Source organism: Chiroxiphia lanceolata, chromosome 6 (assembly GCF_009829145.1).
Source record: "Chiroxiphia lanceolata isolate bChiLan1 chromosome 6, bChiLan1.pri, whole genome shotgun sequence".
NCBI classification, from domain to species: domain Eukaryota; kingdom Metazoa; phylum Chordata; class Aves; order Passeriformes; family Pipridae; genus Chiroxiphia; species Chiroxiphia lanceolata.
The window spans coordinates 50242382-50358168 of NC_045642.1; the positions used below are offsets into that span (position 1 = coordinate 50242382).

General features: G+C 41.6%; 1 protein-coding gene and 1 long non-coding RNA gene across 3 annotated transcripts; one reads left to right on the forward strand and one right to left on the reverse strand.

Moving 5' to 3' along the window:
• Positions 1-3624: 3624 nt before the first annotated feature.
• On the reverse strand, positions 3625-79401 carry CLMN (calmin). Its single transcript, XM_032692304.1, has 13 exons — positions 79243-79401; positions 29349-29410; positions 26682-26777; positions 25093-25176; positions 22370-22462; positions 20921-21108; positions 18961-19154; positions 17899-17981; positions 15412-16725; positions 14222-14400; positions 12804-12861; positions 11686-11747; positions 3625-10298 (listed from the first exon to the last, which is right to left on the reverse strand). Exons 1-13 carry the CDS (start codon positions 79322-79324, stop codon positions 10145-10147), a joined length of 2649 nt encoding a protein of 882 aa, XP_032548195.1. The 5' UTR covers positions 79325-79401; the 3' UTR covers positions 3625-10144.
• A 5510-nt stretch (positions 79402-84911) lies between these two features.
• Positions 84912-115221, forward strand: LOC116788337. Of its 2 annotated transcripts, XR_004357602.1 has the most exons (4): positions 84912-85002; positions 90951-91009; positions 99831-99949; positions 115111-115221. It is a non-coding gene; the product is annotated as an uncharacterized LOC116788337 (long non-coding RNA). The 2 variants fall into 2 exon arrangements; XR_004357601.1 differs by lacking the exon at positions 90951-91009 and having other exon boundaries at positions 84922-85002.
• Positions 115222-115787: the final 566 nt, after the last annotated feature.

The window sequence follows — 115787 nt, forward strand, 5'->3', positions numbered from 1 at the left end:
ACCTGCAGTTGGATTCCTGACTGAGCATGGGCTTGTTCATACAGAGGTGGGAAATCAACAAAGGCATCTTCTCCACTAAACCACCTTCATGGGAGGTGACAGACAGCAGCACCTTCTGTCTTTGCTTCTGCACCACCACACCAAAGTGCAATCACACAGATGACAAAGAAACCGAGAGGAAGACTAATGTCTCCAATTTCTTGAGAGAGACATTTCCAAAAGAGGGCCAGTGGAAATTCTCTTTGTTGCCATTTGAGAAGAGGCTGAGAAAGCCAGCACTCTTCATCTGGGAGAAGACTGGGGGGAGTGTGAGTGTCTTAGCATTGTGCATAAAACACAGTGAAGATGAGGGTGCCAAGCTCTTCTCAAAGAGAAGAGAAGAGCCTGGTTACCCAGGCAGGTTGTGGAGTCTCCATCCTTGGACATGTTCACAAACGAAGGGCACATAATCCTGGGAGCCTGCTTGAGCAGGGCCAGAGGACCTCCACATATCCCTCACAACCTCAGCTGTTCTGTGTGATTCTTTGGTTTGGTTTGACTCCTGAAGTCTCTGAGCTCAACCCTGATGCCGACTGGCAAGGACTCTGGGGCAAAGGATGATCCCAAACTCCTCCCTTAGGATCCATCACCAAACAGCATCTCCCCAGTCCAGAATATCATAATACAGACACGGTCAGAAGAGACAAAAGATCATTTTTTTCTGGACATCCACTGCAGGGTGTGGAGGGAAGCCCAGGAGTCACAGGGGTTCAGACAGTAACAGGAAATTGGCACCTCCAACAACACAGTCAGGGAGCACTTGATAAAACCACCAAGGCACCACAATTTTGCAAAAGTGCTCATTGGGTAAAACCTCAAAACTTCAAGGGTCACCAACCCCTGGGGTTTTACCATTTTGTAACTGCAGGGGGAAAACTGTTTCCCCCCACCACACTTGCTTCCCCTTTCCTTCAGAAACACAGTTGACAAAGAATTGTGTATGGCCCAGGAGAGCTATTGCTTTTTAACCACTACCCTTTAGGTGCAACCATGCAACTAGTTCTTTATCCACCAAAACGGTCCACCCATTGGATCCATCTCCAATTTAGAGAGAAAAATGTTGGGGGAATTGTGTGAACTACAGAAGTCTGGATAAATGACATCTGTAAGCCTTCCCTTGCCCACTGATGCAGTCACTCCATCATAGAAGGCCACTAGGCTGGTCAGGCAGGACTTGCCCTTGGTGAAGGCGTGCTGGCTGTCCCAGATCACCTCCATGTGCTTCAGCATAACTTCTAGGAGGGTTTGTTCCTGATCTTCCCAGGCACAGAAGCGAGGCTCACAGGTTGTTAGCTCCTAGGGCCCTCCTTCCTACCCTTTTTGAAAATGGGTACAATGTTTCCCTTTGTCACAAGCAGCTGCAATGACAAAGTACAAAAGATCTGTCATATGACACTTAACATAAGTTCCTAATGTCCTTGAGAAATACCCTTTTTAATGCTCCTCTTTGCCTGGGAACCAAGAACTACCACTTTGCAATGCATAAATCTGTATAGATGCTGATTCTTGCTAACATGCAGAAAATACATATCAGCAAAGTGATAAATCAGTTCCCCAGAGTACAAATCGGCCATAAAAAAGTAACCTAAAAATAATCAATTCAAAGTATTTACAGCAGATGGAGCTATACATTTTGCTTTGATCATGTTACATGATATTCCAAGATAAAGTGTACAGTTTGACAAGGATTGTGGCAAGTTAGTGGTACTGTCTCACCAAGGAATGGAGTTAGTCACAGAAGGCATTTCATAAACTGCTGCAATTAGCTTTCCTGGAAATAATCCTTGTACCATCAGTAGAAATAGCAACTCAAGAAAAGGTTATCACTGTATATTGGTGTCTTAATAGAAATCACAGCTCAAGTCTAAGGGTTTGCTGTATCTGCTCACCAATTTGAAGGTTCTCCTGACCCTGCTGGCTTTTGTTTACCAGCCAGGTAAAATGAGCACTGAAGAGAGGACAAAGTTTTCTTTATACACTACTAACCAGAATCTATGTGTGATGTCCACAGATTATCCTTTGGAAGTCTGGGCTCCTGCATAACCAAAGTGCTTACTCAATGTATGTATACATGCATAGGGTTCCTTGTCTGAAATGAAACCTGTTCTTGTCTTTAGTGATGCCAAGATCCAGATGGATGTGTTTCCCATGCTGCATTTGCATCATCTTTAAGTTACAAAAATTTTGATTACACACCAAGGGTAAGGGAGATTATTTTTGCAGTTTCTAACAGAATTGCTTTTATCCCAGAGTGGTAAAAGAAATCTGGTACAATTCCTGTCCTATTGTGTTTGAATTTGAACTAAAGTTTGGATCTTATACTGCTGTAAAAGCTTACTCTGCTTCCACATTCTGAGATGACCCATCTTGCCTATTTGAACTTCACACCCTCCACTCCCCAGTCCACTTGCAAATTCCTAACCATAGTGTCAGTTGCAAAAAAATTAATCCAATTAAAAAAAAATCACAACATTTTTATTCTCCACCTAATTGTCATTCATGACACCAAAAAGCTACTGGTTTCAAACTGTATTGACAGATTTTAAAGTTACGGTGATGAAAAGGTGATTGATGCCCCATACCTGGAAACATTCAGATCAGACTGGAAAGGGTTCTGAGCAACCTGATCTAGTAGAAGGTGCCCATTGCAGAGGGTTGGACTAGATGACATTTAAAGGTCCCTTGCAGCCCAAACCATTCTATGATTCTGGAAGTCTGCACTGCTAACAGGACTGGACCCTAATATTCCAAATTCTCAACAGCATAATGAATATCCTTTTACTGCCTATGCTTAGGTGTGGGGGAGGATGGTCCTATAGGCAGGTACCAGCTAATCCAAGGGTGGTTAGAAACACTTTGAAAGAATGTGGGATGATTTGATTTTGTAGCAGGATAGAGGAATATTTATAATTCCTAATGCATGAAACTTTTAGAGAAGAAGCATTCCTACTCCTTTCTCCATATACCATTTCCTTTCTCTGTGTTTATCCAATTAAGATATATTTCTCAGGAGACACATCATGGGGCTGAATCCGATGGTATTGCAACTCTGTTGTAATTTATTTTCCTTTTCATAGTAAATATGAATGGATACTGCAACTAGTAATTTACTAATCCACAAGTCTAAACATGAACATAGAAACAGTCCAGATAAACTGAATTGTAAGAACAGTAACTAATTAAGCACAACTGTTTTTGTAATGTTCCCCATGGCTTGCCTTTATAATGCCAATTTTATGCACTAATAAATTAATAATTCTTCACCTTTATAAAAATTTAAAATGCATCTGTTTATTGACCAGAATAAAAGTTTAGATTCTTCCTCTAAAATGAAAAGTAACTTAATGGGTAGTTGGGAAACAACATACTTCATGAATTTGCAATGTTTACTCTGCTAAAAAGTGAATATAATTTCTGGGCATGAAAATGTATAAATAGATAAAAATAATATACACAATAGATAAAAGATACAATAATAACAATTAATAAATTAAACAATTAGAACTAAATGGTGATCTCCCCTAAACTATGTTTTAAGGTATTTTGTTGTGAGAAAAAGGACAAACCCACAGATAACAGATTATATACAGGAATCCTGTCCATTTATTTCAAAATTGGAGATTTTGTAAAATAAATTGGAACTATTCACTAGTAAATACTATTCTTATTAAAGCATAGCAGTTTCTAAAAACATTTGCTTTTTTAGTGTACCAGCTATACATAAGAATATAGTTCTTTCTCACAAAAATTAGCTTTGAGCAACTAGTGCAAACATCCAATACAAACCTGACTGCAAGTGTTAAGAAATGTATTTGAAAGTACATGAAAATGCATCTCCTTCAGTATATCTGGATACCACTCAAATCCTTCCAGCATTTGTTCTCATTTAAAAAAAAAATTATCATTCCTCACCACTTGCCAAAGAGGAACATGTATTTTAAATATTACATTCCTTACTTACAAATTATTTATTCAGGATGAAGTCCCTCATAAACTCTTTAGCAAACTAGCACTTTACATTTTGGACTGGAGAACTTTAACAAGAAAGGGTAAAACAGTTTATTCAGCTTTTTACAAAGCAGTATACAATAGCACAAAGTGGTATGCCTACTAAAATGTTTTGTTCAAAACAAAAGCAGAAGTTGAATTTTTTATTACAATAAAAATTCTTATTTGACTTGTGTAACTTATTTGGCATTAAAACATGACTGCATTGCTTCTCTCAAAAACTGAGCAGCATATACTATGAAAATCACTTGATTTACACCAAACCAGTCATTTTGAAGTAAACAATGGTGATTTTCTGTTACAGACTTAATCACAGCTGTGGACCAGGACCCCCCTGTACAAATTGGTCCTTGGACACACAGGAAATCTATTCTGTGAATCAAAAAGATTCCAGGAAGGCCCAGTGAAAGTAATGAAACCATTGGGGGAATAAAATACTACCTGGCCTGAACATAGCAGTGAAGGCAAGTATATAGTCTTTCCTGGAATGATAGATTTTAGTATTTCTCACAAAGATAAAATTATTTTTATTGGTCCTTCTAACCTTTTCATGAAGAAAAAAATGTATTAATCACTCATGGGCCAATTTTATGTTCTAGAGACATAAATGTAGATATTCCTCCCCTATGGGGAGAAAATAACTGGGTCTCATTTTCCAATATCAGCAGCAGCAGCTGCCTGAAAAGGAGTCATCGAAAGTACCACTAAGGTGGAAGGAAGTTTACCATGTGTTACATTTAGTGGAGGAAAGAAATACCTTCATGTTCCACAATTTCAGTTAAGATAACCCTGAAATGACTATGGCATTTGAAAAAATAAGGTTTAATTTTTCACCCTTCATGGGCTCTGAAGTTCTGTAAAGCGATGGGACAGCTATGCTGCTCAGAACATGACTTTTCCATATCATTTAATGTGCATGTACCTCCCATCCTCCTCTACCAACAGCTTCACAATCTTGGGGTGGTGTGGGTGGGAACAAGCCATACTGTATGTCCTGTTTATATACAAACCTGGAATGTGAATGATCCTAAGTTGGGCAACTGCAAATTATTGTTATCAGTGGTGTTCCGAGGGAAAGAATTGGAAGTAATTTACCTGACAAAAAACTGCACAATGCAGAAATACAAAGAAGTTGGGGGGTTTTACCTCCATTCAGATCTGCTACCTATGGAAACAGCTCAATGGAAACAGCAGGCAACCTGTTGTCAGGGTGTGAGCTTTCAGCTGTAGGAGTTTGGAAACTTCCATGGCCATATCCCAGCCTGAAACCTCATCTTCATCTATTTGTTCCCTGCTGCTGTTCTAACTTCCTCTCTTTAGAGGGTTGATCCTGCAGAATTTAGACAAATAAATGCTCTGTGTACAAGGGGGAGGTAACTGAAGTGAGTGGTGTGGTTGGTGTATGTTGGATTTTTGAGGGGATCCAGCTCTAAGGGCATTGCACAGGCTTCAGGGACTTCCTGGCCTATGTGGTTAATGTTGATTTAAGTGCCCTCGGGGCCAGGTCCTGTAGTGTGTGCTTAGCACACAGATGTGTTGCATTGACTTCCACAGAAGTAGAGGAAGTGAACACATCACTGGATGCATTCACATTTGTGCTTGGCAAGAAGGGACTCCAAGTATTTAAAGCTAGCATAAGTGATAATGCACAGTTATTATCATGTTAGATGGCTGAATGTGATACCACATGCACTGGCCAGATTAATCTCCTACAGCTCTGATTTTGTGAGGATTGTTGCAGAAAACCCTAAAGAAACCCAGTGGGTATTGCATGGTACCCCCATAAACTCAGTGGAGCATTACTTGATTAAAGAAGTTACAGTCATACTGAGCTGGAGTAAACTGAGAGTCTCCAGAAGACGTAGAGGATTTAAGTGTGTTTAGACACCAAATATCACCATGTAGAAATTTCAGCCTCCGGAAGTTTTAATGGAAGAAAGTAGCTTAATCACTCAGTATATTTTGCAACTGTAGCTGAAAGTTTAACATCACAAAATAACATATTGCTATGCAGCTTTAAGAGTCACACAATTATATTCAATCATTTCCCTTGCTTTTCAAGTCTGCTGTTCATTAAAAACTCTTCTCCTGCTTGCAGTTTCCAGTTTTCAAATGGATGACACAACCAATGCATAGCTTAACGTTCATTCTCATGAGTCATAATTAATAAATAATCGTATCACATACACAGAATTTTACAGGTACTCTTAAAATGGTTTTACAGTTCTATTAAATATATAGATAAAATAATCACTGCTATATAAAAAAAATCATTTTCAAACAGCTGAACTCTCAAGCTCTGCATAAAATTCTGTAGACACATTCATTACAATCTAGAAACTCAATAAAAATACATTTTAGAGCTCAATCCCTCAAAAATATTCATGGCATTGAAAATTGATTGTCATTTTTTACTGTAATCTGTGCTTCCCCTACCATTGTACTGAAAATTTCCTACAATTTGGCAAAGGCTATATCCAGGTCAGTTTGTAGTTTATGTGACTGTTTAACTCATTTCCTCAGCTCTTAGTCATCTGCCCCATAAATGTTTTGTGGGGTTCTGTCTTTAATGGCGTATCTTTCCTTGCACTTTCTATAAAATCACAATGAAACACTTTGCAGTTAAGTTACATGACTACAATGACATTGAACCATCCTTTTATAGTTGTCGCTTGGCCTTTATGGTGCTTCTGTGAACACCAAACATCCTTTATCCAGTGATCCTCAAACACTTCCTGTCACTTACACTTCACAATAATCTGCTACCCACATTTGCTCAAAACCAGTGGGTTTTAGAAACAGTCTTAACAGATCAGTACCCTCGTCCATCTGAATTCTGCTGCTAAATTGAACTACCAAATGTGGTCAGTTTAAGGTTGGCATTTTTCAAAAACTCAGTCAAAAATTCAGGAAAAACTTATTTATTCTGACAGTGCACATATCTGATGGAAAATGGGTAGACAACAGACTGTCCACCAGCCTTTAAACCCCCACTACCTCAAGCCAGTTCTCTAGGCAGCAAGTTAAAATAGGCTTTGCCATACAGAATGTTTCACAATCAGGCTTTCAGACAGTAGCTCAGAACAGGCCACAAAGCCCAACAACAAGCAATGTTTTCAGAACAGGGCACTTGCATTGAGGGATTGGATCTTGGACCATGGAAGAAGAGATGCAGGCTCACAAGTCAATTTAAGTGGGGGGAAACTGCTTCTTATGCAGATGTCACTCTTTGCAGTTCCAGGTAAAAGGAAAACTCCTGAAGAGTTCAGACTTTTCTTTCAAGCACAGTTGACAATACCAGTATCATCACTCTTAACTCTTCACCTGTGATCTTCTCACCCATGGAATGGCTGGGTAAGGTGCACTGCCTCTGTTATAGCAAACCTACGACCAAACAAACCCCAAAATGGAAAGCAACATAACACCAAGTGTCATGGACTAATTTAGTATTTTTTTTTTCATCTATTTTGGATGGAAGAACCAATCTTTGTCCCTCAATGGGACAGGATGGAAAGTGTGTATCAGCTGAAACACTGGGTGAGATGACCAAGACAACTGCTGGATGCTGTTTGACATTTAAACTGCTCATTTCAATGTTTCAGTGACTGTTCATCAGTGGGAGGTAACAAAGAAAACCTTGGGTTTTTTCCCTCTTGGATGAAAATACTGTGTAATGAAATTGCCAGCATCACTGCAATCCAACTTTTCCATTCTTCATGGATGGATAAGACATCCAAAGAGCTCCTCATCCTGATTAATAATCTTAGAAGGAAGAAGACAGAAGAGAGCATACTTTACTTGACTGAACTTTCATAGCTATAAAGTTATATGAAGAGACTGTAATCCAATTCCAGGTAACCTCTGCTCAAGATCGATAAATATGGAAGGATCAGTGAGTAAAGATACAAAGAATCAGAAAAGGTTGTCATAAACCAAAGGAGCCTGTGAAGAGTGAAACATAATGAAGAGCTGTCAACACTTTCACTCCGAACTAATGTACACTGCTACTTGCTGCAATTAAATAGATGCCATACCCCAGCCTAGTATTCCTTGGTTTTAAGGATAAGGATATAATGTTGCTTGTATTAAGTTTTATTCTTTCAGAGGGAAAAGCACTAGCCTTTCAATATTCTATTTTAGCCTACTTCCAGAAAGCATTTTCAAAAAATCTAATAAAGGTTTTCTTTTGGAAGAAAGTATCACTGTCTTCAACAACAAGCACAAACAAGTTCATAGATCACAAAATCAGATTACTCAAAATGTTGAGCATTTTCATCAGCAAGATGAAGAATGTATTTTTTTACTTATGTTGATTTACATTGAATTAAGTTGGGACATTTGGATCTGTTCCTCACCAAGCACAGTAGATCTTATTTTTAGGTTCATAGGGTGAATCCAGATCTAGTCAACAGTGAAAGGACAGAATAGGAAAGATTTGAGCTTTCTGTTGAAATGAATTTTATCTTCAATATTTAAGATCTCCTGTTGAGCCATATTGCTGTTGAATCCCAACTGCAGCTTAGAAGAAAAATCCCAGGGGAACAAAAAGCTTATGAAGAAGAGTGAAGTGTGATGGATGGTTAGGATTACCTCAGCAGATAAAAGGACTACAAACAGGTTTTAAATACTTGTAAATAAATTGCTATATATTCTGATGTGTCCTGATCCCACGTACTATTGTTCATCTGAAAACTTAGGGTAGGGCTACAACAATATATGTAAAACTTATAGCCGTGGGATTTAATTTTCACTCAGTCTAAAATTATGAAACCCCTCATTTTATGAAGCACTTTGAAGTCAACCTTCTGAATTTTCAGGTGGAAGCAGCAACGTGATGTAGTCTCATAAAGCATACTATGGAACTAAAAATGTGTCAGTGAAAAGTAGCGACTTCACAAAAAGTCACATAGAGAAAAATTACTGGTATTAAATTGAATTTAAAGACTTCTCTTTTGTTCTCCAAAGCATGGGTTACACCTTGTCTGGCAAAAATCCTAAATCAAATATCCTAAAGTGATCTCTGATGTGGACAAAAATTACAAGAGGCAGAAGTGGCTCAACTGTGCCTATGGAAAAACCACAGGAGTCTCTTAGTTGCACCAGAAAGTCAGTGCTGGCTGTCAGCATTTCTCTGTATTTAGTTTTATATCTGTCATTTCTTTCTCTATTGATTTGGACACTTAAAGGCTATTTCTAATCCTTTTACCATACACTTGTGCCTTAAGAGTAGCCTCAGCAAATTAGGTGACCTATTGTTTTTTGTATCTTCAAAAAAGACATTTTCCCATGATCTAGTAAGTAAAAGCAGCAGTGAAAATGAAGCAGAAGCAGACTCAGAAGCACTGAGGTACTTTTAAAACACTTCAGTTTCTGGGCTAAGATTTCCCATATGACCACTCCTGTGAAGCAGTGAGCGTGTATGTGCTTCACACTTCTCCACACCCAATTTATTCCTTCGGACCAAACCTAACAAAAGGTGCAGGGCCAAAGTGAATTTAAATCCTAAAAAAATCAAACTCTCCTACCCCAATAAACCCTCAACCTGATTTTGCTGCTCCACTGGATTTGCTACTGGAACTGTAATTCCTGATGTGTATTTCACCACCTGTAGCTCTGCTCTGTCTCCAGCTCTTTCAAATAATTCAATGAAAAACGTGAAGAAGCATTTCTAGCCTTGCCCTTGCAGGTGGCCAGATCCAGAGGCAAGTCAACACCACCCCTCTTCCACAGCTGTCAGGCCCTACATAAGAAAATGAAGCCAGAAGAATAATTTTTGAAGACTAGAGCTCTGAATTATTCATATTTCTACTGATAATTATCTGGTTTTATTTAGCATCTTATAAAGCAAGGCACAAATGTACAAAATTGCGTCTACTAAATCAGGTAGTTTTTATATATATTTACACAGTTATCATAATATAAAACGTGCTTTGACACTGTCATAGCACAACAGTAGAGGAATTGAAGACAACCTGATAATAAACATAAATATCAGGTCCTGGATTTCTGTTTGTGCTTCACCTGAAGGAACATATTCATATGCAGATACACAAAGCAATCCAGCCACCATCCTTTATTTTTCCATACCTCACACATATCAAACTTTGTTGCTAAGAAGCTGTGGAAGGAGTAAAAGGCAGTAGATCAGCACCCAGAAGAAAATGATGAAGTAAAATAGCTCTGGCTGCTCAAAAATTGTAATCTCATGAATTGGTGGTGGGGTCTCACTTGCTTCTGAGTCCTTTTTCTTCCTGTAAACAGGAGATAATTCAATAAGAGGCAAGTAAAAGAAGAAAAAACCTTCATTGTTAATGTTTACTGTGAAGATCAGAGGGCAGACTAACAGACAGCAACTTAAAGAACCAATTCAATCTAGTCAGCTGGAGTCCCAGCTAGACTAGGAGGGGCATAACAGGCTAAAGCAGTGTGTTCCTTCCAGAGCCAATGTACATATCAATTAATCCTCAGAAAACTCTGGACAAATTCTCAGGTAGTATAAGGAGATTCCCACCAGTCAGAAAGATGCCCTTTTATTTTCAGAACAGTAAACATAGCTCTGGGCAGCACAAATCAAACTTTCACAATTCTGCTTATACACTGGATCTGACTTAATATACTTCCCCCAAATCATCTACTTTCAGAGCTACTCATGTCAGACACCTGAATATTAAACAGAAAAAGCCCAAAACTTCCAGAAACCAACTAGCAGTTGGGGTTTTCCAGGACAACTCCAAAATTTGAACTTTCTGAATTTCCAGCTGTGGTTCATAAGAGCAAAGCCCAATGGACTCTGCTGGCACCACTGAGCTCTCACAAAGACAAGGAGGGGTCTTATTTAAAAAGGCACAAGATGGTACACTTGTTTTATAATTTTACAATACTATAAGAATAACCCTCTGGTTCTAATCTACTTTTGGAGAAAAATGTGTTTTGGCCTGTTTTAATGTGTCCTTTTTTCTGGCTTGAGGCATCCTACTTGCTCAGATATTATACTGGATATATACCAGAGTATTGCCCAAAATTTGCTCAATATCAGCAATCTGTAAACAGCTATAACTGTAACAGCTATTCATGTTTTTTTTTAACAGAAGCATAAGTGAGACCAGGACAGTGGATCTTGATAATATTTTGTGTGTTTTCTGCATTTAAATATAACAATCATTTTAACTAGAAGTTCTGAGAGGTACCACTCAGTATCAGCTAAGAGGGAAAACCTAAAGCAATCCTTTGTTTTTTATAGATATTTAGTATCCAAAGGGATACACACTCTGTGTTGAGGACCCATCACCCAGTTTAGACTAAACACACACACACACATACTGTAAGAGAGGGGCCTGACCTCCACTGAAGTTAATTGATTTTCCCTAGCATTGACCACACTAAATATTGTCTTGACAGTCTTCCAAACATGGAAAGAGTCATCACTGCCAGAGGGCCTGACATATCCACCAAGTGGGGAGAACACTCAGACTCTTGCTTAGACAGCTGAATCTTTCAACTCAAGTAAAGAAAAAGCATTTTAGTCAAGGGACAGATTGAGCAATAATTATAATTAATTTCCAATTCCTTTTGTAGCACTGCTAGTAGTACCTAGATTTATGGATTCCTTGCAAAAGTCTTTGAATAAGAACCACTCACCTGATGATTAATGTATTTTCACCCATATCTGTCATCTTCTGCTCATTTACACCATAGGTTTCCTTAAACAAACAAGAAATAGATTATATAACAAAAAATAAAATTCAGCATCTCACAAAGGTGGTAATTGTGTGCGTATTTTATGCAGAGTATATCTAATTGTTTGCTCAATTAAAATGGAAGTGTGCTTATAAATGTATTCCCTGTCAGCACATCCAGCACTGCAGTCTAGTATATACACACAGAAAAAGAAAAAAGTTGTGAAATAAGAAGATTTTTTTGCTTTCAACTGCTTTCACTCAGCTGAATAAAGCTCCCGTCATTCATATGTATTTCTAATAGCTCTGACAGCGTTGCAAAACTAAAGCACCTGTGTGAAACCTCAGTTTCATTGAACATTGGTGGCAGCATTTCTTTAAAACTCCAAGATGGTCAGAATTTTATTTTTGTGCTGAAAAAAGCCATATTCCTATCCCTGCTCAGTGTGACCAGATTGCTGATAATGTCCCTTCCTTCTGACTTAAAAAGTAAAAATCCAGACCTCAGCTGTATAGTGTGCTCTCAAGAAGCCAGTATGAATCACATCTGTCATTAGGGACGCAGTTTCATGTTACAACTAAAATTCTTTTAGGGTTAGCTGCTGCTACTGAGAGAATATAACACTGCTACTGTGAAGGAGAGGGAAAGAGCCCAGTTTTTCAGAAACATGCTCTTCAGGAGACACACAGTATTTTTGCAGGGTTGGGACCAGGGCACCAACATACATACAGAGAATGCAAAAACTGAACCAAACTGGGGCAGCAAGTAAAGGAAGCTTCAAAGAAGCAAAATGTTGCAGCTATACAGTTAAGATGAAGCAAGATTCAAAGTTACAGTAGATTTAATTGTAGTATGAGGGACTCCTTTGGGGATTTGTTCAAGGGTCAGTGAAGTTCAGTTCCATGTATTTAGGAGATATAGAAGCTATGCCTGGATTTGGCACTAAAACTATTAGAAGCCACAAGACTTGCATACTGTCACAGAACTTTATAGAGAGAGTAGACCTTTTTACAGTGTGTGAACTTTTGGAGTTTAAGAGAAACAGAGAAACAGTGACAAATAAATTTCCACACACTTACCTCCTCAGAAGGATTAGGAGACCTTTTTCGGAGATAAACGTTGGCATCGTCACTGGTTCTGAAATGTATGTAAAAGCAAGTTTTTTAAATTTATATTCATAAAGGAAAGTTAAAGAGAGCCATTGCAATTGCACATGCCAGTTTTAAGCTGTGCAAAACCACAAATATGCATTGTTGCCTGTATTAGAATAGGGACTCAAATTTATCAGTAACATTACAGCTTTGGGAAAATCTGACTCGTTTTCAAAATTCATATGCTCAAAAAGGAATCTTTTCTGAAAAATGCCATCTGACAGCATTTTTCCACCTTCGACATCAGCATTTCAGTGAAAATATACCCAGGTTTTATGGCATCAACATAAATTAAAAACAGACAGGGGAACAAAAAGCTTGAAGGGAACAATGGGTTTTTCTAAGTAAACTTTCAAATTCATTAGAGTGCTACAGTGATAAGCATCAACAAATTGCAGTTCATGTCCCACTCCAAGAAACCTAAGAATAAATTGGAACATAAGAAGGAACAGAAGTGAATGGAGTAAAATTAGCTGAGTGTCTCCGTACTGGCTCTGGCTGTGGTGCAGTTAAATTACCCCACAGCAGCCCCTATAGTGCTGTGCTTTGTACTTGTAGCTAGAAGGGTGTTGGTAAAACATGTTTTGGCTGTGGCTGAGCAGCGCTGGAACAGCACCGCAGCCTTCTCTCCAGCTCCCACCCTACAGGCCAGTGGTCTGAGGCTGGGCAAGAGGTTAGGAGGGGACACAGCCAGGACAGCTGACCCAAACTGACCAAAGGACACTCATACTTGTTATTATATCTGTCTTCTGAAGCAACCACTACACTCTGCTTCCCAGGAAGTGGCTGGACATCACCTGCTGATGGGAAGTAGAGAAAAAATAATTCTTATTTTTTGGGGTCTTCTCCTAATTTTCTTCCACATATGGCCTTTGCTTTTTTATCATTCAAATGCCTTTATCTCGACCCACGAGTTCTTCATCCTATTTTCTCTCCACAACCTCATTTACTTGATCATAATCAGAAGAAAACACTCAAAAAATATCTCTTGGAATGAATCGGTGTCATGCTTCCATACAGTGTCACAATGCACATGGATTATTTCATCTACCTTACAAAATACTCTTTCTTTTGGAAAAGCAGTTATAACACTGCCATGTTCAAAATGCACTGGGGTTCCAATTGGGCTCTGTGTAGCAAAGTGTACAGCACAGTCAAATCAAGTTCCATTGGCACCGAATCACCCAATATGTTTAAGAGAAGCACAGGAAGAAGAGAAACACAGGAAGAAGCCAATGAGTTCCAATACACTGTTCCTAAAAGAAGACTACAAGAAATATCCAATGGACAGGGCACATTTCCAAAGACCAGTCAGGTGTATTTAAGAGGAAGTTAATGTGAAATACCTGGTAAATTCCTGGCATTCAGCAATTTCTTGCAGATTATCTTGTGATAGAGTAGTAGTGGCGACTTCTGAGATTTGCAAATCTTCTTTGATCATATTTTCCCCTTCCTCCTCCCTATTACTACTTTCTTCTGATGTCTTTATAGCTATTGATAAATCCTCTAGAGGTTCTACTATGGCCTGTTGAAGTTAAGAAACATTTTGCATTAGGCAACAAGACTGATTCTCCACCCTTCCAAATACTTAGTGTTGTAGCCTATTCAGATGCTATATTGCAGGTAGTATGAGACTGAAACTCTCACTGAAGAGAATAAAAAAAGCAATTAATTTCTTGAGAATCTTTTTGGATATAATGAGCTATAAAGTATCACCAGTGCAACATACAATCATCATACTGACAATTGTCAGTTCTTTCTATTAAGAAGCCATGACATGGGGCTTTGAAGCAATCCACTAGACTTTTTTAAATCTATCCCAAATTAGTCTTTCAAGCTAACAGCGAAGTGACTTCATTACTGTAGTGTCAGGACAAAACCAGGTTGAAGCAACTTGTCCAAGCAACATACAGAGCAGCATTAAATGGACACTCATTCCTGAAAAACACTGTCAAAAATTACTGCACTGGAAAACGTGTAAGGCACTTCAAAATTGATGTCTGCAAGAAGAGATACAGGAGCAAACTGTCTAAACCAAATACCCCAAAAATCTCCCCTTCTTTCTCCTCCTCCAGTGTAGACAAGCTTTCGACAAGCCTACTCAAATTGATTTTTTAAGCTTTTGTAGACAAACTTATTCAGATTCAGATAAAAATTGTCATTGCCTTTATCCTTTCTTTATAAGCAATACTACTTTCTATTAATCTCATTACAAATTATTAAAAATACCCTCTCTGGTAATCTTTTATGCCTAGGGATTACAGAGAAGCCTCAAACTATTTTAAAACATAATAAAAATTCACGTTTTTGCTGTACTATTAATAGGGCTTATTTTCTCTCTTAATGTCAGATCTTCTCAGGGATCTGCAATTCCATTCATTCCAGTAGGGGGCTGTGGCAAACAGTGTTATGGGACAGGAAACAAAGTATATTTTAAATATTTCTCCCAAACACTGCAAAATGAAAGCAAATAAAAACCTCTGAGGTCAGATGCTAATCCCCGACAAAGAAATGCTGGTAATAAAAAATAAAATACCTCAAGATGTTGTGGAATAGTGGAATCTTGATCGTTGGTGGTCTTATTGCCATCTTCTTCAATTTCTAACTCTTCTACTAGTAATGGCACTTCTTTCTCATCGGAAGAATTCATGTGACTGTTAATATTTGTAGTTTCCTCCTCACTGTTCTCAGTATCTGTTTCTAATGGAGGGGTGCTTAGCTTATTGTCTAAGTCTGGCTCTGGAGCATCTTCCTTGTAGTTCTGTTCTGGTAAGCTCTTGTCATGTAAAACATCTGTTACTGTTTCAGAAGAAGCTTTGTCATTTCCAGTGTCATAACCTTCGATACAAGGCTCCAGGTAAGCGTTCAGAACTGCTGATATAGGGACATTATAATGTGGATAATAAAAGAGATCATGGGGTATTACAGATACTTTGGAAGAACTGGGTAACACTTGAGCTGCAGCCTCAACTTCATCACAGCTGTCCAGGTCATCTGGAGTTTTAGGTACATCTGAGAGAGAGTCATCAGATGTTTCATGATGTGTAGACAGTTCTTGGCTTTCGAGATTAGAACTATTCAGTGAACAAGGGCTTGATTCTATTGTCTCAAAGACAGGTGATTCCTTTGTATGTTCATCTTCCGGATGTTTCTGTATTTCCTCATTTAGAAGATGAAGAACGTACTTATGTGTATCTTCTTGTTTTGAGGTATCTTCTGGTAAAAGAACTGAAGATTGGGGTTTGCTCTCTTCTACTTTATTAATAGAATCATCTGTAAGTATACCTGAAGTCCAGGATAATGGACTCAAAGAAGAAGTATTGGCTGAAAGGCTCTTAGTTTCGTTGTCATATTCAGTAGGGGTTCCTTTAGTTAATTCTTCAGAGTATTCTTCAAAAGAGTCGACAGAATTTTTCTGATCTGTCAGAACAGTTGGAGAAAGGTCATTGTTCTGTTTCAGTTGATCATCAGAGATGCCCCCTTCACCTGACATGAATTTATCACTTAGAACCTCCCAAGAGGAACTGGATTCAAAACTGACAGATCCTGTGATTTTCAGTGAGGTAGGCCTCTGAGGCTCTTCTTCAGATGTTTCCTGTGAGTCACCTAACACTTGACTCAATTTCCCATTACAATTTTCAGCAGCGGTTTCTGAGGGGATTCTCTCAGGGATGTCATGAATATGGACCTTTGGAGGAGCAGGATGACTCCTCTCGTGATTAACAGTATACATGTTTTCTTCACTTTCACTTAAAATCAAGATTTTGCCTTCCTTTTCTGACGGTGTGTCTTTGATGTGCACATATGTGGACTCAATTGGAAGCTCCTTGTCAGGATCTGTAAAGTCTTCCTATAAGTGATGATACACCATTAAATAATAAATCCTACCTCAAATACCATTTTACATTTCCCAAACACTATAGAAAGAATAACTACCTAGCCCATCACCCCATTACCTTGTAAATGGCCAATTAATGACTCATTTATTTTGAAAGTAGGAAAACTGATTTGGCAAGTCAAGTGCCTTGAACAAAGCTCAATGTCAAGAAGCCACTGGTACAGGAAGATCAGAATGCAGACAAGCCTAATCCTCAGTTGTTAATGTATTCATCTCTCCCTGCTGCACCTGTGGAGACAACTGATGGCTTTTTGACATAATCCCAAACCCTAGGAATAACATAAATCTAACAACTCCAATAAATCCACTGTGAAACGTATTGATATATTAGATTATTTCATTCCAACAGACTGTATTAAAAGAAAGGCAGGTTTTTTCTATGTCCATTAAAATGCCAACAAGTCTTAATGTCAGCAGATCTTACTGCTCATCTAATTTAATAATAACAATTACATTATTATAATAATTTTAATTCCAATGACTTTAGTAATGCCCACCAATTTTATCAGATACAAAATATATCCCAACTGGAACCTGCAGTTGAGAAATGAGAGGAAATGCCTGTTTCTGCAAAAGATCTTTGGCAATCCCTGGCACTGTCAGGCCCCACTTAATCCTCAACTCTTTATTTTTGCATTAAAGTCCTAGTTGTTTAAGCTGCAGTTTATTCATGCTTACAGTGAGTGCTTTTGACTGTTGTATTGACAAGATTCAGCCTCTGGTATCTTGTGTCTCATACCTGCTAAATTCAGATTGATCATGGCCCTCAAACTTGAGAAGATAGAATTCAAAATTAAATTCAAAGTCCAATGAATCATCACAGGTGAACAGATAAATTTCAGCCTTATTTAAGGCAAATACAGCAAAGTGGTAGAGTCCTGTGAAACCAGTTCTAATCTCTGAAAGTTACAATTGGATGTAAACGTTTAAAAGCACAATTCTACCTAAAGCATTTTAGCACTCACCAACGAAAGCCTATTTCACTGGATTTAACAAAAATGCAAAAAATTAAATCCGAGTTTGTTATTTTAAATAGCTTAGAAAGAAACGCAGAAAATAAATATCTGACTTTATTAAGTACACCAAAGCAAATTAAAGAAATGTGATATAGGAGAAAATACATACCCCTTCCAGCTCCGGGAAGTGCTCCAGAAATTGTGCCACGTATGTGACGATTGACTGTTCATCAGGTGATTCCACCATGATATCTGTGGAGATAGACAAAAGGGCCTTGAGCACACATGGCTTTAAAACACTTGCAGAGGAACAGACTGTCAGACATCCTGCCTTTGCGGTGAGAGAATTAACAGCTAACAAACACTTTTCTTTTTCTGACAGATAAGATAAATGCTCTCCACTGTTGATGGCACTCGATAGAGTTCTCGACATGTTGTTCACATGTTTTTTCCTACTTCCAAACACATACCAAATCCCAATCGGGGTCCCTTTTCATCCACCTTTGTACTGTCATTTATGTTGTTGTCACTAGACAGTTGAGTGTTGTTCAGTGACAATACAGAGGCTTATTTGTAGGAGGATGGCCCAGTCTTCTGACATGTGACCCATGAAAATGCAATTGGGTTTTGAGTCATAACATCAAGGCCTAACACATGTCTAGTAGAGTTCAGTAAAAAGCACTACAAGAAATCCACTTATATACATATATTTATATACACACACATATGTTTGTATTTAAATATATAAATATGTGTGTGTGTCTATATGCATTGTAAAGTGAAAATTGGGAGATGCAAATGCATTTGAACAGGTATCCATCCAGTTTCCTGGTATGGCAGCCTTGCACACTTCATCATGGAGTGACATTTAGTCTCTCCGTGCTGAGGTGTTACAAAACAGTGCTAATGCACTGAGACACCCCTCAGCACAACAATTAATGCCCCCTAGTAATGCAGGTGTCACATAGCATCTAAACGTGAACCAGGGCCAGTGTACACAGCTAAAACCATGGTAAGATCTCTGCCCCCAAGGAGCTTACAAATATGACTGACAGCACACAGCTACAAGCCGCTGACCAATTCATTTCTATTTTTCTCATCAGTAAGATCAACACACTGATCACATCAACAGCCTAATCACTGGGAGGTTTTTGGTAGGTATCACAACGCAATATTCATGAATTCATTATAGTTTGAATGTTACCCAACAGAGCTGATGTAGGCGTTTTACCTTCTGGTTCGAGGAGCCGAGGAACACCCAGCTTATTCTGTGCTATGCTGAAAGCATCCTCCAGGTTTTCTCGTGCTGATTTCTCCAGTGCTTGCTTCATGTCTACCAAAGTGCAGTCTATGGCTTTTATGATGGCTAAGAAAGCAAGGCCACTCCTCCAACTGCTGGTAAAGTCCTGAACTGCAACACCGTACCTAAACAGAATGACATACAGTTTACAGGGGTGGTTGTGTTACAAAATCCAAAGTAAAGGCATAACAATTTTCAAAGACTCCTAAAAGTTAAAACAGAAGGTTGCTGAGTTGTACTTGTCATATTTGAGATATTTCTGGATTTCAAAATGCACAAATACATCCAGAAAACACACAGATTCACAAACTGGATTGGTGTGGCTAACAGCTGACATGAACCTGCTTGTAGGAAGTAGTTAGTAAAAACAAAGCCCTCAAGAATTCAGCAACCACAATTAACATTCACAAAACCAAATGTCTCTGTGATTCCTGTTTCTGTTGCTCTCCAGCATTTTAATGCCATAGCTTGGGAAAACTGCCAAGATTTAAATATTTAAACAAATAAGCATAAATGATTCACATTCCTGTGTATTTGGCCTTCTATAGCAGAAAATTTGCCAAATGCAAATGATGTCAGCATATCCAGAAACCACAAGTTTATGTCCAAAGTTTTGGAGGGAAAAACAGCCATCAAACTTGCAATGAAATACAGCCCCAGAATAGAAAATTCTGCAGAGATCATGGGATAACAGTTTTATAGTGATGCCATTGTGTTTTTAACAGTGCAGTTGCAAGAACAATTTTCTCCTATTAGATGTTTTCGATTTGTACTCTTTGACTGGGCTGAAAAGTCCATGGCCTTTACTTCTCAGGTCCTCACTTTCCTTGTATCACCTCCCTGTTAATGATGATATCAGCATTATTTTGGGACTAAAACCATGCCTCCTTTATGGCCTGCGCTGGCAGCAGTGAACTATGGATCTCAATGGAACAACAAGCACCCTTAGCTTCACTGGAGATAACCAAGGGATGATGTCCACAGGACCAAGCATTTAAGATCTAAATTTCTGCCTTCAACACTAGATACAGAAATTTGTGTCCAAAGGCAGATTTGGACATACAAATCAACAGATAAAAATGCCAAATATTCATATAACCAACCTGTATAAGTAACTTTGACCCATGCCCTCTTTAAAACTCTCTGCCAGTCATTGCTTCAGATAACAACATATATAAAATACAGTCCAAGCATTTGCATGTGCACCAGATATCTTACACTACAGTTTTTTAACCTGACAGTAACTCTGCCAGGATAAAGCATTACTAGACAAAATGCTTTGGCAAAACAACCACTGTTTTATTAAAGAGGAGAGAGATGTGTTGTGCAATGGAAATGGACTCAAATTTTACAAGTTTGAGAGAAGCGACTTAAGTTTCACCACCTTCCCCCTTGAATTCTGAGGAATGAGGAGGTCTAGTAGGGTCTCTGTCCTTCATGACACTCTGCAGCACACAGAGAAGCTTCCTCAGGGCTGTTGCTTAATTTAAAAGGCTGTTGATAAAGTCTTTCAATACATTTATTTTTTTCAGTTCACCCCTTGTTACACCTAGCCTTTAATTAGCAAAAGATATTGAAGAGACTGCACGAAAGCCAGGGGTATGTGGAAGTGGGAATGCTCCTGTTTTAAACAGCATCAAGAAGGTTATTGCAAGTTAACATTTAACACTCAAACTATGAAGCCAGCAGCGGGCTCCAAGGTCAGACAGCTGCTGTAGACACATGGCCGTACTCAAACACCCCCTGTAGAGACCCTGCACTTGCAAACTTTGAAAGCAGAAGAAGCCACAGCACACAGTAACAGACCCACAGGGCAGGACAGAGAAAAGAGACTCAGCTTCAAAAGGGCAGGTGGCAAGACACGGTTTTATACAAGAGTTTGGTAGCTTACTTTCTGGTTTTCCTCTGAACCCAGATTAGAAGGGCCCTGATGGCTTTCCGCTGATCCTTCACTGTAATAGACATGTTTCTCTCCACGCTGGGAGTGCTGGGGGATGTGTCTGACTCTGGACCACTGGGCCCAGAGGACAGACTGGAGGAGGAGGAGTTCCTGTTGAGGTTGCCTGTCAGCTCCTTAATCTGTAATAAAAGGCAAAACATACAGTGCTCTGCTTTATCATGGGCTGCATGGTGCCCTTGTTTACACGCAAACTTTAAAGAGATCAGTGCCGTAACTGAATTTTAAGAGGTAATTAGAGTCCTGTCCATTTTAACTCTTGGCTTGTATTGCACAGGCGTGACAGTCAGCAGCAGCCCAGCTGGCAGCCCCAGGCAACAGAAAGGGCAGGGTACTGTTCAGGCTGAACTGCGGAAATTCCTATTAAACAAAAAGCAAAGAAACATGTCCTTGAAAGAAAAGTTAGTTTAACTGAAATTGTTCTCTTCACAGGAGTTGCTTGCGTGAAATATTTTTAGTCACTTGCAGCAGTGCTCCTGTCCTTGGTCAGCACTAACATTTGAGTCCAAATTATCCTCTCTGGTGCTTTTGGGTCCCTTGTGCCCTCTGCTGCCAGGGTGACAGATCCTGGTCGCAGCATCTCCTCCCGCAAGTCTGCCTGGCTGAACCGGTTCTGTGCAGCACTGCTCAGCCCGAGGAGCTCAGTCAGGGAGAGAAGCCTCCGTGCAAATTCAAGATCATTTTTTTAACCTTACAGCCATTTTTTAAATGAGATCAAGAGAATGAAAGGGCCTCACAATCTTACAAGAGTTGCAGAACCCTCCCTCCATCTCTCTCTCTGTCCATTAGAATTTGGTATTGTCTAGAAGGTAATTTTCAAACTATGTGTAGATTAGGGCACAGTTTTAATCTAAGTCTGGGGCTAAATCAATTTTCAGGCTCAAATCAGTTTTTTCACTTCCTGGCCCTTCAAGATCTTTCATTCATCAGTTGTGAATTTTTGCCATGTTGAGTAAGTCTCCAGAGATCAGTGATTCTAAATGGAATTTCCCACCACATTGGACCAAATCCAGAAAAGGTTATTGAAAATAAACTGTGACCTGGAACCAAACCCAGGACATTGGTTCAGATCCAGGGAATCTGGAACAGAACCCTGAGAAGGCAAGGAGAGAAAGCAAAGTAGTAATCTGAAGCTCTAATTCAGGTCCAAGTCAAATGAGGGTTTAAATTGTCTCCAATTTACACCAAAATAGGTCCAATGAAGTAAAATGAAAGCAGCAGCAAGTATAAAATTAGTGTATATTAGGAGGGTAAAGCTCAGGTTTACTATGATTAATTATGTTCTTTAGGACTAAAAATCAATTTAAAAATCAGTATTCAGCTGGAATTGATTGATACCATGAAGACTGTTCACTTAGGAGTAAAGTATTCAAATTTTATTACCTGAAAAAACAAGATTATATTCCATATTAGTCCAAGAACCAGAGAGGAATTTCCATCTGCTATTTCTGCTGCATCAATGCTAACAAGCTTTACCTGTAAAAGAGAAAATAAATCCAGAGCCAAATTCAAAAAAGCAAAGTATATGCAAAAAATGCACTGAGACTACTGGATATGTCCACAGCACTTTTGCCACTGACTGGCCGGCCAGAAAGCAATACTGAAATCTTGTGTTAAGGATGATTTAACCTGATGACAAGCACCCTGCTTCTGGAACTCCTATCTGAATGCCCCAGCATAGTCTGCAGTACAAAAGTGAACCCAGTTCTGCATTCCTGGGACCACAAATGCATTTCCTCCATATAAGAATGGAAGAAGACAGGGCCCACTCCAGTGGATCACGTTCATCTTTCTCACTTCTCATACAAAAATTTAAAATCCTAGTAAGATCTGCTTACTTCTTTTTTGCTATACATCTTGTTCCTCCTTGCTTATCCCACCTTACAGAGCTTGTCACAGAGTTCCGATTAAATCAGTGAGCAAAGGATAGGGTTGCCTAATCCAAGCAAACTCTAGACTTTCCCACAGAGGTTTTTTCCAGCTGATAACACCAGGATGTTATTCTCTTAGACAACACAGACTTGTTTTGGCAAAGGTCACAGGGGAGGGAGGAAACAAGGAAGCTGTCAGTCCTGCACAAGGCACCCAGACTGAGTTAAAGCCCAGCATACAGCCCATTCATCTCGGAGAAATCCCGGACATGGCGAATCACTCAGCAGTGCTTTGCCCTGCTGCCCCAGCTCCACAGAAGCATATGCTGACGGGTTCCACTGTGGTTTAATATCTAACCCTGAAGCTCTTGGCAGCCAAGGCATTTTGCCAACACTTTCATCACCACCCTTCACTAACCGGTTTGGTTAAGCTGAAAAAAGGAAAGCAAAATAACTTTTTATCTAGTCGTTCGCACAACATTTTCAATCTTAGCAAGAAGACACCTCTAGCTGTCATATTTCAAGGCTCAGATTTCTTGCTAGCTCCAAAGTATTTGGCATGGGAAAACCTTTAAGACTTGGTGCATTTGAATAGCACTTTCTCCACAATGGGGAGCAAGTGGCTTTTATCATTGGACTGCTCAGTGTGAGCTCTGTCCTCTTACTGCTGCTTACGCTTGTCACTCAGCTCCACAGAAATACCCAGCTGGTAATACCAGCTGCTGGTATTACCCAGCAACAATACTAAGATATTGGCTGCTTACTTTTAAGGGAACAAGAAATCCATAGAAAAGGAGGTTCAGCACTACTAATTAAAAGGCCACCTGTGCTCTAGGCTCCTCTTGCCTGGCCTTGCTCACTGAGGTTCTAAGTTATCCCCTGGTGCGGTCCTGACAACAGACACGTTTCAGCTGCAGCTCTGCAATGTGCTGGTACCAACAGAGAGAAAAAAAAAAAATCTCATCTGCCAGTGGGTCTTAGTTGGATTTGGGTAGAAAGCATCAACTGGGAAACTGTTAAGAAATATGTGAATATGTAAAATATTTTTTCGGAGTTCTACAGCAGGACATGTAGATGTACACATTTAGGGCCAGATCAGCCTCCACTGATGGATTTTCCATAGGGAGACTGGAACACCTGGAAGTTACAGGACTACTTCTTGACCTTTTACATACCCTCCTGAGGAAAAAGGCAAAGGATGTTAAACCTCCCACATCTCAGAGGTCATAAGAGATGCACTAAGATCTCACATCATGCTCATTCCTGCACTGGGGTTTTCAGCAACTCTCCTGCAGGATCTCTGGAGCAAGAGCTAAGGCTCAGTGCAGGGAAGCAGCAAAGTGGCATCAGTTTTGTTTGGGCATTCCATGCAAGGCAGGGTTCTACTATGCACACACTCCATCCCCCCTCACCCATTAAGATAAACCTTTTTGCAGTCCTTTATAGGAAATAGCTCATTTTCTCTTTCTGGAAGATCTAGGTATACCATGTATATGAATTGTTACATGGCTGGAATTTCTCCTGGCCCCGTTACTTCTCAACATTTTTCAAGAGCAGAGAGTTTTTAATACACAGGCCATTTCAGTAAGGCTTTGGAATAAACCCACATTGGGAGAAATAAAAAAAAGGAATGAACAATTTCAAGCTACGGGGCCTGATCACTCTTGGTCACTTGCAGCTTTAGGAAGTGATGCTGCAGCACTGCCACACTGACTATGAGGGAAGTTATATCCCCATAAGGCTTTGATTCCTGGAATTATGTATCTATGTCATGTTTCCAGATTTCATTTTCTCTTGCCTTTGACTCATTATCAGCTGCTGCAGCAGTCAGTTTACCAGAAAAATACATGATTTGTAATACTCAAAGTATTTCCCACAAAAGAAAGTCACCTACCTTCAGTGTAACTGAAGTAATGCCACTAAGACCCAGCTCATAAAAATTACTTGCATTTCTTTTTATTTTCTTTTAATATTGCGTTCCTGATCCTTTAATCCCATTGAACTTTTACATATAAAATGAACAAATAATCCTTGTTTTAGACTCCATAGGTGTTCTTGTTGTGCATTTTTATGTGGCTTTTCAGCCTTGCTGCTGAAAGGTAAGTCACAGCCTCTTTGAGCGGTACATTCCTCTTGCAAACATGAAGCATATCTGACTAACTACAATTGCAACAATTGCAACTTGCAGCACACATCAGGAGAAAAATATTAAGACCAGCCTTTGGAAATACTCACATTACTGTCCTCCAAGAACTTAAGTGCTTTGGCTATGTTGTTCAAACGAAAAATGCGATGGGTTGAAGATTTGTATTCGTGCATCTAGATAAAAGAAGAGCCACAGTTTTTAAAATGGTGGAATTATTCAGCAGGTCATACAAAACTTAAAAACCTACAAGCACTGAGGCAAAATAAAGCTAGGGAAATCTATCTATGTAAAATTATTGCCATCTTCTGTGAGCAGTAAAATGCTTCAACTACATGATTGTAGCAAAACAGGGTTAGCAACCAGCTTTCCTGCTCTCCAGATGTTATCACTCTCTTGGACCTGCCACATTGATTATTTATGTAATCATTCCCCAACCATGTTCAGTCACAGGATCATATTTGCCTGAAAATCCATAATAATAGAATTTTTTTTGTCTTGAATTAAATAAATGATCCTAATTAGGAAGCATGAGCAATTTTCCTAGCAGGCACAGGCAGGTGGGACACAAAACCCCTCACTTTGGCAGAAATGAAACAGATTTTGCATACCTGTCACCCTGCAATTCCACTTTGGCACACTGTTTTTATCACATGCATACAGAAACACCTAAAAATAAGTTTGGCCAGCTGATCTTGCCCCCTTCCCTGACCTCCCCTTCCCTGACCTCCTCCCTGACCGTAGGCATAGCCTATGGTTTACCATGATGTATCTCCCCCTTCAATTCTTTTCCAGCCTGGCTCTCAATGCAATCTGTGTGAAAACACACAGAGACACTGCTGCTTCTGCTGCAGCTCCGCAAAACTCCAAGAATATTAAAAAATAGGTGGTTCTGAATGTGTGACCACCATTCCTGCTGCAGAAAGCAGGTGGTCAGTCACTACAGAGCATCACCAGTGCATCTGCAGGGGTGACATGGCTGCAAAATGGGCCCCTCCTCTTGCCCAAGTGTGATACCCACACAGAGGAGAGTTCTTGCTGACAAGATTGCTGGAGAGAGAAAACATTAAAGTCAACTGTAATTGGGCTTTTATATTTGCACTGGGTGTTCCATTTCTGGCATGCGGAACTTTACATAGCTCTTACAAAAAAGGGAGGAGAGAAAAAGGTTCTGATTAGTGAACCTTTGCCCTGCTGATTTAGATCATATTAGCAAGACTAATGAAAACTGAGTCAAGATACCAGAGCTAAACTCACACCTACAGCAAGCATCAGCAGACATACTGAGTGTCATAATGATCTCAGACAAAATAGAAACTGAACTGGTGGATTGAAAAAAAAAAATACAGTAAATATGTGTTTTCTTGATAATGTGACTTGGGTGATCTCCAAATGGAATACGTAAGCATTATTGTATTAAAGTCTTAAAAACCCTGAGGGGTAGGAACATTAACACTGATCACACACCATTTACACCTTATCGTTATGTATTTCCTTGAAATCTTACAGCTCAGGACATCAGCCTGTAACATAAGGAAATTACAACAAAGCCACTGAAATTCTTACTACTATACCCAAGACGTGGCACCAAATGTGCCCTTAATCCTTGCATATCCATATACTGTTGCTCATAACATACCAAGCTCCATTCCTATGGAGGTTTCTCCCTCTCTTTACGTACCAACTTTTGTCCTGACAGGACTTCCAGGAGTGCCATCAAGATTTTGCCATCTTGTATATCAATAAACAAGTCTTTCACTTTCAAAGGAGGCTTGCACTGTGAAGAAAAGAAACCAAATAGCTTTTAAAGCAGTACTGTTCGATACGTCACCATGATTTCAGAGAGTCAGAAGGAGAATTTTACAAAACAGAGATGCTAGAAGTAAATCATAGCCTGCAGGAAGAAAGAGCTGACTATTCTTCACATCAGTGGCAATTTTGTCCTAGGAATGTTGGAGCTAAAACTGAGATACAGAATTGTAAATGAGATCAGACAAGGACTAATTCCAGATTTCCCGTAACAGAATCTAACACTAAATATTCTGCTAAGAAGTGACCACTAAGGGTTGGGTGCTGATCCCTCAGACTAAGACAAGTCCACCAGAAGCAAATACCACTTTATAGAGAAATAAGCCTGTGATCCAACCAACCACAATGTCCTGTCTCCTCTGAAAGGTTTCTGCTGTGCCATTCTGCTTCCCTGTATTTTCTAAGTACTTTAAATAGCAACTTCTTGTATTGTGTCTCTTCTCAGCAAACTCCTCCAAAGGGAACCTCGTCCTCACCTCACTGAGGTGTCCGATGATTTGCGCTCTGTCGGATGAGGCACACAGCCAAATCAGCTCAGCCCTTAGGGGAAGTCTTAGCTGCAGCAATTACACTCTCTTCAGGTGTCACTCACTCACGTGTCCCTAAAGAGCTCAATCTTTTTATCTTTGGATGGGCAACACACTACTGTTCCATTAAGCACTAATCTTGGCAAACTGGGACTACACATTTTCATTACTGGTCCCTAATCTAGCCAAGAGTACTAAACAATGCTCCATGAAAGAAAGCAAGATATCATTTATTTCAAAATTAAATAACCTATCTGAAAGCCTCAAACCCAAACCTTTTCTATTCTTTCAGTACTTAAGGCAAGAACAAACAGAACTCAGAAGTGCAAATTATTCCCAATTATCCCATGACCAGCAGAGCCAGATCCTCTCAAAAGATTACCCAAGTGGGATGGTCTGCTCCAAAAGGAGACACACCACACCTTAAGTTTCCTGAGGAAGTATAAGAAGACTTCATTGCTGCCTCTGAAAGCAAGAAGCCACTCTGCAAGAAGTGCTTCTTTAAGGAGAAAGGCAGAAGCCACCTTTCTCAGTGAGTGTCCTCAGAGAATCACCTGTAACTAGAGACAGCTTTGATGAAGCTCTCATTATTCACATGGGTATGTTGATTATGCCACTTCCAGGAAAAACATTAATATACCAGAAGACTTTTGCCCTTTCTCCAGAAAGGCATTTTGCTTTGTTGAGTCAGAGAGGAAAAAAATTTGTATGCACTCCAGAGAAAGCTGACCTGCCCGCAGAGGTTCTAAGTCTTCATATGCTTGGCACAGCAGAATTAACAGCACCCTACAGCCTTTTTCATTATATAATTCCTTCTGTAAATCAAAGACCTCCTCTACAGTCACATATTTGACAACCCCTTCTGACAACTTCCAAAACTGCAGTTAGTTTAAAGCCCTAGAGCCTGATTCACGAAGGCATCACGTAACACTGTCTTCGTTCTGAGAGGCCTTTGGGAGCAATTGCTAGTCAAAACATTTCTAGCTAGCCTTATTCTGATTTTCCAGTGAGTTTTAAGAGGATCCCTTTATGCCTTCAGCAACACTCACTGCAGAATAGTGGACTTAAGCAACATGATACCTTTCTTCTAAAATCCTTTTACTTTACTGTGTCTGAAATGCAATCACTTCCCAAGAACTACAGAAGCTAAACTTATAGTCAGTTTGTGGCCCAAACTTAGACCCAGTCCATTCTTTTTGAAATTTAACCATGGATACTAAAGCATTGTGAAGCTCAAACACCAGTCCAACTTAAGACTTGTCTAGATTAGGAGATGGTCTCGTTTCTTGATCCTGCACTAAGCATTACTACTGTCTCAGTAATATTAAGATTTTTTTTTTCTCTTTTCGACCAAAACAGCAGGAAAAAGGTTCTCAGCATGACAGACCACTCAGGAGAGTTAGTACTTATCTGCTATCAATAAGAACAGTAAATTAGGTTTAATAGCCATATTATGCTGTGATTAAGAAACAACTACAGCTTAAAGATATGAAGGGATGTCCAAAACTTAGTTCTCTGATATAAGTGGATATGTGAAGATCCCATCATACTGCCCCTCACAACATGGCTGACAAGGAATTAACGTTTTCCATCTTCAGCTCTGGGATGAAGATGGGTTCTGAAGAACATCTGTCTTTTGCCATAATGCCTCAGATGTTCAAACTTGCAGTCCAGGGAAGAACACAGACATCATCACCAGAGCAGCCTCAACCACATTTGATTTTACGTGGGCGCATTCTACGGGAAAATTATACCCTCATGGTAACAGTCATTAACATTAAAGACTTTAATGCACCTAAGATGAACTGAAGCTACCCAAGCATTGATTGTGCTTGAAAACAAATTTTAATTTAGCCAGAAACAGGCTTTAGCTTTCCCTCATCCTCCTCTAAATGTCTCCACATGCACAAAAGTCAACTTTGTTTTCAAATTTTACCTCCTTTAAAAGGAGTTAACTGCAATCTGTCTATGGCTGTATCCTTGTATCCCAATACCAAGACCATCAGTCTTACCTTTCCCAAATGCAGGTTTATCCATCTGGTAAAGGTCCTCTTCTGTACATTTTCCCGTTCAACTAGGAATATCAGAAACAAAAAACAGCACTTAAGTTTCCAGAAAAGGGAAAGTTGGTAGGAAATTTCAGAAACTGATACACAAAACAGAATTCATGAGAGCCCTGTGAATAAAACAGATACATTCCAAACTAGGAGACATAAGTTTGAGCTACAGCGTTTTATTCAATTTCTTTGCCTAGACATGAGCTATACACTTCTAGATGCATTTTTAAAGGCAGGAGGAAGGAATCTCTCTTAGTTTTGCAGTCTTTAATGCTCAGCTTCTGAGAGGTGAACATTTATTTACATGCTGTGCACAGCTCTCCAGTGATGTCACCCTCTGAGCAGGCAGCTTGACCTTTCTATAAGAATTTATAGGATTATTGCTCTGACACCCTTGTGCAAATTGGGCTGGCGTAGATTCCAATATACTCACTTGCATGCACAAGGAAACAGGACCAACACAACAATTTTGTCTTCATTCTTATGAATGGAAAAGCCTCATCAAATCTCATCTTCCCCGTCTCCTAACCAGTACATTTAAAATCAAAATTCCAAGTCCCTAGATTGAAGAATCATTTCATTTATATTGCAAAAAGATGAGGAGTACTTGTTTCTTGCCAGAAGTGCTGTATGCTAGGTGCTGTACAAACAGCTCTCAGGCCAGCTGAAGAGTTTTTAATCACATCTGCCATTTCCTGAATCCATTTCCATAGTGAACTACAGCAGAAGTGCAAGGGGAATCATATTACTGACCAGCTTTCATTTACCTTCTAATATAAAAAAGTAAACCATATATTTAATATAAATGAAGTAGACTGTGAAAGTAATATTTCATTTTAAAGACAATTATTCTCTAGAGGTTCTCAAGTTTCACTTGAATTAAGGAAATCTGGCAATTTATGAACAAAAACCATTAAAACTAGTTATATGCTGTATTTCAATTTACTCATAGAGTATATCAAATATATTTTAAAACCATTTTGTGTTTCTTCAGCTCTACAAAAACAGCTAACCCATCTACTGGGAAATCACATTCTGTAAAAGTCTGGTTTGTTTTTATTGGTCAGACTGATTATAGGCCAAGCAGTAGCTTCTGTAAATCAAATTTTAATATTGTTCTTTTTGATCATTTTAACTGAAGGGTCAGCAGCCTCTAATCATATGTATAATTATTTTCCTTATTTTTATGCATTGGAATAGAGCTTTCAGCATGAAGCACATCTGTCACTTTTAAGTCCCCTTATTCCATAAAACCTGATTTTATATAAGATTGGTTAAAAAAAGTCATTACCCCTTAAGTGCTTCAGAAAACATGGAAAATGCCAAACTAATTATTGCTGTTGGCTTTTCTTTTAAAATGTCTTAGAAGAATGTGCACAGATTTGAAACAGCTCTCTACAAAAGAAACTGTAAATTATATTAGGATTCCAGAGTATCTGTAAAACACCCACAGTATTTACCACCTACAAATCCCGAAGTACAACAAACTGAGAGATGTGTCACATATTTCTTGGGCTTCCCTTCCTTCAGCACCTTGACCCCAGAACTGGTTTTCCATGCACTCCCACAGCCAAGGCTGAACAGAAGTGCTACGTGTCACCCAGGGTGTAACTTCCACAATCAATCTGCTAAAATTAACCTTTGAGGGTGGGCAGAGGTTAATGTTAAGGCAGAACTTCTCCCAGATATACTCCTTTCTGTTCAAATACAGGTGTTGGTGCAAAGGGGATGGCAGAACAGACACAGGAGCTAGCAGCAGGCAATGGGGCCACCTCTTGAACTTGTCTGAAATGCTCAGGAATGTTTGGATGGGCATCAGTGCCAGGCTTTGGGAAGGAAAGGAGACCTTATCAAAAGGGCTGGATATACAGACTTCCAATGTCAACCAAAATCAAAGAGGCAACACAGAAGCTTTCTGGTATCATCAGAGGCTTGGTTTCTTGTCCTGTTTTTCACCAGTCACTTTGACAACCTTCATTTTCACAGTAAATAAGGATGCAAAAGAGAGCTGTGTTTATTTACAGATCATCCATAAACCTGAGCATAAATTGCCTCCTAATTTGGCTGCAGAAATTCTGCCATGATGCAAATTAGGAGTTGCACATATGCCTTAAAGGATAGGCGAGCCAAGCTGGTATTACTGCTTCAAGAAGCTCACACACCAGAAAAAAAAAAAAAAGGCACTTTCAGGAAAGCACTTGCATATATGAACAGATTTCTGAGATTAATCACTGAACATTTCTATGGCAAACAGCCTCTTTCCAGGAAGAGCGATGACTCCAGAATGGGCACTATTTAATTCTGTAATAATCTAAAGCAACAGTAACTGGACGGGAAGAGGAAAAGGGAGGAAATGTGTTCATAAAACCTCTAAGGTAGACAAACCTCTAATGCAGTCCATATGCTCGATGGCAGAGCTAATGGGAAAAATTTAGCACAGGTATTTACTGATGTGTGTGTTTAACTGCTATTCTTCTCCAGCTTTGTGGACCTCCCAGTTTCAGTACAGCCTCTCTTCTCCACAACCTTTTCAATTCAGATGATTGTAGAGACTCTATAAACTTTATACAGTTTCTATAAATTAAATCTTTTTTTCTCCTTCACACCTACTATTATATAAAAGTGAAGAAAATCATTCAAGTCTAAAGTTCCTATGCTTGTATATATAGTTTACTGAAACTGCACTGTGTTTACTGGGCAGCTAGAGAGCAATAACACCATTATAAAATAATTACACCCACATATAGCTGACCTGCACACAAATACCATGCTGGAAAAGAAGAATTCCTGCTGTGAGGGTTGGATTGAAAGATCTAATGCTGGAAGGAAGTAGAAGTTAGGAATTGCCATTTTGATTCAGCTCATACCTTGACATAAGAGAAAAATTACACAGGGAAATTTTGACCACCACACAGAAGCTGGGTCTTACATACTCTTCCAATAAGCTAAAGTGTAACTTCTTTTCACAGAAGGGTTGAAGACATTGCAGAGGCACAGTATTTATATCAAAGTGCACGTGTAAGTCACTGACAGGCATTACCTGTAATAATTTAGAGGGGAAGAAACCCCTAGAAAAGGAAAAGGTGTGCTGTTAGGATGATGAACCTGTTCTATAACCCACACAGTTCTTTGCCCAACACTGTGTCCTAGAGGACAGGAATTTGGCAGAAGGTGGCCCAGTATCTGTACCTTAGTAAGTCTGCAAATACATACTCACAAAGATACATCACTTTGTCAAGTCTTATGGCAAAGGCAACTAATTTGTCAAAGACTAAAACTAAGCTATTTCAAAAACCACTTGGGCACAATTCATGGTTAAGCTGCTAATGCACAAGGGAGTTCAGCTGCTTTCCTGTGTGGCACTATTTTCTTCCCCATCAGTCTAGAAATTCCTCAGGCGTTTACTAATGCCATTTCTTCCTCTCTCAGATCTCCTCAAAGGTCATTACTGTTGCGTCACCTACAGGAAGCCAATCCCTAACAGCCTCTACATTCAACAGCAAATTTGAGATAGCAAATATTGATTTGCTTCTAAATACTATTTATTCTGTTGTTGTAGAACCAGTTATGAATAATCCTTTGAGGCACACCACGGTGGGGCTGGGCACATCAAGGAACTACAAAACATTCAAGTTGATTTGAGTGGAACACTTGTCAGTGTGTAATTACATAGCTTCAGAAAACTGCTTGATTTGCATGTATGGATATTACTCCCAAAGCGAAGCAGAAGGACACTTAAATTTGCTTCTAAACCTATTAGCATTTCATCTAGGATATCATCATCAGATGACGTTAAAACCTTCACAACAGGCCAAGCTGGCTTTTAGATCCACTTGCAACTTACCTTCTGGACATCTTGCTAAGTACCAGTGTTATAATATGCACAAAAGCCAGCTTCCTTGTTTCTACCACAATTTACAACCTCTGTAGATACAATATATACCTTATTAACAAGTTATTAACAAGAAGCAAGTTTTCAAGATGGAAATGATGGTGTTGGCCACCTAACTGTGACAGAGGATGCTTTAACTGCCCTTGGTTTGAGAGGCCCATATTCACTTCATAAGTAACCAGTGGCTGCCACAGAATCAGCTCATAACGTGCATGGCTCTGGAGGCATTCCAGCATTTGCCAAAGTCTTTGATCTGAAGGAAATGGCATTTCTTATTACACAACAAAAATATATGGGAAAATGTATGATAATCAAATACTACAGCCTAACTCCAAAGTGGAATACAGTTCAGGCACCCTAAGTCTTGGGAAATGCAAGTTCCTCTCCTTCTGCCTTCCTCACCCCCAAACCCTCATTCACAAGGTTAAGCAATCAATCAGCTTCTAGTGAACACACGCTAAACAATCTACTTTTGAACTCCAGGCCAATAAATAAAACAAGAACTGGATTTTAAACTTGGCTTCACAGTGTTCCTGCACTGTGATTCAGCCTAGGTATTTCTGATTTCTAGGCAACATACTATCAAATCTGAATACTCTTCTCTGCAAACAGTGCCTATGAAGGAAGCCAGACTGACATCTTAGAAAATTGATTTTACCTAAAACTGCTTATTTGTGATGAAGAGAGATGCAAGTAACTGCTTGCAGGCAAATAAAGGCCATGCCATTAGTTACAGTAAGTGGTCAGGCATTAGATACAGGATGTTGATGCCAGATACCAGATACTGTATCTGACAACTGTAAGGAAGCACAGATCCTTGTCCGGGAGACCTTCTACTGTTCAAACACTACAGATGGGACAAAGTTCAAATGCAAACACCAAAGACAGGGCACATGCAAGCAACACATCTGACATGGGAAGGCTGATTAAAGGTGTGCTGTAACAAAAACAAAAGGGGGGTGAGCAAGGGAGACTGGGTGGGGGGGTAGCAACTGACAGCAAAATAACTGGAGAGTAGAAGATTAAATGTGTAAATTAGGGCAGGGAAAAGTGCAATTAAATTTTCCACTTTTGTTTCATCTCAACACAGAGTTACATTAAACACGTTGAATCCTCAGAGACTTAGTCTATATTATATGAAATGAAAAATTATCTCACAACATAAGACAACATATAGGAAAACACATTCCTCTCATGTATATGGTGCAGTTCAGCTACACTGCTCTCTGAGCACTCAGTACTTGTATGTAAAAATCTCCATATTTGTAGGAGTGTGAATTTTAAAGGCATAATCAAAGAATAAGGAATAATTTTATCCAAATTGCCCACAAAATTCATTTTACAAGCTTCTGGATTCCTGTGAATTCTATATTTTCCTTGTGCTTAAGAAACCCCCAAACAGCTTAGAAGATTAATATAAATTTTCTGCTTGATCTATACAGGGGTTGAAGGCTTTGTTGTGTACCATATGCCAATTTGATGTAATTTGGAGCACATGAAATATTAAATCTTAAAAACTCTGGTTTTCTAAAGGAAACATTAACTACACTATATAACATGAGTCTGCTCTCAAGTTACCTCCTATGAAACAGGGCCTCTAAGACTTCCAGATGAAGTTGTTAAGTTAATTGTTTGTTGAAACCGACCCATTTATTAGGGTCCTTATTAAATTTCTACGGCAGGTGTTGAAAGCTTGAAGCTTTTTCATTCCATAGAAGTTGCAGTCTGAGTCTTACTGGTTCAAAATTCTTTAAAACTCAGGTTGGTCCTGCAGAACACAAACATCGTAAGATCCCAGGCATTACATTTTCATTAGCTGCAGCCAAAGAGGTTTCTTTCGGAGTTCAATGTCTGGTTATAGCAAAATATTTACTGCTGCAATTGGTATATTAGGATTACATGCACCAGACAAATATTACAGGATGAATATGAGATTTCTAAAAAACTCTTAGTGCTTCAATCCTCACAATGTCTGAGACAGATGTTCCTCTTACCAAAGCATTAGAAAGATGAATTTACTTATAAATTCTACTAAGCTCTGGAAGAGATATCCTACATAAAATATTACTATTAGAGCTGATCAAAATAGCTTCCAATGAGAAGGATTTATATTTCCCCCTTGAAAACTAATTTCGTAGTGGCAGATGGTAAAGATTCCCCTCCATGTACCCTTCAATCACAAAGCAAACATTTTGTTCTCATGACTCTTTATACACATGGAAAATGTTATTGAACAGATTAAAAAACTTTCTCATTTACATACCAGGAATGTTATGAAATAAAAATCTGACAAGGTTAAAAAAGAGAAATACAATCCTGTTCTGAACACTCTGAATGAAACAAACATCAGTGTTTACTGAGAAGATTGCAGGACCCAAATAAAGTATTAATTAGGTTAAATTCAATGGGTTTGGAATTGATCTAACGAGTGACTTAAATGTTGATCCAGCAAGAGGTTTTCAGGCTGTGCAGAGCACCTCTTCTGGTTTATTACACACTGTGCAGGGATCATAATATCTCCTTCTGCACAAGAAAAGAAACAGGATTTGCCGTTACCAGCAATGGCCATTAGGAGAAATGCAACAACAACCAACATCTTGGTTCAAGAGTTGCTCTTCGCCCAGAGTTCATGGTATTCCAGCGCTGTTTGCTGCACCAGTCTGGTTTCTCCAAACAGTTCATCTCCTGGGACTGCTTATGTTTCTTGGAGGTATTGAGGTCCCCAGCTCTGCAGCAGGCAAAATGTCCAACCCTTGTCATTGCTGGAGTGTTGAACTCTGCTTCAAAGCACAATGCTTAACTTCAGTTTCAACCTCCTGCACCTTTCCTACCTACTTGAGTACATCAGGTCTGATTCTCTTCGCTTGCTCAAAAATAAAATCAGGAGTGCCTTTTTGAAGCTAACAAAATTATAGTAGCTGCACTCAGCCAGGTACCAGTTAGCCCCATCTTCATATCAGTTAGAGAAATGGCTCTTGAATCACGTTCACATTGACATGGTTTTACTACCACTAGTAAAACTAGTGCTAGTACTGTGCTAGTTTACTAGCACAGCCCTTTCCCTCCCACATGGAGAAGAATGCCCCATACCCATAACAGTATCTGCACCAGTATCTATACGTCACATCTAACATGAGATCTCCATCCTCAGCCTTTGGCATCTAAAAAGAAAAATACAACATCTTCCAGAAACCATCCTACATCAATCAAGTAAGGGCTTGTCACAGAGTCCAGTCCACTTCATCTCCACTGCTCTGCATTTACTTTTAATTGTTGTGGCAAACCTAGAAAGCCTAAACTGTGAAATTCTTCAAGTTTTTTGACTTCCAGAGAGGAAAAAAAAATCCTTTTTGTTGAGACATCAAAATCTGAAATGCACTAAGATATTCTGCTATACATCAGATCTGACAACACTGCTAAAGCCTGAATAATTTGAGATGAGCAAAGAAGCCAAACAAAACCCACACTATGCGTCAGGGTTATTTGGTTATTTCTTGACATTCAGAGTCAGATGAGAACTAGCATGTGTCCAGAGTCCCACTGTTTCCTATATTTGTCAGTTAATGATAATGGGTTGGTGCTTAACTGTACTTTTATGCATTTAAAACCATTGTAACTGAATTTGTGAGCAGAATGCAGAAAATGAAGATGCAAGAGGCTTTAACACAAAATTTGAGCTCTCACTATTAGCAAGCAGGACCTTTAAAGCACCACAGGGTGGGACAGAAGAGCTGAGAAGACAACTGCCAGAGGTAGATAATCCTCCTTGTAATTTGCCTTTACCTGTGACAAACTTAGAAGACAGAAGTTTCTTCTTCTAAAATCAAGTATCGAAAGTCAGTCACAAATGTGTCACAGAACTACCTTGCAGAAGGTCTGAAATCACAAACAATTGCTTGTTGGAGTGCCCGTGGCTTCCGGATTTCTCTTTTTTACTTCTCCCACTGTCCCCAAACAACTCGAGATTACCCAGCCAGTACATCATCCAAACCAAGAAGTGCTTACAAAGCCTTCTGAACAGGACACCACAGCACTGGAAGAGGTTCAGAAGTAAAACTTAATTATACATGTGCAGTACTGCAAAAACAGTAGTAAAAGCCAGAAAGAGTAACTTACTGCAGGGACCACCAAAACCTACTGGTGTGCTCAAGACAGGGAGTGGCCTCGGGTGGGTCTCCCTAGTGAGAAATATGAAGAATCCAGAATCACACTGTCTTCTGCCTCTCTCCCACTTATCCATCCCTTTATTGTCTCTTATCAAAGCCGATAAGCAGCACAGAAGAAATAAGAGTGAGGAGCATGGTAATATTAGAATATTAGAAACATGTAGAAATACATACAACTCTAAGAGCAAAAGATTGAAGAGATTTACAGAGATTAATATTAACTAGAGAAAAATCCTATGGCTTTGGAGGAATAAGCAGATGCTTTGTTCATTGTGGGCCAGACATGTGATCTGAAGTAGAGGGTACAAGACTGTTCTTAGAGGGATGGAGAGGAAAACGAAACCAAAAACACAACCTAAGAGATAGGAGCTACACTGTGCAAGGTGCTGTATTGCAGAGCAAGGCAACCACCATTTAAAAATGGATGAAGGCAGAGTGTAAGCTGCCAAAGTTAGATTAAAATGGATAAAAAGCTGAACTACAGCAGAGGTCCTTTTGAGATGCATTTTATAAAATCCAGGAACCCAGCAGTGATCGGGATACACCCTTGTGGAGTTTCCATTTGTCTTAAATGACCTGCTGGGAGGCATTCTAGGAGGCTTCAAGGGAGTTATGCCTGCTTTTCTAAGAGAGGGAACCTGCCACAGAAGTTGTGGGCAGACCAAGGATGGCAAACGTCTGAGTGTTGAGCAAAGTCAATCATGTAGCCTCCCCCACAAGACCCCAGCTGACTCTAACTCTGCCCCCTCTAGCCAAAACACAGGCTCCCTGCGCAGCACAGAAGAAAGCCTGGTTCCCTCTGCACACTGGTGAGCACTGGTTTGTTAGCACAGGGAACTGTGAGCTGGAAGTACTAGGCATTATTCTGGGTGATACTATCCAGCTGCCAAAAGTTAGCAGATGAATTATTTTTCTGAAGTCAGTAGAAGTCTTTCTTTTGCTCCAGAAGGCTTTAAAACCAGGTTATATGTGTGAAGATCATTCGGAATTAGTATTGGCACAGCTTACCAATTAATCAAAACTAGAAGGTGTCAGACAAAATCTTGGGATTGGGCTTGGATTAAGGCCTGTGGTAACACTCATGATCCCAGTTCTTCCTGAGTCTCTCGGAATGTGGCAATGCAGCCCTCAAGTGACTGATGCTCTTGATGAGCTCCACATTTTTAGCTGCTCGCCTGAAGGCAGGTTTCAACAAATCTGCCAGGATGAAAAACCCAAGGAAAAGAAAAGTGTATATAAGCTCTCTTGTTCTGAGGATCCAATAGTAAAATAGTACCATTTTATGGTATTAAACCGATGTCATGAAAAACCACAGCACAGTGACCTGTAGACATTTCACACATCTTCAACACTGACACTGACATGCCTCCTCACTTTGTCATTGAATAGTTCACCTGTAGCCTCCAGGACTAAAGCCAACTCTCTACTTCTCTATTTTTTCCAACACTTTTCCAAATTTCAAATGAGAACATGGAAGAAGCCATGAAAATTCACTGTTTATCCTTCATGGCCAACATGGAACATCCACTCAGAAGGAAAGGCAAACAAAAAAGAATTTGGATTTAAGTGCCAAGCAAATATTTGCATTATTTCCAGAAACAAAACTACTCATAGCAAGAAAATCTGCTTTCAAGCAAAAACCCTGCTATTACATAACTAAACTCTGTGTTTGCACTGCACCTTTAACCCAATTAGCTCTGTGATCCTCCTTATCAGACTTTCCTGTCCTTGGGGACAAGACATAGCATTATCTCCTGTTACAAAGGAGAAAATGGGAGCACCAAGAACTTCAGGGACCAATTATCATGCAAGCAACAAGCCCTTCCTTTAATACACTCCATGGTGCTCATATGGCATTACATCTTTCCAAAAGGCAAGTTTAAATTAAAAAAAAAAAAAAAAAAAGCTTGTGGAAAGAACAAGTATTTTGTTGCTTTGAACTGTGCTCAACATGCATAACAATCCCTCCTGAGATGGGCTTAAGAGATACACTGCAAAACAGGACTGTAACCTACTTGTTTGCTATATTAGCTTGTACTAGGAAGAAGTTAATCTGACATTCCAGAGGAAGGTGGACCTTCCAATATATGTCATAGTGCCTAGCACAAGAGGAACTAAGGCACTTTGGCAAGAGAGGGAGGGCCAGCACAAGGGAGGGTGTCAAACAGCTCTTTGGCAGCAGAGCTGGCCTAGTGTGTTAAGCAGCCCTTGACCCAAGAGCACTTACATATCCAAACATTATGACATTAGCTCACTAATGCTCTCCACATTACTCTTGAACTGCTTTGCATCTCCCACCTCACGCCCTAACAACAGGATTCTGGTTAATGCGTGTTCCTCACGTTTTTTTTATCCTTTGCCACATCAAATCATGAATGTTGTGCAATGGGAATAATGCAGAGCATGAGGGCTGACAGCATTCCTGTTGCTGTAGAAGTCAGAAGTCTAATCAGTCAGCTCCTGTTCTGCCTCTTTTTCCTTTCTCTGACAGGTATACTTGCCAATTTCAGCCCAGAGGACTGCTGCTATGTGCTGGATATGGTTAACAGGTGATACATCCACCTTCTTTAGGCCTCCAGGTACCTTCAGAACTGGAATGTACATGCTCTCCAACAGAAAAAAATCACTACTCATCCTCCATTTTTCTTAATCCATAGGATGTGAGATGGATGGATGAGCAACAGAAGAGGACAGTGAGGACACTGCTGCTGTTGGGACTACACACTCCAGTTCCTTATGGCAACTGAGCTGGACAATCCAGTAAAATAGGAGAATACACCAAAAGCACCAAGAAGGCTGTGCTGCACGCAGACTGATGTCTGCAACTCCTTGTCAACACTACTGAGATCAGATGAGCTAGTACAAGCACGGACATTGCATACAGGGTGAGCAAAACAGATGTTTTGCTCACTTGGGCCATGTCTATGCTCAGACCAAGAGACTTCAAAGCTGTTTTAGTACTGTTTGTATATAACTTGTATAAGATTCTTTTATAAAAAGCCCAGGTATCTCACATAGCTGTGCTGGAGCCAGGTCAGAGCCATTCTGACTTCATGTGGCACTTTCAGCTGAGAAGCCTTCACAGATGGTCAAGGCCTTGTGCAGCAACTGCCTTGCTCACGTCATCCAGCAACTGCTTAGTTTTGAGAGCCTGGTTTTAAGCTGAGAAGCTTAACTCTTGTGAGGAGTTTCTACTCTTTACAGCTTTATGAATTGACCCAGGGCAACCAAAACATTTCAGAAATATGAGACATGACTCATGGATTTCAAGAGCCAGAGTCCACACATCCCCAATGTGTGTCATTTCGGGATCACGGAAAGACATTATTAAGTATTCCAAGGACTCTGGCAGGCTTGAAGTGTGCATGGCAATGAGCTTCATCAAAGCACTTGCAGCAAAGTCAGACCAGAGAATTGAGTAATCATGACTAAAACATGCTCATACAGTCAGTTCCCCTCAGGATTAGAAACACAATGAAATCTTCATAGAGAAAAAAAAATCAAGAGCGCAACTACCTGATTGCAGCCTCTTGCATGGCAACAGGGAAACAGCAAGTCTTTAAGCAGAAGATGCTACTTTGAAACTGAGGTATCATTAAAAAAAATAAAAGGACTCTCGATGCCAAACAGCACGGAGACTCTGCTACAACATATTGCTAGGAAGGTCATGGGCATCAGAGTATGACCTCTCTTAAAAAATCCGAAGTAAAGCATGGCAAGGAAAAGGCTCAAAGCCCTAAATATCTGCAGAAATTCCATTCAGACCTTGGGTAAATTTCCACGATCTCTGTGCTTCTCATCTGTAACAGTGGAATCATTCACACTTTGAAGGCAACTTGAAATTGAACCCACAAACACTGACTGCAAAGTCAGGTCCCAATGTTTAGAAAATACGGAATTCATAAGATGATTTTTGTGATGCATCTATCCAACAATATCACAACTGCTGATCAATAACATCATTTACACAACCGAGGAAGGAATGGCAATAGGACTTGATACAACAGTGTACCTCTCTTGTGCTAATTTTGTTTGCATATGTATGAAGTTTGACCCCCGTGCAGTAAAGTTGTAAAGACAGCAACACCTTTTGCCTACTAACCCTGTGATACTGGAAACAACAGAGAATAAAAAGTTACAACTCAACTTCATCAGCAGACCATTCCTCCCTTGTTCACCAACACAACAATCATAAGCAAGTCACTTGAAAAGTCAGGATGGGAATTTTGTTTTAGTGTAACTTCATTTGGAAGAAGAAAGTGAAACTTTTCATGATTATATTTTAGTTTATTTTTCCATTAATAATTACGACTGCAATTTAGCTGTAAGAATGGCTTTGAAAATATACCTTCTCCATTTCAATTTATTTCTACAGCTGCAGAATTACATTGTTTAACTTTTCTTTCTTAAGTGGATTTTCTTTGGCTTTGGCTTCCATTTAATAAAGTGACTAGTTTACTGAAAACAGCCTCTGCAGTTTCAGTGGATTAGTGCAGTAAAGCCTAACTTGATTGAAAAATAACTTTGCTCCATGTTGCTTTACTGCCAGTGTGCTCACACAGACGACAGCTGTGTCTGGCTGACAGACCAGTTATTTCACGTTTTGTTTGTTTTCAAATGGTCAGCAACTGCAACACCAATAACATGCACCCTCTTCATTTTCACGTTCTGTGGTGTGTGCAGAGTAGGTGAGAATCATCTAAGTGGAGACGTTGTCAGGAGAGGGCTTAACTGCTCTGCTGAAGATCAGCAGTTGATAAAAGCAAAGAGAGCAAGTATGGACCAAAGACAGTAAGATAATTACTTACAATTCTATGCCAGATGAAACACGTAGGTGGCAATTAAGTACAAAAAGCTTGTCAGAAATCCCTAAGCACATAATTTAATCAGGATTTGATGCTATGACACCACAACATGCTGCACACCTCTTTAAGGTCTGAGAGCCTTCATTCCTCACTTATCTCCCATCCTGCAACACTCTGGGCACAGCTGTGTCCCCCAGAGACTCTTCCACAGACAGCACCCACAGCTCAAGATAGGCATCAGGATTTAGCTTTTATTTGTCTGCTAAAACAAACAGATTTAATCCATACATCATTTTATTATGGTGTAAATAATAGTTGCTCTGTTCTTTCAACAGTGAAAAGGTTTAATTTTAGAGCTGCTTTTTTGTAGGACAGTTACATTGAACCCCACACATGTAAGCAAACAAGGATTCTTTGACATTAAGAGATGAGAAGCAAGGACCTTTCAAACTCCCAAGACAAACCTTATCTGCCCTTGGCCAGAAAATTAAAAATGGAGATAACTGTTGATTTTTACAAATACCAGTATTGGCTCATATATCTCTGATGGAAAAAAAATAACTGATTGATTTACTTCATGTCCACTGAACATAGGATTTTAAAGCTTAATTATATAAATCATTCCACTTATATGCTTTCAGACCACTCTCTCCATTAAAAAAAAAATTAAAAAGACACAATCAGGTATAGAAGTGCAATTATATAGCAAAGGACATATTTTTGTCACAAACAACATGCAGGCAAGTAAGGACTTTGAGTTTCTGAGTAAGTAAATTAAAATTTACAAAATAATGACAAAAAGTACATAGACAAGTTCATAGTATTTGCAATTTCAACAGAAATCTCATTGGTATAAAGAACATAAACTTTGCTCACTAAGTGAGAGATGACAGTCTTCTACAGAACTGGATTGTTAAGGAAGATGTGAAGGGGTTAAGAGATGAAACCATCTGGTTTCAGGAGGAATTGCCAGTCAGAGAAACTTTCTGCTGGTATACCCTGACCCTTTTCCTCTGGATTTCTAGAAACTTACTAAATTGATCCATGCAATTTTATAAAGGGGCAAATATAAGAAATTATCACTATATTGACTGCACAAAAATTTACAGTTGACTGATTTATCTGATGTCACACAAGAAGCCAAGTGACATCTTGAGCCTTGCTCTTTAAGTCACATTTATCATGGTATGCAAGGATATGCTTAGAAAGCACTGATTTGATTTGAGTTGCTATGAAAACGATGGATCTTTAAACTGCAGCTTGTGTGGGCCCTTTTCTTAATGAAATCCACTGAGATACTGGACTCCACAGCTAAAATAGGTTTTACCATACAGGTTTGAAGCGAATGAATCTGGAGCAGAATGTACTTGCTATAAAAAGTAAGGGAAAAAAAAGTCTTCAAACTTACATTTGTCCCAAGAGTCACATAAAATTTCATGTCTCAGGGTTGTCTTCCAGAGAAAGGAATGTTTCCCTGGAAACATGTTTCTAAATACGGTTGCTCCACTCATATCTTACACTAACAGTTTGTTCCAAGAACAGAGACAGGCTAATCAATGTCGAGTTGATATCCCTGAAACTTGCCCACTCTAGCCAAATCCCGCAACTTCTCAGGATCCCCCTATTTTTAATAACTGACAACATAACCTGTGGTCCAAGTTACTTCCAAAATGGATGCAAGTCCTCATCTCATACTTCAGCGCCTTTAACCTCTGACATAAAAACAGAGATGCCCTACTGCTAAATACTCTTCACATCTGAGACAGCTGGTGCTCAATCAGGTACCACAGGAATTCCAGGAAAGGGACTGTATCCTGACTTCATACCATGCCTGGCACATGGGAGCACCAATCACTTATAAAAGAAGGATTCAGAGCTGTCCCAGTTAAGCTATGACTAATTACACATTTACCTCCTGGTAACCAGCAGAGGAAATCTATGAAGTCGCCATGGGGTGTGGTTTCAGGAGATAGGTTCTGTCCTTACCCAGGCACTAATGTAAGCATTAGTCTTAGTTTCCTCATGGACAAAGCATAAATGCTGGTGAATACTTCACTTTTAGAGCACAAGAAGAAGGAGATGCGTATTTCCAGCATCCCTTCTTGCTACCCTGAACTTCTTGCCAATATCCACCTACAACTAGGAGCCAGTGCTGGTCCTGGCATGTCTCCTAACAAGATCTCCAAGTTTGCAGTGGGTTTGGCAGAGTGTAATTGCTGTCTTGTGTGTCTGCCTAGGAACAGCCATCTCTGAAAAAAAGTGGATGGGTGATACCAGCCTTTGCCCTATCATCTTTATGCTTTATCAGAATAGAAGTGCTGGAAGACATCATGCTTATTGCTTGTGACTACTTACCTGGCAGATGGATTTTTTTGGAGACAAACAATTATTTCATCTTTTGACACAAGAGTGGTGGCAAGAAAAAGATTATTTGATCTGAATAAAGGAAGACTTAAGATTTGACAGAATAGTTTTTTCTCCATGTGTGAGGTCTCTCATGAGTGACACTGAAAGACTAATTAGTTGTCTCTCCCAGCAAAAGAACTAAGGAACATCAAATAAAAACATCAGGGTGCAGGTTTAAAACCAAAATTAAGGGAGCTGCCTCTTCACACACAACATATTTGCACCATGGAAGTCCTCATAGCCAGACACTGAGGATTCAACACATTTAGTGAGAGCTTTAGGGGAGACAGTCACAAACAGGAAATTCACCTGGGCTTATTCACCAACAAACTCCCTTCTGGCTCTGGAAGCAGTCCCTGGTTTGCAAATGGTTGCCAGACTAGACAAGGACATAGTGAAAACTTCTTGCCCTGTTCTTACACTAACTGGGTACCCCTCTTTGGCCACTGTCAGACAGAGACACTTGGCTGAGCAGACCTTTGGTGTGACTACATGGCCCCCAGTATATTCTCCTATCAGGTACTGCAGTGGACAAGTCTCAGCTGTGGGACAAGTCAGAGAGAACCTGGGCTGAAGGCAGTCTGACATATTCCTAGGCTGAAGCAAAAGACCACTTTGGATAGAAGGCCCTGGGAGATAAAGTGAGAAACCTTTGTAGTTTCATGCTCGTATAGCAATGGGAAGGTGAGAGGTCTGGGTTCGGTTTTCTTTTCCACTATTACCCACTCTGTCCAATCTACAGTAGGACTTCCCCCACTGCACATAAGTAGATGATTGTTATCATACTTGACATCAATTGACAGTCTTCTTTAAGTCATCTTGGATGGTCTCACCCTTAGATGGACTGAAACATTAAAAAAAAAACAGGGAGAGGGAAGGATCTGAATAAGACAACCCTTTTCGGCTACCCGCTCCAAGAGCCTTTCACTCACTTTTACTGTCAAAAAGTTACATGCCTTGTTGTTAAAGTCAACTGCTTTAACAAATTACTTCATTAATTTCAAATGTACTACCCTATTTATAAAACAGTTGGCCTTGTTAAACCAGCTGTCTGCTAATAAAACAGCCCTGAAAACTTTGTGCAGTATATGTCTTTCAGGATGTAGCTATCACAGAGCCTATGGGTGGGAGAGAACTATTGGCATCCAAAGTTGGACACACACAGAAAAACCCCTACAGTAAGCATAAGAACCAAAGTAAATAAATAGGTCTCCTGTCACACCCTGAAGGTTGCCACCACCCAGCGCTTGCCAAGGAAAGCACATTCCAGATATGGGGCCCTTCCTGACTGCCACAATTACTCCCAGAAACAGGTCTAATCCATCAGACTCCGGATCTCTATGGGAAATCAAAAGCCAGAAATAAAGTCAGGAAAGTGATAAAAAAATTATTCTCAGACAGGTCACCACAGTGAATATTTTTAGACCAGAAACAGTCTGCTCAATGTGGGCTAGAAGCAAAGAGCAGTTACTTTCTCTTACCCTCATACTGAGCACTATTTCACTGATGCCAGCATCCTCTGGAGATTTATTTCTCCATCCCCTTGCAGATCTGTTTAGCTTAGCCTGACCCCTAATTGCATCCCAGAGATCAGAAAATGCCACTTCTGCCTGCTTTGCCTGGGGCAGTCCCTGCTTTCCCTTGGGCTGACTAGGCTGTATGAAAATGTCTCTTCTTTCCCTCCCTTCATCAGGAGAGCTTCTTGTAGTGAAGTGTAGGTTTGCTGAGCAGCTAAGGATATGGAAAATGCTGCTATTGAAGATTTTCCTAACAATGTAAACGCTTGACAGACAAGGTCATCATTGTATTTACTTTAAAAAGCAAACATTACAATATCAACAGAGTGTTTTTAAAGAAACCTGCAGCTTCCAGGAGTGTCAGCACCTACTCTCCAATGCCTTTAGCCCGTAAGAGCATCCTGGGACTTCTAGAATAAGGTCTGGGCAGAGAAGTTATCAGTCAAAAATAAGAAGAAAGAATTTCAAGAAAGAATTTGACTCTCATAAATTCTGCACATGTGGTGCTATATGAGAATGCTTTTTTGATTCAAAGCATCTCACTGCTGCCTCTATTCTTTTCTGAGAGGAGAAAAAAAAAGTATTTCTTAACTGGTATTTTTTGAGGAATTGCACCTGGAGCAAGAGAATGCCACAGTTATCAAAAAGGACTTTGTGTTCTTACTGAGGAAGCAGTTCAGTCCCCAAGCGCTGCAACTACCCATCTCATGACCTACACATAAGGCGCATATCCAAGCACTTTTCCCACAGAGCCACCTGTGCTGTACTCTCAAGGACACATCCCCTTCAGCCTATCTGCCACCACTTGCAGTTTCTGGGCAAGAACTTCTCACACTAGAGTCCTGAAACCTCAGATGATCTGCATTGGTCTTGAGACACTCATCAGCAATTTCTTATGGCTTGGAGACTTTGTATTCACTTCAGACACGGAGGTGAGAAGGTAGAATTGTTTTGCACTGGGGAATGCTGTTAGCAATCCACATATTTTGGAGAACACATTTCTTTAACAGTTTATAGTTTCTCAAGTTGTAACATGGATCAGTGAGATGTTGATGGCCAGTATGGCACACCTGAATTTTCGCCTTCAGTTTGGAAGCACCAACTCACGCTTTTCATTCAAATGCCCTTTTGGTTCTTGCTTCAAACTGTACAAAAACATCCTTGAAAACAAGCTACTGTCGTTGTCTGTACTGAAGAGGTTCATGAGTGTTACCAGGTGTTTGAGCTAGCTCTGCAAACCATTATGCTCATTCCTGATGAATGCTCTTTCCAGTGAAACCCTGTGCTCTAAATGGGAGTTGGCGATATGAGTAGTATCAAGCATATCAGTCACTGGAAATGGATAACTTTTGTCCTCTACGCTGTTGCTTTTAGAAAGTAGAAGTTTCTTCCTCATTATGAAGTTACAGACCCGACGAGGCCTAATTCAAACCCACACGTCCTCTGGGTGCCTGTTCACAAATGCCCTTGTGCTCCACATCGCTACTGTCAGCGTCCCAAATCACCGTCCCAGATTTGGACCCTCCTGCCAATTCTTCTCCAAACTGCAGAGGCACTCACTGCTAACCCAGTTCTGTCGAAATGATCCCCATTTGCTAAATCACCTGTGCAGCCACAGTGGCCGTGCCATGGCAGGAGGTCCCAGGGACACAACAGCAATGCCATGGCCAGAGCACCATCCTGCCCAGAGCTGGGCACTCCTGACCCTGCAGGCAACCAGGGCTGTTCTGCGGGACTTCTGCCAGCCTGGGACACGTGGAGAACTGCCCTCCCTCCCTCCTTTGCCCCAACCTGCAATGAGGAGTTTTACTTGATACTTTGCGTGCCACTGTCTAAAATACACACACTGGATAAGATGCTACTTTTTCTGTCTTTGTTAATCTCTTCGAGCTCCTTTAATTGCAGCCTGGAAGCTTTTTCCAGACTAGTGGCTGGCATTACTTTATCCTTTCCCTGAAGAGTTCAGCTGCCTTTGCTATTTACAGGCATTTCTCTAGGGCTGAATCTCAATTTTTGCTGGGATATGGAGTCACATGTTCCACAGATTATCGCACCATCTATCCCCCTTCTGCTTCTTAAGTCAAGTCAGAAAAGCAAAAACAATGTGCATACTTCTCTCACCTCAAAAAGTACATTCTATCCCTTTAAAAATTGATGCAATGTGTACTTTGAACAGCAGGAATAAATACTACAGATTTACCATCTTATTATCTGCTCCACCATTCTACCACTAGACAATAATATTAAGTGAGGCTTTTTAATGATTTTTTTTTCCTATAGTCCTCTCTGCACTCAGGCTCTGTTCTTTTATCACAGGTAAGCCAGCACTTTTTGCCAAGAGGCCCCTTTTTTCAGGTAGTTTCTGCTGGATGTACAGTCCTTCTCTTTATTGTTACTTTGCTTTTGTTTTCTATTCTTTATTTGCTAAATTGATGATTTGACTCTATTACATATATATCAAGTACCAGAAAATATAATGTTTCAGAAAAGATCAGAAAAGGCTGGTTTCAGAAAGACCTGGGCTAATCCCAAGAGCAGCTTGTGCAAGGATAGCTTGTGTCTCACTAAGTGCACACAGACTCTTGTTGGGGCTCTCCAAACTCCTTCCCTCTTTAACCCGAGCTTCTTCCCCAAAGTTGAATGCAAATTGCTCCATCTTGCTTTTAATCAGTCCTTGTGGTTCCTCATAGACATGCTACTTCTCTGGCTCTTTCTCCAGGTTTGATAATTTGACTTTCAGTAGGAATGTACTGCATTGTGTCAGAAATTCATCTCCTTTTATTCAAGGGCAAAGAAAAAATGTAGATGCAAATGACATGCACTTTATATTTTTTTCTGCATGTGTATGAAAAGCAAACACAGCAGACCAATGTCGTAAATAATTCAGGGACATGAAAGGGTTCTCTACAGAAGCATCATTATGTTTTAAACTGCTTTCAGTTTAAATGTTTTCAACAATTAGGAAAAAGCTATGCAGGCCACTTCCTTTCAAAAGCATCACTCTCATCAGTAAGTACAGTATTCTTCAGCTGACTAAATGCTTTTTGTTAAAATTTCCAAAAGGACCACTGACTCCTGTTGTATAATTTGGGTAGACTCCTTAGTAAGATTAATCAGCAGCTCAGAGCTTGTGGGAAGTGTGAAGTGTGATGCATCAAAAAGAACCATGCAACTGCAGTGCGATGGAAAGTAATGCTTTCCATACCAAAAAGATTCTGGGTGAAAGAAGAGAAAAAAGAAAGGATTTATGCATATTATTAAGTATATATCATTCTCTAGATTTTACCTTTGCACTGGTATTAGCATCTTAGGTATTTTTGTAGCTCCAGTGATGACTATACAATTCAAGTCACTGAAGCCTTAAGTTTCTCTAACTTTTGGTTAAAGTTGCACTGTGCTGCTGACTGTTTTTTTAAAATGCAAAGTGTACTGAGTTTTACTGACTCATGATCCATTAAAAGATCTGTTGATTTTTTAACTAGTTCATTCTCTCTATCAAACAGAAGGAACTTTTTTATTACAAAATCCAAAATCTAATCCCGTTACTTGAAAAATATCCTTAAACTATGAATAGGATATAAGCCCTGCAGCCACATTTACAGAGAGACACCTTTGACTCCTCTTTCTGGCAAAGAAGCAGGAAAAGAATAAGGTAAGGAGATGCCACAGGAAGACTGGTGGTGTTCATGGGAAAGCACAGATATCCTGGTGCACCTCTGGCACCCAAAGCATTATTTGAAGATTTCAGGTCATCTACATGTTATGAGCCCAAGCTATATACCCGTTGTTTAACAAACTATTGAAATTACTCACTGGGTATTTCTTTAGTAAGCTGCAAATGATTTTGGTTGTTTGTTGTTTGTTTGTTTTTTTAATAGGATTACTTCCATAATCTTTTATTCCTTTGCCTGTTTAGTTTTTATGCTGAACTCTGAAAGAGCTGAAGTATTTGCTCAATGCTTTCAGAAAAATGCACTCCTACTCTTACAAAAAATGTCATTTTTTAAACATTTATTGATGTTTCATGACACATGACAAGAAATGCAATTAGAGACTGTGATTTTCTCCATATGCATTCAATTTCTCTATTCCCCACAGTAATTTGGGTCCCAAACGTAGGTTATATAATTTTTCCAGAAAATCATTCAAAAAGGTACTCTTAATGCTGGGTTGAGGCTGTTTTCCCTATCCAAGAGTTTGCCTCCTAAAACCTTTGCAAAGCAAAGTCAATTTTTAATTCATTTTCATTATCTTCAGAGATAAACATAGTAACTTAATAGCAGAAGCAGCAAAGAACAACGCTATAGTTCAACAGTACAGTAAATCCATCCTAAAGCTTTTGGAACCAAATTTTTTTTTAAAACCCACATCATACAAAATGCCGAACTAATATAAACTTAACCTAGAAGCTTATTATGTAAAAAAAGTTGGAAGTTAACTTTGTATCACCACGTTTCAGACCACATCAGATATTATCCCGTCTCCTGCAGCCAGCAGGTAAATGTCGAGCTGTCAAACTTCATTGCACATTCCTGTGACTGCAGCAGAGAAGTAAATGTGAGTCCATGTGTGATCTCAATTACCTCTGAGTTGCTTTATCATACAGTAATAACATATAATCAATATTAACAGCTATAGGTTAGGTAATGTTAAAATAATTCCTGGTTTTAATGAGCTGGGGCGTTAGGAAACACTTCCCCCCTGGGTTAGGTTGTCACCCTGCACATCATGTCCTGGCATCCACTAAAAGGAGGGAAAAATTTAATGACAGGTCTTTCAGCCAGTTGCAATCCAACCCAGGAAAGCCTCAGACTTCCTTTTACACTCACTGAGGGCACCTGAATGCCCAGCAAGAAGAGCACATTCTGCCTCCCTCACTTTGCCCACAGTTCCTTGCCCATGAGGGTCTGGAAGCAAACTAAAGCCCTTATATCTGTAAATTTTTGCCTAAGGAGGTGATGGATTCACTGTCCCTGGTAGTTTATAAGATGAGACTGGATGTGCCATGGTCTAGCAACCACGATGGTGTTGGATCAAGGGTTGGACTTCATGATCTCGGAGGTCTTTTCCAACTCAGCTGATTCTATGATTCTATGAAATATAGTGGCTGTGGAGCACCTGAGTCAGAGCTTATTCACAAGGGAAGAGATACTCTAACAGAAGGTAGTGAGAAACAGTCTTTAAAAGGAAAGAAGTTTTATATACTACTTTTAGTGTGAATAACATACTTGAATAGGTTTATAACTCCATCATATCACTTGTTATAACCTAGTCTTGGAAACACAGGTTGCAACCAGTACAGTAAACTACCTCACTAACTTAGAAATGCTCATGTAGATGGATTCAAATCTTCATCCTGGAAGCAATCAAAAGCAGAAACACAAAAACAGAAATAATTGCCTACAGCAGGTTTCATCAGCCACCTAACATGTATCTCATGACACAGCTGCAAGTCTGCAATATCCACCAGGTAGAAGAGACCCAACAGAATGACGATTTGCTTTCTTTTTCGTCTTTTAATGCTACATGACTGAACACGACGTGTAGTACCATGTCTGTTTTTCTCTAGCTTTGTCATGGAGTCACAGTTTACATACCTGATGAGGGCACAGAGACAGCTCTTGCACAAAGATTTGCTTAATGTTCTCCATCAGTTCACAGACTGATTGGCCTGCCCAAAGTGGGAGATAGGGAAGAGCTGTCTAAATCCTTCTGTGATTCTATGGGAAACCAGATGCAGGATTTGATGCCAGATAAAGTTAACCTGGTGGACAAAAGGGTTTATTTTAACTTGGTCACTTGATCCAATTCACTGCACAATCACACAAACACTTGTGCCAGTATGAGCCAAGGGGGAAAAGGGTGTGTTATAGCTCTGCCTGTCTTGGCAGCAGCACTGGCTTATTTCTATTTAAACTGTATGTTAAAGTATGTCTTAATAGCCTTTGAGCCATTTTATTTAGTCTCTTGAGTCACACATACATCACACAGATTTTTGCTGCTGTCCAGACTGGAGACACTTCATAAACAAAGCATGAGTCCTCACACAGGAGGGAAAATTATGGTATGTCTAACCAAATACTCAGTGATCCAGTGACTGCATAAAATGGTTGTGTTTTCAGAAATAGTTATAGTTTGATAGTTAAAGCAGAGGATTGCTGAGATATGCCACCAACATGAGAGAAGCAAACAAATGAATCTGTCTCCATGCCCCAGTCTCACCACCTTTTGTAAGTACTTTGTAAGGTCTCACGATGAGAGCTAACATTTTGATTGCGTGTCTATGAAAAAATAACTGACAAAACCTTAAGATTCTTGAGATTCTTAAAAGCATTTAAAAATATAACATAGAGCTGTGATAAAAACCAAGTATGTGTAATGTATGTTAACAGGGTGGCTGTCCATTCTCTCCTATGTATTTGCAGGGCCTGCACTACAGAAGAAGTCCTTATCTTAGGAGTTCATTCATTTTCTCTCTACCTCATCCTTACCTTTACCTATCCAGTGATAAGCCACAGAAAAAAAGGATATGTACTGTTGATTAGAACATTTAAATTACACATTTAGTTAGCTGCTCATGCCAATCCTACTCCAAATGATGAAAATGGAGGAATTTGTTTTGCACAGGTGGCTGAAGACGTAAGGATCAAGAACCACCTTTCTCCTTGCCTGTTTTGCATTTATCATTCCTACCTCTCTGTTTTGCTGGTGCTGATTTCTCCATTCAGTCTTTGATCTTGGCTGTAATCTTGGCATGCAGTTATCTCTTCCTCTTCCCTTCACTGTTCGTTCTTTCCGTCTCACAGCAGATAAAGTGGCACAGCTCTACAGAGGTAGTTCCCTTCCTTACCAGACAACAAGTTAGAAAACCAGAGCAATCATAAACCATTTCTGATGCTGCTCCGCGATAGCTGTGGTTAGAGAAGCATTACACAGACCAAATCACTCCAGCTATAACATTTCAGGCCAGCACAAAATGAACACAATGTCCCTCAGGCATCTCTGAGTTATGCTGCCCAAAGGCAGTAGCTGATGCACCATCTCAGGAGGCCTGACAGCAGCATTCAGTCCTTGCTCATGCATTAAATATCAGAATCACAAGGGGCTGCTACCTTTTAAATCCAGCTCACCATAAAAGGATTCTCTCTGTTGGTTATTTCATAGCTGAAGGAATGAATAATTAAAAGGCATTCTGCACAAGAACTAAATCTTTAGTAAGGAGCAGAACAACGTTTAATAGATCCAGATTTTCATATACAAGAAAGAGCTGAGACAGGTCAAAGCTCCCTTGGACATATGCAGAGCAGGCTGGCAGTGGAGGTCTGACGTGCAGAGCACACACCCACCAATCTGGAGACACTCTGGCTCTCAGCTGGGGAATGTGTTCATGGCACAGGCACGTCCCCGCCTTCCACAGGGCTCGCACAAATGTCCTGTTTTCCCCATGGTGGTGGCATGTTACAGGCAGGTGAAGATTCCCTCTTTTCCAGTTTAACTTTACAAGCTGCACCAGGCTGAAATGTGCCACATGGTAAAACAGAAGCTGGGCTCAGGGTGTGGGATTTGACTGGCATTAGCTGCAAGATGCTGTATCAGTAGAAATGAAACAATAAACTCATCTTGTTCCAATGACTTAACACTACACAAACAGAAGCTGGTTAAATATAGACCTTCCCTGAAAAATCAGTTTCCATAGGTGAAGCCTACTCTCCCTGCTCTCAGTGAAGCTGCAAAGCTGGCTGCAATCTGCCATCCCTGGCAGCCTCTCCAAGGTGGCTGGGTGCTGCCAGCTTTGCTGGTATACACTGGGATGGACTGGGCACATACTGCATGATCCAAGCCTATCCAGGCAGGACAAGAGGTGCAACAAATGCTTCTTCAGTCCAGAAAGCCCAGTGATGGAGGCTGGCTCTGCTGCCCACAGACTCGTGCAAGGTCTGTAGTAGAGCTGACAGCTGCACTTTCCTCCTTAACACTCTGACAGCTTTGAAGTGCCAGTGGCACAGTCAAAAGTCGTCTTACCCTCATTACTGGAGGAAAAGTACTATGGATATACCTCGGGCTAAGAGGTGGATCTATCATTTGAGGTAAGGATGTAAAAACCAAGAAAAATAACAGAGAACAGCTTTTGAAGACCAAGTCCCTTTGAATGAATACTCGGCTTACTAAACTGAACTAAAACACCTGAAGGCTGATCATGGGAGAGTCCTCTGTTTGCCTCCACTTAGGAGCAAGTCCTTGCTATTACAGGATGAAGCGTTTCAGCATCAGTCACAACCAATATTCTCCAAGGAGCAACCACACTACAGCTGGCATTTGCTGGCTGTGGAAGGTCAGCCCAAAGGGCACTGGGCACAGGGCTCAGCTGTAGGTCTTGGCCTCTGGAAAGAAATTCCTGAGCACTTGCAACACTGCATGTCTTCTGACCAGGGCAGGTAGTTCTGTAATACTAAGAATAGGTGGCATAAAAATCACTTGTATCTCTTCCTTCAGTTCTTTTTAAAAGTCAGGCTATTTTAGACAAAGAAAAGCCATTATTTTAAGGATTGGTGAATACCCAATAACATTTTTCCTGCCTTAGCATATTAATATTTTTTCAGGTCTCCTACGGAACTACAAACAAGCAGATCTCAAGAAAAACAGGGTGAAAACACCAACAAACGCAAGTCCTCAGACAAATGCAAGCACTCAGGAATTTCTTGTCCTTTCACAGCCAGCAAATGTCAACTGCAGTGTGGTCATTTCTCAGAGAACATTGTCTGTGACTAACACTGAAACACGGAAGGCAGTGACCTTCTCAATGTAGCCTAGAAGAGGGCTTCACATATTCCCAGTCAGGGTCCAGTGTTGGGTTGTTTTTAGCTTTCATATCTACTGGCATCTTTTGGCATCTACAGTAATACCGAAGTCCATATCAGCTGGACCACAAGTCACACAGTCACTTCCCATCCTCTACCAATGTGACAGGTTGGTCGGGCTAAGGCACAGATCGTTTCGCTTTGTGGAGTTCTTTCTGAACTCCACAAGCTTCATATTGGCCTAGTCACCAGGTTTATCCCTGGGGATTTAGGTTCTCTCATTTGCCATGCCAGTTGCTACCCCTAATTTAATGCCATTCACACATCTGGCGAAGGCACACTCTGTGTCTTAAACCAGCCTGCTGATCAAAATGTTGAGCAACATGCACTCCAGCACCAAGCCCCGAGTACTCTGCTCACTACTTGACACCAGCTGGATGTCAGCCCTTTGATCTCCTGGACTCCAGCCAAAGGTGGTCCCATCAGTTTTCAATCCACCTAACAATCTGTTCCACCAGATTGTGACTGCTGTATCAGAAAGGCCATTTCCCACTGGCAGAATCTTGACTCCTTCCTACACTGGCAAGGATGAAAATATGCAGACGGAATGAGAAGCCATGATATCTCTGAATTAAATTTCTAAAGTCCAAAACCATCTGAGACCTGGGATTGTAATGGTCAGTGTTGAACTGTACCACGAATTTACCAGCACAAGAACAGCCATCTGTGTGGCCTTTAGCTTACTGAAAAAAGATGATGATGTTCACAGATGAAACAGAGATCCAACACAAATGCAAGTGCATTTTAGGCACAACTTGCAAGAATTGTTTAATTTCCCGTGTCAGAGACTGTGATTTAAGCATTCTTCCAAAACCGAAGAACATCTCCTCAGTGAGGCCCCCTTAACAGTTAACAAGATCACGCTTTCAAGAAGGCCACAGAACTTACGGGAAGAGATTTCATAGCTTTCAGAGAAGCCATTAGAAAGAAGGACTATCATGTGATCCAAAACTGAAATAAAAAATGGTAGCAAAAACACATTGACTGACTCTAGTGCGAACTGGGTGTTCAGATGAAGAGATTACCATTTTGGAAATATGTACACAAATTAGCAATTAGGAGTAATTGCTTTCAGCTGCATTTTGTTGTTAAAAAAATATTAATAACTTGTAATTAACACTAATTTAAGGACAGATGAAAGCCCATGTTGGTGCTGATAGTAGACACGCCTGACAGAAAACAGCTACCTCATATGCATTGCTGGTGGTTGTCAGCTAGAATATTTCAATGTGTTCCCAAACCAAAATTATAACAGCTTTAATCTCTCTGTCTTCTCAGGCACTTCCTGCCCACTAATCTCTCCCTTTAACCATGGTCATATCTTCAACAAACCTACCATAGAGGAAGAAACTCATTGTGCTTCCTACTCCTCTGCACATGCTGCCAGGTATCAGCCCAACGCTGCTCTGATACCCACTCAGAGCCTCGTGTCACGACACAGGACCCGCCGTGCCCATGTGAGCTGCCCAACTGAACTCCAAGAGGAAGCCTGTGAACCACACTGTCCTGCCATACATGCTCTTCTACAGCTACATGAGAAGAGATAAACATAGCCAAGATCTAAGATTAAAATGAGTTTGCTGGAAGATTTCCTCGCCATTTCACGTAATCTGCCCTGACAGCACTTCCTGCCTGAAAATAAAATCTGTCCAGCCCCAGGCAGGCCTGGTTGTGCTCCTCTGCACATCACCCTGTGAGGCAAGCCCGTGCACAGGCAGCACGATGGGCAGGGCAGCCACTCAGCAACCTCCAGTTGTGCTACAAGGGCAAGCCAGTGAAGTGCCAGGGTGATGCTGGGGAAGAAGCTATCTGGCCATTACAGAGGTGTGGCTCTGTGGCTCTCCTGCGGTCAGTGACGAGGTACATGGGACAAGGCACCATGCCTGGTCAGCACTTCAGCCAAAGGCCAGCTCATGAGTGCCCTTTCCATAAGCTACAACTCAAGAATATCACTTTGAAGTGGTCCTTTCAAAAGTTTACCTCATCCACTACTTCACTCCGTAAAAGCACATGCCTGTTAGAGGCTTTAAATGCATCGGGCTTGTAGACTTGTTCTAAACAATTGTGCTCCCAGCATCTGGCTACCCAAGCTGTAAAACCCTCATGCAGAGTGGTTTAGTATGCACTTTTCTGGACAGAATGCTGGATCAGACCTAAATGTTCATTTGACCCAGAATCTCACCTGGGTTAAACAGAAATGGACTTGGTCTCATCAACAGTAGCCAATAGCACACATTTGTCAATACACAGGACAAAGGCCAACAGGGACAGTTTCTCAGCTGAGCTCCAGATTATAAAACACCAGGCAAGTCAAAAAAGCCCAAACCCCAAGAGAGTGATGCATCTGTCCTACACGGCCAAGGCATGCCCGTTTCTATTAATTTTATTCCCTCCTGTTGACTACTGCTGAATTCCTTGGGTTTTTCCCCCCAGTCTAACCAGTATTTATATTTGGTCAAATAGGCAGCCTTCAGCAAGAGAGAAACAGATTCCTGGATCCATGGGAGCATTTCTCAAGTTCTCCAGCCCTGCTTCCCTGAGCAGGTGCTGAGGTTCCCCACTGGGGCTGGAGCTGTGACTGAGGTTCATTGCCCAGTTTCCTGCACCATTCCAGCACACGTCTGGGTTCACCAAATATCATCTTCATTAGTGGAGCTGAGCAGATTTAGGTCCTGCAGTATAACTGCTTGTGTAAAGGTCATGCAGATTCCTTTAAAAAAAAAATAGGCCCTAATAATTAGTATTATTCTGAAGATCTAGCTAGGCATTCACACTCTTCTGACAGTGGAAAAGCTGAGAGATCTCATTTGATCTCTATTTCCTCTAACTCCTATTTCTATATGCTGAGGTTCAGGAATCTTTTATCAGTAACAGGCTAATCCCTTATGATCACTCTGAGGGGCTCAAACAGACTCAGAATAGAATTCGGTCCCTTTTGTCACCAAAACTTCACAGCAAATAGAGGTTTCACTGTAAACAGGATTGGTAATACATCATTCAGACATTTTGATGCTTTTTGGAGCAGAGGAAACCTCAATTCTGACTGTGAGTTTCAGTTTAGCCACGGGTAAAACATGTAAACTTTCTACACTACCTCTATTCTACTGATTTTGCAATCAACATCCCCTTACCTGTTACAGACCATTAACAAAGCGCCTTTTTTGTGCTTCCACTGGCATTTGGAGAAATGTTGCAAAGCTGTGACCCTCCTCAGACTCCACTGTCTGTTGTCCATGAGCAGGAGAAGGCAGAGTGTCCTCTGCCACGGCTGAGCAGGGGTACAGGAAAACAGGAATTTCCCTTTAGGGATCGGCTGCAGGGAATTACCTAGTTGCTTAGAAACATGAGATTAACTAAAGCTCAGTTTTCCCCTTCCTTCACACATGCACTTAAGGAAAGGCCGTAAATCGGCTTGGTGGGAGACTCAGGATGGCTGGTGGACGGGGTGCGATGCAGGGTCACCACACAGGGTCACTGTGCGAGGCAGGTGGCAGGCACTGAGGAAGGAATGTTTTCTGGTCCCCTTCCTGGGCTCGTGAGCGACGTTTGGTTTGCACTGAAAAGTTTGTCCTTGCTGAATTTCAGCCACCTGGACAACAGTCAGTCATGGAGCTCCACAGCCAAATTGCCCCTGTCAGGATTTTGGCTTTGATGACAAACAGTTGAGGGAATGCAGCTAGGGCAAAGGAAATAAGCATCTGACACCAAGGAGCAGATGATATTTAAAGTAAATGATATTTTAAGCGTAAATAAAAGTTATATTAATTCCTATGCCTCTTAGTAATGTTTTCTATGTGAGCTGCCAAAGCATCAGTGATTGGCAGCAATAAACAGCCTATGTGCATCTTTCATACCTCAAGGAATTGGACAGAAGGGGTGATTAGAAACACAGAGACCCAACTACTGCTTTGTTTACCCACCATCATGTAACACAGAAGAAGGAAAAAACAATCTAGATAAAGCAGACGTGGACTTAATCTCGTACAGTTTACAGTCAAACCAGTTTAACATGAAAAAGCTCCATTGCTAATGCAAACAAGAGATCAGAGCCCGCAACGTGTGCTCAAGAACTTTAATGAAGTCTCTGCAAGAAGAATGCTCTCCAAACCTGACATAACAGGTCAAAGGGCAGATGAACTGGTATCTACCTATAATGTATTAGAATTTGGAAAGAGATACTGTGCCTAATTTAGACTCTTTCACATTCATTCACATTCACAGACATCGCTTCTCAGACACAGAGTGGAAGGGATATGCTGTGCACTACGTACCCAATAACCTTGTGGACAGGAGCCAGCAGTGTGGTTATCATTATGCTGGATAGTTACGACAAGCTGAGGGTTAATTATTAGCAGAGCTTCAAATCAAAGAGAGTTTGATCCAGACTGCATTATATACAGTATACACACACACACAAAGCTACTAGCCTGAAGCACTTCCAGTGTCTTTACAGACAAGCTCAGCATAGTTTAGACATGTCCAAGGTGGCGCACCATGCCAAGGTAGCAGTGACAGGGAGACTGCAGCCAGGCACTCTTGGAAGAGTTAGCACCTATGTAAAAGGGTGTTGTGGGGGCTTTCCACTGGTTGGTTTTTTTGCAATACCACTTCAATGGTTGTTTATAAATAGTTAACATGATTAGAACAAAGTTGTGTTTTGAGTATTATTGAAGTTCTGCACACAAAAATTCTCTCTTTGACCTTGGAAATATTTTTTTTCAGGGAGGAAGGACTAGAGTTGCTTTCTGCTCCACACTTGCATCCTTTGCAATGAAAAACAATGTGCTCTGCAACAACAGACTTGCAAATATCAGAGTTCTGATTTTGTTAGAGGTTATTTAATGATATTTAATAAATTCAGGCTGGTGAGATGGGGAAGAAGAGGCCAAGGGAACAAAGCAACAACCAAAAACTGAAATAATCTGACAAACTTTTGTTTCTCAGATTAACAGAAATTCAAATTTGGTAGACTTATTTGTTCTTTTCCACAGCAAAATGCTCTTTGGGCCTATATGATACATGATGGCTCTCAGGCAGACAGGTCAGAGCACTCTGCCTTGTTCCAGAGATGAACATTTCCAACATATCCAAGGTTTTTCACTTAAGTTTTCCCATTAATTCAGCATTAACCTGATTGACTCAATTATAACAAACACAGTTTTACCTGTGCATAAGCACTTGATACTCAGTCTGCATTCAGAAAGAAAACAAGGAATGTGGGTAAGCAGATCAGGCTGAGTTCAGAATACGCATTGACAGGGGTGACTCGCCTTTCACTGGTGACATTATGCTCTTTACCCGGGATGGTGCCCATGTTCCAACCTGGAGGTTTCTAAGGCAGACACAATGAGCACCACATGTAACTAACAGATGGGTCACACTCACCAGAGGAGAAAAAGGAGTTTACTCCACCAAAATGAAACAAAAATGATGAGCCAGGCTGCCTAAACAAGGCGGCGTTTGTGCAGGACGGGGGGGCTCAGCTGACAACACTGCTCTTTTATGTGCTCTCATACCGTGTTCGGTGCATAAACATGGGCTGACGTGACCAAGGGCTCCCCGCGAGCGAGCGGAGCAACTTTCCTGTGGCAGAGAAGGATTAGTGTTTGCTGACTCTGTCAACAGGAAATCAGGGCGACCTCTGCCTCCCCCCTGCTGGTCCGGCCACCCCGGTAGCTGCAGGGCTTACATTGTAGCCTGCAGCGTTTACATTGCTGGCCCCAAATCTTCTTGTGTCTGCAGAGTTACAGCACAGGCTGAAATTGAGCCTAATTCTCTCACGGCAAATGAGAGGCCTTTCCCAGCCTGGCATTTGCATTTCACATTCTCATGTACTGCAAAAAAACAAAACCAGGGGACAAATCATGGCAGCAAAGGAAACCTACATGACCAGCTGAGAAGGTCCAACTTCCAGACAGTGAGGGCTTAAGAGAAATGCCACCCATTAAGCCAAAATTACAAAGAGAATCCTGAGGGTCTTATGAGACAGGGCAGCTAGGTTCAGGGATCATATCCAGCCCCTGCCAAGTGCCACGACTCAGTGTTTGTCATTAGGGGTCACAGCTGTGAGAAATGCACAGTTTTAATGAGGGCTAAGTCAACAGGAGGGACCTTTCAGGCGTGTAATACCAGCAGCTATGGTGACTGCAGATCGGAGTAGACTTCATCAAGGAAACATTTGCTAAAATAGTTTTGAAGTTAGCAGTCCAAACAACCTCCCCACTGTTTACACCAAAGCTCTCCCAAACATGGTGCTTTCATTAGAACATCAAATCTTGCTTTAGGAAATTAAAGTACATTTCCACTTTTCTCTGCTCTAGCCGTCATGAGAACAGAAAAAGTGAATTAAATCCCAACACTGTTCTTGGGAACATCTGATCCTGGGACAACGTCGACAGCCTGGCAAGGGCTTGGGAAACACTCGGGCATCTTCCAGCCTTCTCTCATGTCCCCTCCCTGAAGTACTCTTCAAGGACTTTCCATGCATAAATAAACTAAGGTAGGATGAACTTCAAATAGGCCTCGCCCTACACATTCAAATAAATTAGGGAAAATGTATATATGATTTGTAATATTTGCATTTCAAGCAGTGAAACTTCTTGTTTTGATACATTATACATGCTGGGATTACTACCAGCCTACAAACTGGATAGGTGAATTTTATGCATTGCTTTTTACCATGATGGGTGACTTTGTTGAGGGACCAGGTAGAGCTTAGAAAACTCAGGTTATGTCATTACAGCTAAACAATGTTCTCCTGCTTACAACTGTAGTTTAATCCATCCGTTTGTTACCTCTCAAAGCCAAATTTCACATTTTGCACCTGCAGTCAGGTTGGGCCTTGGCAATGCTGTTCAGTTACTTGTCATTCTCAGTCAGTCACTGCTGTAATCTTACTCATTTGTAGTCATGCTATTGAAGCAATGATGTCCTTTCAAGAGATTACTCTGTATAAATAAAAGAACCTAATTTTTTCTCTGTGGTCACAAATTAGATAACAAAAGCAACATAAGCAAGGCAATAAATAAACTGGGTTTATACAAATAACAATTGAATTTGTTTGTTTCATAGTTTGCAGTCTGGAAACATAATCACTTGCACTAGGCTACCGTCATTGATTTCTCTTACTCAGATAAGCATGCCACCAAAAAAGTCTGAGGGGAGGCAGGAGCTTTTATAAGGCCAACAAACAGGAGATGGAAAAACAACAAAGCAACTTATCAGCCAGCCTAATAAAACAAATTACCTCTCCCTACAAACCTTGCCTTTGCCATGGCAGCAAATTCACTACCCAAATATTTCTCATCCTTAGAATTAAATTTTACATTTACTAGACGCCCAAGAGCAGCCTCAGTTTATAACTGACTTTTGTAACTAAACAAGATTTTCCACGCAGAAGGGCAAAAAAAAAGCACAGGAACACTGGTACTGGAAACGCAGATTCTTTAATCTGGCCAGCACAAGCTTTGGATCTGTGAGTTCCTCCACCCCCACATGCTGCAATCCCAGCATCCATGGAGAATCCCTAGCAGAAAAACGATGGGCCTTGGGACCAAATCACCCCCCAGCTGACACTGCCCAGAATTACCATCGCTAGTGTGGGTGGGTCTGTATCCCAAATAACCGATCTGAGAGACATGCTGGCTCCCTTGCAAGCGTGCAGGATTCCTTGGGGACTCCTGAGAGGAGGCAGCAGGAAGCTCCTGAAGTGGCTGAAAGCCATTTTCCATTCCACATTCACTGCCATAGCTCTGAATTAGGAGAGCATTTTCTATGAGGCTGGAGGAATAATTGCATCCCGTGCATCAGCAGACAAACAGGTAATGTATAGCCACAGGGCAGTGTAGGGATTTTCCCTAGAGCATCCACGATGTCTGGAGAGGCCTAATAAACTACTTACAGGAACCATTATGAGTATATAACCATTAAGGTATATAGCCATTAAGGTATATAACCTTGCTTTGTCAGCTGCAGAGTAAACACACCCACACACATGTGGTCCCTTTTCAGCATCCTTGTTATTAAGAGAAGCTCAGACATCCCCAGCGAGCTTCTCGTTGAGACAGAAAAGCAGGGAAATATTCCTGAAATTCACTCCAACCTATTTTTGTTTAGAGTAGCCACACAACTCCTCCTCCCTGCCTCAAGGGGATATCAAAAGCAAAAGCCAGAATTACAGACAAATGAGCCTCAGCCCCACTGCTCTGGCAGGACAGGGCTCTGTGCTCAGCCTTTCCAGCTAAACCACTCTGCTGCCCGCCTCTCCCAGAACAGCCTCCAACACTGGCAGCTGTGAATGAGCCCGGCTCCACAGGTATTGATCCTGGTACAAAAAGCACACAGTTGGCCTGTCTGATCTCAGGGTCCTCTCCTCTGCCACCCTCACTGCTTTCTGTGCATCCACCTCCACTGCCAGGACTTGGGTCGACTTCAAGCACGTAGTAACAGACCCACACTGCTAACACCTTGTCTCAAGTAAAACAGCAGCAGAGGAAAAAAGTATCCTTAGTTCAGTTTACATTTAACTACGAACAGCTGAGGCAGAGCCACCTTAGTTCTGCAGAGGAACACTTACACCAGCATCCAGAGTGGTTTAGTTAATCGACTTTCAGGAAAGTTAATTTACAAGTAACTTTTGAGGCTACCTTATTCCTTAGCTACACCATACCAAAGTGGCAGGTTCATGGTTCCATGGTACTGTAAATAAATGCTAAATCTGTGTTTTAATGGTGTCAGTCAGGCAGCAGCTGTTGCTGCTGAATGCCCGGCAGATTGGTATTGCTATCAGGGCTCTCAGAAGGCAAGGCACTGAATAGCCTAAAGATATTATTGTCTGCAACAAGGATTTTCTTTCAAAAACACCACCTGAAAAAAACAAACAAACAGACAAAGAAGTTGTATGTTGGGAATAGACGACAAAAAGGCTTTCCTGTGCCCCTGCTCTGGGCACTAGGCTGTCAGATTTCATGTGAGGGGAAAATAAGACATTACATGATCTGAAAGAGCATATAAGAGAAAGGAAAGGCAGGATACAGAATTAAATGCATAATTCATGGCTTGTGAAAGCCTTGCAGCAAGACCTTTCGGACTTGCTAATTGCTTTGCTGAGAAGTAGGCCAGAAGTCATAACAAAGACTCCTACACCTAGGCAAATGAACCCATAGAGCTGTTACAATGTCCACCCAGGGGCTTCCACATCACCCCTCTGGCCAGATGTGCTGCTGGCTCACCTGACAACATGCCAACCAAGGACAACTGCATGGGTGATCCAAGGATCCAGATCTAATTCTGGTTTGCAGTTCTGTATATTCAGGGTTTTGGACTGCAGGCACATATATTTACATACAATACTGTAGCCCCTGGAGGACCCTCACTGTGTGCTCAGAACCTTAGCATGCAACTCTGTGCATGTGAGACAGGCAGATGAGCAGCTCCTCCACTGCAGTAGCCAGATTTAGCCACACTGAGCTCAGTGGCAAAAAATTCAGTGGGTGCAAGATCAAATCCCAGTTGCAGGCAAAGAAATTCATATGACAAGTAGGGAGGATGAAGGCAAGCCTAACAGCTTATAATTACTGAGGGTTGCGCATGTGCATGATTGGTGGATCTAAGCCGTGAACAAAGCATCAAAATCTCTTAGCTTCCTATGCTATAACTACCTCCTCCTCCATGTCTCCAGTGAACAGCTTCGGATTTTCTCATCCCAGGAGGCAAAATCATAGGATTTTATCTTCCAGCATGTTCAAGTCTCTGCTATTCACATTCATTTCAGAAAACGCTATTCCAGCCCATTCTCTGGTAATATCCTGCCGACCACCACCAGCCCCTGCTCTTTTAACTTTACAAAACCTCACCAGAATTTAGCCTCAAGGACCCAAGAAAGGCTTCGTTATTGCTCTTTCCAATCTGTTAGAGAATCCAGTTAGAGTCATTCACTGTGTCTGAAGACAGATGGACTTGTCTCCAAAGCGTGGGGATCAGGCACTTTCCTGCTCCTCCAGCTTGTCCAGCTCCAGCCCCTTCAGAGCAGTTGTCTTCTTGCTGTCCTATTTTTAATGTCTTCACCTGGCTAAGAGAAGTCTATCCCCTCAACTGATACTGAATCCTGTTCACAACACATAAAAAAAAATATCTTTTAAAGCCCTTTCCTTCCCCTTTGGTATTATTTACTGATGTATAAAAATTACCATAAAAACTCTTTAATAAAATGCAGATCAATATCTTCCATAAAGCAGCTTATCCCCATGAGGTTTCAGAAGTAAAACTACTGAAAGTGCAGGAAAACAGAGTCTGTCCCTTAATTATACTGTGCTTGGTCATACTACATCAAGGAACTTACTGAAGCAGATTAAATTTTACTGCTAATATACATTTTTAGTTACTTAAATATGTTTCTCAAGGTCTAGAATATGAAAAAGCAGAAGGATTTGAGAGAGATGAAGAAAAGGTAAGATGGTTAAAGATCCCTGGGTTTGATGGGTTTCATCTGGAAACCATCAGTACCAGCTTGTATGAATGAAGCTATCAAACATATGATAGTGGAATACAGTTTCAGAGCATATAAAACACCTTTTTTGTGATACTTCAAATTACACAATGGTGAAAAGACAGACTGCTTTGCAACACCTATATAAGAATCTTAAATATTATTCTGTAAATATAAAAGGAGTCACAATTAAGGTGGGAGAATTTAAAGAGCAGTTCAAATGTCAGTGGAGACGTACAGTGAAGCTGTGGAACCCCAGACTTAGATCAGACCCACAGTGCCAATGCCTAATTCTGAAGGTGAATAACCTCTAAGTTACTTTGAAAATTGATATCTCAAACCAAGCTGCAACACATTCAGTGGGCAACATTCACCTACACCATTTTAAATCTGCCTATAACATTTTAACTTTTAATGTTACTGTCCTTTACACACTCCCCGATTTAGGTTTGGACATCTACGAGGGGCATACAAGGAATTCAGTTTCCTGAAGACCAGTGGCTCACAACCCAAATAAGCAAATGAATGTCAAAACATGGAGAAGTGGGAATATCAGAAAAATGTCACTTAATCTTGTGAGTTCCACCTTTAATAAATTTTGATAGCTCCCACATTGGATGTAAGGTAAATAAGTATTAGCAATAAGTACTGTTTGGTGTAGATTTATTTTGTTCTGTGACCTACCCATTTGATCCAAGAGAGAAGGCAGTAAAAGCAGAATGGGTCCATTGCAATCACAACATAAAGGGCAGTCTTTCACTTCATACAAAGAATACTAGCACAGATGGTGAATCCACATTTTTCAGGAAAATCCATGTGCTTCCACATTAATGAGACATGGGTTAGAAGAACACAGTATTATACACTTTCGTCATTATGTCAGAAGTGATTTGTTGTCCAAGCTTTAGATATCCAGATGGTACCAAAAATACTCCAAACTTTCTATAAGCACAAAGCTTTCACTATAATTAAAAAATGGTTTCAGAAAATATCCTGGTTTTTCTGAGTATTCCTAGTTCACTTTTAACTGCTGAACATTTTGTTTGCAGTACTTTAACAAGAAGGATGCACACACACCAGAAAGCCTCAAAAGGCAGAGCTGGGGAGCGATAGCACAGGAGAGGGGAGCTGGGCAGAGTCACCACGTTCCTGAAATGCGGAGAAGAAGGAACCAGGAAGCCAGGGTGCTTCCCTGGTAGATAGACTGGCAAGGTCTTCAGAAAAGAACAGGTCTCCGGACATGCACAGTGGCACCAAAGCAAAATTACGGAACTCCATGATCCATGTTCATAAAATTAAAATTTAGCACCAACCAAGAGCAATGGCTTCTTCTGACTCAGACCAGGTTTAACCCACTTCCTCCATGATGGGTTTATCCATGTTGGAGCCAAAGCAATTGGGCTTTATAAATAAGTTCCATTATTAAGACACTTTATTTTCTGATAGGAGCCTCAAAAATCTTCATAAAAGCTCGCAGTGAAATAATTGCTTTCTTTTCACTTCATTCTAGCAGACTCACACAGGTTTGACTGTATTTTTTCTCTACGAAGTAAATTGTACAGCCTCTCTTAAAAGGCTCACATTTAAAAAAGAAGCCTAGAAAGTACCAGGCTAAATGTGACATATTTTTCCCCTATGTTTCAAAGCCACGGAAGGGTTTTTCTGGAAGAAGATGACACCTTTTCTACTCAAGAAGACTGAAAATCTGCTGCAGAAAAAAACTGAGTAGAAAAATAAGAAAGGAATAAACTTCTGGGAGAGTATGTAGGTGGTAGGATTCAGTCTTTAATCTGACAGGTGTAAGTCAGCACCTCTCCACAAACATATCTATAAAGGACCTAATTGTTTTCCTCTTCTAATTGTTTTCCTTTCTGCTTTCCAATGATATCCATTGTTTTTAGATTAGCTTCCTGCCAGTCTCTTTGTCTGATGTCCAAAAAACTAACAGGTTAACAAAATAAGAAAAGCTGATGCCTTTCTTCATCCATGCACTTGGTCTTCTAAGTGTCTCAAACAAATTCATCTTGAAATTAAAAACGATGTTGTCAACCATGAAGGAGGCAACGTGGTCCAAAGAGAGATTTACAGACTGGTAACTAGGGAGCAGGCAGAGGAGGTGGCTGCTCAGCTGATGGATATAAATAGTAAAATCCTAGTCAACAGGATATTATTGTTCTTTGGGGTTCTCAAAGAAGCCTTAAGCGATGGATCAGCTCCTACGCACATGCTGATCGCAAGCCAGTGCCCATGTGCAGTGCGGAGGACCTGCCCGGGGAAGACTCGAGGCTATTTCAGGAGTTACCAGGCCTCAGCACTTCCCATGCTCTGGTAGGAGGAAAGATTGAGAAAGTGGTGGGAAAGTGCTCAGCAAAACACCTGTCATTTATTCATTCCTTTTAGTGTTAGTAATTTATTAGTAATTCATGTCTAAGAATCACGGGACTAAATGGCAATGCTTTTCCTCTGCTCACGCCATGAAGCCAAGCCTAGATGGAGATCACCAGACAAATACCAAAGAGCTTGAGAAACTGGGAACAGAGAACAAAGAAGAAACAAAATCTTCCAGGAGCAGGTCAGAATGGCTTATTTATCAAGCTGTAACTCCACAACACATCAGCTTCAACTGGCTTCAAGTCAAAGCCGCTTACACTTTCAGATATTGCAGAGCTTCCATTACAAACCACATTTCAAGGTTAGGCAATTAATTGCCTCATTCCTCTATGACCTTTGCACCAAGAAAAACCAGAATCTGATTGCTGTCCTATTTCTAAATTTGTTTAACTCTATGACTTCCTCTTTTGCAGAACATATTCCTATAACAATCCAGGGCACTCAGACATCTTTAGGTAGGTATTTCTCTACATTCACACAAGATAAATGTCTCATCCATGCCATAAGCAAGCTCTCCCTCAGACTTCCTCTCTACCCCACCAAGCTCTTTCAGACCCATGCATAAGGCAGACAGGGTTTCAGGACAGTGGATATAGCCCTGCTCTTGTAAAATAACATTTGGACGATTCTGAGACCTGAACTGAAGAGCATGAATTGACAGCAAGTTCATGCTGGGATAAAATTTAATCTGATTCATTTATGCATGCAAGTGGAAAGCTTTTATTAGCATACATTCCTCAAAGAAAACAAATTATAGTTCCTGGAGATGTTCATCATTAATTACCCTCTTCCAGCATCTAGCAGCAAGTTTTCTTCCTTCCCCAGCTTCAGTTTATCTTCTTTCTAGCAACACATACCCCAAACAAAGCAAACAAAACTCTTGGAACAAACTCAGAGAACTGAAAGCATAGTAAGAAGAGGCAGAGCACACACAGCTAATTTGGATCTTGAGTGAGGTAATTCCAAAACACTTGAAGGAGAAAAAAAGTTCTACCTGAAGATGATAATTAGCAACTCATAAAGACGATCAACATGAGACATAAAAAATACATCTTCACAAACAGGGAGAAGTAGAACAAAGCAGCTTTATTTCACTCTACAAATATTTTGCTCTTCTTGCATTCTAAGTCAAGCCTAAATTAAATCTGATTGCAGATTCCCACCAACTGGTGTGTACTGGAGAGAACCCCAACAAGCGCATGCAAACCCAGAAGGAAACCACCTGCCACCAAACATGGGAGCACCACATGTGGGGATGAAAAATGGGTCTATAGCTTCATGATAATTATCAAGTTGTAAAGGTTTACTGCAGAGAAGGCAGTATCTATGTATATTACAGGTAAACTGTAATATACATGAATTGTCAGAGGATATTGTTAACTTTTGCTGTCACATAGTGAAAGAGAGAAGAAGGTGTGAAGAGAGGAATTTGGTCAGGTAGTTACAATGGTCACCCTGAAAAGAGAATACCAAGGTTCAAGGCCTGCTTCACCAAAACTTTCCATGTTCACACATGAGAAAGCATGTTATTAGGCTGTCTGGATAACTTGTGAAATAAACCCTCTGGCTTTGATGTGTCTTTGATCCTCAAGCCTAACATAAGGGTGTCATCTAGAGAAATACATCAAAACCAAGAGACACTCAAACACTAAAAAAATAGAAATAAATCCCTGCTAGAATGCATTAAGAACATATTTCAATTTTAGTCAAGACAAATGCAAAGCAATGGGAAAGAAAACCTGTGGGCACCCATATTATGTGAGTACCAGAACCCAAGCTTGGACCCTCTCTGTAAAACCACAGTTACTAAATGCTACTTCCACAACCATAACAGCCCCTTCATTCCTCTGCAAGGATGCTGCGTGCAAGAACACACATGTGCAGCAGGACCAGAAAGCCAAGAAGAAGTGGGCAGCCCACGCCAATCTTTTTGTCACGTGGACATCACATTAGCACATTACGCTGTATTTTCCATGCAGCTCCTGTGTTTAGGCTCCAAAACTGATCATTAGTATGATAAATTAAATGAGTGGAAACTTTGGCTCAAAGAGCCCAAACTGCTGCAACTCTGAAGTCAGTCACTCTTCCTAAGCTTTGGTTCATTAGTGAAATGAGAATACAAGAGGTCAAGTGAACATTGAGTTTGCAATTAAGTGCCTAAATGACAAAACTGTTTACTGGCTTGAGTGACGCAACACGGGGGTCTCATTCAGAGCTTTCTGTAGGCATTCAGAGCGCTTCTGCAACTGACTTTCGTAATCAGTCTCAGCATAAAAGCAAAGGACTCGATATGCATGAAAAAAACCGAGATCCTGCATGAAAAAAAAATTGCTCCAGAGCCATCTGTGGGATAGGCAATGAAATAATGCCTAGACCTTCCCCAAAACTAAAGGGTGTCAGGGACTTGAAAGGTACTAAGATCAGACCAGTTGAAACAAAATCTGAATGTAACTTGCTGCATTAATTAGTTTCCAAACAGTTTTGTGACAGATGGGTTTTAGCTTTCCAGACCTCCCCAGCTACATCGGGATCTCTCAGCACCTAAGGACGGCCCCCCTCGGTTATACCTAGGACTGGACAGGAAAAATGCACCGTCCTTCTCCTGCAGAAATGGGCTACCATCACCAGGGTCACAACTGCTTCCTCACTTCAGAGGAGTCACACTGGTGCAACCTCCGAATTCTTAAATTAAAATAAACTCATGATGAGTGATACTGTCAGCTGCAGCTTAGACAAAGGATTTTATAGTGTCCTTAACTGTACTAGAAACCAAAACATGGTGCTTCCTCTTCATATACACAGTTGTTGAAGACAATTAAAACTCCTATCTCCTTTGATCCTTCTGATAAACACATAATGTTTTAAAGTTTTGAAAGGCCAGCATTGAATACATCAAAAAGACTGTCTACCTTCACAAGAAGAAATGCAGATTAGGCAGCAAAAATTCATACTCTGTGTTCTTTCAGCCAAGGTCAATAACCAAATGAACTTCTGGAAGAAGACCGAACACAAGTTCTTTTGACCAACATTAGGTCTTTTTTCTTCATAACAGGCAGAAACAGAAAGTCTTGCAAGAGTCCCTAAAACTTCAAATCACTCCTTGTCCTGTGTTCACAAAGATCTTAAAAAAAAAAAAAAAAAAAAAAGGACAGAAAAAAATGAGAGCAACAGGAACTAAATATTGTTCAGTGACATTAATCATCAGGAAGTCCCCTACCCAGCCTGGAACCTGAGAACAAGGAGAGGGACCAAATGCTTCCCAGCTACTCTGAAAGTTACTCTACAGTTACTCTTGGAATCATGCAGGTTTTGTACCAGAAATAGGCCTACAGAGTACCTTGTAAAAAGGGGAAGTCAATGGGAACTTTATCTCTAAAAGGTCATCTTCTCTTTTGGACTGGATTTTTCTGACTCATCAAGTTCAAGTATGACATGAAGGTACTGGCGACGGTCCCTCCCTAGGCTTCTGAGAACCACGCTCTTCCCCATGTGCCTACTTCTCTTTGCCTTGCTACTCTCCCTGGGCAAAAAGCCCAGACAGATTTATATTTCTTTCCTTATATCCAAGACAGTAAGTCTGAAGTGGACATTTCATACTACATTATTTATAAATACTATATCTTTATTAAGTTATAAATGCCGTTCATGTTTATTGTGAACATCAGTAAGAGTCAGAAAACTTTAGTCATGTGTCTAGAGGCAGTCATATGAAGGATCAGTTTTTAACAGTTATCTTTGTTGGCATTGCTTTCATTTGTCAAAGAGCCAGGTCTCTCTTGCCCTTCCCATTTTTCACTGAGCCAAGAAAAGTATAATCAGCCTTTAGTTATGAACTACATTGACTGCATACACCAAACACACATTGTTATACATTAGGGGGTTCATTGCAAAGACTGAAACAAAATGGCAAAGGACTTCTGTCTGACCATTAGTGCACAACAGAAAGACAGCCCATGCACGTAAATGCTCCCTCTGCTTTGGCTGCAATTCAGAGCTTCAGCTGGTGTCCTGTGAAATGGACAGTTCAGGCTGTGATATGGCTCTCACAACACATGAACAACACAGGGCCAATTGACCACTGAAGGGTTTAGTGCAGTCTTATGTGGGTTTCTTGAAGAAAACACATGGAAAAAAAGGCTGGAAGAATAAAAATTTAGCTGGTGATACTAGCTGATCTAGCTGGGCTATTTCATGGGTATGGGTAGAGCATCTCTGACCTTAGCAGGGCTCTGAATGAACTCAGACACATGGAGATGCGTTTCCTGGTAATGGACACTGCATAAGAGCAGGGACTTCTTTGGCCAGCTCGGGACATTACAAAATGCCTTTATCCCCAGTCTTAATTATGATAGGATGAAGATCCAAGGGGATACATGCACTAAATACAACAAGGACTGAAATATAAATGTTTGTATTTAAAATTAACCCTGTGACACACATTTAATGAGCATTTATTTTGTAAACAACTGGAATTATACTACCAATTATACTACCAAAAGAGAAAAAGCATAATGAAGCAAATCAACACCAGCCTAGAAAGGACTCATTTCTGACTACCAACAGCAGAAGACACCAACATTAAAAGTACAAAAAACAAGGGAACTCATTTTTCACGGATACACTGGTTCTGAATTATGTTGAACTATATCAGGAGTAACTTTCAAGATACTACAACATAAAATATGTTCTAATTTATAGCTGAAATTAATCTGTAGAAAGTAATTACCAGAATGCTTCAAAGTATTACACTACTTCAACAACTATGTCTTGAATCATGCCATTGAATTAAGTAATGGACACAGAGACTAGAGTTATCTTTTACATGTTTTTGATAACATCTACTCAGATTCAGTGGGATTTCTGGTTTTATAAAAAAATCCTCTGCCTGCAGCTTACAAGTCCACAGGCATTCACTCTGGAGACATCCAGACTACTGCTATTAGGAGCATCCTTAGAAGATGCCAATTTGAACTTGTGTTCATGGCTATGAAGCCTCAAACTGCAGCTAAAACACAGCTCAGCTGTTTGCACAGAAATATGCAGCAATTTTAATGAAGTAAAATCCATCCTGCAATCCTCCACCTACAGTCCCTGTACTTAACTGGTTGGGAAGATATAAAAATAGAACAGCAGGTACAGAGACATGTAGAAAATGACACTTACTTCTTAAAAGGTGCTGTGATGCCCTTTACCACCCCAGCACTGACAAAAATCTCACTGCTTATCTGATAATTTCTATTCCTGAATATATTTTTGAAATCTTTTTGACTTCTACATGACAAGACAGATATTTGGCTCCTCCCCTTTAGATATTTGTCCTTAAGAATAATTCTGAAACAACTGAAAGTTTAAACAGCGTAGGACATAAATGTTTAAATGGACACTGACAAGCCAAAATGCCCAAGGTTGCTTCTTCTAGTCCAACAGAAGTTTCTCTTTAAAACTGAAAATCAAGTCATCCCTTTGTAATATTTTCAAAATAGATGCTACATATACTTCAGGAGGCAAGTGGCATAACCTTGAAATTGTCTTTAGGAGAAAGAAAATTGCTTGAATTTCTGTCCAAGTCAAGTGGACAAAAGAAAAAACAAGCGGGAGAATTATGAAAAGTACATTATATTTTTAAATCTTCACTAGTTTTAACACAGTATTTTGAAGACTGTAATTTCTAAACCACGACTTCAGGCAAGTGATATGGTCTGAGGTGTCACCAGCTCTCCTAATGCTGAGGCTGGTCAATGCCTTAGCAACAGTTCACCCAGGAAAGACAGAGAAGGTGATGTTGGCAAGTGACAGCACATCAACCCATACCTTGAGTCAGGTCCATGCAGTTGCCAAACACAGTCTCTCTAAAGACAAAGTGTTAATACACAAGTGTATGAGTTCATTTGACTGTGGAGCTACCAGGCATGATTTGAATTTGGTGTCATTTCATCCACTCAGGGGGACAGAGTCCAGACTTCTAATTTGTTAGAGAAATTAGGGATTGACCTTGTTAAAATTGCATGCTGAAACATGCAATCTGCGCTTTGCCTTACCTCTCACTGCTCCTTTATTTCACTGCCAGGGTTCCTACATCTGGAGCAGGTAAGTCTTCCTTACATTGTTGACAAATACTGTCAGGTATGAGGCTGCCCTTACAAAGACCATCTCCAGCAGAAAAAGTATGTTTCCAGCATTAACTCTGGAATCTTTATTTGGGGGGGGGGTTCACACTTATAATTCTCAGGCCTGTTTAACTGCACTTTTATGAACAATAGGATCACTTTCTGGTTGTACAGGGCTTTGCCTAATGTTCTCCAGGCAATTTCATCCTTCCAAATGTCACCTAAATCTACAAAGAACTCCACTAAATAAGCATGCCTACAGGCAGAATGAAATCCTGCTGAATATGGTGACAAGTTTTAGAAGAGTTAAAGTAATGAACAGTTACAGCATGTTACTTTTGTCAGAATGAATAGATACATTAAAAAAGTTTCCTTCTATTTGTAAAACTTCCATGTATTTTAAAAGCATGTCAAACTATAGCAAACAAGTTGAATGCTGCTGTATCTTGTAATTAAAAGAAAATTATTACTCTCTGTAGTTAAGTGCAAAAGTCATAAGAATTATGCTTCATACGTAAATGAAAAAGAAAAATACAGAGAGAAACATTTTTAAGGCTGACTATAGCACCTGCCTTTGGTAGTCCATCAGAGATGCCTAAGCCCCCCAGAGCAAAGACAGGAGGTTACTCCCACTGCCAGAGTAAACTTTTATGAGTTAAGTATTTGTATTACCTCCTAGGACACAGGCTTCATTCAGAACCTGTTACCTCAAAGGAAGCTGAGATTCATATTGATGACAACTACAGTTACTGCTGTCCAAAGCTTATAAAGTCTAGATCATAGGGATCCAAACAGGAAGTCAAGCAAAATCAGAGTGCCAGTAGTTTACGACTAAGTGATCCACCCATAAACTATGGTTTCCCATAAACCTGCAAACCATGACAAGGATGGGGAACCAATGGGGCTGGTATTGTTTAGGTTATTTCTTCAAGTCTGTCACCATTTTTTCCCCATTATTTCTGACAACACTACAATACGCTCCTGCATAGCCCTCCAAATACATTTGAAGGCTATGCATCCCTCAGCAGAGCAAGGTCGAGACTCAGAAAAGTATTTAAATCTACAGAAATCAAGGAATAAACATCTAGGAGTTTCTGTGGTTTCTGGATCAAACTCTGAGTGAGTAGTGAAATGACAAGTAGCAAAACCTTGTCTAGTCTTCTGATAGCAGAATGGTAGAGTTCTACCATCTCAGCCCATCTACTCTAGTGTAAATATACAAAATGAACATTCAAACCATAATTATTTTTAAATGGTGGTAACAACACTTGTTTGCCAGAGGTGAACAAAACTTCTGACTGCACGATTATTCATCTCCACATATTTCATTCCAAGGAATGTAAGGAAAGATATGTACTACTCAACATACATTCAGACTATTGCAAAGCACACAACCAAAATATCATCTAAAAGAGATTAATTCCTGCTGAGGATGTTGCCTCTTTCTAGCGACTGCAATTTGCCACATAAGGAAGTATATTTCTGATGATCCTAAATCAAGCTTCCAATAGGGAAGATTTTAAAATATTCTTGTGTTGTAACAAAATGTTCCCACTGGTGTTGTAATGAAAGAAAGAGAGAGAGAAAAAAAAACCATCTCCTGGCAGGAAATTAATTATTGAGCATTCCACTGCTTGATGATGCGCTCCTACATTCTGCGCAGGCTTTCCATTTTTCTCTCTCAGTATGTGGAGAAATTCACTATGGAGAATGTACAAACAGAACAAAGAGCACAAGAGGATCAGTTTATTGAATGTGTTTAGAAACCGAACAGACCTGGAGAGCGGAACTTGGTTTGTGCATCACCACACCTGGCATTTGTTCCCTCTTTACATTCCTCTCCCCCCTCCTCCATTAGATTGTTGCTTCTGCTTCTGTTCTCTGAAATCGCCTCTGTCGAGAACGGATGCGACTGGCTTTTAGCATCAGTTACCTGCGACAGTTTTGAAATGTCACTTCCTTTATTTAAAAAATAAAATGGAAAATCTCATATCTTGATGGAAAGGGAAAATAGAAGCCCACCATTATGCACCTACGTCTAAATATCCAGATGTAATTCCATTTTTAAAATCATCTTTCCCCCCCTCCATGTCCAGCCCATTTAGTAAATTTCACCCCTTGCTGCTAGTTTTAGTCTCACTGTGAAAAAACTGAAAAACCTACACAGGCCATAATTTCACCCATTAGTTACATGACAAAACATACAGTCCCTGAGGCTACTTTTGCACCCGGCACATGCACCTAGAACAACTTCTCAATTTGGTGGGATCATGCCACTGCAAAAGCATCTCCAGAAGAGCAGACACTTCCCAGTAACCAGCACCTTGGATCCTTCCTGGATGTGGAACTACCAAACTAGAGAAGGAAGATGCAACAACCTGAAACAGCATATGCCATCTTCAAATAGTATTCTATATCAGCAGTGCTCTATAGCTTAGCTAAGGCATAATGAAGAACTGTTCAAAAGAAATGAGCAATTTTTGCTTTTAAAAAAGGAGGTAGAAAGGTTATGGAAAACTACTACAACAGATCGCTGTATGATTCCTGCAGAAACTTTAATACCAGCTAGGCTGCTCAGGACCCTTTCTCATGGTCATCACCATTTGGGCTCTTCCATCCTGCTGGGTAGGATGGCTAGGACTGTACTGCCTCTACCTGCCTTGCAGACCTCACATTTGTCTGGCTCTGTGCATCAGCAGCAGAAGTCTCCATAGCTACACACAGACATTCAGTGTTTTCATGTGTTGTTCATATCTGCAAATATTTAGCTGCTGCCTCCCATCCTCTCCTTACTCCTCCTGGGTCTATATCAATCTAATGGGTTCCCCAGAGACCAGGAAGCACCTTCACATATGCAGAATGTCCCACCGAATGGGAGCATTCTGGAATAAGACAAACCATCCACTTCATAGCACCTACTCTAAGGACAGCTGGTCGTGCAAGAGAGTGCTGCAGGAGCAGGAGATGCAGCAGCAGATGAGGACCCTCACTGCATGAGGTCCTTCGCGTGGCCCTGGGAAGCAGGGCCCTGCAGGAGCTCTGACGGTGCTGACGGAAACTCTGCATCGTGTTCACCTAGTTTTTCGTCCCAGACTCTTAACTTTTTAGCACATCCAGGCTGTTATTGATTCTGCAACTGATAGGGAATGATACTAGCAGTGATTCGGATTGCATTGTTTTGAGAGGAGGGAATGAATTTTTAATTATAAAGCAGGAGCAAGTTTAATTACTACATACGAGCATGGAGCATATGCTGCCATTTTACAAGAAACTGTTCTGAAGAGAAGCACCATGCTCTGCCACCAAGCTCCCAAGCGACAAAAATCACACTCTCACGAGTATCAGACTCACCATCTGTAAAATGTTTTTCATCTCTAGAAGATAATGTGAGAACTATGTGTTACAAATCATACATTTTGTGACAGATATTATCACTTGCTTTGGAGCAGCACCTTAGAACAAGTGCTTTTTCTCCCCTGTAAGAGCTCACATGAGGCATAAAACTTCTTAAAACCCTACTTAGCAGTGCAACTCATATATCTCTCAGAATTTCTCTTGTATGGTAAGAAGGGAACAGGAGGGTTTTTTCATGAACATAATGTCATTCAAAGGAATTTGCTCTGTAGGATGACATTCTCCTACAGGACTACAGGAATTTTTGATAAGGCTGTGTGCATCTGTATAAATGAGTTCTAAGTTCCAGAAAGTGAAATTACTTTTAACTCCTTCTTCTACACATGACTGAGAGGCAAAGCCAAAAACCTATTACTCTTTTTAAAAACAGATTACTTTTGTATTCCTTTTCAAAAAACGTCCATGAATTAATGATTAAATCTGCTGCAGTTTTGAGCAACAAGAGATCAGCCATGCTAACAACACAGAATAGAAAGAGACTGAGCCAAGAGTCAGAAATGTAGAATTACACTGTAATGAGAGACTGTCAAAATCCAAGGGGAGGTCAACCTGGAATCAACAGCTCTTGCTGTACTCAAAATCTGAATTTCAGAGGTTATGATGATGCAGGTCAAAATGCTGTGGAGTGACCTCATCAGCAGCTAACGGCATTAATACAACATCAGAGCTTAAAGAATGGCTAATTTGACTCTCGTCTCATAAATTATACATCTTCTATAATCAATCCAAACCAAAACTAATTTCCAGCAACTGCACTGCTCTGACAGTAGACCGTGCCTTAATATAATTATGCATAGACAAGAAGAGATAATGACCTCTGATTTAAGTCTATTATTTTTATGGAACATAAAGATACATTGCAGTATTATGTGAGATATAGATTAAGATTGGTATGTTACATTAAACAAATTGTTCTCCCATAAACCACTGCTGCTTTTTCCTCTTCCATCGATTCTTGCTGTCCTTGACAATCACGACGAGTTACCTAGTGAGAGGCAAACATAACTTTGGAGGAACTACTACTACGCTGACATCGATCTACCTTCAGACCCAGGTATTTGCATCCCTCTCGCCTGCAAAGCCTGTGGCAGAAGACCATCTCGTAGACGATTTATCCAAAAGCTCTGTCCATGTTTATTCAACAGCAGCTTTTCAGAAGATACATTAAATCGAGTCCTCTGATAGCCATCTGCTTCCGCTCAAATCGCGCTGGTCCAGACCCGGAGCCGTGCCCTGATCGTGGCCGAGTGACCCCGGATCTCCAGGTCGGGGCGGCGGGAGGGCGCCTCTGCCCGGCCCCGCAGGGACTCGGCACAGAGGCTCCCGTTACCCACAGCGGCACTGGGAGCCCCGCACCGCCGGGCCGGACAGGTCCCCCCGGCCGGGAGCGACCCGAGCCGAGCTGGAGCCTGCAGCCCCATCCCCGACGGCGCTCGGGGGCGGCTGTGGGTGGCAGCGCCGCCCGAAGGGAACAGGGGCTGAGCCGCCCCCGCCGCCGCAGCATCCCCAGCGCCCGCGGAACCCCCGCGCCCCGTCCCTGCCCCGGGCCCGGCGCCGCTCGCCCCAGCGCCGGGGTTCCCCGCGGCCGGACGGGCCGGCGACGCGCTCGGGGGAAACTTTGGCCCCGCCGACCTCCTCCTCCGGCCCCTCGCCCGCGCCGCCCCCGCTCCGCGGAGCCGGGGGAGCCCGAGCAGAGCGGCCCGGGGGCCGGGCGGGGGAGGCAGGAGCGGCGCGGGGAGCAGCCGGGGCAGGTGAGCGGGGCGGCGCGGGGGCGGAGGGAGGGGTTTCTGCGGGGGTGTTGGTTTACCTTGGAGGTTCTGCACTCGGATGTCGCTGATGTGCCCGATGAGCTCCTCGCGCTGGAACCAGTCCCACTCCTGCCCGGCCATGGGGACGCGGGGCCGGGGGTGAAGGGGGCGGCGAGAGCCGGCGGCGCCGCCACCGCAACCGCCGCCTCCACCGGCACCGACGGCGGGCGCGGAGCGGAGCGGGCGGGGGGGCGGCCCCTCTCCGCGCCGGCTGCGCCCCGCCCCGCGTCCCTCCCTCTGCTCCCGCCGCGCCTCCCTCCCTCCCTCCGCCCGGCCGGCCGGGAGCGCCGGAGCGCTGCCGCGGGGCGGAGCGGGGCGGGGGTCCGGCAGTGCCCCCCGCGGGCATCGCCCCGCCCGCCGCCCCTTCCTCCCCGCAACAGCGGAGGCCGCGCCCCCACATCGCCTCCGCGCTGGCCGCCCCCTCGGTCGGGGACCTCGCACACAGAGCGGCTCCTGCGCGGTCCCGGGGGGCTGCGAACAACGCCGGGCGTGTGTCCTGCCGTGCCTGGGGACTGGAGAAGGGTCAGCTCTAGAATAATTGTCATGCAGCCACGGCAGCGATGGAAGAACGAAAGTATGAGCAGCAGAGGGGTTCTCCTCGTGGGGGTTAAATCAGTGCCATTATACATTAAAAACATTTATACTTGCATACTGATTTAGCTTGCTCTTGCTAGTCTGTCTGGGCCGTCAGATTTCCTTTGAGGTGAATTTTCACATTGGATGTCTTCATTTACACCTTTTTTCATCAAACTTGGACAGTAATTGTTACCAAGGCTCTGCGGTGTCACTGAGAGCTGTTCTCTACAAACCTGGTGAACAGCATGAACATTTCCTTTGCATACGAGGCGTTTCATTACAATATACCACTATTTGTACTTACGTGCCTGTTTTCAAACCATGACGACTGTATAATGTAAACAGCAAACTTTGACACGATCTGGTCAGACCAGTATAGCATCAAGAGTTAGACTAGCAGAACACACAAGCCGAGATCTACAAAGTTAACTATAAACAAACTGGGATCTAGAAATTGTGGCTCTTTCAAGTTGGAAGTGTTTTTGTGATCCCAAGCAAACACTTATTCCACACAACCAGTTGTTTCACCCAGCTCAGGAATGCAGTGCTCTTCCCACAGCCTGCTCTGGTGATTTCTCTATTACTACTCAAAATCAGATGGAGATGGTAAGGAGGCAAAGTCATCCCTTTAACATCTAATAGGGATTCATCACCACTATAACATGCAGCAGTCAGCTATCCTAAAATGCAGTCTCCAAGAGTGGAGCAGTCTTCAGCTGCTTATATACCCAGACTGGAAAGTTTTGCATAGATATAAGGACAGATGGATGCCATGACGAAGAGTTTATAAACCTGATTGCAAGGAGCAGAAAAAACAGCTTGTGAAAAAGAAAAAATGTCTCAACTCAGACAGATCTGCAGAAATCACAATGCTGTGCTTTGACTTCATTTTGCACTGGGAAGACCTGTTTGTTCCAGGAGTTGTCTGAGTGGGCTGAATGCATCAGTACCACATTTAGAGGTGGAGTTGGAAACTGAGCCAGTGTGGCTGTGGGAAAAACAGGCGAATGACTTCCCAGCATCAGTGAAATAGTCTGCAAGAGGTGGCTGGAGGTCCCCAATCCTCGCTGCAGCTCAAAGCAGGACTACTGCCAGTGCCACATGGGGACAGCTGAGGCTTTGTCCCATTGTATGTGGGCACCCTCCAGGAGCTGGAGTGTCATGAGCTCTCTAGAGAGCCTGTCCCAGTCTGCACTGGCCTGCTCGTGAGACCTCCCAGTGGCCATTTGCTCTGGTCAACATGCCAGCTGGAGAAAGCAGTATAACATGAGGGGAAGGTAAATGAATGAGGAATAACGAACCAGTCTGCAATCTTCAGCAGCAGACTCCACCACTTCTCTGAATGCCCTGTTCCAATGCTTGACCACCCTTTCAGTAAAGACTTTTTTCCTAATATCCAATCTAAACCTCCCCTGGAACAGCTTGAGAGTATTTCCTCTTGTCCTATCACTTGCTACTTGTGAAAAGAGAATGACCCCCACCTGGCTATAACCTCCTTTCAAGTAGTTGTAGAGAGCAATAAGGTCTCCCCTGAGTTGCCTTTTCTCCAGGATAAGTACCCCCAGCTCCCTCAGCCGCTCCTCATACAACTTGTGCTCCAGACCCTTCACCAGCTCCATTGCCCTTCTCTGGATACACTCCAGCACCTCAATGTCTTTCTTACAGTGCAGGCCACAAAACTGAACAGGATTCCAGGTGCAGCCACAGCAGTAGCAAATACAGGAAGACGGTCACTGCCCTGGTCCTGTTGACCACACCATTTCTGCTGCAACTCCTCGCTGCCAGCCCCACCTGGGGTGTGATGTTGCAGCTGTGATTCACTGTTCTTGCATATTTTCCTGGAATTAATTACTGCCTTCACCCTCCTTGCTATCCTCATGCAAGAGCTGCCCAGCTCCACTGTCATGGTGGCTGAGGGTGCAGCCCATGCCACTGACATCTCCAGGCCTGCCAGGTGGCTGCATTCGACCCGCACAGCCTGGGTCTCAGATTCAGGCTCGGTTTAGGATGTAAATGATTAACACTGTGGGCACAGGGAATTTATAACTTCCGCTTAGAGAGAGAAGGGCATTAAACCTTTCTTACCTGGGAAAGCACCTGCTCTATGCTGCCTTGCCCTCTGAAGGCAGGATGGCACAGGTTGATGTGGTGCAGCAGCAGCACAGGCAGCAGCTGCCTGCTCTTCCTGCACCAATGGAGGTGAGACTGTCAGCACAGCAGCCACCCCTTCTCCTGTCAGAGGGTCAGGCCGGACCTCAGCAGGGGGTTCAGGTCCATCTACCAGGTCTGACCACTCTAGTTTCTAGCCCCACACATCAACATAAGCTGCAATGACCTCATCTTAATACACTGGACTGCAAGCTGCTATGAATGAAAGCCCTGGTCCAGTTTCACTTAGCAGGTGTGCATCTCTGTCCAGGGAGGCAGCAGCCATGTCACCTGCATTTGTCAATCTGAGACTTTCAGGTGGCTCTTTAGCACCTTCACCAAACTAACTTTGTGGTTAGCAGAAGGCCTCATAGGTAGAACCTCCTCCTAGATAATTGTAAAAAAAAATACCATATATGCAGAACCAAGTGCTCCAAAATGGAAATGTAAGCCTCTAAAATTGTAAGGACATTAAAAAATTGTGAGATCCAAAAGGGCATCCTTTATAAACATTTTTCTTTAATATTTTACATTCTTCCCTGCAAGCTGGGATCTATGAATCAGCTCAGCAAGAAAGTATGAAATCTGAGATTCTCACATAAAGCCAGAATGTTACTTGTCGTAAAATCTGTAAATGCTTGTGGGAAATTATCTGTGAAAATGCTATATGCCTTCTAAGAAGTAACTGATTGTATACAGTGAGGAGTAAAGAACTCTTAAACAAAGAGTGATTTCAGATTTTATTAACAAAGTCCACTTGCCTTTTGATGTTTAAGGACTATTCTATAACTGAAAAAGCAGGTTACATTTAATTAAGTCCCTTGGCTCAGACTTGTTACTTAGGGCAACACCGTAAACACTTGGCAGAGTCTCTGAACTATAATAACAAGTTTATTAAAAATAGAGTTTGGTCACATATGAGAAGGGAGGGAGTCTGATAGGAAGTTCATGGGGAACCTACCACTGTTCTGCATAACCTTCATCTTTTTTTTTAGTGTATGCAGAATAAAGATGTTAAAAATCTTTTCATTTCCCCCCCCTTTGCATATCTTACCTGTGAGTGATTTAATAAGTTGAATTCGCAGTTTGAGAATAACATCTCTACTTGTAGATTGTGTGATAGTAGGAACAAAACAGCCAAATCCTACAGCTCAGCTTTGTGACTGTCCAGATGGAGGGTGTCTAGTGGCTCCTGCTAAAATGGCAAGGGAAGGTATCTGACACAAAGGACACTATTTCTGAAATTAAGGAAGATATTTATACCATTGTAGCTAAATTGCTTTGCCTTTATAAACAGGGTTCCCCATACGAACACTCATTCCAGGAATGGTTTTTTTTCGGGCTTTGTTTAAACCAGTTCCAGACCAATGGTAACCAGAAAAAGATGTTGTCTATCTTGCAATAGGTACACTTGTGTGAAAATATTGTGTATATTTAACCCAAATCTCAGAGAAATGTAACTTCCTATCCCTAGCCATCCATGGCTGCTTTGGCCAAAGAGCTACAAAAACAGATTCCCACTGATCCTTCCTAGATCTCCCTCTGCCTACAGTCCCAAAACATCCTTGTTGAATGCCACAGGTCTGCGAGGTGCTTCTCTGCCCACGACAAATAGTGTTTTGGGAAAGGTCATGGGCATTTGGGTCCTGCCTGCACTACTGGCATAGTCCTTGAGTATTTGCATGATCTTATGGCTTGTTAAAGATGCTACAGAGAAGGTGAGAATCTCACTCATTTTTTAATCCTTTTAGTCTTTCTCAAGTCTTCCAGAAAGAGGATGGAAAAATCTTACCCTATAGCTGAATAAGAAAGAGGGATGAAAATTAGAGCCCGTAACGCAGGAAAGTAATCCACGTTCTTATTTAACTCTCATGTTTTACAGATACATTACAACCTGAGATGAGTGGTGACTCATTTTCAAGGCAATACTCATGCCACTGTAGGTCTCATCAACATTTTATTTTCCTTGCTTAGCCCATATCTGAAACACCAAGGAGTGCCAGCCATGAGAAAAGACTCATTAGCTCTCCCAGATGAGTAGGTAAGTGAAGATTTCATTTCTATTACCCTGTCTGACAGCAGCCACCCCTTAGTCTGGCTCCTCTGCCCACACACATGTAAACAACGGGAGGGGTACCATGTAAAACAGACTTTCAAAGCAAAACACCGGAAAAGTCAGGAGAAAAAAAGATGGTCTAATTCAACCAAGTAAACAGGAGACGCTCAGAAAAAGGTGCGAAAGGAACGAGAGATATTGTAATAAGAAGAGGAAGTCAGGTCATGTACAAAAACCCTCCAAATAAGTTATGAAGTGTAAGTGCTTTATGACTTCTTTAAAGGCAAGGGAGAGTACTCTAAAATGTGCGTTCTACTTCTCCAGCCAAAGTTTGATAACAAGCAATGAATTAATTTATAAAATTTATAAAGTTTATATAATCAGTAAAATGAACACCAGCTTAGAATAAGGAGTGCCATGCCCTCTTGGTCCCTTTCAGCTGCTAAGAGAGGAAGAGGAGTGGTGACTCTTGGCCCTGCCTCAGTATACCACTGAGCATAAGTACAAACTCTGGATGTTGATCAGCCTCCCTTCCATTACTCTGTTGTGTCTTCTCCTTCCTTGACTCCCAGAAGTCCACCATTTAGGCCACATTGATGAACCACACTGATTAACCACACTGATTCACAATTGTTGCCAGGTGATGGCAATAAATAGACTATGGAACTTGCTGGAATGTCTCTATGTGCTGTGTATAAGTTTCATCACACAATCCATCAATACTGCCAGGAGTTACAGTGACTTTTAACTTGGAAGCTGAATTTGTTTTATTTGCTTGCTACCAAGGTAAAGTTCGTTTGAACCAACTTAATAGCAAAATACACTTGCTATTTTCAAGACTTGGCCTTTTGGGGTGATGGTGTGACATCACAGGTACAGCTTCCACATGCAAGAGCTGTGGAGATGAGGTCCTTCTGGTGGGAGCAGGGTTGTGTGGATCACTCTCAGTCCTTTCTCTGTTGTTTTTTCATTCGCTTTGGTAAGAGTGGTTTATTTTAAGGTGTGATTTATTGAGAATGTGAATGCTTTATTTGACAGAGGCAATGGGAAAGGTCCTTCCCTGGCCTTCAGGCTGGTTGTCTTACATTCAGTTTGGTTTTGTGCTGTTCTTTCACTCAGATGGAGGTTGGAAGAAAAGGAGAGTAGTTATGTAAAACTCATTTGAATATTATGTACTTGTGGAGCTGATTTGTTTCTGTTGCCATGAGCATTTCATTCAAAATCTCCTCCCTTACTAGGGCAGAACCCTTCCTTGATTCAGAGAGGACTTGACGTAGCAAAAGCTCCATGCAGTTTTTGGAAACTTGTTTGTTATTTTCCCCCTTTATTCCCCTTCTATTTTTCCTCTGTTTCTGATGGATGCAGGATGCAGTTTTCTCATCCATGTGACAGGATTGTGTAATTCTGCCCCTTTGAGCCTGACTTGCTCTCAATCATCTGTGACCAACTGAATTCAGGACCTTCATATTCCCTTCTGTATGCTCCAGCACACTATAAAGATTTGTTGTCCCAGTAGATACTGAATGAAGGTTACAATATTTACCAGTAAAGGAATCACTTTTCCATCGCTAGATGTTGTATAGTACTCTAAGGACCAGGCAAAAGACCCAAGAAGTAAGGCTTTCACCTTGAGAGCATCCGAGTGTCTCCTAGGAGTTTCCATCTCTTCACGACCTGCTCCCATAACGTGAGCTTCATGGTTTCATCCTATCTGATCCCCATGCAAAGGTAGAGATGCCAGCCTGGTTCAAGCAGAGCCTCGAACAATAACCCAAGAAAGAGAGGGACCTGTGCTGTGTCATGGCTTACTGTGTGGAAGGAGAGAGGGACAGCAGAGCAGTGACTTGGTGTGGTGGGTATCTCTGCAGATCATGATGTCTGACAGTAGGGTCCACAGGGCTGTGTAAGCTGGTGAAGCTGTGCAGGAAGAAGCAGTCCAGCTGAAACTTGCTCAGGGCCAGCCCTCTCTGTGGCACCATGTTCAGCTTCAAGTGACCCTGGCTAGACAAACTGCCTTCTTCTGCCTGAATTATCTTGATTAGAGAAACTTTCATCGTATACCCTAGAGATACAAGTCAAGGCCTCTGCAATAATATTCACTGGCAAAGACTATTTCTGAACATAACTACAAATATTTAATATGGAGTAAATTATAAATCAGCCCACTCCAACACCAACCAGAAGTGAATACTTCAAGTAAAAAATGGAGATTGCCTGGTCTGTTTTTTACCCCATGAATATTAGGATTGGAAGCAGAGCAGTAGGTAATTATTAGTGTTCAAGCACTGCAGTTGCAGATGCTATAAAAATAATGCTAACATTGCTGGCTTTTATACACAGATTTCCATCTGCAGATTTCAAATCTCTTGTATATTGCAATCTTCTGTAATTTCCTGGTATAACCTGCCCGAAACGAAAACTACAAACCCTGAAATATTATTTGATATTTTAGAATATAACCAGTATATTTTTGCAATGAAATGTTTGTGGAAGAATGAATTATGTGTGATCTATTCTGCATACTTCATCATAGTAACAAAATGAATGAGTTTTTTAGAAGCCAGCAAGCAAGAAGGCTCCTTTTGAACTGCCTGACCTCTTTCACAGCACTGGAGATATCAAATATTCTTCAAATTCAACAGTCAGCTAAACTGCCTGTCGATGCAGCACCCTACAGGAGTAATTAAACCTTTCTCCTATTTGTTTGTTTCTGTTTGAAGAAGGGGTTTCAATTTTACATCCAGTGTGAAATCAGCTTGACTGTGAAAGAGATGTGGGAAGAGATTCTTTCCCTGGCCTTCCCAAACAATATTAGCTTTGGAAGTAAAGTAGCAGAAATATATAAATTCTTCAAATGGAGGGCCTGTTCCCTGTAGCTGATAAATAAACTGAATAATTTTTTGAGGTAAGAAGTGGATGACTCTGATGCATAACCTGCCAGGCAGAGGCTTTTGCAGTATGAGATGCACTAATGGTTCCAAGCCCTTTCAGAGCAGGCATTTTCAAACCTTACTTGTATTTCCCTGAATATTTAATGTCACAGTTCTGCCAGAAGCCTCTGAAAATAGGGAGAATTAAAACCCGTCGGTCATTCCATAGCAGCAGGAAGTCGATGATTTAGAAACTTTCTCTGTACTATATTTCAAAGTGTGACCTTGAGGAGCTCTAGAAATGTCAGACATGTCCTTGTGGTGTCTGTAGAGGCAGTTTAGAAGTCATGGTTAGTGATACTTCACCTGAGCATAGTTAACTGCAAGCATCTGTCAGGGTTTAGCAACCTCTGACCAATATGTCATTAAAGACTAATCACTTTAAAAGTCATGTTAGAAAACACACAGTGGAGCTTTTGCTTAACCAAGTTTTGATGTCCCCCTGCTTTGCTGGGGTCAGCAGGGCCCTCAGGATTGGTTTGGAGAGCAGCACTCCAGTGAGGACATGTTTCTAGTGAGAGGTGGCTGCCTGCTTCCTTCTCATCTGTTCTTGTCCCCTTTTCCACATACATTTCCCAAATGAAGATCTGGCTTTCAAACACATTCTTTAAACAGAAGCGCCTGGAGATAAAACAAAAAGTGGTCTCTGGCAGGTGTGGGTCACCAAAAAGATCTTTCTGTGCACGGTGTGTAGGTATTTGTGTGTACACGAGCATAGAAATGCAGGCTGAAGTGATAACTTGCCAGTGATTCAGCATGGGGATTTCATCAAAGTTGCCTCTCCCCACATCTAACCTCCCCCTGCATCATCCAGTCACACCTGTATCACAGAGATGAGTTGAGGAGCTAAAAATTGGATGGATTTGTATGTATTTATTCGTTGTTTTCCCATGTCTAAGTACTTCTTTGTAAGAATGAACAACAGTTAAAGAGGAAGGCAAGAGTATGAGCAATCATCACTTGGCAAATATTAGGTCAGCTTTGATGGAAATATCTACACTTTGTTTTTGAGAGAGGTTCAGGAATGCATCCATTTATGTTGTAACTCCCTTGACTTGAACTGGCAGGTGATCATAGATATAGTACAAATTTCAACTGGTGTAATTTGAAAAGAAAGCTCAGAGCTGGAAAACACTCTAATTCTTCTCTCAGAAGAACTGCTAAAAAACCCATTTGGTGCAATCTCCTACCTCTCAAAACCAACACAGTAGTAAGTGATAGGTTTGAATGGAAGTCCCAACAGCAATTACTGTTTCCAGTACTGAGAACTGTTGAGGTAAAAATGTGACAAATCTCCTAGCTTTGTTAAGGCTGCCAAACTGCCCAAAACTTGAACAATCAAGGATTTTCTTTGGTATAGCTCGTGTGTTTTTATACAAGTCAATGGCTTATCCCATTTGATCCAAATGAACTTTTATGGGAGCTTTTCGAGATTCCAGGATGAGGTGAAAGTGTGACCACGTCATCATGCTGGAGAGTTCTGCCTTTTGTATTAAGTGATTTTTACCAGCATTTAAAAATCATATTGCATATTATTGCTCAACTGGTTTAAAAATATGTATTTGTCCAGGAGCTCTTTCTTATGATCATTGGTGAGAAACACCACTGAAGTGTTTCATGAAGAGGCAAAGCATTTAGGGCTCTGCATGCATACAGTTAATTTTCCTCTTAAGAAGAAAACACCAGGCCCCAAGGCTTTTGTAAATGCACTGGGGAAAAGAAAGACAAAAACCAATGGCCAGAAGCTGAAGCCAAGATGAATCCAAATGAGGAGATTTTAATAGTGAGTCAGTCATCCAGAGAAATGATGATTTGCCAACTCTTAATGTCTTCAGAGAGGGAGCATGCCTTTCTAGATGTGCCATACCCATAGTACAGTGTATTCAAAAGTGGGTTAATTGAGTGAAGTATAATGACTTGTAAAATAAAAGCCATATCAGAGGATCTGTTTAATGGTCCTTTGCCTTTAGTTTTGTGAGGTTTATCTTAAAAGGGTATTGCTTTTCTTTTCATTTTTCCAGCTCTTACACAGACTAGCTCAAAGAGTTTTAATTCCATTCCTTACAGATGTCTACCTAGGAAAATGAAGCCATTGAGCAAAGCAAAAGTCATAAGAGCAACTGTGAAGTGATAACAGTATGCAGTTAGTGCTCAGCCAGTGGGAACTAATTCACTCATTCACAAAGCTACAAAGCTGCCGTCAGACGGCATTTTTTGTTGTTATCAAACGGATTGTGATTAGATCCACTGACAAAGGTGAATGTTTTAATAATTATAATTTAATCCTCTTCTATCAATTCAGCAACACATTCACTAAATCATGCAGTCAATTTTTCGTGACGTTATCGGAATTTATAGTCAAAACTATTACCACAATGTTTGAAAATACATGTTGCTAAATATTTTTTGTAGCACAGTTCATACCTCTCTGTGTATCTAATCTGTATGGCCTCTCTGCCACAGGTGTGTATAAAATAATCTGTGTATGTACCTATAAATACACATATATGAGGATTTAATGAATATGGGAGTAAACAGAAGTGTTGTTGTTGGAGCATGAACATGTGAACATCTGATTTGTTCAGCGCTGTTTCTGCCAATCATGTACACCCATGCACAAGAAGCCACTGCCTCATGCTCCTCTCATGCAACTTCACGAAGACTTTTAACATTGACATGGCATCATGGAGAGGCTCAGGGAGTCAGTGGGTACCCTGCTACTGAGTGATACTTGTCAAGGGCTCATCTTCCCCGTGTGTTCTGAGAGTTAAAATACAAATAGTGACACACCTGAAGGATGTTATCCTCGTCATCATTCACTCAATTCAGAGCACCTGAATTTGGAAAATCTGGACATTCATTTGTCTTTGGCTGTAGCATAGGGCATACATGATCATGTGTAAGACACTTAATTTCTCTGAATTCAGGACTGAATTTACAGGACTGGATGATCTTCATTTACTGTGCCCTACTTCTATCAGTTCTTATAAGCTGCTACACTCATATGTCTTCATGTGGAAGAAGTTTCAGGAAAGCCATGTGGTTTCATTGTTGCCTGTATCTTGGCTGGTAAAAGGGAAGTAACAGTGATCAGAGTTTTTATTTGTTCATATTTTGGGGTAGGGTATCAGATATACCTGTGTTCAATTCTTTTTTATATGTTCTTTTTGAGCAACTCCGTTGGTACTGCACATGCTTAACCCCTCTACCCTCACCAGGAATGGTTCCAAAGTTCTTAACCAAAGGCCATCAGTAACCTCTCCAGATTATGGAAAGGGTTACACATCCAGTATCAGAAATGCTCAGGCTTCTTGTCACTGCTCCTACAAAAGATATTTGCTCAAAAACCCCTTTTCCTGCTAGGAAGAAAATTTGAGGGAGGGATGAAGTATGTTTTTGCTTCAGCAGTAGTGGAAGAAACCTAATAAAACATGCTTCGGTTGTATCCTAGAGGTGAAAGTGCAAAAATGGAGAGGGGGGATAAAACAAACAAACAAAGTAGTGCTCATTGTTTTGAGAAATCTCATCATCTCTGAGCTGACTTCTGTGATTTTTGAGCAGCTGCAGGCACAGGATTGCTCTGCCTTTCCTGCACAGCTGAACAGATGATACATCAGTTTTAAATCAGTTCCCAGCTGATAGGGAAAGTATTGCAATCTACTTAATAGTGCCTTTGCTGCAGACAAGTAGATGACATTCCTGAAGGAAAAATATTAGGAGCACAGCTATTTTCCAAGATCGAAGGAGACAGGCCTGCAGCCATCAGTTATATTTGGGAGCAACATGTTGTGTGTGTGGATTCCACCCTGGAGCAGTGGCCTTGAGTGCACAGCCACAGTCAGTGTCAGCTCTCACCTCATGCATTTTATGTGCTGTAAAAGCCACAGCTTTATTCCCACCCTGGTCCTCAACTTCTAACAGCCCCTCTTTCTCAGAAAGCTGGAGTAGCAGCACACAATGCACAATATAACACCTCTCTCCCTGTTTCTTCCCACAGACCAGCCATTGAGCACTGGTCAGGAGCCATTAGCACCCAGACTGAACACAATGTAAATTGTATGAGAACTTATTGTTTTTATAAAGATCGCATGCAATTTGTTGCCAAGCAGCCTCCACAAATATTTAAAGCCTGCCTCTTTGTCCACACAATTTTTTCTTAAAAAAAACTAACAAAACAAAAATAACAAAAGCTTTTACTTTGTGCCATAAAGGCTGAGACATAATTAACCTCTTCCTGCACAGGAACCAGACACTGGGATGATGGAATTATTGACATGTGCATGTGTTCCATGGGGATGATGCTGGAGAGGACTTGACTTGGAGGCTGGCTATGTATAAATATATGTATTACTATTATACATTTTGCCAGTATGAAGTAAATCTTCCCGATTCCCCCTTCTCTTGAGAGGTAACATTTTTCTGGCTAACCCTGATGTAATTACCTGATTTCTAATGACCACCTCCTCACCACAAATATCTCCAGGGTTCAAGCCCACCTAGGAACAACAGCCACACTTGATCATGTTTTCCTCTCTCCTTCCATCCCTTCTCCTGTTGTTCATATCTAAACACATATCCAGCTGCTCTGCTGAATCATCAGACAGGAACAATGTCCATTCTGTCAAAATGTTATAGGAGTGCCAGCTCTAGATTTCTCCATAGAAACTTGGAAGTAGACAACATATTTATAAATACTTGATATTATTTTTACTCCTATCACACTTCAGTTTCACCAATATGAGTTATCAGACAGTTCCCACTGTCTGTGGGAACAGCGTCCAGACACGGAGCTGTCTAGTCACACAAGAATTATCATCAGTATCACACAGGACAGACCTCATGAAAAAACAGACCAAGTATAAATATAAGCAATGGCTCAAATCCCAGCTGCACTTTTTTTGTAGGAGCAAGCCTTCATACAGTACATACCTTTGTGTGTGCAACTGCAATACTCAATAGGAGACAATTCCCAGCCAAATGAAACTTGTGTCAGTGACTCCAGGGTGTGATTGCAAGGAGATGTCTGTGATCTCTGAGGAGTCAGGATTATGAAGGTGACGAGCATGGCCCTAAGAACTTCATCAGAAGTTTGCCATTCATTCAAGCCATACATACCTATAACATAAGAGAAAGACTGTTTCCAGGACATTTTCTGCCCAGCTCTTTCTCATACTTTATTTCTTATGTTCAGGTGTTATTCTGATTTTTGAAACCAAAGTTTCACACTTAGAGCAGAATCACATAAACGCAATCTGAGTTCCCCAAGCTTGTAATTTTTAATGATACATCTCATATAAGTTTTAAATCAGTTCTCCAAAATTATTTCGGAATTGCCTGAAATGCCATTTAGTGTGGCCTGACCTATTTTTTGCTAGGCAAACTTTAAAACTGGTTGGAAAGTATCCCCATTTTAGCAATGACCTTATTATTTATAATCAGGTCTTGATCCTATAATATCTATTAATTATAATAATTTTCCTCAAAATGCTACTCATCCACACATTCATAAGGACATAATATCCTGCACCTTACCTAACTGAGGCAGAACTGAAAGATCTTATCATGGCTTCTTATGGTAGCTTTTTACAAAAATGCAAATACCTACAGCTAATGGGTCACAATGGGATTATCAGGTTGGTAACATTAATTATATGCATAACTGTTTTCTGCATCAAGACATTAGTGTGTAAAAACACAAACAATTTTTTAAGATTTTTCTTGCTTTTAATTGTGTTTACCAACTGTGATTTACTATTTTTCCTTCTGTGAGAGCAAGAAGCATAGATCATTAGACAGGTTTTTCTTTTGTTGCCAGTTTGCTTCACCTGTGGTTGTCATGCATTGCCAATGAGATCTGCAGTACACACAAATGAAAAGAATCATTTAAACTCACAAGAAGCAGCTGAAAGAAACCAAATAAGAGCTATTTAGAATCATAGAATAGTTTGGATTGGAAGTGAACTTTAAAGGTCACCTAGTCAAAACTCCCTGCAATGAGCAGGGACATCTTCAACTAGATCAGGTTGCTCAGAGTCTAGTCCAATCTGACCTTGAAGGTTTCCAGGAATAGGGCATCCACCCATCTCTCTGGGCAACCTGTTCCAGTGTTTCACCACCCACACCGTAAAAAATTTCTTTCTTATGTCTAATCTAAATCTACCGTCTTAGTTTAAAACCATTAGCCCTTGTTCTATTACAACAGGCCCTACTAAAAAGTTTATCCCCATCTTTCTTATAAGCCCCCGTTAAGTATAGAAAGGCTGCTATAAGGTCTACCTGAAGATTTCTCTTCTCCAGGCTGAACAACCTCATCTTTTTCAGCCCTTCCTCACAGGAAAAGTGCTCCATCCCTCATTGTGGCCCTCCTCTGGACCCACTCCAACAGGTCCATGTCCTTCTTATATTGGGTGCCCCAGATCTGGATGAAATACTCCAGGTGGGGTCTCACAAGAGCAGAGTAGAAGGATAGAATCCCCTCCTTTGACCTGCTGGCCACACTGCTTTTGATGCAGCCCAGGATACAATGGCTTTCTGGCCTGCAAGCACACATTGTTGATGCAAGTCCAGCACCCCCAAGTCCTTGGCAGGGCTGCTTTCGATCTGTTCATCCCTCAGCCTGCATTGTTACCAGGGATCCCTGAGGGGCACAACTTGTCACCCATCTCTGTCTGGACATTGAACTGTTGACCATTACCCTCTGGATGTGATCATCCAAGCAATTCCTCACCCACTGAACAGTCTATCTAATAAATCCATCTCTCTCCAATTTAGAGAGAAGAATGTTGTGGGGGACTATGTATCATAGGCTTTACAGAAGTCCATGTAGATGACATCCATAGCTCTACATTTGTTCACTGATGTAGTCAGTCCATCTGAGAAGATCATGAATCTGGTCAGGCAGGACTTGCCCTTGGTAAAGCCATGCTACCAGTCTCAAACCACCTCCCTGTCCTCCATGTGCCTTAGCACTGTTTCTAGGAGGATTTGTTCCATGATCTTCCCAGGTGCAGAGCTCACAGGTCTGTAGTTCCCAGGCTCATTCTTTCTACCCCTTTTAAAAATGGGTGCAAGGTTTCCCTTTTTCCAGTCATGCGGGACTTCACCTGACTGCCATGACTTTTCAAATATCATGGAGAATGTCTTGGCAACCATGTCAGCCAATTCTCTCAGGACTCTGGGATACATCTTGTCAGGTCTCATAGACTTAGGTATGTTCACGTTCCTCAGGTGGTCATGGACCTTGTCTTCCCTTACGGTGGTAGGGCTCTGTTCCCTCAGTCCCCATCCTTCAGTGCACCCCTTAAGGGAGTGGAAAGAGATTTCCAGTGAAGGCTGAGACAAAAACCATAGTTGAGTACCTCAGCCTTTTCCTCATTCATTATTACTAGATTGCCAGTGCAAAAAAACATACATGGCAGCTTTTCTTCACAATGGAAAATGGGAACACAGAACTGGTCAGATAGGGTCAGCCAGGAGCGGCATCTTGTCCAGTGTCCTGTCCTGGAACCATGAGTAGCACTGGGTGAATCAGAAGATGTAAGAACCTCTTGCCAAGAAGACATGAATGAGTCTGCCCTGTGTCAGAAGCCTTTCTGGTTTCTTGAACAAAGATTGGCATAAAATCTGACACGTTATTTGAATGTTGCTTCTGATTTATTTTTTTTTTTGTTAATGCTAACTAATGCAATGCTGGGTATTAGTGCTACCCATGCCTTTTCAGGCAAGATGTTCTCTTCTGATATTACATGATGGGAAAAAACAGTGCTCCAGCAACAGCCCTGATCTGTAGTTAGCTTTGTTATATCCACGCTATAACCCTTTGGCTGTCAGCCTGGTCGCTTTTCTGGGAGAGTGGTCTTCGTGCTGGCTAAAGATCACTTGTTTTCTCTTTCCCTCCTATATTGCTCCTTTCCCTGCTCTGCACATGCACACACACTTTCCCTGGCTAGGAATGGCCAGGCCAAGCTGGTGGGAGCCCTATGGGGACTAGAGGACATGCTGTCATGAGGAGAATCGTCACACATCCATTAACTCAGTGGAGACCAGGACAGGTCTCCACTGGGCTCTGTGCTGTTTGCAGGCATCATGATCCAAGGCCCGCTTCAGACAGGAGATGGGACTGCCTCCCTGTAAAGGTCCCTTCTGGCCCTAAAACCTGCAACTCCTTAAGAAATGGCTTGTACTCCAGTCGAGGGATTGAAGATGAATGCCTGTGTGTGTGGTGGTTAATGTGCCGTCTGACCGTCACGGGAAACATGAACCGCAGCCAAGAAGCACATTTAAGCCCCGATGGTCGATAGAGAAAATCTCTTTTAATGCCCGTGTGTGCGCACCCTCCCTGGTTCGGGGGCCGGCCGGGGGCGGCTCCGCGGACCCTCCGCAGCCCCCGCAGGCTCCGCTCCGCGGGCAGCGCCGAGCCCTGGGCACCGCTGCCCTCTCCTGGCGCCTGCCTGCATCTCGAGATGCTTCGGGTGGCCTGTGCACGCTCTAGGATGGGTGGAAGTGTGAAAGCCACACCACCGGGGCACACGAGGAACGGCGCAGAATGAGGTTTCCCAGTTAGAACCCAGCTCACCGGTTTACGAATAACTACAGATGGATGTTAAAGACAAAGACTGCGGCAACACTCAGAAAGATGGTTTTAGTGCTTCCCTGCCTTAGGGGACTAGTGCCACCTGTGCTCCCCTCCCAACCTTCTTGCCCTCCCCAGCAGGACATGCCAGGGCAACCCACTGTCCTCCACCGAGGAAGGCAGTGAATAGGAGAGCATTTCATTAGTCAGAGCCCCTAATTTGAGGATTGTGTGAAGCATTTCCCCTTCCTGTAGTTAACCCAAAACCTCTAACACATGCACTACCAGTCTCAGTGGAAAACAAATCACGTGTTGAGTGTTGCAATGCTCCACTGAGATTTTGGGGAGAATTTGTCAGCCCAGGATCATAGAGATACATAGGGCCTTTTTCTTATCTCAACTTCGAGCACTCATTTGTGCCTGAGTCAAGAGAGCATAAAGCTCTGCCGCCCATGTTTTCCAGGTGATTGGCACAGACGCCTTTGCCTGTACAAAGTACATGGAACTCAGATCAGGGCACTGCAGATTGGTCCCCTGTGCTCATCCTCTGAAGGGCAGGACTTTGATTTTTACCACATCTCTCCCTTTTCTCATCAGTGTCCATTCCTGGGGAACTTCTGAGGGTACAGGAATGCTGCACACCTGCAAAACAGTTGATGACTTCTCTCCAGCCAAGCCCATCTTCAAGGTTCCTGCCCGGCCTGGGGCAGCTTTTCCTTGCAATACAGGGAATAAAACAAAAAGAGAGACAAAAGTCCCTCATACCTGGCTCTGGCCAGGCGTGGAACCACAAGAACAGGAGCAGCCTGTGCATTCGAGAAAAATCAGAGGAGAAGGCAAGAAAAGTCACAAATATGGTACATGGCTCTTGAGAGCACCTCACACCCCTAACCTGTTGAGTGGTAAAAGAAATGTTCTCCGTTCCCTCTGGTTTTATTTTCTTTCTCAGGGAACTTCACATAGCTGGAGGAGGAAAAGAAAAATAACCTTCTTAGATATTATTTCAGTACTTTAATTTCTGTTTCAAAGAATCCAATTTATTAAGCAGCAGTACCTGAGATTATACTCACCAAACAAATTCTCAAAGGAAGCCTCACCATCTAGGTGTATTTTTCATTACACAATAAACTCTGAACTCTACCAAAGGTGTTTTCTCATAATGTTAAACTCAGTGCCTGACAATTATTGTCCAGCTCCATTTGGTGCCAGAAGTGCATTCAGCGAAGAAGTAATAAATCCTTTCATGCTGTTTAATAAAATGAGAAAATGTGTTGCTCACACTTGGATACTAGACTTTATTACACAAACACAGCTAAAAAAATAAATGGAGTATTTCCTGTTTAGAAGTGCCTACAAGTCACATGATGTTGATTTTCTCCAGGTGTCACAATTCTAAATGAAATTTTCACTTAAGTTATTCTTAAAGAAGTGAGTTATTTCAAAACACAATAATCAACATGTTGTTAAAGGTGCAAAAACCATTGTAAAAAACCCCCAAACATTCAATGTGCTGTAGTGAAATTAGATGTGGAACACTGCGGTTGCCAAATTATACAAGATATTTGTGAGACGCTTTGCCATCCACTTGAGTGCTTTTTTGACTTTCCACTGAGAGAAAAAAAAAAAGCAAGGAAAAATCCTATGAGGTCTGAGAAACTCTTTCAACTCCTCGGTTGATTTTGTCTCTTTGCGGGGACCTGGGGTTATTCTCTACTCTGGTGGCCTGGCCCTGGTTAGAGGTGACACTGCCATTGTAAAATAAATACCTGATATAAATAGATGTCTTCATCAAGGTGTTCAGCACTGAGTGGAAACAGGTCCTTAAGCAGGATTGTCTGTTCCTTCATTTTCACTAATTTAAATGAAAAAGAAGTCAGCCACACATTGTCTTTTAATGGATGAATCCTACAGTTTTGGATGTGTTCCATGCTGCTCATTCTTGCACGGCCCATGTGAACCTCATCCAGTGACGCTTTGAAGAACGTGATGAATATCTGTCATACATGCTTCATTCCTCCTCTCTCTTGCTTTCCATTTACAGGCTTGTGTGGGTGAATCTTTCCCCTTTGGGGATTCAGGTGGGGGGCATTTAGAGGTGCCCAATAGTCTGTATTTCTGTGGGAGACAGCAAGATTAAAAAGGGCTCCTAACATTTGGAGCTAGAAGTGTTGAGCATTAGGATGGGTCTTAGATCTTGCTGGAGTTTCTCCCACAATTTCTGGGCAATGACCAGACCAGAGACTTTTGCCCAGAGCAGTTCTATCCACACTGTAAATTCTCTGCAGACCTGAGAAGGAGGGATCTCACTCCAAAACTTCAGAGACATCTAGACACCTTCTGAGCCCCAGGTGTCTGTTATCTCCATCCATGATAATTTTTTGATATACCATTATATGAACTTAGCATTACCTCTTTTGTATTTAATAGCTGAAATTGTATCTCTCTTCTGTTAACCTCTTGTCCAGATCTTTTCCAGTTTAAAATGGCTTACAACACTGGGGTCAATAACTCCTGTTGATGTTTCTTATAGAAAAAAGCAGATCTCTATCATTGGGTAGCTTATGTCTTCTCTGCAGATTAACTGCAGCCCTTATAGCCTTAAGAGGCACTGACACTGCACATCTGTGAATCTTCAAAGAACATCATCTCCTTAGATATCCTCTAAAAATCTCTTCTACCTGAAAGAATGTCGCAGAGAGCCATAATTTCACACACAATGGAACAGATCAGAAGTGACTGCAAAGACCTTCCAAATGATGTAACTTTGTAACAGGCTTGAGAGCACATGAGGTTTCTCTACCAACTTGACCAGCTGGTGACTGTGAGCCACCAGAAGAGGCAGGATCACCCCATCCCCTCACACCTCCGTTTTGTGAGCCAGTGCCTGCCACCAGATGAGTCAGGGAACACACTCATCTGAAAATGATTGGGTTTTTGGGGGGATTGTTTTTTCTCTAGATCAGTTTGCTGATGCAGTTGGCCAAACGACATGGTTGGTTGCTGTGCTGGGGAAGTGTGTCAGGGAAAAGAGGTGGGACATGCCTTTTTAATAACAGTGTAGTCATCAGATGGCTGGAAGAGCTTGTGAAACCATCTAGCGTGGTGTGCATCTCCCTGAGTCCTTTCCTCCCAGAAGCCTCAGTTCAACATTGCATTTAAATGACTGAATTTCAAGCTCATGAGTAGTTCCCAAGGCATTTCATATTTAATTTCAATTTAATTATATTCTTAAATTCAGTGATAAGCATTGATTTACTTGCATGTGCAGAGTTAGGCATGTGCTCATGTTCTTCTCAGGAGGAATATCAGAATTGCATGTATAGAAAGTAATTGATTTTTCATAATAGGTGATTCCAGTTACAAATTTATTTGCCTCATTAGTTGAGAACTGATTTATTTACTCTTTCTCTTTACTGACAGCAGCAAGTTTCCTTCCACTTGGGTGTAACTCCAGGACTCAGAACTTTCCATTTAACTCCCTCTGCAGATTTAGTCAAACACTCTGTTACCAGAGTTGATCTTACAAGAGGGTTTTTGTTGTTTAAAAATTTCCAAACACAGCAGGCTCAAATGTAGGCTTTTAAATCTGCATTTCAGCTCCTCCATGTACTTTGGGGGCTGTGAGCTTCCCTCATCATTTCCAATGAGAGATAAAAAAGAAAACCTCTGAATCTCTCCCTGTGAGTGTAGGGACCAGAAGGGCCATTTCACAGCATTCCTTCCTCCTTGTTGGGCAGTGGGGTCATGGCACAATGCAAAGAACATTCCCATACCCTTGTGGGGTCAGATGAGCACAAGTGAGATGGGGAACAGTGATAATAATAGAAAAAGAAAGGTGAAAATAGTTGGGATTTCAAAGACACTCCAGGAATACTAACTATTGAGTATTATGCAATTAAGTGAAACCTTCTGCTTGTCTACAATATATTAAAAAAAAAAATAGGTCTGTCTGAGTTGAAGTGTGATGCCATGCTGCTTACATTATATATGAATAGTAATTGGAAACAGGACATCTGCAGAAATTAACCATTAACTGTTGAGCACTAAAATCTTTAATTGAGTTTGTAAGCCCTTAATGGCACAGGTAACCTTAAACATAGCTCAGTACACACACTACCTGGTTAACACTGGTTAATAACTCTAACAGCTGATAATATTTCACACCCATGAGAGCACCAGATTAGCAAGAGACTTGGTGGAATGAGCTCAGCTCACCACTCTTTTGGACCACAGACATAACAGCTTAACCTTTCTGAACTTAACCTTTCTGCTGTAACTGGTATTTTTGGGTTCTCTTCCTTCCAGACCTGCATGTGATGAGAGCACCCCTGCACGTAAGGCTTGGTGAACTGCAGACAGCGCCGTGTCCTTGGAGCACTTCACGGCAAAACAACAGATGGAAGTGATGGATAAATCCACATCAGGTGGAAGGACTGGAAGAAGGGGCTATAACTTGAAGTCTCCTTGGCAGGGAGAGACACTGTAAATTACCCAAGAAGGGCAAAATCTACCCCAAAGTATCTGTGGGAGCTGAGGAGATCAAAGCTGTGAGGAACAGCCCACTACATGCTTGGCTGAAGATTCATGCGAGTATCTGAACACCACCATCCTCTACCATTAAACCACGTGTCCAGCAAACCCTGGAACTCTGCAGCCCAGGCAGCCCAGCTCAGAAAGGACAATTTTAAAAGTGTAGGTGGTTTAAAGTGATTACTGCAAGGAGCAGAGCTGACAAACAGGTGAAAGGACAGTTGTTAAAAAAGCACGTACTTCTTTGTCAGCAACGAAAAGTAAAACTTGACAAATGGATTCATGGGTCTAACTTAGCACTGTCAGCTTTAGGTTTCCTAATAGAGAGGCATGTAAACAAAAATACTTTACTACTGCCAACTTCTATCACATTTCTAGTCAAATTAATTCTGTTCCAGAAGAAGTATATATTTTATTTTAAAACAACAAAAAACCAAAACCTCTAGATGTAGATTGAACCAATTTTTGAAGAGATTCAGAAATCTCAGCTGCAGACTTGTGTTATTCATAGCACAAGTATGTGCCACATCTCCTCCAAGGCTGGAATTTATCTGGAGAAAACAAGGTAATGTTTGCACCTCGGGTTGTCCTGAGGGCATCCCTGCAGAACCCAGGCAGAACTGTCACACGCTGCCCTCACCCACTGTTGGTAAAACCAGGAGCAGTGATGAGAAACATCTGTGGCAGACCTGCCTCTGCAGCAAGGCATGCTGCACTGCCAGCATCCAGGAGGATGTGCTGCTGAGAGGCCAACCCGGACCTGTCCTGTCAGTGCAGGCTTTCTGTTGGCCGAGCAGGGGTGCAGGCAGCAGCACAGCCCGAGAGAGCAGGTCCTTGCCTTGTGACAAGCAACTGCTCTTTTATGGTCATGACCTGCAGTGTGTGACTGAAGCCAGGAAATGAAAATCACCTTCTTTCTCCATTTTCTCGTTTGCCTTAATAAAAAACCTTGCTTGTTCCTACGAACCATTATTTTTTAAGATTTTCATTAACAGTACTTAACATGACAATGACTTTGATGATAATAGCCCATTTTTCTGGCTGCTTTTGTGGTACACGAAAATTCACGATAAGCAGGCTCAGATTGAACCCTTTGAGTGAGCGGACATCTCTGAAACCACTTTTGCCTATGCACTTATGATAAAAATTTTCTAGCATTTTTTGTAACTACCAAAAAGTTTTGCTGACCAAGATAAATAAATCAAAAACCACAGCTCTGTGCAATGTGGGGTTTGCATTTAAAATAAATCTCTCTCCAATGCAGAGATTTAGTCCCTCTGAGGCCGCTGTTTTGTCACCTTTTACAGCCTTGTCTCCTAGGCACCCTCAGAGTTTACTGCAGCTGACATGGCTTCCTGTGGACTTTCGCCTACGCGCTGCCCTTAGGTACCTGCAGGAGTTGATCACTTTGCAGCCATTACTCTTTTCCTATTTTCCCATGTGTTTTTATGGCAACTTGTGGCGATTTTCTAGACTAGCTGGGGTATCTGGGGCTTCTTTGTGCCTTTGTTAGATGTTGTGTTTTTCTTTCTTTTTCCCCAATGGCAGTTATTTTATTACATCCCAGACTGCGTCTCCAGGCCTTGTGCTCTGGGATTCTTGTTTGGTTTTCTCATGGAGCAGCCTTTTTCCCTTACCATTTCCCTGATGCCTTGTATTGCATTTTTATTACAGCAGAGGCTGTGTCTACAGGTCCTTCAGGCTATTTGTTCTGAGACTTTTATTGGATTCTCAATAAATATGTTTGCCATTGGGGGTCCTTAGCTGGTTTCCTTACCTATTTTTATTGAAGCTGTGCTTCCAGACAAAATGTTAACCAGCTATTTCAACAGCAATCTGGTTTCTCTTCTGAGCCCTCGCACAGTTTCTTACATGTTTGCATTGGCTGAGCTACATCTCCTCTTTTTTTCTTTTTTTTTTTTTTTTCCTTTTTTAATGTTCCCTCATGTTTAGGACCTTTTGTTGATGCAGTCTGGGTGCTTTTCTGCAGCTGTCTCCATTTTACATGGCAGCACAACTATAACTTTGTGACAGGCAGCAGGTGGAATGAAAACTGTTCTCAGCAAAATCGAGAAATCCTCGGCTTTGGGTAAACAAAGACAAGCAGGTCACATTCCTGCAAAAAGCTGCTCTTTGCTGAATTTACCCGATGATTTTTGCTTGGGCAAGCCCTGCTCCACTGGAGTATGTCAGGGTGCATCATCTTCATTAAGAGGGATGGATTTGGTGTCTCACAGGCTGGTGGGTTTGTTGTCCTGGGGAAGGTCCTATGGGGAAACAGTGACATACCCTTGCAGACACATCACCAAGGTACTGATGCTGGAGGCTCCCAGCTGGCCCTGTCATGAGGATTTTGATCCAAATTTTGACAGAAATTCCCATCCAAGACTTGGATTAGTCCCATTTCCATGGTTATTTGTGGTATCAATATATGCAAGTTAGGGAGCAATGGCATTCTCTGGAGAAGCTCATGTAGAAAGAATGATGTGAGAGTTTAGCTACACAGGACAGGAACAGCACTCTTTCCTCCCCAAGGGCAACAATTGTACCCCTGTACTAGCCCTTTGGGGAATGAGGTTGTGGTACAACTACCCAGTGTTCACATCACAGAAAGCACTGCCAGGGCTGGTGGCTTACCCTGCACTCCATCAGCATGCTGAGGCTGGACAGCCAAATACTGATGGGTAATACTGGAGAGAAAAAAGTCTGTCACCAGCCTAAACTTTATTTTTAAAGTAGGTTTTGAGTATTTCACTGGTTTTCTGTTTTTAACTTGGGTGAAAATGCTTATGTGAACACCGTGTATGTGTGTTTTTTTGTCTCTAACTGCCCTTCTCATAGCAACTTTTGAACTCACGGACTGGTTTCAACCAGATTTCACCAAGAAGAAGAAATCACGAAGATAGGAAGCTCCTGCAATTTCTGTACTAAATAAGCAGCTGGGTAGAGGAGAGACACCAGAGAATCCACACAGGAAAGAGCCATTCTAAATACTTTAGCTGCAGGAAAAGTTTAGATCACAGTTAATGCTTTATTAGACATAAAAATCCACCCATCATTTAAGTTGTCTTTCCCAGATGAAGAACATATCCTGTGTGTAGTAAAAAGTGGTTCTGATGGAGTTTCTTCCACTGCTATGAGCATTTGTAAAGTCTTCTCTCACAAACACATGCTGCAGCTTTAACTTAATACAGTTTAAAAAACCCCAACAACACAATGTAAATTCACTCGAAACCAGGATCTGCTCCTTATGATAAAGGTAGACATAGATATTTGCCTAGAGCTAGTTATAAGGCTGTTCTATGGCATTTTTTAATCAGTAGTCTCAAAAATATCAATAGATTTTTTTTCCATTTAATGTGACACATATATTAATAACCTTATTTTTGAAGGGACTATTTGTATTTTGGGACCAGGGAGTTTGTCTCAGAACAGTGAGACACTGATGGAAGAGAAATGAAGTCAGGCCACATCAGATGAGTCCAATGCCTTACCTGGAAGACCATTTGTCCTTGAGCATGAAGCTGTTTTCCAGGCATAGAGGAAGGTGGAAGTGTCTAATGCTACACTATAATTTACCTCAGAAAGGGAAAACTAGAACACAGTGAGACTGATATCCTTGACATGCCTGGAGTATACAGGTGATCTGACTGAACCATTCTCAGGTCAGCAGTGAGACTGGAAGGATCCTGGGGGTCACATCCGCCCAGATGATGCTACTGGGATATTACCAATAGGAAAGAAGCTCGGTAAAAAAAAAATAGTAATTTATATGCCTGTTTTGCAAACAAGAAAAGAAATTTGAACTGATTAACAGAAATGTAAACAGAAGCTGTAAATGCTTAATTTTTATCCACTGTATGCAGATCAACCAGAACTCTGGATGAGCTGTTGGAGACTGCTTAGCCCAATAAAGTAATGGCTCTTCAACATTTTGCCAGAAACCCTGTTTCTGCAGAAGCCATGGGCTTGATTCCTTTAAGTGAGTCAGAAACCAGGTTTGTTTTGCCTGTGTCTGGGGGAGATGCAGTCTGCAGTGCAGCACAGGAGGAGGAGCATTTGGCATCCAGGTGCCATCCCAGGCATCACTTTTCCTAGAGCATGAACTGCCCATCTCCCTGGGGCAGCATCAGCTCAAGAGGGATGCTGGACTCAGGAAAAGCTCTTCCACCCCCAAAACTGGATTTTTTGTGAAGGACCCATCACACCAGCTTGTCATCCTGAGGCCCTTGCACTGCCAGGTAACCCTCTTCAGGGCAGCCCGTGGCTTCTCTTTGTCCCTCTGTAAGTGAGGACAGTGACACCATCCTTAAAGGGGATTTTCTCTCAAGCATTCATGATTATTTCTAGCAATGTAATGAGCTAGGGCATGGGTCACTCCAGGGACACTGCAAAAGAACTTTCTGGCCCCATCTGCAATGAGAAGCTAAGAGCATCCCTAATCATGCCAAGGCCAAAATATTTGCTGCTGAAGTGGACTGCTAGTCCACATTAAGCTTAGTTTGTCTAGCCTGTTGAGCAACAGCCTGGCCTTGTACTAAAACGTGCTCTGATGTTGCCTTCTTTCCACATGCCAAGAGGATGGGTGGGAGGTGAGGCTGGAGCTGGGAAGAGCCACAAACTTCAGCCTGGTGATGACACTGGACTTCTTAGGCCAACAAAAGCCTGAAACATCACGTGTGAGTCCATGCAAAACAGCAAGTTCAGCTTGCTTTGTGTCAGAATTTGGGGAAACCATGAAATGACAATGATAACATGCCTTTCTCTGGTAGCACGGAGCTCGTGGGCCAGCCATTAATGATCCTGGTGTGATCTTGAGACACAGTATTTCGAGGTGCTAGAGAGGCTACCGTAAATCTCAGTTCCTAGCAAGAAACATCTTTAAAAAAACCCACAACATTTTTCTGCATTTCTTGGACTCTTTTATTGCAAACACTTTTTTCTTTTCTTTTGTTGCAAACCTGCAATTGTCTGATAGAAAATGCACCACACATGGATGGCTGGTGTTCCATCCTCCATCGGACTGAAATGCCTGAATACTTTAGAGCAACAATAAACACCTGAGTAGCATTATGACTGAATAAAATTTGGGACACAATAACAATAGCAATTTTAATTTTTTCTTAAATGAAAGCAAGTAGCTGTACTCTTAAGGGCACAACTCCAATATATGAGTTATTTTGAGCAAACAAAAGGCTCACTCTCTTAGACAAAAATATTGGATATTTCTTTCACTCTTAACAAACTTTTATTGTTGTATCACTTAATGTATCATGAAGAAAAGCCCTCAAATACAGGTTTTGACATCAGAGGCCAACAATATTTACCTGAATTTGGGACTCTGAAATGCATTTACAGTACTACTTTTTGCAGCGCAATTTCCTATTGTGTGGTCATCTATGTGAGCAACTTGTTAGGATGGTCTGTGGCCTGTTTGCAGCTGATGCCAACCAGTGTAAGTGGACTAGATGGAGGGCTGGTCACGACTGTCCCCTGAAGGCATTGGGATGATGCTGCTTTCAGGTTGCTTCTAGCATTTGGAGTTTATTATTTATCAGGCATTATTTTTGTCTGACTTTAACCTAAAGTTATTCCCTACCAGAGACCAAGGTGTCATGCTGTACAAGTTGTATAGCAGCACAGCTGGCCAGGACAACTTGAGCTATGATCCATTTTTAAATTAGTTTCTAGCTTTTTGAAGTGTTTGTCCCAAATGTTCATTTTCTTTTTGCTGTTGATTTCTTGCAAAAGGACACTTCAGGTGCTGTGAATTAACATAGCTCGGGAGAGACTTAGTCTCAACAACTATTGTTTTGTGCCTTCATGGCTTCCATGAAATCAACAGCAAACCTCAAACATATTTTACTGAGAGAAGGACCAAGCCTAACACATCCCTCACTGGGGAACAGGAAGCAATTCTCAAAGAACTCTAATTTTTGCTTACTGAAGTAAGTTTGACATGAACTACTGAATAAGCAGAGTCCCATGACTAAAGGCATCCTGAAATGTGATAAGGGAGACAGAAGAGAACTTACTGCTTTTCAAAAGAGTACACTGGAACTACACAAGCAGAAAATGTATTACTTGATAATGGATACGCTTTTTGGCAGGAATATCTCACGAGTCTACAAGGTCATTTATGTTCTGTAATAGCTGCTTTATAATGAAGAGGGAGGAAAAAAAGAGTATGCTTCAAGAAGGCAACAGATCCCTCTTTACTGGCAGATTTCAGATTCTTTTATCCTCTTGTGAGTGCCTAAAATCCTCACATTTCTTTTATGTTAAGATTCTTCTCCTCATCCCTTCCACCTTTTCTCTTACAGGAAAATGCACATAGAACTTTTATCTGCTTTTGTCTGAGCTGAGCAACTTGATTTCATTTTTTTGTGCTACTGACAGCTGTGCGTGACACTCTGTAGTTTTGGAGTGCATGGAAAATGAGGACTCCATCCCACAGATTATCTGTGACACTCTCAAGAATTAAAGTAAACACTGTTTTGCTTTGCTATTTCAAACAAAAGAAGAAATAGCAGCTGGTTTTGGCTGGTTGAAACAGAAGAGGTTTTGCACGATGTGATGGAATTTAAACACAAATGTTTCAGGCTGTGATATAAAAGGGGCAGAGGAAATGGAGCCTGCCATCTTCCCTTGGGAAGCATGTACAGCCTCGTGAGTTCATGCACACACGTGTGCCCCAAAACATCTTTCCATAGCAACAGTGCAAATTAGAGATACAAACTAGGAACTTGATTGCATCCAAGGTCAGCACGTGGGCTCTCTGAGGAGGGTCCTACCAGCCAAGTCCTCCAAATAAAAAACATTAAAAAATAGATAACCTCTTTTTGTGCTGACCATAGTCCATTCCCGGCTGTTCTCGTTTGGCACCTTTTTACTGAGTGAATGCCCAGCACTATGGGAATACATCTCCCTGTGAGAGTTCTGGGCTCCCAGGCAGGTGGCCTCAGTCCACAGACCTCAGGGACTTCTCAGCTTGTGAAACTGCCCAGCTTTTCTTGCTGATTGCTTGTGCACTCAGGCTCCTCACGGGTAAGAAGCTAATACAAACAGGTTTAAAAACAGAAGTGATCCTTTTTCTGCCTGCTGCTGGCACTCGTAACTGCACTTGCCAGAGCAGAGAGTGAGCAGCACTGTACAGACACATGGGTGTGGTTTTTGTTAGATATGTTTTAGGTGCCAATAGAAATGTTCTGGCTTTCTTCTCTTCCAATATCAATAGATTTGCACAAATGCGAGAGCCTGCTTGTGCCCTGAGACAGCTAGTGTTCATTTTTATGGAACCCAAGTTTTTCCCCAAGAATAGGCAAAACCACCAAGGATAATGTGACATCCAAATAGTGATAGCTACCTTGGTTTACCAGTTTGATCCAACACAGCTCTCCAGGACATTGGCTTCCATCTTCAGAGGCTGGGACGAAAGTGGCACCAAAGAAAATGCTTATATTTCTTCTCCTGCTTAACACAAGTCTTCTCAGTCCTGTTTTCTGTCATAAGAAATTAGACCCTTTTTGCTGTCTTGGAGGAGTGGCCCAGCAATGCACATATTGTCCATTCCCACTTGCATGACCCATCTGCCACATCAGGTGAGTAGAGGACAGTGCTGCCAAATACACTAAGAAATATTGTGGCACTGTGTTTGTTCTTTCTAATTGCTCCATTTAGCTCTTCCCACAGCAAAACCAAGGTGGCTGACTAGTAGTTAAAATGTCATAAAAAAACTCAGACAGGGACTGGCTTTTGTCAAGGACAAATAAGAACCATTTGTCACTCTCTGAAAGGGCGTGGCATGCAGGAGTGGGAACAGCTGTTCTTAAAATTTGGCCCCATGAAGAAAATTGTGGCCAAGTTTGCCCATTCTAGGATGAAATCTTGCATTTTGGGTCTGCTCTAAAGCTAAAGGAGATACTCAGACTCAACAGCTGCCCTTCCAGCACAGCGGGCATGCAGGTTAACTACTTTTATACAGAAATTTAACCGTACTCTCCATCAGACCTTTCCCTCCAGCTTTCCTGAAGCTTTGCCAGGTGGCCTCTGGAGAGGACTGCACTGCTGACAGACAGCCATGCTACCCCCACCAGACTGTCCAAGGCAGCTGGAGACAGCCTAGGAGGCAGGGACACAGCCTGTTGTGTGCCCTGTGGCAAGGGGCATGGCCAGCAGCTGATTTCTGTTGGCCTCTGCCTTCAGTACAACACTGGAGACAGTTTTGGAAGGAAAATGGGTATAACTGCTGGTTATAAGGATCCCTTGGGTATGGATTAGTTCTGCCAAACATCTGATGGAGACCAGCCTAACAGGTTCCCTGCCAGCCTGCCTGCCAGCGGGGCCAGGGCCAGCTGCTGTGCAGCTTCTGGCTCCTCTGCAGGGGATTGGGCATTCCCCTATGCCAGGAGCACTTTTTCCCCCACTAGCTGCCGAAAGAGAGCTGGAGAGCCAAACACAGCAAGACAGCGACAACATGAAAGATCACTTTGGAATTTCTTACCATGAGCAATGTGATTCCTGATTGAAAGGGTTATTAAAAATTATCTCTAGACATGATTATTAGCAGCAGGCATTTGGCTTTTCTGCTGAGTGCTGAGGAAACAAGCTGAGGCTGGGACAGTAGATCTCTGGCATAGCTGTGCCCCTCCAGGCTGATGGCTACGTCCAGGCTAAGTCCTGACTGCCTGAGATGCTGCTTCCTCTGCCCTTGCAAAACCCAGTGCTGCTTCAGGGCATGGAGCTGGGGCACAAATTTGGTCAGACCCATAGGCAGGTCTGACCATGGAGTCCTGTTTTTCCCCTTTTGCAGATCAGCTCCCCAAAGTCTCACCACACCTTAGCTGCACGGAGCGGATGGAAGGTGGCACCAGCAATCCCTGGCAGTGCCATGCAACTCCCATGCCCAGTGGGGCACCTGGTTGTGCCTGAGACTGTGCCTTCACTCTGCCCCTGAGCACTGTCTCTCTTGGGTCTTTTGCAAGTCAGGTACCCACAGGTGGTCATGGAAAACATCGAGTCTCCCCCAGTTCTTCTCCACTTTTGTGGGCTAGATTGCTGAAGTGAGAAATCACTATTGCATTGTGAAATCAAGGAAAGCCAAGGGGAGTTCTAGCAGTGATTTCCTGGGGAGAGCAGGATTTGCCCCTGGTTCCCCCTGTGACCAGAGGACACCCATGACACAAACGGAGGCAGAATGGAAATCCCAGCCCCATCCAGTGCCTCCACAGAAGGTGTGTTGTGGCATCAGGCTGTTACCTCTGTGCCACCCTCCCGCTGGGCCAGACCTGTGCTCAGTGTTGTGTATAGCCCCATCCTTCCTGCCCCATCCCACTCCTCTCCCACTCCCACTTCTTCTCCCTGCCACGTTTTTCCTCTTACTCCTGGCACAGTATTTCCATCTGCAGCTCAGCCCGCTTTCCCCTTCCCTTTCTTAGAAAGCTGCCACTTCATTTGTCATTTACCCTTTTTGTTTTCCATACATAAATTACATTATTCTTTGCTTTTAACCTTGCTAATGCATCTTTCCTTTATTTTAATTTCCTTGGTTTGGCCTTGGACAGGTTGGGTCTTGAATGGTTTTTGGTTTTCTTTGAATTTGATTTTAGTTTTCTGGGACCAAATTGCCACTCTGTGTAAATTAAGTGATAATTACCAAAGCAGTCAGTCACGTTTCTCACCATCTTCGCATTTTTTGAAGAGTAGCAAGCATAGCTGAGACAGGGAGGAGCTTACAATGGTTTTACTTACTAATCTCTTACCTAATATCTGTATTCACCAAGACAAACCTGACACTACAAATGTTGCTGATCATGGGTGTCATGATATATATATACATATATATATATATATGTAGGCATGCAAAAAAAGGTCTGTTGCATAGATATAGTTGCACCAGTAAAAGCACATTTCTGTCTTAGTTCTCCAATGGAAAAATAAATTGTTAAAAATATACAGTTTTGATGGTGTTTACCAAGTCTTGCCACTGAATGTTTTGCCAGTATTGTATAAAAAAAAAATACACTCAGCATTGTGGGCATGCTGCAAAGTGGTTTATCTGCTATAGATGTGAAAGTGTGAGCAAAAAAGAAATACAATCGTCAATTACTTCATCCCCAGTGAGCTGTGATGGTAATGTTGAAAGTAATAATGTAGCAGTATTAGCAGTATTTGGCTCACTCAGCCCTCAGGCAAGCGCACTTGGCTTGCTTTGCACAACTGAGGAGCTGTGAATCCTTCTCCAGAGGCTGGAAGCCAGGCTGTTAATGCTCAGCTGTACCTGCTCTTCCCCAGCCCTTTTTCAGTTCATACCCCAGAGTGCCCACGTGGGTTAGGTGAGGTGAGTGTGTTCACAATCCCTTGAAGAGGAGGGAGAAGAAAGTGGTTGCATGTGTCTTCTTCACCGCTGCACTGGCTCAGAGAAAGGTATGTCAGGGTATCATGCATTAGGAGAAAAAAGCTGATACTGGCTCTTGCAAGTGCCAGGGGCTGCTGGTGGAGGGCTTGGTGCAGCTCCTTTTATAGATTTCGGACTGGTAGCAAGGTAAACTGCTCCTTTGGAGTCTTGCTTCTTCCCTTGCCTTCTCTCCAATCCTCTCTGCTCCAACACAGCCCCTTAATTACTGTGTGGAGGTGAACATTTTCCTTCTTCAGCTGTAGCTCCTGATCAGGTGTCTACAGAAAACAATTTTTAGACGTTTGCACCATTTCCATCTTCTGCATTGTATCACTTTATGAAGAAACACAGAACCTAGTGCAGAATGAAAACCCTCCAGTGGGTACCAACGTGACCCATAGAGTAAACACAAACCCTGCCAGCTGCCATGGAGTGAATTAATTCCTGCTGCAGCTTCAGTGACATCCTTGGAACTACTCAGGGTGGAAATCTAATGCTTACAGCCACATAACCAATTGGCTGTTTGTGAGGATGTGTTGCTAATCACAATTACTGAATGTTAACAGCATTACAGAAATATTGAGACTGCCTTATATATAAAAATATTTTTGAACAGCTAAAATCATAATTGAACATACTAATTTCAATTTAAAAGCAGAAGCCAAGGGTCTGTAAGTTTGCCATGAGGCCTCTTGTGGTCTAATGCAAATGAGGTGGGGGCTGTTGGCACTTGGAAAACAACAGATGAAGAAGAAACGTAACTGCTACTCCTGACCTGTCAGAGCTGCTCCTTTGTGCACCATGTCCAACTTCCCCTTACACTTCCAAGTTATCTACAGCAAATTTTCTTCCAAACTAAACAAAATCAGAGGCTTTTAGGAACTTAGAAATGTCTGCTTAATTTCAGTGTCGATAAACTCCTGCTCCAGCTCATTCTTAATGTATCAAAATTAAATGTTTTAAGCATATTTATCTAGTTGCTATGGCTTTGCCTGGTGTGTCAGACACTTTATCCATCAAATATGACAATTGAATAATATTTTTACTTTTAGATATGGATCACAGATCCTTCTCATCATACTATTCCCTTCCCCCCCCTTTCCCGAGTTTTGAACTCACTGGAAAATCTGTTCCATAATACGGTGGGTAAATGAATTACAGTCACAGATGGCCTCTGGAGATTTCATACATGCTGCAATTCATTTGTTCAGGAATGGGGGGGGTGGGGAAAGAGGGACCCTTGTCTTGTGAGGGTATTATCAGAGACAGCAGATCAGACACTGTAATGCTGCCTTGCACTCTGATTCGACCCATTTCCTAAGCTTTTATGACTCGGCATTTACTATTCCTGGATTTGAAATTTTTTTAAGAAGAACGTCAAAATCCTCAGTGAAAATGATGGAATGCAAGGAACTATGGCCATTAGAAGTTACAATTTATTTTTACAGTCCTGAGTGAAACTATTGTGTGCCATTGTAGGGAGATGCTCAAGAACAGCAATGTAAAACTCTGGCAGTAGTGTTTCAGCTGTAATTAGCAAAAAGAACTTAATACACAGATGACTGTTGAGAATTAGTCAAACCTTGCAGTGGGCCTTGAGATCTTTGGGAGGAAAATGCTAGAAAAATAAGAAACATAATGTAGAAAGTGGTATATGATTTTACTGCTTGGGTGTCTTGTTCAGCATAAGCTATAAAGCCTATTTGCAGGCAAGCATTAGAATCAAGACCCAAGACTCACTTTTGCCTCTGAATTCGGGCCAGTGATTATGGCAGAAAGGGATGGGATGGTTGATGCATCAGCCATCAGGGAAAAATTCATCCTGCAATAAATGCAGAGAATTCACCTCAAGAGTGGATCAGACAAACTCATTTCTGTTTGTGCAATGATATAAAAAGTATTACTAGGTGGTCAAATGTAGATGGTGATTTAACTATCTGCACTCACACACCATCACTCCATTGCAGGGTCAAGCTTCAACAGACTGAAAGAGGGAACATTCATATTGTCTTAATATTTACTCTGCTCTCATGAGACCTCAGCTGGAGTGCTGTGTCCAGCTCTGGGACCTCAGCATAAGAAGGACATGGACCTGCTGGAGTGAGTCCAGAGGAGGGACACAAAGTTGATCAAGAGAACTGAAGCATGTCTCCTATGAAGACAGGCTGAGAGTGTTGGGGTTGTCAGCCTGCAGAAGAGAAAGCTCTGAGGAGACCTTAGGGCACCTTCCAGTACTTAAAAGGGCCTTATAAAAAGGAGGGAGAGGGACTTTTTACATGGGTAGTTAGTGATAAGATGATGGGTAATGGTTTTAAATGGAATGAGAGTAGATTAGATATTAGGAAAAGATTCTTTACTGTGAGGGTGGTGAGGCATTGGAACAAGTTGCCCAGAGAAGTTGTGGACGTCCTGTTCCTGGAAGTGTTCAAAGACAGGTTGGATGGGGCTTTGAGCAACCTGGTCTAATGGAAGGTGCCCCTGCCCATGGCAGGGGGGTTGGAACTAGGTGATCTTTAAAAGTCCCTTCCAACCCAAACCATTCTATGATTCTATGAGTGTTTAGCCCTTTCTGAGTGACATTTCACACATTTTGCCTGCAATTAGGCTTCACAGCTAAAGTAGCCCATTGGGTGCCATAATGAAGGTATTTGTCCAAACACCAGATAAACCAGCCAACACTGCAATTAGAGTGGAACAGTATCACTCAAGACGCTCTGTGCCAGCGTGTGCTTTGGATTGGAAAGAAACTGCTCAAAACCTTTGTCTAGCATGTCCACAGGTCACCTGAGGGGAGACTGCATGTCCCAAGGAGGCTCCTGACCTCCTCCTCACCTCTGCCCTGTGTATGGAGGTCACTGTGTGGAGCTGGGTCACCTACATTCCTCTGGGGCAGGGGCAGCACCTGCTGCCAGAGATGCTGAGTGCCCATGGGAATGCTTTCATTCATCCACCTCAGTGGGAGTTTAGGGAACCAGGAGGTTAAAATGTCAGCTGAATCCTCCCAGAGCTGTTCTCCCCCTCCCTGTAAAGGAGAGGTAATTAAACAGACTTGTTGCCCTGTGGTTTAATGGATGGCTCTGGCTGCAGTGCTTGGGGACCCTCTGACAGGGCGCTGTGAAAGGGCAAAGGGGGACTAATAGCTGCTGTGTTTTCCAGCAGCCCCAGCCAGAGATAGCTCTCTATATAGCTGACAAGAAGTCAATGTCTGCTCCCTGTTTCTGTTTGCACTTCATCGAGTTATCTCCTCGCAAGCAAAGAAATCCCAGCTGATTGAACAGCACATTCATCATCTGGATTTCCCCTGTATCTTTTCCTGTATCAATGGTGCCATAAAAAGCCCACCAGAAAAGTCAATGGAAATCTGCTCTATCTTCCATTAAAAGCTTTTGCAGAGATCTGAAGTAAAGAAAAAAAACAACAAACCAAACCCAAAACTTCTTTTTTTCCTCCTTTAAACGTCGATCAAGGAACATTAAACAAAAAGATTAGTTTTGCTCTTACTTGTTTGTAAAACAAAAAGCATGAAATATTTAGCAGTACTGTAATGAAAAACAGATGGGAATAATGCCGGCTTTCAAGGCCTCTGGTAACCACCTCCTTTTCATGCCGCGGCAGCAGCAGGATGAGGCAGGCAGCCCATTAGGACAATTTATGAACTGGACTTCCACAGAGGGAGTTCTAGCAAGAGGTCCACAGCTCATACAGAGCAACTCTGATAACATCTGTTAGGGTTATTCATTGAAGAGGATTATATTACAATCCCTCTTAATACTACGAGTGCTACAGTAAAACCGGATGAGCCTTCAGTTTCATTTGCTTCAGCAATATGTGTTTATCAGAGCATTTTTCTGAATTTGGAAACCTAGGTTGCATTCATGGCATGTCACAGAATGAAATTTAGAAAGCTTGAAATATTAACCTAGAAAAAACCTCAGCCCCTGCTTTTAATTCCTCATGGCTGTAACGCTCAGCTTCTTTGTGCAGCATCAACAGAGCATCAGCCTTTTTCCACAGAAAGCCACTCCCCATTAACTCTCCAGGGCTGAGATTGATTTTATTTAAATAGTTCTCACTCGCTAACCTTGCTCCATCCTTTATTTAAGACTTTGCTAATGATGTATTTTTTCCCTTTAATTTACCTAAGCATATAATGAACACTCATATCCGAAATGACCTCATTATATGGCAAGGACTTTCGTGTGGATACGATTTAGTGCACAGGCATAAGGCAGAGGAGAATTCTCTAAATGGAGAAGTTTTAAACATCCTAAAAAATCCCTGTTGACTACAAGCCAGATTCTTACTGCTGTAAATTGACTTAGTTCCAACAGCTTCAATGAAGCTGCACTGATTTACTCCACTTGAGGGTCTTACTCTATTATTCTTATTTATTGAACTTGCCACCTTTTGCTGCTACAACCTAAACTTCCATCCTCTAGCAGCAGGGTTGCTATCTAAAACAGGTGTTCCTCCAATAATATATGACTTAAGAGATTTATAACTGCCTGGAGTATTTCATTGTCCTCTAAAAGTGTTTATAATAATTCTTGTTGACTGTCCCAACGCCCACCAATCAGCTGTAGAGTTGTTTGCCTGCTAATCCTGGTCAACAAAATATTCATTCCCCATACAAACATGAGCTGTTTTATCTGTTTGTAGGCACTTTCCCTCCCCACTGGATGAAGGTCTTTCCTGTCTCTGTGCAGTGTTCAGGACAAAATGAAGCCCAAATTTTTTTTCTGGTTCCAGAAGAACCCTGATGTACACAAAGCAGCCTCCTTTCTGGCTCCACAAAAAATAAACTGGAAGATGAAAAAATGCATTTCAAAGGAAAAATAAAAACCTGTAAGAACAGAAATTTCCTCTGTGCATCAATCGTAGCCCTAATGGGAACGCCACTCTCCCACTATGACAGTCTGCTTTTCCTACAGCCCTGGGCTTGTTTTACCCCATTCTCTTCTGGGAGGGATTTGGGCTGTTGTTCTGACCTTGACACAGCTATGATCAGCTGAAGTGTCTGCATTTGTACTTTTGGGGGCTTAGCAGGACACAGCTCATAGGAAAGCACAAGATCACATGGTCCAAATACTGGAGAGAAGTCAAAGACCTGGATAAAGCTCAGTGTGTTCATAAAAACAACAGGGAACTCAGCCCACAGGTTCACCAAAAAATTGTAGAGGTTTTATACTTGACCAGAAATAACTGCCTGTGGAGCCCTTTGATGTCAGGGATCCTGGCAGTCTCTGTCTCATAAAGATTCAGGAAAAAATCCAACAAATACCTGGATGCTAATGAGAGTTGTGCATCTGTACATACATGCTGCAGTGATTACTCTT

Coding starts and splice junctions, on each gene's coding strand:
- CLMN (XM_032692304.1), bottom strand. CDS start 79,324: ATGGCCGGGCAGGAGTGGGACTGGTTCCAGCGCGAGGAGCTCATCGGG. Junction 21,109..22,369: donor ATATAATCTTGTTTTTTCAG/GTAATAAAATTT, acceptor CTTTTATTACAG/ATTAAGGAGCTGACAGGCAA. Junction 10,299..11,685: donor GAAAATACATTAATCATCAG/GTGAGTGGTTCT, acceptor TCCTGTTTACAG/GAAGAAAAAGGACTCAGAAG.